General features: G+C 39.2%; 4 long non-coding RNA genes across 9 annotated transcripts; 2 read left to right on the plus strand and 2 right to left on the minus strand.

Annotated features, from left to right (window-relative positions):
- Positions 1-544: 544 nt before the first annotated feature.
- LOC143266654 (uncharacterized) lies at positions 545-3,984 on the minus strand. Of its 4 annotated transcripts, none has more exons than XR_013041599.1 (5): positions 3,871-3,984; positions 3,573-3,756; positions 3,024-3,408; positions 2,393-2,615; positions 545-1,453 (listed from the first exon to the last, which is right to left on the minus strand). It is a non-coding gene; the product is annotated as an uncharacterized LOC143266654 (long non-coding RNA). The 4 variants fall into 4 exon arrangements; XR_013041600.1 differs by having other exon boundaries at positions 3,024-3,161; positions 3,271-3,408; positions 3,573-3,929; XR_013041598.1 differs by having other exon boundaries at positions 545-991; positions 1,069-1,453; positions 3,573-3,929.
- Positions 3,985-12,843: 8,859 nt separating this feature from the next.
- On the plus strand, positions 12,844-94,465 carry LOC143264003 (uncharacterized). 3 transcript variants are annotated; one of them, XR_013037335.1, is made up of 5 exons: positions 12,844-12,973; positions 82,387-82,521; positions 82,604-82,754; positions 82,813-82,995; positions 94,192-94,465. It is a non-coding gene; the product is annotated as an uncharacterized LOC143264003 (long non-coding RNA). The 3 variants fall into 3 exon arrangements; XR_013037336.1 differs by lacking the exon at positions 12,844-12,973 and adding an exon at positions 74,077-74,148; XR_013037337.1 differs by lacking the exon at positions 12,844-12,973 and adding an exon at positions 80,935-82,226.
- Positions 94,466-134,574: 40,109 nt separating this feature from the next.
- LOC143264004 (uncharacterized) lies at positions 134,575-135,458 on the minus strand. Its single transcript, XR_013037338.1, has 2 exons — positions 135,268-135,458; positions 134,575-134,793 (listed from the first exon to the last, which is right to left on the minus strand). It is a non-coding gene; the product is annotated as an uncharacterized LOC143264004 (long non-coding RNA).
- Positions 135,459-142,481: 7,023 nt separating this feature from the next.
- On the plus strand, positions 142,482-143,141 carry LOC143266681 (uncharacterized). The gene is made up of 3 exons (XR_013041654.1): positions 142,482-142,595; positions 142,705-142,730; positions 142,933-143,141. It is a non-coding gene; the product is annotated as an uncharacterized LOC143266681 (long non-coding RNA).
- Positions 143,142-144,179: the final 1,038 nt, after the last annotated feature.

Consider the following 144,179-nt stretch of genomic DNA (forward strand, 5'->3'; position numbering starts at 1 on the left):
ATAACACTTGTTAGGAATCGCTATTATCGACCACATAACACCAATAGGCCGTCATGGCGCTATGTAGATCGCGAAACCCCCTCTCCTCATAGGTTCGAGTTATAAAGCGAGTCGCGAGAACCGAATTGTACCTTTCGTGTAACAGAGCGAAAAGACAAAATATTAAAAGAGAGCGAGTTTTATTACAATAAAATCATACACGGATTTTCACATTCTGGTGCATGAGCGAAGTTTCAATTCCTTCATTCTCGAGAAAAAGACAAGAGATATCTCTGGCCTAAATAAATAAAAAAGTTTGCCTACGACCAACACCGGCGCCAATTAAATTATTTTTCATCAACAAAAAACACTGGTCCTTCGAGCCGGATTTTCGGAGTAATTAGAGGTGAGCTAATCCCTAAAATTCTAATTCCTAATCCGCTTAAAATCTAACGGGATTAACGGTTGTCCTTGACCGCCAGCGCTCAAAAACAAACACTGCAAGTCACTAACGGTCTTATTGTCTATTTTCCTTTTTTCTGGAATTTTTGAAACAATGGACAAATTCGTTACGAAACAGCTCGATTTATTTAAACGAATAAAATCTACAGTCGAAAATATGAAAAATCTGGGAGCGGCGAAAATTACAAAGGGGGTGGTCAATGCTCGACTGGAACTTCTGGAGAAAAACTGGACCGCTTTTTCCGAAACTCACAACGAGCTCTTAGATGTCTTCTCCAAGGAATCAAAGCATTTCTACTTCCAGGAAGACTATATCAGCATCGGGGAAGAAGCATACCTGTCTCAAAAGGCATTTTTACTGGACCTCCAGGAGGAACTTTCTGCCGGTAAGAGCATTCCATCACAAAATCCTTCGTCGCTGCGAGCCTTACCGAAAATAGTGCTCCCTGTATTCTCGGGAGAATACAACAATTGGCCGAATTTCCGTGATCTCTTCCAATCGTTCATCATCGATAACGATTCGCTCTCGCTTGTCGAAAAGCTCCATTATCTGAAAACAAGTTTAACTGGTGAACCCGCTCTGTTACTACAAAACATTTCTGTTACTGGTGATAATTTTGAGCGCACCTGGCGGTCTATTACCGAAAGGTATCAAAATCTACGAGTGCTGATTCACGCCCAGCTCACATCGTTAACGTCTCACCCTACGATGAAGAAGGAGTCTGCAAAAGAGTTGAAGGGGTTGGTTGACGGCAGTACCGATTCGGTTCAAGCCCTCGAAGCTTTGAAGCGGCCAGTCAAGCATTGGGACGATTGGCTGGTCTTCGTCATCGCCGGAAAATTGAACCCCAAAACCAGGATGGCTTGGGAATCACACGTCGGAGCGTCAACCGAACCTTCTACATTTGAAGAGCTCATAACCTTCCTCATCACAAGAATAAGAGCACTGGAGGCTGTGGAAGGTTCGGCCATTTCATCGGCGGCGTCCAGCGGTCCATCAGGAGCACCAAAACTGGAAAAGGGAGCGACGATAAATTCCTATGCGCGCGTAAGGTCGCACGCTACGTCTACGTCCAGTCGCAGCACTCAACGATGCGCCATTTGCAAGAAGGAGCATCCACTACTCTTTTGCTCCATATTTAAGGGTATGAATCCTCGAGAGAGGAAGCAGCTGGTCACTGAGAAGCACCTATGTTACAACTGTTTGGATCCTCACTCTGCTACCGCGTGTAAGTCCACTAAGCGTTGCAAAGTATGCGTGAGTAAGCATCACACCTCTCTTCATTCTAACATTGAGCAATTTTCTGCCACTGGTTCGTCTTCCTTAGTGCAGGTACCCAGGGCAAGTCCTGAGGTGGAGAACGGTCTCAATTCAGAGCGACCTGACACTTCCAACAAGGTTATTCACTGCGCAACGACTTCCTGTTCCATGTCTGAGTCGATTTCGGTCATTCTAGCCACTGCGGAGCTCGTGCTGGAGTCGCTCATCTTGAGACTTTCAAAAACTCCAGATAAAATCCCGGTAATTGGTGTTGGAAAGACACAGACCTTCACTAAAGGTAGGGTTTCTCTTCGTTTATATTCTCGTTATGACGAATCCACTTCATATAATTTGACCGCTTACGTGCTTCCTCGATTATCAGCGTATTAGAACAGAACTTCATCTAGTCCAGTCGCGCTTTCTCATCTTCAAGGGTTGAAACTGGCGGATCCGAATTTTCAATCATTCCGACGCATAAGCGTCATCCTGGGAGCGGGAATATACGCTCAGATTATGTATTCGGTCCGGTTTAATACAAGGTCCACCAAATACCCCAATAGCTCAGACTACTTCACTTGGGTGGATATTAACGGGACCCTTACTCGCCCCCCAAAACAACAAAGCCGAATCTTATCAGGCAATATCTTTACAGTGCTCATTAATGGATCCGGACTTAACAGAGACACTCACCAAGTTCTGGAAGCTCGAGGAAGTCCCTTCCAACTCAAAACCGCTCACTAGTGACGAAGAGGCGTGCGAGAATCACTTCCGAAAAACGCATTCTCGGGACGCTTCGGGGAGATACACCGTGTCTCTGCCACTCAAATCTTCACCTTCTCTTCTGGGTGAGAGCAAACGAGCCGCTATTTCTTCCCTCGCGAAGTTAGAGACGCGCTTCAACTGAAATCCCTCGCTACAAAAACAATATTGCGATTTTATTAAAGAGTATGAGTCGCCAGGACACATGGAGCGTGTGCCGGAACAAGAAAATTTCAGTTCAAACTATTATTTGCCTCATCACGGTGTGTGGCGTCAAACTAGCGCGACTACTAAACTTGTTAGAGTCGTGTTTAACGCCTCACACAAAAGCACTTCAGGTCTGTCTTTAAACGACCTGGTACATACTGGTCCAAATCTATTATCGGAAGTTTTTTCTATTCTATTGCGCTGGCGCAGACATACTATAGCTTTCGCGGCGGACATTGAGAAAATGTATCGTCAAATTCGGATATCTCAGGCAGATTGTGAGTTTCAAAAAATCATTTGGCGAAATTCTCCTAATTCTCAACTCTCTACTTACAAACTTTTAACGGTTACTTACGGCATGGCATGCGCTCCATTTCTGGCTATTCGTACTCTACAACACTTAAGTACAGATGAAAAGGAGGCTTATCCGCTGGCAGCTCTCTGTCTTTTACACGACACCTACGTCGATGACGTAGTATCTGGATCAAACACTCTGGAAGAAGCCATTCTCCTTAGTCAACAATTAATTGCGTTGTTAAGGGCGGGCGGTTTCAAACTTAGAAAATGGGTATCTAGTAATCCCGATCTTTTAAAAAACTTACCAGCGGATTACCTTGCTTCTTCTTCTAATCTTGCGTGCAACTTTGACGCAGTTTCTAGTCTTCTTGGTTTGAGTTGGAACACTTCCTCGGATTGCTTTATTTTCAACCCTCAACCTCGGAATCTTACTGAACGCATAACTAAAAGAACAGTTTTTAGTGAGATCTTAGGTTTGTTCGACCCACTAGGCCTTCTGGCTCCTGTGATAATTCTTGCAAAAATCTTTATGCAGCCGCTTTGGCTGTTGAATTTAAATTGGGATGATTCCCTTCCCAACCCTCAAAGGGATTTCTGGTTAACTTACCTGTCGGAGTTGAGCGCTCTTTCCTCGCTTCGGATATCTCGCTGGCTTTCTACTTCATCTAACGATAACATTCTTCAATTGCATGGATTTGCTGACGCGTCCGAAAGGGCCTATGCTGCGGTCATTTATATAAGGGTTTTGTCCCAGCATCCCGAAGCTACACCCACTATGACGCTCGTAGCAGCTAAAACGCGAGTAGCTCCTTTAAAACAAGTCTCACTACCTAGACTCGAACTGTGCGCAGCTCCCTACTGGTTAGACTTATTAAAAGTGTTAGAGATACTCTTTCTTTACATACCTGTGAACTCCATCTCTGGTCTGACTCCACTATAGTTCTTACAAGGAAAGGCACGCAAGTGTCCCCGTCCGATTTTGATGAAACTTCGTGGGTTTGTTAAGCAGGCAAAAATAAGGGACACGTATTTTTTTTTATCGGCTGAGACGTGGGTTTAAGGGGTGAAACGAGCCCTTAAAGTTTCGACCCCTTTTGGCTATCTTGAAAGCCATACGAGATACATTAAAACTTCTAATAGAAAAGTTGTATGGTTCCTTGCGTATAATAACAAGATGTTAACGAATTTTGCAAAATACAATTTGTTTATAACAAACAAATTTTTCATAACCTTATTTTACAATTTATTCAAATTTGTATAATGACAAAAAGTGTAGAGAATTTTATTACAAATCCATTGGTATATATGTATACATACGATATTGCCTCCTACAATTCCTCAGATTTTTATTATAAGCATTACGCGTGCGCGCCCGTGACGCGCCGCACGATACTAAACCGGACAATTATATTTGCGTTATACATAAATGTTAATTTTATTAAATTTGTATCACAAAACATTTATTGTTAAAGTACATAGGTATTCCATGTATATGTCAATTTTATAGGTAACGAATAGTTTGAATAAGTTAGGGAACATAATCACGGCAATGGTAGTATTGCTCGAAGAAATGATTCAAACGGTTTTCGATGCACCATGTGTAACGTTTCTGGGGAAACGTTTTTTTTCCCTACCACCAACATCACGACAATCTTCTGCCCACCTATTAGAATACCCAATTACCGACAGTAGTTGCCAAATTATCGACAGTATGTCGCGTATCGATCATCGATCTATCAAATTCAGCAGTCGGTAATCAGAGTAGATACATATATATTTCATTTATAACTATCTTATAATTCTAATTTAGAATATATTTTTCATACCAATAATTGGATGTTAAGTTAGAATGATTAAAAACAAATTATGTATTATTTTATTTTAATTCTAATAAATGTGTAATTTAGTATGGAAATTTCCGTGACGCTATGATGTGCGTACGTGCCGCGATACACGTCCGAAATCCTTGAGATCAGCGCTAATCCTAGAAAAGGATGGAGCTACTATTTCTATTTTCGGCATTTTTGACCATTAAATTAATTAATTAATTAAATCAATTTATGTACATAAAATCAGTCATTACTAAACTACTTATGGCCGGAACCACGATTATTTTCTTAAACTAGAAAGCTGTAAATCGAAATAGACTCGCCTCTGATAGAAAAGGACAGAATATGTATTTTTTTAACCGACTTCGAAAAAGGAGGAGGTTACTCAATTCGACCAGTATATTTTTTTTTTTTTTTTTTTTTTTTTTTTTTCTATGTATGTTCGCCGATTACGCCTAACTGGGTGGACCGATCGGAATGAAACCTTTTGCATATGGAAGGTGCTGACTCCCCATTGGTACCATTATCAAAAAATTTTTCATTTTTTAATTGCAAAGTGTTGTTATTGCAAAACAACCGGCAACTTTTTTCTTTTTCTATGTATGTCCGCCGATTACGCCTAACTGGGTTGACCGATCGGAACTAAACCTTTTGCATCTGGTGGGTTCAGACTCCCCATTGGTACCATTATCAAAAAATTTTTCATTTTTTAATTGCAAAGTGTTGTTATTGCAAAAAAACCGGCAACTTTTTTCTCTTTTCTATGTATGTTCGCCGATTACGCCTAACTGGGTGGACCGATCGGAACGAAACCTTTTGCATCTGGTAGGTTCTGACTCCCCATTGGTACCATTATCAAAAAATTTTTCATTTTTTAATTGCAAAGTATTGTTATTGCAAAAAAACCGGCAACTTTTTTCTCTTTTCTATGTATGTTCGCCGATTACGCCCAACTGGGTTGACCGATCGGAACTAAACCTTTTGCATCTGGTGGGTTCAGACTCCCCATTGGTACCATTATCAAAAAATTTTTCATTTTTTAATTGCAAAGTGTTGTTATTGCAAAAAAACCGGCAACTTTTTTCTCTTTTCTATGTATGTTCGCGCATTGCGCCTAGCTGGATGGACCTATCGGAATGAAACCTTTTGCATCTGGTGGGTTCAGACTCCCCATTGGTACCATTATCAAAAAATTTTTCATTTTTTAATTGCAAAGTGTTGTTATTGCAAAAAAACCGGCAACTTTTTTCTCTTTTCTATGTATGTTCGCCGTTTACGCCTAACTGGGTTGACCGATCGGAACGAAACCTTTTGCATCTGGTAGGTTCTGACTCCCCATTGGTACCATTATCAAAAAATTTTTCATTTTTTAATTGCAAAGTGTTGTTATTGCAAAAAAACCGGCAACTTTTTTCTCTTTTCTATGTATGTTCGCCGATTACGCCCAACTGGGTTGACCGATCGGAACTAAACCTTTTGCATCTGGTGGGTTCAGACTCCCCATTGGTACCATTATCAAAAAATTTTTCATTTTTTAATTGCAAAGTGTTGTTATTGCAAAAAAACCGGCAACTTTTTTCTCTTTTCTATGTATGTTCGCGCATTGCGCCTAGCTGGATGGACCTATCGGAATGAAACCTTTTGCATCTGGTGGGTTCAGACTCCCCATTGGTACCATTATCAAAAAATTTTTCATTTTTTAATTGCAAAGTGTTGTTATTGCAAAAAAACCGGCAACTTTTTTCTCTTTTCTATGTATGTTCGCCGATTACGCCTAACTGGGTTGACCGATCGGAACTAAACCTTTTGCATATGGAAGGTGCTGACTCCCCATTGGTACCATTATCAAAAAATTTTTCATTTTTTAATTGCAAAGTGTTGTTATTGCAAAAAAACCGGCAACTTTTTTCTCTTTTCTATGTATGTTCGCCGATTACGCCTAACTGGGTTGACCGATCGGAACTAAACCTTTTGCATCTGGTGGGTTCTGACTCCCCATTGGTACCATTATCAAAAAATTTTTCATTTTTTAATTGCAAAGTGTTGTTATTGCAAAACAACCGGCAACTTTTTTCTTTTTCTATGTATGTTCGCCGATTACGCCTAACTGGGTTGACCGATCGGAACTAAACCTTTTGCATCTGGTGGGTTCTGACTCCCCATTGGTACCATTATCAAAAAATTTTTCATTTTTTAATTGCAAAGTGTTGTTATTGCAAAAAAACCGGCAACTTTTGAAATAAACTTTTCTCGATTTTAGTGCGCTTTTAATATCTTATCGCGGACATGATTCTGAACAATTTTGTTCATGTACAAATTTCGCGGAAAGCTTTCGTTTTCGAGATATTAGCGAAAAATTGTTATTAACTTTTTAAATCATCTTCGAACGATTTTAATGTCCTTCTAATACGTTATTAGTGGCATGATTCTGAACGAGTTTTTCCTTATGCATAATTGAAGGAAAACTCTAGTTTTCGTGATATTAGCGAAAAACTATTGTTATTAATATTAGTGGAACATCCCGTGCCATGCACGGGAAAGACAAGAAAGGGCAATTACAATGTTCTGCACTAAAACACTAACTAAGCTTTATCGCTCTGACACGCGACTTATACAGCAAGATGAGTTCACGTTGACGTTGGTGTATTATTCCCATTGCTTGGTACAGTCTCCCTACCGTTCTAACAAACATTTTTTTTATTTTTTAGTTGCAAAGGATTATTTTTTCTATGCATGTTCGGCGGTTTTTCCTAGGTGGGTGGTCCGATCGGAACAAAGCCTTTCGCATCTTGTGGAGTCTAACTCCCCATTGATACGATTATCAAAAATTTTTTCATTTTTTAGTTGCAAAGGATAATTGTTGCAAAAAAAGTTGAAAAACGAATATCCATGTTGTCTTTTACTTAATTATGTTCATGGCATTTACGCAGACAAAAAAAGCCCGGAAGAACTGTCTCACAGTATCCTATACAATTCTTTCCATTCCACTAAAAAGCGTGAAATAAAATAATTTTCAGAAAAAAAATACACCGACTTCGAAATGCACTAAAAAGTATAAAATAATTTCTATTTCCTAATGAAGTAATTTCTATTTCTTTGAATCATACAATTACGTCACAGATATGAATTAAACCTATTTACTCGTTAGGCAGTATATTAAATACATTTCAACTTTTTCGGAGGCGGCGCAAAATTAAAAATACCTCAGTAAACGGTGCTGCCAATAACCAGTTGATTGTGGTATGGCGTATTGGAAATTAATAAATCCCGAGAAAGAATACGAACCATTATAGATATATCTGGTAATATACGTAAATGTAATGACTGCATCTTCATTTGATCAACGTTTCTGATATAAATGAAATTGAATCGACTTCGTTCGCGTGTAGAAGCCATGGATCTAAGAACCTATAAACGGAGCCCACGACGCGGGAATTACCAAATTTGCGACAGATGGGCTCTAGCTTTATAGTATATGCAGCGATCAAGTCTTTCCGTTGCATACTCTATGAATATAGCCGTTTGCGGACTACCGCCGCATATATGCGTTCTGCGTAAATCATCAAATTGGCCGAAGAACTCATATATGCGTTTGGCGAAAACAGTTGATTGAGCCGAGAAACGCGTACATGTGTTCATGCACGTAAATCTGTGCATGTACATATAATATGTCCAGAATTTGACTTGGAATGCTATGAACGAAAACCGCGTTTAGGCAGAAATATACGCCGGCAATTTTTAATGACTATCGCGGCAGGAGCTCGGCCCCACGGTTCACTTCGAACCGTCCCGTCCGCAAAGGGCTAGATAGACCATAGTTACATTTTATACGCATTAACACCTACTTCGCGGCGTGCTGTCGAGTTATATGCATAGAAAAAAAAATAGCTATACAAGCTTTGCCTATGTTCGGCTGTCCAAAGGTTGACATGTTCAAAAAAATCTTTTAATTTTGCGCCGCCTCCGAAAAGGTTGAAATGTATTTGATATACTGCCTAACGAGTAAATAGGTTTAATTCATATCTGTGACGTAATTGTATGATTCAAAGAAATAGAAATTACTTCATTAGGAAATAGAAATTATTTTATACTTTTTAGTGCATTTCGAAGTCGGTGTATTTTTTTTCTGAAAATTATTTTATTTATTAACACATTTTGCGCGGGAAGCGACTAAAGTCGTTTTGCGCGGATTCCACATTTTGAGCGGGAAGCAACTAAAGTCGTTTTTCACGGATTATTGATGGATTACTGTTATCGATGGGTTTTTGTGATGTTTTTACAATAAGATCGGATAGACTAAAAGTTTTATTTAAAAAAAGCCTAATATTTAAAAGCTACAACTATTTTATGCAGAAGGAATTTTGCGTCCGAACTGTAAAAAATCGCCCGCTACACGGTAAGATTTTGATGGGAAAGTACCCGCGCAAGATGTGTTAAGAATACTACGACAATTCCATAAAAGAATGTTAAGTTGGTTCATACTTTCTTTTTATCTATTTATTTAATTATTAATAAATTTATTTTTGTTTCAAAATACTGTTGAAAAATATTTATTAGATATCAAGATGACAATGTTTTTTTCTTAATATTTGCTGATCCTTTATACTGTTTGATATTTTGATTTTTAATATTTTTAAGACCAGATCTTGATGAAATACTGATTTGACTTTGATTAGTATCTCTCCTACATACAGGAGAATCAACTAGCTTAATTTTTGATACTGAACTGGACTGATTTAACTGCTCGACTTCCACTTTCTGTTGTGATTTTGTTTCTTCCACTACTTTAACAGTGGCTGTGGATTTGATATCATTTTTATGAGGAGATTCCATATTAAAATTCTTCGAATTGCTCAATTTATTAGCTTGATTAGGGAACATATTGGTCCATTTCCCCGAGTTAACTGATGGTCTTGCCTGACCCCCTATTTGTTTTAATTTAAATTCTTCTCTCATATTAATAGAATCCAGGGCTGGAAAATTAGCATTATCCAACCTAATTTGTGTTTGAGCAATAGACTGAACTGAAGCATTTCCACTATTCAAATTAGTTAACAACTCTTTAGCCTGCCAAAAGCCTGCACTTTGATAAGCCATTGTTTCGTGTAAATTCTTATTATATCTATATTCACTGCATTCTTGTGCAAATGTTTTATGAGAACCTTTACAGTGCAGACATTTAAAACTTTCTCCATGATTACATTGATGGTTCTTATCCTTATCCTCTTCCCCACAAACTTGACAAATATGAATGCTTCTACATTTGCCTGTAGAATGCCCGTATTTAAAACAATTGTAACAGGTTTTGACTCCTTCAATATACAAATGCACTCTGGTGTACAAAATACCATATAATTTAATAGAGTTAGGAAGTGTATTTCCTTCAAACGAAATTAAAATTGTCTCACTAGGAATCCAACAAACTTTATTGTTGACATTATCAAAAGATTTCTTGTTTAATCTTATTGCGTTTGTAATCTTAGCAGGAGAAACAGAGTTATGTATTACTTCCTCCATGGTAACCTCAAGTGGAATTTCTCTCAATAACCCCTTCTTTTCGATTCTATAGAGTGGGATATAGGCCACCATATCCCATTTGATTAATTGCTCATTTTGTACAAACGCATTTGCTAAATCTTCATTAGAAAATTTCAGCTCAGTAGCTCCTTTACCTCTAGCCTTCATGTCTATCACGCCAGCGTTTAAATTGTTCACGACCTTTGCAATATGAATAAGGTTTTGCGCTCTAGATTTCTTAATGGCATTTCTATTAATTCGTATATCTACGAAAGCTGGACCCACGTGATTATTCGGATACAGATTAATTCTTTTTTCAGGCATGGAAGTCAAATTGATTACTTTTTCTTTTTTGGTACATTCTTGCAAATCGTACGAACCTTTTCTTTTTAACGCGACTGTTGCGTCAACCTGATTTGCTTTCATAGAATCTAATCTAGGACCCGTCTTATTAGGCAGAGATTTACCCTCCGCCATGATGGCGTTCTCTTCGGTTCCCGTGCCCAAAGGGCTTGGTACCGAAATATCCCGCATGAGATTAAACCACTCCATTTTTCCTTTATGCAACACTAGTAACGAAAACACGTACCCTCCCACACAGTAATATAAATGTTAACGTCCTCTCTTATCCTCCCAAAAACTCAAAAAACGATACATAAACCAACGACTAAGCTCACACCAAAGCGCACATCCCTGATCAAATAGTCAGAGCAGAACTTTACAGGGGTACGCAACGGTGCGCCCTCTTCCAGAACTTCCAATGAAAGTAGCACAGTCCATTACGACGGTTCTGCTATCGGGCTAATGACCATAGTAGTCGACGCCCGCAACAAGAATCAATCAATCAATCAATCAACGGTTCTGCTGTGTCTTTGATCTCGGTCGGTAAGAACGGTCGTCGCTCCGCAAACTGTTGCGACGGTAGCGACAGCGACATACACGTCCTCTTGAATAGTTCCTATTTTTAGTTACTTTTTATTTCTTAGATTAAGCTGTATATAGTTAGTTGGTAAGACTAGTTTGTAAGGAACACGTATCAAAAAAGAAGCGCAACGTGCGTCACTTGGCGTAAGAAAGTCGACGAAGCAACACTCGTTGAATAAATAAAAAGTACAATACTTGCAAGTAGCAAGGAAGACCAGTGTGCGTTATTTACCAGACTCTCCTACACGAACCTCAGTCCCCACAGAACGTGATCGCGAACGCCCTCTAACGTCCTGCTTTTGGAGCTCAGCTGTGACCATGGCCGTTATCTGCTTTACCAATTGATCCATGTCTAAAATGGACGCTGCGGCTGATGGCGCCCTAGCTTTAGGCGTGATTTCGCCTATATTATCGGCCAGGGCAGCCAATTTATCCATCTCCATCCCGTCTAGAGCTGCTAAAACAGACTGAATAGTAGTAGGCAGCCTACCTGCCCAGAATATCTTTAGCAACTCTTCCGGTACATCTGTGCTCGCCAACATACAAAGATGGCAGAGAAATTGAGAAGGCGTTCTGTCCCCTACTTCCTCGTGTTCGAGGAGCCTTTGAATTCTCCTCTTCTTAGACGTTGAAAGCCTTGCTATTAGCTCTGTCCTTAATTTCTCGTACTTTCGTTTCGTCGGGGGGTTTAATTGGATGTCCTCTATTTCCTCGGCAGTCTTGACGTCCAGTTGCACTACGACGTGCCAGTATTTGGTTTCGTCTTGAGTAATGTTTCTTAACGCAAATTGCGCGTCCAACTGTGCATACCATAACGCAGGTCATTCCAGCCAGAACTTCGCTACTTGCACGGCCACTGCATTATTTTCTGCAGATCCTGCCCCTTGGTCGACGCTGGGTTGTCGCGAAACGGACATTTTTCTTATTCGTACGTCGGGGTCACCACTTATGGAGAAAAATACAGTGTTCATTCTATGTATATAAGCAAAAATGTCCTTTCCGATATAAGCAAAAATGTTATCCCCACCACTGGGGGGAAGACCCCTCGAGACGCCCGAGGTTCGCTCGCCGGGAAATGTAACGTGACCCGGGGCTTTGTGTATCCGTGAGACAATACCAATGCAAATATAAAACTTTTTTATTTTTGATTTTTTCGTTATCAAACTTTTACCAATTAATTATTGACATTTTTCCGATTAAAATGAGACCAAACAGGATATAATTTGGACTATATTTACTGGTTTAATTGACGATAAAAGCTTCTCACGTCGAAGAGGATAGCGAGTCAAAAAGAAACAAAAGAAAAGAAAAGAAAGATCACTGTTTGTTTACGTTCGGTCTCCTTCGCTCGAAATGTAGCACCTTTACGATATACGCAAACGGCGGCCGTGATATTTTTCTCTTCTGTCCTTTTCTACGTTCGGCAAGACATCAATCAATGTAAGACCTGTACGATATACGCAAAACCTCAGACCCGAAAGATTTGTTTATATAGAATATCCACTGTATTACTACGCGTGCTGTTGTGTACGAGATCTTTATTCTGACCGACTGAAACTCATGGCATCTCCTGCCGTTGGCGTCGTGCCAACCTACGCGAGCCGTGCGGACAAGCCCTAAGGTTTAGGCTTGCGATGTCAGCGCCAAACTAGGAACTATGTGTCCCCTACACTAGTCTGTGCTCTCGTCAAACTTGTTCGTAAAAAGACGAAGTTACCCTTGTATATGTCTTTGGCAGGTTAGTCAATTTATGAATTCCTATAACACAAGTTTTAACCGGTGTGTCGAAAGCACTGATGGATGTCACTTAAAATGTATTGAATATACACTGCGATTGAGGTAACATCCTTTTTAAAAGTGCATCTCAATTCGAGTAACACGGTTGGGAGAATTGTAACCCAATTGCATTTTTTATGGTACATTATTGACGCTATCTGTGTTATCTTTCTACTACACTGTTTAAATGATATGCTGTGGTATGTATACGTTTATATTCTATTAAATTGGTAAGAGTCTTGAACCTGCTCCTTCAGATTATAAGCATAGTTATTGTGGTTAGGGCTTCTAATCTTGTTATCCAAAAGGCAAAGAAATTTGCAGCCCTGTGTTAGTTGATATGTTCTGAATTGGGATTGTCTCAGGTCACGTACCGAAGTTATTGATCAATGTCAAGCAATACTTGTAGCTATCTATCAATGATAAGGCACTTAATAATGTCAATGTACATATGTTTAAATCTCTCTTTTGAAACAATCACACAGTGGTTAGGATTTACTACGTGCTTGGTGATTTTGCTGATTTTGTTGTCAAGGAATGCAGGTCCTAGTGCATTGTACGATATTCTTATTTATTTTGAGCCAGGTAAGTTTGTCGATAGTTAGATTGTTATTGTTAGTTGTCCAACTACTGGGATGTAAAAGTTAATGCATATTGTTGAAAATTTGTTTTGTCAATGTTGCTGGCACATAATAGTTAATGTTGTTCATCCAAGACTTCACAATAAATAGTTTCTTCTGTATTGTCTAGTCTTAACTGTTTTAGGTGTGGCAATATATCACCCGGCAGTAATTGAATCTGCAGGGTCAATGTTTTAATATTCTGAGTCAATTTTTTGTTCATCGGATGGTTGCTGGGTGTTCAACACAATTGATATGTTCAACACAATTGATATGTTGATCATGTCCAATTACAACAAAGCATCAGCAACTTCATTGGAAGATTCTGGAATATGCATAATGTCTGTAATAACTTGTCCGATATAGTGAATTCATTATAGTTGTCTCTGTGCAGCTTTGTCAGATCTTTGAAGGAAATTGTACATAAGTAGTTTGTAGTCTGTCTAAATAGTAAAGTAGCATCCTTTGATAAAATGTTTGAAATGTTTTATTGCCTTAAAAATGTTAGTAAGCTTCCTATTGTAGGTGCTATACTATTGTTCTTTGGATGAGAGTTGAGGGATTTTCATGTTCCATTAACTTTTTGATGGAGTGCAGCTCCACTTGTTAAGCCAGAAGCATCTGTAATGAAAAGTAGTGTATTAATTTTGGGATGTGCCAGCAAAGGTGCATTCACCAATTTTCCACATCAGTTATCCATTTGATAGACGGTTTATCACATTTTTTAGCACCCTCTAAATATTTAGTTAGAGAGGTTTGTTTCTGTGCAGCATTTTTTATTGTCAATAAATCTTCAAAAAGACTGTGCAGCATTTCTTAGGCCAAAAGTTATTACATTATATTTGAAAATACCAAATGCAGTTATTATGGTTGCTTTTTGCCAGTCTTTTAATGCAACCTGAATGTGGTGATATACTTCTTCTAAATCTAGGGTTGTGAATATTGTCATTTTGTCTAGTCTATTAGTCTAGGCTGTTGAGTCTTCTATAGTTGCCACATAGGCTTCAATTACTGTTTTTCTTGGTCATGGAGATCTAAAAAAGTCACAAAAGTGACGACAAATCCTTTAAGTAAGAAAATGGTTAATTTCTGTTTGGACTGTTTTTTTTCAAAAGGATCCTACGAGTTTGTTACCATATAATACTATACTTTAGTGACGGTGTGGTGTTTTATGCTTTGGTACATTTTGTTGTGATATTGGTCACGTGATCTTAATATATTGTTTTAAAGGACTTTGATAAGGACTGGAATTGCAAAACGTGTAAGAGAATTTAGTTTCATCAGTTCATGAATTTTTTATTGCGTGTGTCTAGCATAAGTATTACCTTGATACAATCTTTGGTATAATAAAAAGTCTAGTCGAATCAGGTAGTCAAATGTGCCCTTGAGCCAAATGAAACACTCAATATGTCAGTTGATATTAAAAAAAAATATCTCGCACCAAGTTTCAACCTCCTATCTCATCTGTGGAGGTAGTAAAAGGAAAAAAATAAAATTCCAGTTTTTAGCCTACCTTTACTATTTAGTTTTGCATGAAAATTCTGAAACATTGAGGTCTACATAGCGCATATTACAGAATTTTTTCAAATTTTTTGATCGCAAATTGTGGTTGTGAAAAATCAAAAATCGAAAAAAATGCTATTTTTTATTGAAGATTATGGAGCATTACTTTTGCGTTAATGTAGTAGTTAGATATTGGTACAACTAATATTCTCTCATTTTTTGAGACTTTTCGGTTAGGTGCGCCGTAGTTAAAAAAATCAAAAACCGATATATTCCTTTAAAAAGCTACGTTCTGCTCCGAATTTGCATGTTTTCTTTTTTTACTATATTCATTAAGTAATCTTAAATAGATTTACATTCATAATTGATAGAAATAATACATTAGTTAAGGAAATAAAATTCATTTATTAATTAATTTTGCTGCGTAATTGGTTGTATTCTGGAATGTACGGTGTTATTTTAAGTAAAATATTGGCAAAGAGGTTAAGAGTCCTGCTGCGTCATATGTACACATGTTTTAGTCGCAGGTTCGTGCCCCGCTGGACTTGGTTTTTTCCATGTTATGTTTTTCATTTTTTTTTACTTTTGTAATAATATTAGTACTTGATTCAAAGTGTTTTTTAATACAAGTCATAAGATAAAAAGTAATAGTATTATATATACTAAAGTAATAGTATTAAATATTATTCGATATGAATACTGTTAAAAGTAGGTTCTTTGTGCCCTATGAATATAGAAATGTATAACAATTATTCAAAAACACTTACAAGCGATAAAAAAAAGGAAGAGCATAACATGGAAAAACCAGATCACTTCAAAATTAAGGGCACATTTGACTACCATATTCGGTTAGAACCATTCCATAAAAATGGATGCCGTAATCCGAGGTGTCAGTTTGGTTGTCTCAAACATTTCTATGTCCGTACCCTCAGCTGTGTAGATTAAAATCAGTACGAGTGAATTCTCTTGTTTAGTCTCAAATCTAGTGGTAAAAAAACCTGAACAACCTTTGTCTAACTTATGTTGTTTCTATTTAGGAGTGACAAGAAGAGTAAATATCTAGTTGTCAAAAATATAGAAAACACCATTTTCCGTCGTCAGTGGAATTTTGAGAAAAAGTAATATTTCTTCATGATTTTCTTCGCAGACTATTTTCAGAACTCGAATCTATTTCGGTATAGAGCCTGATTTTTCTAAAATAATACGTGACAAATTTTCTTCTATTTAAAACTTTAGTTTCCTGTTCGTGAAATTTTAAGAATAAAATAATAAGCTCGGGCTGTGTATTGACATAAATTAACGTTCATGGCGAATTTCATGGAATTTTAAGGAAATCATGGCGAATTATTACTTTTTTGCAAAATGCCAATAGCAAGGAGAATTCAGGGCAGGACGCGTATCCTGAACTGCTGATCGTAACGCGAGGAAAAACATATGCAAGTTTCTACGTCTTCTTGTAGCAGTTCCTTGAGAAACAATGTTTGACACTGGGAAGCGAGAAAGAGAAAGAGGAATCGAAGGAATCACGCCGATTGTGTTACGATCACCAGTTTAGGGTAAAACGTTCAAAGCACAACATTAAAGAGAATGAAAGAATTATTCAAGTTATTTTTGCATAATAATCTTTTACGCGTTTTCGTTTGTTTATCCATGGTTATTATAGTAGGAAGTTATTTAAAAGTGACAAAAAGATATTGTAGTGAAAAGTGGTAATAAAAAGTGTTAGCGATACAAAGTTCATTCTGCCGTCTGTTACATCGGCTGTTACACAGTGAGTATCTTTTTACGGTACGTCAAGACCAATGAAACAATCCATTCACGAGGACACATTTTCACCGGAGGCAGGATTATTTTTTAAACAGTAAGTAAGTCTGATTTAAATTATTTTTACATTTTTTGTGAATTTAAGGTAGACAGGTGTTAATACATTTATTAATTATTAGATTTTAATCTTTTCTGATGAGTAGAAAAGTTATTTTTCATTCAAAATGTGCGCAGTTTTTTACATCTTTGTAGAAAAATTTCTTTTTCCTTTCGAATAACCAATGCAAATATTCAACAAATTTGATTTACTTGATTTAAATTAATAACAAATAATTGATTCCCTCTCTGTATATAATGCATAACTGAATTTCTTATTTCTTTTATTCGTTATTTGATATGATTTTGATGTAACGATTTTCTATTAGCAATTACACTTTTACGGCGCAAACGTGTTTATCTTACTCTATCTTTATCTATCTGTTCTCTTCTCTTCTCTTCTTCTTCTACCTTCTATCTATCTATCTATTCTACTATCTCTATCTCTTCTTCTTCTATCTTCTATCTATAGTATATCTATCTATAGTATAAAATCATAAGGTAACGGTGTCACGCGTAACGCTGTAATGCGGATCGCTACCCCCTCTACTCCATAGTCCAAGGTCCACTCACCATGTCACTTTAGAAGCGTATTCACACGAAATAGGCGCGAAGCGCTTCGTGGGGTTGGGCCGCGAAGCGGCCAGGGGGCACCGCCCCCTAGTACACGATTAAACTCAGTTGTTAGGATAGAAGCTATTGCCTTAGCTTCTGGGCGTGTGCAATTAACTGTACGAAGCCACAGTCAACATTTTGTTAAAGAAAAAATTGTTTCACTGTCACCCCAGCTAGTACCCTGTGAAATTCTGTCTATCAGTAATCGAACACCCTTATGGGTCATTCCACGACAAATAGATCACTTTTGGAAGTCACCATCTCCGATTTTGTTCTAATCGAAATATGTTGTAGTTCATGTGAAATTAGAGGGGGTTTAAGTCATCATTTTCTCGGTTTCGAAATTTTTAAAGAATGGCAAGCCCTCAAAATATGCAATTTTTGCCCACTTTGGCTAAAATAGGGAATACTTAGAAATTTTTTTCTCAGAAACTACTTAACCGATTTAGCTAAATTTTTGTTTGTTTTATTCCCGAAGAATTGGGTTATTTTAAAATATTTTTCTTAACTTTGTCAATTTGTCATAAAATGTCGAAAAATTTAAACAAATTCTTTTTTTTGTGTTTTTCTCAATGAGCGACGCAAAGGGTGAAAATTTAAAAAAATATGATCATATTTTTTGAAGCTTCCCCTTTAAAATGACCCCTTCAGAACGATGGAGCCTCGAAAATTGACGTCTCTACAAGCTGGAAAAAGACGCGGGGTACCCCGTTTCAGGTACGTGAGCCGCGTGCTCCGCTATTATGATTGGTTTTTTTATACCACCGGTCTCAAAATAATACAAGACTTCGTATACAACTAAATGACGCTGCTCATACCTAGTAATATATATCCCCGCGCTAACCACCACGTGCATGCAGTATGCCTCATTCGCCCTATCCCCGCACTCTAATTTCCTCCTGTTATTTGAATTATTTTTATTTAATTTCTGCAATTTTCTCTCGCAACTTCGACATGTCGCAAAACCATGTGTTTGCGCAAGTCCTTCTTTCAGGGCACATTTCGTCCTTAAATTGCACTATTTTCACTCGCGATATATAAAAAATAATCGTGCTTAAGTCGCGCAGATATTTATTTTATTCCGCGGTCGGCATGAACACTTGTTTCCTCGCTTTCGCATACTCATGGGTTTGCACCCCATGCTTTCCCTCGCGTCGCGTGGAGGTCGCCATTTTTATTTATAAATTCATTATTTCACCTCCGATTTTCACAAAACTTCATAATACTACTTACCACACTTTAACCACTTTTTCCCACCAAAATTGAACTTTAATGCGGAGCGACCCCCGAACACGTGCGCTCGCCACGATAGCCAGCCGTCATTCTTTTTGATTTGACCTACCTGGATGTCTTCTGGTGGGCATTTGCCAATCTCTGCCCCAGGACACGCATTTCCACTGTCCTAGCGGGCTGCTAAAACCGGACTTCTGAGCCCTCGAATGCCGGCCGGAGGCGTCGGAGGAGCTCTGCCACTTTCTTCTGGCCATCGGGGCCTAGAACTCTCAGGATCATTCCCCCGGTGACCGACTTCTTTACCTTGAATTCGGTGATTCCAATCTCCTGAATTTCGGCGGATGGCACAGTTTCCACCGCCTTCTTCATGGGTTCCGAATATTTGGTTTCCCCACCCTTAGGGATGATAAGGCTGAGTGCTGCCATCTGCGGGGCCTTTGGCAGTTGCACTTTTTTCAGTGCGGGCTTCTTCTTGGGCGCCTTCGGTTTCGGTTTGGTCCGATTGGTCGCCGCTGCGGTTGGCGTAGCCTCCCCAGCTGCCGCCGCCGCCTTCCTCTTCTCGGCTTAACAGTAGTGGGCCGTATGAAGAAATATATTTATATTATATATTTATTACAAAAAAATTTACAAAACAACTTTATAATTATTGGTAAATTTAATAATTTTTCCTCGGCCGCCGCGCCAGCTTCGCTGAAACCCGCCTCCGCGCTCGCGCCGTACTCCTTGAGTGCCGCCACGGCCTCCTTGGGAGCCGCCACGGCCACCGCCTGAATTTCCGCGCCTGCCTCGGCGCGACCGGCCGTGGCCTCTCCGTCCGCGCCCAGCATAGCCTCCATAGATTAATTTCTTTAGTAATTTTTTTAGCTGAAACAGAATAATAAATATTACACATTTTAATTTTCAAAAAAGGATCACTGACATGTATTATCGACAGTAATTATAAGTTTCTGAAATAATTGCAACAATATATACAGGTATATATTGTTATGAACGCATTGAATTCTGCCGTTTTTCATCGTTTGCCAGCTGCTTGTTAACTATTGGGTTGTTCGGAAAGTAATTTCGTTTTTTTTTGTGGAAATGAAAGACAGTTTTCGTATAATAAACAAATACTTTATTAAATTATATATTGGCCGTTCTGGTCCAACACCTTTTGCCATCTTTCTGGAAGTAGCATAATTCCACGCTCATAAAATTTTTGGTCTTTGCTGGCAAAAAACTGATCGAGGTGGTTTTTGACCTCCTCATTTGAGGTGAAGGTTTTACCGTCTAAAAAATTTTGGAGTGACCGGAACAAATAATAATCCGATGGTGCCAGGTCTGGAGAATATGGTGGGTGTGGCATTGTATCCCATTCAAGCTGTAAAAGCTTTTCGCGAGTGACCAAACTTGTGTGAGGTCTCGCGTTGTCTTGGTGAAACACTACACCTTTCCTGTTGATTAGTTCTGGCCTTTTCTGTTGAAGTGCATCATTCAGTTTGTCCAGCTGATGACAGTAGACTTCCGAATTAATCGTTGTGTTATTCAGTAAAAGCTCAAAAAAAACGATTCCTTTAAAATCCTACGAAACAGACAGCATCACCTTTTTTTGGTGAATATCGGCTTTGGAAATGGTTTGAGCCGGTTCATCTTTTTTGCTCCATGACCTCTTGCGTTTGACGTTGTTGTATACTACCCATTTTTCGTCCCCTGTGATGATGCGCTTCAAAAACGGATCATTTTCGTGACGTTTGAGAAGCGAATCGCAGACGTCAATGCGGCGACACAGATTTCTCTCTGTGAGAACATGGGGAACCCATACATCGAGCTTCGAGGATAATCCCAGGCCTTTCAAGTGGTCATAAACTGTTGAATTTGATAAATTTAACCTCAATCCGATCTCACGTGTTGTTATTCGCCGGTTCGCATCAACTAATGCCTTTATCGCGTCCTTATCAGCTTCAACCGGCCTTCCCGAACGTGGTGCATCTTCGACATCAAAATTGCCGGATTGAAATTTAGCGAACCAGTTCTGGCACTGGCGTACTGTCAACACACCTTCTCCATACACATCGGTCAATTTCTTTCTGGCTTGAACAGCATTTTTACCCTTTCTGTAGTAAAACAGTAAGATATGTCGAAAATGCTGCTTATCGCTCTCCATATTTAAAAGGGCACCAACCAAAAACTACTACGTAGAATTAATTGGAATTTTTCACACACAAGCCTTGCTATATGAGCTCTCAAAGCATATAATAATTATACGGCTTAAGTGTGAAGTTGGGTGCAAAAAAATACAATTAAATCCTCTGTCGGGAAAAAACGAAATTACTTTCCGAACAACCCAATATTTCGTTTCTTCACGAAATCGTTGAGCAATCAACATGGACACACATTTCCAGGCAGAATTCGATATGTTCGTAATAATAATATTCCACGAACATGTAATGCGTTCTAAATAAATACATCGAAAGAAAGAAATATCAAATGCTTGACTTACTACGCCTGTTGGCGGCCCGTCATTTGAGATCTTTTGGCGGTTTTCCGTCGCCTTGCTATCTTCTTTAACCTCCCCGTGTTCTTCTGCAATTTCCATCTGCATATAAAACGATTTATTTATTTTTTTCCGTAATTACTATCATGTAATAATATTATTTTCTTATATTCATAATGTTATACATACCTTGTTAGATGATGTTGATTCTGCCATGGCTCGGCTTCTAATGACGAACAAACGATTATCGCGACCGATGGCGAGTCCCGATCATCCACACACATACAGGGTGTTTCACAACTCGTGTAACTCCCCTAAAGGGGTGATAGAGGATGTAATTCTGAATAAGATTCTCCTTCGCAAAAATGGTGTTTAAAGCTTCGTTATTTTTTTATTAACGAAAAACAGGAAGCAATCAGAGCGTGACGATTACGCGCGCCCTGAAGCGAGAGCAAAAGGTTCGAGCCTAGCAGCCGAGCATCATCATGATCAAGTGTCTATGCGTCGGGACACTGTAAACGTTTAATTAAAAGCCCTTACGGCAAATCTCAGTTAAATAATGAACAGCACAATTACAAATAATGTTCAATTATTCGTTTATCATGTATTCATGGAGAATGAATAAATGAACATTACTTTTGTATTTGGACCCCGAAAGGGATAAAATACACTGTCGTCCAAAGAGACGACGCATTTTGGCAATTCGAAATGGAGCCAAAATTAATTAAATTTTATATGCAATGCATGTTACCGGAGTACATAGGCAGCCGGTATAACAGGGGTATGCCCATTAGGGAACCCTCATTCATAATAGAGGAAAGAGAGCGCTTGAAAAAGCGAAAGAGAACTGTTAAACCCAGAGTCTGAATCTCTGAGTTTTGAGTATTACACTTCGTGCCGTCTAACTCCGAAGGACCACCCGACTGATTCGGGAATAAAAGAACTAAGTATGTGTTTTACTGAGCTGATATAATCTAAGTTGAAAACTGATGAACTGATACAGGAGTTGCTGAATTGAACTGTTACTAATACAAGTTGTTGAAGATCTGATTTTTCCTGACGACATCCGCTTCGTCGTCAAGTCGGTTTCGCACCCCACCTCTTTCTCCTAAAAAGAGGGTGGGCCCTAACTCTAAGTTTTGCTATTCCTTAAAATTAAGGTGACCAATACCGTGTCATCCGCTTCCAGTGCGCCCAAAGCGCGGTACATCCCTGGAGCGGGGGTGATAGGCTGGTCACTGCCGTCAACGCATGTTTGGCAACATCGGGGAAATTCCGTCAGGTCAAGATCCCTGGGGACACTAATTTCTGAAATTCTAAGGAACCCTCTGGAATACGACTTTATGATATCCGGGCTGAAGCAAAAAACTGAACAATAGCTAAATTTCTAAGTGACCTTATGTGCCGCATACTGGCTGCAGGCCGGCCTGCTGAAACTTATAAAGAGGAAAAAACTAACGGTTACAAATGACTCTACGAATATTTGGCTGTATCATAAAGTTGTCCCCTTGATGTCTTAACAAGAACTGTTTTAGAATGTAATACAGAGGTTGTAACAGTCCGGCGTCGCACTGTACAGTAAAGTGCAGTACCGATGGTTGACAGTTGCATTCTGCAATTGTGCTCGTGGATGATGCGATCGCACGAGTAGTTCGACATCGGAAAAATGAAAAAAAAATATACGTTGCAACGGTCCAGTGTCACACTGAACTGTAAAGTACAGTACCATCGGCCTTTACCGATGGTTGACAATTGCATTCTGCAATTGTACTCATAGATTATGCTATCTATCGAGTTTCTGGACGCTGATAAACCGCAAATAACTAAAAGCACTTTCAACCCTTTCCTTCCCTATAAAGCAGAGCTCGTAATTAGTTGCACATTTCGGAGCGATTCCTGAGTAACCGCCTACCGTACCCACACTCCCGCTCTAGAATACACGTATTTAATATTGTAGAAATTAAAATGGAATGAATGGTATTGCACTGTTTTGTATTGGATTTTTGCAAAACACTTTTATTATTTAACAGAAACTTTAACACCTTTAAAAGAAGGTCAGTGTTTTTTGCTAATAACTCGAAAATGGAGCCTTAACCACTATTTTGGCAAAGGGAAAGTTGTTCAGAATTGCTCCACCTACCACCCCTTTTCGGTTCTTACCGTAATTGCGGGACACCCTGTATATCCTTATACTATATACATTATTCAATGAAAAAGTAACGTTCATATTTGTATCTTTCTGCAGATACGCCATACTTAATGAAATTGATAACCATTTATCAGGAGACAAAAATAAGTGGACACTTAATAAAATACGTACTGCATGAAATACACAATGAAATTAATACTTGGTATTGCCGCCTTTTGCTTTTATTACGGCTTCCAGATGTCGCGGAATACTTTTTATTAAATTTTCAATATAATCTTTGTTTATTTTTTCAAATTCAGAGCGTAACGTTTTGACGAATTCGTCCTTTTTATTTCGCTGGTCCAATGCAACTTTGGTGTCAAGTAAACTCCATATATTTTCTATAGGATTCAAGTCAGGGTTCTGAGCGAGCCATTCAAGTAATTTAATATTGGAATCCTTAAAAAATTTTGTCGTTTTCTTTGCAATGTGTTTGGGATCATTGTCTTGATGGAAGACAAAATCGTCGTCGCAACCCATTTTTATTACTGCTTCTTCTAAATTTTCATTTAGAATATCAATGTACTTGTCTGCGTTCATAATGCCATCAATTTGTACTAATGTACCAATTCCATTCCATGAAAAGCACCCCCATACTATTAACGATCCGCCGCCAAATTTAACTGTGGGTGTGATAAATTGTTTTTTGTATGCTTCATTTTGTTTTCGCCAGACTTGGTGCTTCTTGTTTAGTTGCCGCAATTCAAATTTACTTTCGTCACTCCAAACTATGTTTTGCCAAAATGATAGCGGCATATTCACATATTTTTTTGCAAGTGCTAAACGTTTTCTCATATTAAGTCTACTGATATGTGGTTTACGTCTAGCTTTGCAACATCTTAATCCAGCTTCATGCAGTCTTCGTTTTATTGTTTTCGTTGAAACTTTCAATCCCACCATTTCTGCAATAGATCTTGATGTAGTCGCTGGATTCTGTCGGCATTTACGTACAATTTGACGATCTTTTCGTATCGTGGTACACCGTTTGCGTCCACGACCTCTTAATTTTTCTACTGTTTTATGTAGTAGATATTTTGGTTAAGTTCAAGAAAATGGGGTACCCTCCGATTTAACTGATTTATATTTAAAAAGAAAGCCCTTGACTTGGCGATTTCAACGGTGGTTATCCCACCCCTTAACTCCCACCGCTCTGCCCCCTAGAAGGACCGATGTTCATCGGACATAACCCATGAGTTTGGCGCAATCCGGGCCCGCATGATAGCATCTAGGGTGGTCCGTCTCTTATTCTTAATGACCTCCACCCACATATCATCGGTGGCGCGGCTGATGGCACCGAATGACCACACCTGCCTCCGTGTGAATGCCAAAACATGTCCCCGTTGGTACTTCCTAGTGAACAGCCAGCTCTCATCCACCTCAACTATATCATCGCTGCTCCCGATGGGACGTGAATCATGGTCTTGTATAATGTCTGTCACTTCCCGGAAGAAATTGTACCAATCGACAGCACTACTTCCCGACAATCCGGCAGAGGCGGCGGCGTACCGCAATTTATCATGCACAATAAAATGAAATAATAGCCTGGCGGTTTATAGCGGGCAGATATGTGCAGCCTCAAAAAAGGTGCCTTCGCGGGCGGATTTTTTGGGGCACTTCTTTGAAACACACCGCCATCTGAACCCAATAGACCGCTTGGTATCGGCTAGTGGACGCATGTTCTTTCCGCAGCGGCACGTTCGTTTATCGGGAATAATCCCCCACGCCAGCCAAGCATCCCACGCTTGTTCGGTATTCGTAATCGTAATTGCAAAACTCCACACACTTAGATCTTCCTTCAGAAGATCTCGGTACCGCTTTCCGAAGCGCACGAAATTCTCAGACAGCATAATCCGCAATGGAATTCAAAAAAAGTAATAGCATAAATAGTGCTTACTTTGTACATGGGCCAACGCGAGCGCAATCCAAGCATGTACACTCACCAGGCAAGAAATATAAATACAGTTCAAAATCTAAACATATTGGCGGGGGAGGGGCTACGCCCCCACCCCATACGATATAACCTAACCAAATCTGATTATCAAAAAAAAGGGATGGAAATGATAAACTCGCTGAGATATGTGGAAAAATCACTTTTTGGACCGTTTCAATTTTTGGCTTTTAGGGGGCAGAGGGATGGGAGTTAAATCAGTTGAATCGGAGAGTACCCCATTTTCTTGAACCCAACCGAAAAAAGACATCTCACAACAAGTTATAACCTCCTATCTCAACCATGAGGGTAGTAAAAGGGAAAATACGAAATTTCGGTTTTTGGCCTAATTTACTTCTTTAATCTCGTACAAAAATTCTGAAAAAATTCTAAAACATTGAGATTCACATAGCGAGTATTATAGAATTTTTCCAGATTTTTACGTTAAAAATTGTAGTTGTAAAAATTGAAAAACCGCATTTATTAATTTTACGTTGTAAAGAACAAATATTTAGACACATTAATAAACAATTTATTAAAAAATGCAACGAATATGGGTATACGCGACAGTTTTAAGTTCTACCAGGATAACGATCCGAAAAACAAATCGAGAATAGTTCAGGAATATTTATTATATGCTTGTCCGAAAGTGCTCCATTCTCCACCACAATTACCAGATTTAAATCCAATTGAAAATCTATGGGACTTATTGGATCGTAATGTCAAGACCACCCCTATAAAAACAAAAGACGAATTAAAAATACGACTGACGGAAGAGTGGAAACGCATTACTCAAAATTATTTAAATAAAATAATTTCAAACATGTCAACACGTCTGCAACACGTCATCAGACAAAAGGGATATCCCAAAAAATATTAAATTAATATTAAAATTATATGTTTGTTGTTACATACACTCCAAATAAGAAAAAACTTTATGTAATATTAAGTGTCCGAATATTTTTTCGACGCCAATATCGGGTCTAATTTCATTTATCATTTATTATGTAGAAAACAATAAAAAATAAAGTATTTAATTTTACATATTTGTAAACTAGAATATGTGCTTTAACTCATTACGGATCAGAAAATTTGATAATCACATTGCAAATAAGTACATAAAGTTTTAATTTCGCAAATACCATAGTGGCCGAATATTAAATCCAGTAACTGTATATTCAGTCTCCTTCGGGAGGGGTTTTGCCGGAATTCTAAGCCCCTCTTTGTCACATTCCATCGCCGTTTCTTCTGCCCGTAGATACGGCCGTAGGCTGGAAGCATGTGCAACGATTCTGGAACTAGGCTCACAAGTAAACCTACCCAAGTGTCACTCTCCGATTTTGATGAAATTTGGATATGTTATAGTACATGGAAAATCAGGGGACACGTATTTTTTTTTATCTGCGGTAAAACATATTTAGGGTATAAAACAACCCCCCAAAGTGTGAGGGTAAAATGGAAAAATTGCGTTATAATTTCGAGATCAGTGAAGCAATTTTGATGATTTTTGGTATGAAAGTATCTTTCGATAGAAGATAAAAATTGGCCTAGGTATGTTGGAAGGGGAGTGAAAATTAGGGGGTGAAATACCCTAAAGCGACCAATTTTTTGCTGCAAAAAATCAGTTTTGATCTGATCGAAATAAAATCTTGTTACGTACGCTGATGACTTTTATTCCTTGGAGATGAATATTCTAGGAATAGCCTAAGACTACCGCGAAGTGAGAGTCTAGTCTTGCCTAGGTTTTCCAGTTACCAGGGTTTCCTTATTAGGCTTCGCTCGAGAACATCTAACGTCTTCGGACCAACGCGATGAAAATTCGTTAGACGAAAACGTCGCGTTGATTCGTTCCCACCGTCTCCACCACTACTCGTTTTCTACCCATTTTTGAGTATAAAAAGGGTTGTGGAGAAGACGCCTCGGACCCATTTAATTCGTGAACGTCGTCTAATACGGAACCTCTGTCCGTGGACCCAGTAGATTATTAAACGTCGTCTAATACGGAACCTCTGTCCGTGGACCCAGTTAATTCTCGAACGTGGACTAACGAGGAACCTTTGTCAGAGTTTAGTTAGAGTCTTTCACGTTGAATTAAAACTAAGTCACTTTTGAGCAAGATCGGGTTAGAGTCCCCTTCGAGCAACTTTTGATTACCGTACAGTACGTATAGTTTTACTGTTAGGCATTTTTCCTAAAGTACTTTCGGGTCCCCGTTTCGCTTGTTTTTCGTTAAAACTGGGCAGGATTAGATTCTCGCTTTGTCGGAGTCGAAACATATTAAACTCAAGTAAAATCAAGTCAAGAACATTTCTTGTAAAAATCACCTTAACCGACAAATACACATAACCATTTGTAATTCCGGTTTTGGGAAAAGAATATATTTTCAACTTTTATTTTTAAACTTAATTATTGCCTTTGTCAATTTATAACCAAAGTCCTAACAAACCCACCAGTCGGTATATCTTAGCCGCTCGAGGTATACTGGCATATCTTTGTTACGAGCACAACTACTAACATTTCCTGTGACACCCGACGTTAGCCATACGTCGGCTAGTTCACATATCATTTTCCTGGGGCACCCGGCGTTAGCCATACGTCGGCTAGTTCACGATAACCAACCTCCTGGGGCACCCGGCGTTAGCCATACGTCGGCTCATCCCCGCGTCTATTTTCCTTTGGCGCTCAGGTTAAGTAACAAACCTGAGTTAGCCTAGTAACACTACCTTGACCAAAATACAGCCCCCAGCCACGCGGCTGTGACCCCTCCGGCTCGTAACAATCTATTAAAACTTGAAGAGGAAAGTTAATTAGGGAACACGTATTTTTTTTTTTTTTTACATAAATATTTGGGACGTAAATAACTCCTAAATTACCGCGCTCGTTTGGCACTACGCATGAAACGCCTTGCAAAACTGTATCTCTTAACTGTTCGATCTTTTTAATATATCGGTTTTTTACGTTACTGAATGGAAATCTGAAATCAAAATTCAATATAACGGATCCATTATGGCGGACGAAAACTCGAAAACCTACTTACATAGATTGTATCTGTAACATGCGATTTTCAAAATATAATACAATTTCTGACATTCATTGTTAGGTGTGTAAGGTGAATCAAGCGTGTTAAGAACATATTGTATATTGTTTATAACAAAATTGTTTGAACAATATACACTGCTCAAAAGAAATATGGCATAAAAAAATTTCAGGCAAAAATTGGCCAAATTTGACTGATGATAACTCCGTGAAAAATTATCGTAAGATTACTTATGCTCTTTTTTTTGTATTAAAGGTTGAAATCTCTACTTTAAGACCGCATAGCTCGATTTTAGATTTACTGCATCCCTACCACAATAACACCGGAAATGTGTGGGCGTGTTTGCTGTTTTGAAAATTACCAAGTTTGACGAAGTACATGGATTTCCCACATTTTTTGCTCATGATGCCGTTTAGAGGGGCATAAAGTACAAATCTTTATCTTTCATTTCCAGTATGTGAAAGACCGCTGCCATTTTTTTTCGCAAAGATACAGCACTTTAAAGAAACAGTTGTATTTATGGCATATACCGCCGGCATTAGCATTACCCGATGTGCACCACGAGGAGATCTATCTATCTATCTTTTTCTCTTGTCAATCAGGCGTCCAGGAGTAACTCGGTTCTCTCCCGTTCGAATGGCGCCCAAGTATTCTCTCCGAACTCTCCATTCCCAACGGGCGACCAGTAGTTTTCTCCTGTACTCTCCTGTACTTTACCTGGTGCGTCCAGGAGATGCTCTGTCCTCTCTCAGTCGACAGACGTCCAGGAATATTCGCCGAACTCTCCATGTCGACCGAGTGTCCAGGAACAAACTCCCGTACTCTCCTCCTATTCACCAGGCAGGTGTCTAGGAGGGTTTCGCCGTACTCTCCTGCCTGCGTATCAACAGTTATCTCCAGGTATTCTCACCGATCTCTCCTGCTGGAGTCCCTAGGCTAGTCCGAAAGCGGCCGATGGTAGTTACCTCATCCTCTCTCCCAGACTGCCAAATAGGCCCGTTCCGGGCGCGCGCGATTCTATTTTATACAATAGGCCGGTTGCTATCCTGCGGCCGAGCTGTCAACAACGCGTCGCTAAATTTCACGCTCGCGGCTCGCGCCTTGCTTCTCTCTCCGCTGAGCGGCCTATGAACTCTCGCCTCGCGACAGAATTTCGATTTTTCTGGAATATTCGCTTTTCTTGAATGGTCTCGACGCTAAATATTATTTCGATCTATTTTATTCTATTTCGCAAGGGAATTCTAAGCATTTTTCTCGTCTGATTCTCTTTGAACATAATTAATTTATTTGCCGCGCTTTACAATATTTCCTATACGTTACAATCTCCCCCTCTGGACACGAAATCGCCCGGATGAGATGTCCAGGATCTTAGGCTGCGAAGTCATCATCGGCAGTGCTCGGTCGAGGTTCATCTGCTCTCCTCCTTTTCCGTGGTCGTCCACGTTTCCGGATCGGCACGACTGGTGCAGGTACTCCATCTCGTATTCCGGTGTAGTGTTTAAGGGCTGAGGTGTGATAGACCCCAACTATCACTGGCTCAGCTTCCCTGGTCTGCAACTCGTAGCTGCATGCACCAACTCGCCTCCTGACGACGTATGGACCATCCTGCCTCGGCACCAGCTTTGACGAATACCGCTGCTGCCGCTTGCTCAATGTGTGGGTGGCTACCCAGACGAGGTCATCAGGCTGGTACTCTGGTCCCTCGCGTCGTCGTTGGTCAGCGTATCGCTTACGCCGATCCTGCTGATCCTCCTGCACCTGCTGAGCGACACGCAAAGTGTTAGCTAAATCAAGAAGTTTAGGAGTAATTTCCGGAAGGAAATTTTCGGCTTCTACGATCTGCTTGAGGTCTCGATTAGTGTCGTCAACGGTTCGCAGTTCTCTTTCAAAAGTCTGGTACGCCGCTGAATGCCCAGTGGTCTCGCATTTTGCCGAATTCATGGCTAAACGGATGGTAGGAAGTTGATCGTCCCAGGTCGTATGGTTGTTTCCGACGTAAATCCCAAGTTGTGCCTTGAGATCTCGGTTCTTCCTTTCCACTGGATTGGCCTCGGGATAATACACTGGTGTGAAAGCCTGTTGGATTCCGAGGCAATGGGCTACCTGCTGCATTACCCCGTTGATGAACTGCGTTCCGTTGTCGCTGATCAGTCGTCTCGGCAGTCCAAACCTCAGGAATACTTCCTTGATTAGGGTGTCTGCACACGTCTCAGATGTTGCCTGTTGCAATGGGAAGAGTTCTATCCATCGAGATGCGGTGTCTTCGATGATCAGGATTCATCGGTTGTCTCTCGATGTAGCAGGCAGAGACCCGAAAAGGTCCACAGCCAGTGCCTCGAATCGTCGTTGCATCACGAGAGTTTGAATCAGACCAGCTGGTTTCTGGTTACTGCTTTTGTAACGCTGACACTCGATGCAGGACCGAACGTACTCGGCAACTTCCCTGGCCATTCCTGGCCAATAGTATCGGTTGATGATCCTATGCAGTGTGTGCTGAGTCCCGTAGTGTCCAGCTGTTGGGTTGTCATGGTAGGATTTTAAAATATCCTTGCTCTCGTGTGCTGGGATGACTAGCTGCGCCTCTTCGGTATCAGCATTGGGGGAGTATCGGTGTAATACCCCTTCGTTGCCGAAATAACTCTGAGATGTTCATCTGCTTGGCTCGTTGTCGTCTCCAGTAGACTTCAACGCCTCGATGATCGTTCTCAGGTCTTCATCTTTGAGCTGTTGTTCCCTCATCATGGCGCTTCCTCGGCTTGGCAGGTCCACTGCAACGCCTCCGATGTCAGCCCTTTCCTGGTCGTCCCAAGGCTCCGTTGGCAATCTCGAGAGTATGTCTGCTACCACGTTGCATCGCCCAGGAATGTACTGTATGTTTAGACAGTACGGCTGCAGGAATAATGCCCATCGTGCAAGTCGTCCGCTCGGTGACTTCAGGGATATCAACCATTTTAGGGGTTGATAATCGGAAGCTATAGTCACTTCAGCACCCTCGATGTAGCCTCGGAACTTATCTACTGCCCAGACGACGACGAGAGCCACCCGTTCAGTGGTCGAGTAGTTGCGCTCGGTTGATGTCAATAGTCGGCTGGCATATTCTACTGGATGCTCCGTTTCCTTCTGCCCTTGTAGAAGGACTGTGCCAATTGCGTAACCGCTCGCATCCGTCCGAAGCGTGTACGGTTTCGTTTCATCCGCAGTCTGCAAAATTGGTGAACTCGTGAGGGCTCCTTTTAGGTTGTCAAACGCCTGTTGTTGCTGAGGAGTCCATTCCCACGTGGCCTTCTTTCGGGTCAGTGGTTCTGCAATACTGGCAAAATTGGGGACGAAACGTCTGTACCAGGAACACGTCTGCAAAAATGATATTAATTGTTTCAGGTTTTTCGGTGGTTTCATGTCCTGAATGGCCTTAGTTTTGTCTGAATCCGGGTGTATGCCTTTCGACGTGAGAACGTGCCCTAAGTATTTGATATTTTGACAGCAAAATCGGCATTTCTCTCGATTCATTCGCAGGCCGAATTTCCGGAACCTGTTGAAAACAGCTTCAAAATCTTGTAGGTGTTCCTCGAACGTGGACGATAGGACTAGTAGATCGCCCAGGTAAACCAGTACGTTCCATGTTCCCAGCGATGTTTTCAGGCGGTCCATAAGACGCTGGAAGGTCGCCGGGGCATTCTTCAGCCCAAACGGCATATGCTTGAATCGGTAAAGACCAAACGGGGTGGTAAATGCTGTTTTCTTCTGGTCTTTCGGTCGTACTCCGATCTGCCAGTAGGTCGTCAATCCGTGGCAGGGGGTAGCAGTCGCTGACGGTGACTGCATTTAAGCGTCGATAGTCCACGCATACTCTGATTCCTCCAGTCTTCTTTGGTACTAGTACCACGGGTGCAGCCCAAGGAGAGTCGCACTCCTCGATGACGTCGCAGTCTATCATCTTTCGCAGTTCTTCTCGCAACATCTCCCCCTTCGCTGGTGGTAGGCGGTAGGGTGGTACTGCGATAGGTGGATGGTCCCCTGTATTTATTCTGTGAACTGCCTCGGTCGTCGGTGGTCCTTCTGTTCTGAAAAGGTCCTCGTTTTTTACTAAAATGCTCTGTACCATTTCTCTTTGATTTGTATTCATACTCACCGCCTCATCCCTCCTTCATTCGCATATGTCGACGGCTGCAATGTCGACTCTATGCGACTCACCAGTTCTAAGACATTTCTCGAACTGTTTTTCAATTCCGGGCCACTCGTTTTGCGCGTTAAAAAAGGCGTACAATCTCTGTACCCTCTATTGATGACAAAAATATCGCCATTCTGGAACCAGTTACCTAGATCTTAAGCATGTCTTTCGAATTCATTAACGAGTTATATGAATCATTTATATGAATCTGAGAAATACAGACCCAAAATGGATAAAATATATCCATCTGATGGTCGGCTTTAATAAATGTCTTCCTTTGTGAAGAGAGTAAGATTGTCTCAAGACACGAAAGTTGCTACTCTTGTGAATGTAAGTATAGGTCGCATCACATATAACAATGCCTTTTGGAATGTTAGGTTCGTTATTAAATAGTTCATTTGCAAAGGGTGTTATATGGCAATTAATAAACTCCTCTCTACTAATAACCCTAACACCAATGTTTTCAAGAATAAATTTTCCTTCTAATGATTTTCTGACATTACTTATCGCTATAGTGGTAGCTTGTCTGCTTGGATAATTGAAAATTACCCTTAAAAATTCATCTGATAACCCTTGCCTTAACTTGCATAAGAATATCGTTAAATCTTTCTTTGAAATATTTCTGACATATGGATCTGGAATAGGATCACAGAACATAAAGAGATCTTGAAACTGCTCTTTATTCAAAGAAAATAAGCACGAGAATTCTTTATCGTTAAGATTATTGAGATCTTCTAATCTCCTCTGATGGTTTGCTTCTTTGCAAAGATGTTCGAGAAAAACTTGTAACTCAGGGCCTGGAATAACATAAGGTCGATTGACAAAAGTCAGTCCTAGTATGAGATCTAAAATAATGTGGCCATCATGATTGAGATGATGAGCATAACAGCGAACACTATCGAGAACAAAAATATTTCCTTTAATAAAGATGTGGACCCTATTTTCCATAGATATACGAACTGTATTATCGACTACTTCGCAAAAGATGCAGGCGCGATTATGCTTCTGTTTTACAATATTCAATCGCAAACAGGTGGGGTTATTTCTAATTGCTTCAAGTTCATTTGTAAGAGACTGGTTGCAATTAAAACAAATTCGAGTGTCATTTCGAATGTCTATATTCGGTAAGTTCATAGCGTCACGGTGCGATATTGCAATCTCTTGTCTAGCTTCATCATCGCCTATTCGAGGCCTTTGCCTTGTTTTTCCCAAGAGATTACAAACAAAACATCTACTTTTCCGAGCCATTACTTTGTTAAAAAATAATAGGACAAGTGAAAAGACTGTAGAAGATGCCACTTAAAGTATCTAAATATTGATCTGTAGTTTTAAGAAATCCTGAAGTTAAACTACGAAATGTTTGCGTAGTATAAATGACTACTACACACTGGTTGAATTTTTCGTCTTTTTAGTCAATATTTATTTTCCTGTTCTTCTACCCGAAAGGAAAGATTACCGATTCTTTTTTTTACTAATTCATGTATACTTGAAAGTATTTTACAATACAACTTTGGTATTGTTTCAAGTTTCTTGTAGTATCGCTAAACTCATCTAAGTACATATTTCATATTCAAGCTTATATTCAAGATAAGTTGCAAAGAGATGATGACGATGAATTACAGATTGACACTTCGTTGGTAGACGACACAACCGTATAAAACTAAGAGTTTATTCACGATTTCGGAATCGTACCAAACATCAAGTTTTTATTTCTTACATTCCCGAAAATGAACTGGAACTAGAAGAGGAAGTAATAAATGGTTACTACTGCACCTGTCAATCCGGTGCCAGAACATTGGGTACATGCGCACATATTGCAAGTGTTTTATGGTTTTTAGGATTTGCTCGTCATCAGAGGCATGTCAAATATCTGGATAGCAGTCTTTTAAATACGACGAAAGATGCCGCTAACAGAGAGCATCAAGACAATATGAATGTTGAGATTCTTATGGACGAATAGAGAGAACTATAAAAACGGCCCTTTTCAGGGCTACATGGCGTGCAAAATCCGATCGAGCAACCTCCTCGTAGCGCACACTGGGTAACGCTAATGCCCACGGTGCTTCACGTTTGTACAATGAAAAAGAGAACCATTTTTAATCCTTTGGGCGACTTTTTATTTAGACCTGAAGGGGAGTCAGAGGGTCAGTGGGTCAACGGGTCATACTTAAAGGCCCACAGTACTACCATTGAGTTTTAAAGGGTCAAGTAAATGGACAGTGCGCAACAGTGCTTCTTACACTCAGATATGCTCAAACGTAGTAGTCTCGAACAAGACACTATTATTGACTTTTGATGCCCCGTATCTCAGAAACTGTTCAATTTACGAGCTTGAGCCCATTGGAACATTTGATCAAGATATCGTGAACTACATCATATCAAAAGATCAGCTAACTTAACCGGGAGCCGTTTTCCATAAGATTTGTGCGGGGTCCTTTTTCTTAGACCATGAAAAGTTTTCTGCCGTATCATTAGATGTCTTCTCCTTTGCTTATACAATGGAACTGTCTCTTCGGTTTCCGAAGTTACAAAAGAAGGTTTGATTATGTTTGTTCTAACATTCAACCTATTGTGTTGATATTTACCGCTTGTATCACTGCTTATTTTTAATCTCTTGGTTTTCTTATATATCTTGCTGGAATCCGAAGACGAATTCCACATCCTTTTTCTTTCAAATGTTTTAATTTCAACTGTTTCAATGTCATGTTCATAGATCATGTCACTACCACTGTTACTAATGGGTTCAAACTCACTCTCGGACACTTTAGGGGTATTTAAAAATGAAGTATAAAAACACAAAGAACAGATTAAACACAAATTTAATGAACAATACTGATAAACGATTGCACAAACGCACATTTAAATGTTTATTGTCTTTTTTATATGTTACAAGCACCAGTCACATATATTTGTTCATAGATTCCTTTTTCCTAGATTGAATGATTTCGTGAGAACCCACATATGCGTTCCTAGCTAAAATCGAATAGTTATGCGAAAACGCATATATGAATTCATAGCCAAAATCGAATGATTGTGTGAGAACGCATATATGGGTTCATAGCGCTCGAAGGGTTAACACCACATGTGGGCCTAATCAAGTCCGACTGCCAATCACACCCCATCAGTCTAGTCGTACTTCTCTGATAGACGTCGTCGATATACGCCTCTAGTGGCCTAGATATACCTCTCGATGTTAGGGTGTCATATATTGCTCGATGAGACACCGAGTCAAATGCCTTGGCCACATTCGTGGATGCCATATAGATGGACTTAAAATTTTTTCTATGGTAGCGCAACACCATGTCGAGATCGAATATATTTTCCGCACAACCGTCCATCGGGAGGAACACCTTCTGTCGCTTGTCGAGCTCGATGCTTCTGGCAAATCGTTTGGCGATGATCTTGTGGTACATCCGCGTCATGACTGAGGAGCTCGTGATAGGTCGAAAGTCGCCGGGTTCGGAGCCATAATCCTTCGTCGGTATTAGAATCGTCCTGGGTTCAAGCAGATGCTTGGGCAGTTTACCGCAGACCAGGAAGATGTTGAAAATCCTGACAAGTATCTCAAGGAGCACAGCCCTTATCTTTTTTTTTTGGTTTAGGAAGACAGAAATCCTATTACGGACACCTGGGAAGATAGCCCAGGTAGTGTGGAAAGACTCACGCTTCCGGTGCCCTTAGAAGAGGGACGGTTTCCACGCATACCCACTAAAACGGAGGGTGGCGGCAACCCGGCAGGCTTTCCTGTCCGTGGATATAGTCCCCCTGCGCTAGGCCATCGTTCGCTTGTTGTGGAAGAAAGACTACCCCCCTCCCCCCACTCCCCACCCTCTCGCGTGTGTGTTCCATGTATGGAGAATGGATGCCCTTACTCAAAGGGTCTTGGCCCGAAGGGCTACGTCAAGGTCCAAGGGGGGGCTCCCGGGCATACGCACTGACCTCCGGCTTGACCTTGTAACGCCCCCTCGGCACCGCCTCTCGGTGAGCTCGGACATACGGCAAAAAACCGCGACCTCTCCCCACCATTTCCCACCTAATGTCCCAATACGCTTTCGGTTTCTATGTCTAACTCCGTTTGGGCTCCGCAAATGTCTGTTTTGCGAGCACAGCCCTTATCTGTCTGGTGGTAAGACCGTCCGGTCCAGGCGATGTCGTCATTTCAGGGAAAGCTTGTTTGACCTCCACCGACGTTATGGGACACATGACTTCCTTTATTTCCTTCATCACGTTTACATTCGGCGTCGTCTCCTCACTAGCCGTCATGACATTTCTCCCGATTTCTCATCTTTCAGAATGGAACGCAGGCAGTTGCAGGGATTTTTTTCCAGACGCGCTGCGTTGGCGCATATTCCATACGCCTGGCTTTCCTTCTTGAGCAGGGCTTTTGAGATGTTTAAGCCCTGTTCTTGCCTTTGCTACTTGGTAAGGGTCATACGTCCAGAAGGTAAATCTCTAGATTCTGAAGGATAGTGCCAGCGGACCAATTCGTCAAATTGTCGCAGATCCACTGCAAATCCTTACCTCCATATTTATCATCCCTGAAGGGAGGGAACTCGGACAGAAGTTTGATTATTTCAGTTTTGTAGGACACGTTCTCCAGTGTGGTCTCTTCCGAATGGATAGGTGCTTGGTGGACGTCACTGTTGATTTCCTTGATGTATTGGAGGATCAGGTTCTTGTACGCCTGGCCCTTCTTTTGTCTCTTAATTGCCTCCAGCGTCCTACCAGGGAAGATCCTCGTCAGCTCCTGACTAATAAACTTTGCTCCGGCGAGAGTTAGCTGAGCCTTGTGCCTCGCCAAGAGAAACACTTCCTCCGAGGACCAGGGTATCTTCTTGTTAACAATGCAGTCGGCAACTTGCTGGTCGTATCACTGTTTATGAGCTTTCTGCTCATGTACACCACGGCCCTTGATGGTTTTGAAAGTCCTTCCGCACTGTGGATAACAGTACGTAGCAATCTCGCCACGGTCGTCAACAGGAGTAATCCGGCGGAACCCGTGGGCTCGTCGACTTGTTCATCCGAGACATGTTTCTTTTATTTTGGGCTGACATGATCATAGTCGAGCGTGGTGGAAGCCTGCAGGACCGAAAAGCGCAGAGGCAGCTCTTACTTTCCCCTCCGAAGATCATGAAAATCATGACTCTCAAAAACGACTGGATCCCAGGGGGACGCGGAAACGTTTTACGACATAAGAGCGTAATTGACATAATCGACATAAATGTACGATTCGGCATCTTTTTCCAAAACAAACCTATCTCATCTACATTGAATATTTGACTAGGAGAATATTCTCCATCTTCAATAATTTTGGATAATAAGGAAATAAATTCTTTCGCTTTTTTATCTGCATCGGCCGATTCTCCAGTGAATTTAATATTATGTAACGAATATCTCATTTTAAATTTTTCAAACCAGCCATTACTTGCTTGAAATACCGTGTTAGAATCTACATTTAAACTAATCTTCCAATCTTCATGCAAACTAAGAGCCTTAGCTTGAATAATTGAAAAACTCAGAGGAACATTACTTTGATGTTGATCATTTCATCCATCAGACAAAGTTCTTTCCATTTCATCCATCACTATGCCGTGTCTTTTTGAAACAATCATTGAAGATATACGAGGTGTGACACAAAAGTAACGAGACTAGGTCTGTAACTTGAAAAAACTAACGTAAAAACCGAACAGCGAATAAACATCAAGTTTCTTGTAAAATTTGTTAAAATCTGTTGTAACATGTGATGAGACATGTATTTTTACCTATGACTCACAAAGTAAGCGCCAGTCGATGCAATGGAAGTCTTCAGGATCCCCAAAATCCGAAAAAGAACGCATATCAAAATCAAAATTCGACATTAATGGAATTGTAATGATTGAGTGGTTTCCCAGTGGTCAGACTGTTAACTAACACTATTACATTGAAATACTAAAAAGACTTCGTGAAAAAATTAGGAAAAAAAGGCCACAATTGTGAAGCGATGGATGGCTGTTGCTCCGGGACAAAGCACCCGCTCACACGGCACTATCTGTCAAGCAGTTTCTGACCAGCAAAATTATTATTGTGATAGGGAATCCTCCTTATTCGCCTGATTTGGCTTCATGCGACTTTTTTTTATTTCCTAAAGTTAAATTTTGCTTAAAGGGAACCCATTTCACCTCATTTGAAGAGGTTCAGGCAAAAACGGAGAATCGTCCGAAAGGACTTCCAAAAACCTCGTTCCAGAATTGTTACCAGCAATAGCAGCGCCGAATGCATAAGTGTGTGAATGCTGAAGGGGACTACTTTGAAGGTGATAATGTTACGGAGAACTGATTCTGCAGGTACAATGATTTATTGGACTAGTCTCGTTACTTTTGTGTCACACCTCGTATTTCCACAATTTTGATCGTATTCCTTAATTTTATTCTTGTTTTTCAAAATTGAACATATCGTAAATCTGTTTACACCGTATAAACGTCCGATTGAAGCAAAAGTTTCACCGTTTTCAGAACGTTTAATTATTTCCATCTTTGTCTCAATCATATGAAGTTTATGAGTCCTTAATTTCTTTTTGTTCATATCAACACTGCAGTTTTTCCATTCCTGACTCATCTTTATCAATTTATAAGGACGAAATATTTAAATTTAAACAAATAAATTAGTAAAACACACAATACGTTGACGGACGTCCTAATGCAAGACTAAAACTGCTTTGTTCTCTTCATTTGTCCTCTGGGGGGGGACATCCGATCGCAGAGAATGAAACAGGTGAATCTTTAAAAATGTGTGAAAGTCGAGGGCCGCTTGCAGCTGTTATTTATGCCAATTTCTCATACAGTCCACATGTAACCCGACGTTATATTTGCCATATTGTTTTCTTACATTTGTTTTGCATATTGCGCATTTTCGTTGTTTCCCTTCAAGCGTTCTTTCTATTGGGTCCATCCTTACGCTTTCGGGAACACGTTTTGAGGCTTGCTTTCGTAAACAAGGTCTACCATGATTTTTAGGATTAGAAGGAGACGCTCGCTGCAAATATAATTGGGCGATATTTCGCCGAAATTCCAATAATGGCATGGCTTTGTTAGCATGGCAATACAGTACGCAGGCGTTTACGGCTGTTGTGTCGATTATGTTGGTAAAAATAGAAAAGTACCATATTTTTCCACGAATTTTTATCCTGTATTTGTTAATATTCTAGTCCAGTTTGTCAACACAACAATTTGACAAGATTTTTATACATTTGTTGTCACTCCAAACTATACAGAATATTTCATTATTCATGCCAAATCTAAAATATAACTGCTGCGAGGTTCATTCTTGAATTCATAATATGATTTTATAGGGCACTTGTTTAGACAATTTGATCGAACTGTTCCCGTAGCTAATATGTTTTTCTCCTTTAACTTCTTCATTAGTTGAAAGCTAGTAAAAAAAGTTGTCAAAGTAAAATACGTGATTTGAAGGATATTCGAGAAGCTTTATGTTCTTCATTATAAGAGATTCACCCAGAGCTTGTAATTCGCAGTCTTCATTTCTTTTCCCAGTATACAATTCACAAGTAAACCTACCAAAGTGTCACTCTTCGATTTTTCTGAAATTTGGATATGTTATATTACATGAAAAATTAGGGGATACGTATTTTTTTTATTTACATAAATATTTGGGGTGTAAACTCCTAAATTACCGTACTCGTTTGGCACTACGCACGAAACACCTTGTAAAACTGTATCTTTTAACTGTTCGATCTTTTTAATATATCGCTCTTTTACGTTACTGAATGAAAATCTGAAATCAAAATTCAATATGGCGCATCCATTATGGTGGGCGAAAACTCGAAAACCTACTTTAAATAGACTGTATCTGTGACATGCGACTTTCAAAATATAATACAATTTCTGACATTTATTGTTAGGTGTGAAAGGTGAATCAAGCGTGTTAAAAATATATTATATATTGTTTATAACAAAATTGTTTGAACAATATAGCTTAAAAATGAAATTTTTTAAAATCTGATGACAGCATTCATTGTATGCAAAAAATGTCTATGAAAACATTAATCACATATTTTATTAATTCTTTTTTTTTTAATTTTATTTTTTTTTTGTGTTTTTATTTTATTTATTTTCTTGTTATTACTTTTATTTTATAAATGACTGATTTAACGATTAAATCAGTTTTCAAAAGTGTTGCATACATGGTATTCGTTAAAAAAATGTATTGTTGCGCCGCACAGTGGGCCAGCGCGGCGAATTAGCTGTTCACAGCCAATTGTAGCGCTATTTGAAGACTTCAAACGAAAGTATAGCGGTCGCTGTGTCGTTCCAGCATTTAAAACAAGTATTATTATTACATCTAATCACACCGGATTATTTTCTTGCCAAAAAAATTAAAAATAAAACAAAAATAAGCATTATATTTCAAAAAGTTAGTGAATATACTATACTCTTAATGTGGACGTTCAGTTTATAAGCATAATTTTTATTAACGTAAACATAAGTTTAACATGGAAACAATTTTTATGAATAAAAATAAAATTTATTTATTATTACTTATGTATCATCGTCATCGTCTTGTAGGTCTTCTTGTAACATTAATTTTTCTATTTCATTCTTGAAAATATTAAAACGCGAAAGTGTTTTATAAACTTTTCTGTCTTCTGCCGAATTTGAAGATATTAAAATATTGGACGTATATAATAAAGTCTGAAAAAGGTCCGTCAATGTTTCTAATTGCGAAAATTTTCGTGTGTGGTCTCTTCTAATATCTCAGAAATCTTTGTTTCGTGTCTCCATTGCTTCTTCAGAAAACAAGAAGGTTTACAATGAAGGCTTTCAAGCTGGTTTCCAATGGGCAACCCAGCACTTTGTATTATATCTGCACCATGCAATAATATTTTGTGCAAACTTAATGGCATATAAAACCAGTCGTACTCTTCTACATATAAGTTAAATGTTGCCATTGCATATTCTTGAAATAAAATCGAATGAATTAATTAATATACTTACAGAATATATAATAAAATATAGTAATGTCTATTCGACTAAATACACAATATATACCTACGTGTTGCTGAAGCGTGTGTCACGCGACGCTTCAAACAATAATAACTTCTGCGGTGGGACGAGGGGGGACATGAATCCTTTTGGACTAAAATAAGGAAATCCTGCTGAAAATTTTGCACTATGATAGAGCCTGCAATTCTTTGCACTTTTAAAGATATCCCTTGCTAAAGATGAAAGACTATGAAAATAATCTTTAGTTCATTGAGAATTATTTTGTAAATAAACTACAGCTAATAATTTGTCACGGCATGTGTATTCTCAATATAAACATATGCTGTTTATTAAAGAAAAAAAAATTTTGCAAAAATGTTTAATACTTTTGCCAGGGCATCAATATGAAAAAGAGTAAATTTTTCGGTGAAAAATAGCATTCATAAAAGTCTGATCTTTGAATGCTTGTCATGACTATAATTTTTAACGAATTTCATTACTTTAATCGGTTTTGAATTCGCCATATATTTAGCAAGCGATATATGTTCGTTTCATATCGATCCAGGAAAATCAAATTTTTGGCAAATGAACAGCTAATTCGCCGTTCTGGCCCACAGTGCGCCGGGGCGTTTCCTTGCGAGTAGCCATCACAGATTAAAAACGCAACAAACTTAGAATTACAAGAACTCAAACGACTTATTAAAATTAGCAAAGTTAAGATGTCTGTATCCTTCAAAGTCTCGCGCGGTTCTGATATTTAAACATCGCGGTTGCTCCCAGCTACCGGAAGTCCTGGCCACTCGATCCACTCATCCCGCCTGACAACTTCCGCGGACCTCTTCATTTCGTAGCCAGGACTAGCTTCACTGCATCAACCGCGAGCTGATTTCACGTCGCAACATTGCCCCCGTCTCTTCAAAAGCAGTCGTCCCGACTGCGGCAAGTTCATTGCAAGAAAGCCATCTTCAGCTCGATCTTTCTAACCTCCGAACTCTCGTGAAATTAACCGGAATCTGCACACCTCTGTCTGCAAAGGAAGTAAACAACCAAATCGAAATATTTACTTGAGTGGCCTTTATCAGACAGCTCACGTCTTGACATTCGCCCAACGTCTCAAGGAAAAACCACCCAAAAACCTTGAGCAAGACGCCGGTGTTCACTTGCTTCGATTTTCCTGAAGATGTTTCCATACTTTAACCTTCTCTCAGGTAAATGATGTCCCGACTGTTCCTCGCCCTTTCCTTTGACTCTTGCGACTTCGCACTTCTTTCTTGAGGTCTTCTCGGATGTGGATTCTCCCGGTCTCACGGAACAACTCTTTACAGTTTCGAAGTCTGACGGTCAAAACTCTATCGGAATAGAGTCCTGACTGATTGGCGACCCTCCTACGAAAATCGCACTTCCTCATTCGCAAAGACTTTCGAAAAAGGAGAGCCCGCAGCTAGTAAGAAATCCCCACCCTAGTCTTCTGCGACGAGGCGTCCTCTTCTTGGGCGAAGACGTCGGACATCATATTTCCAGTTATTACTCAAACAGGGGGTGAAGCTTGGTAGCGAGCAAGCTGGTTAACGTGAACGACCCTAGGCTTGGATTTCGGTAGACGAATTATCCGGTAAATCAATTCGGTCAACCGGTCCTTGACTACATAGGGTCTTTCCCAATCAGATTGCAATTTTGGACATTTTCCTTTTGTTCTTCGAGGATTGAAAAACCAAACTTTCTCTCCAGGCGTAAAAGAAATTGGTTTCGAAGCGGAATCGTACCAAGTCTTCGTCTTCTTTGCACAGATCTGCATGCGTTCTCGAACGAAGCGATGTACTTTCACGATTCTTCTTCAGGTTTCCTCGATGAACTTATTTTCCTCTTTCGGTGTATTAGGTGCTAGTCCTCTTAGAAGATCCATGGGCAAACGCAGTTCTCTTCCCATAAGTATCATGGACGGAGAATTCTGAGTGATCTCATGACGTGAAGAACGGTAGGCCAAGAGGAACATCGGAATCCATTTATCCCAGTCCTTCTGGTTCTCAGCAACAAACTGGGACAAGTACTGCAACAAGGTTCGAATCATCCGCTCTACGAGTCCATCCGACTGAGGGTGTAAAGGAGTTGTCCTGGTCTTCTTGATCCCCAACATTTTCATTAATTCCTTGAACATGCTGGACTCAAAACTCCGACCCTGATCAGAGTGCAACTCAAGCGGTACACCATGTCGACTGATCACCTCACGTAGTAACGTTTCTGCAATCGTTGTAGCTTGCTGGTTTGGCAAAGGGAATATTTCTGGCCATTTCGAGAAATAATCTACCAGAACCAGCGCAAATCTGTTCCCGGACGAAGACTTCGGCAAGGGACCCACCACGTCGAGTGCTATCCTCTCAAAGGACACTCCAACGTTATAAATCTTCAGGGTCCCTCTTCCCTTCTCAACAGGACCCTTCTTCGCGGAACATCGATGACATCTTCGACACCAATCTTCTACGTCTCTTCGGTGATCCAGCCAAAAGTACCTCTGACGAACCTTAGCCAGCGTCTTCCTGACTCCAAAATGTCCTCCAGTAGGTGCGTCATGGCATTCTTGCAACACCTCCGTAATCTTCCTTCTAGGCACAATTAGTAATTTCGTGATCTGGTTTCCGTCCGCAGACTCCCATCTTCGGACCAACAAATTCTGCTCTATATCCAATAAATCCCAAATGGACCAGAAATATTTCGCTCCAGAGGAAAGAGCCGAAACTTCCTGCCAAGTGGGTTTATTTCTATCTTTCAAATATTTTCTAAGAGCTCGAAGGTCTTCATCCTCTTCCTGTGCGTTTACCCATTCTTCTATCTCAACGGGACGGCATACCGTTCTGAAAATCTGAGCTTCCTCTTCGCGGTCCTTTTCCTCAAGACGGATACATCGCTTACATTGTGAAGCTTCACAAGGTTTTTTAGAGAGACTGTCCGCATTTCCATGATTCTACCCAATACGATGCTTGATTTCAAAGTCGTACTGTTGGAGTCTCTCAATCCATCTTGCGATCTGTCCTTCGGGTCTTTTAAATGAAGGTAACCATCTTAGTGAGGCATGATCCGTCCTCACTAGAAATTTTCATCCATAGAGGTGGTGATGAAAGTGCCCCTATGGATTTCACAATGGCTAACAGCTCCCTTCTCGTTACGCAGTAGTTCCTTTCAGCTTTTCCCAGCATCTTCGAGAAATATGCGACCACCTTCTCCTGGCCATCTTGAATCTGGGACAGAACTGCACCTATTGCTTCATTAGATGCGTCGGTATCAAGGATGAAATCCGCATCAGGCAAGGGATAGGCCAAAACAGGAGACCTGGCAAGATGAGTCTTCAATTCCTCAAAAACTTTCTGGCATTCTTCAGTCCATTGAAAAGAAACCTTGTTTTCCGTCAATCAATGCAAGGGTTTTACAACCGATGAGAAATTGCGGACAAATTTTCTTGTTCGGAAACTATGTGTCCCAAGTACTTCAGCTCTCGGCAAAAGAAGTTACATTTCTTCGGGCTCATAATTAATTTCGCGCGGCGGAGACGAGAGAAAACCTTCTTGAGATTTTCTATTTCATCTTCAAAACTTCTTCCAAAGATTATTATGTCGTCGAGATATACAAGTCAAATCTTCCAATTGAAATCCGCCAAAACAGTATCCATTAGACGTGCAAATGTAGCAGGAGCATTACAAAGCCCGAAAGGCATAACTTTGAACTGCCAAAGTCCTGTTCCAACACAAAACGCAGTTTTCTCTTTGTCTATTTCGTCCATTGCTATTTGCCAGTATCCACTCTGCAAATCAATTATTGAAAACCAAGTTGAACCAACTAAAGCATCCAAGGTATCCTCAATCCTAGGGTGTGGGTAGGAATCCTTTTTAGTAATTTCATTCAATCGGCGATAGTCCACGCAGAATCGAATGCTTCCATCTTTCTTCTTCACTAAGACAATTGGAGAAGACCACGGACTATTGGACTTTTCGATAACTCCTTGCTTCTCCATCTTCGCAAGCATCTCTTCAACTTCACCGCGACGATGGAAAGGAAGTCGTCGCGGCGCTTGTTTAATAGGCCGATGGTCTCCGGTATCAATGTTGTGATGAACAATCTCACATCGACCCACTTGATCCGGGCTGCTTGCGAAAACGTCTTGATAATCTACTAATAATCTTCGGAATTTTTTCTTCTGTTCTTCCTGCAGGGAAATACTGCAGCGCTCGTAGAGATTCTGAAGGTATTCGGGAACGGAAATCTCCTCTTCTTTTCCTATTAGCGCTGTAACCCTTTCTTCAAAACGCTTCCTCTTCAAGTCAATATCTTGATTTCCTTGAATTCGGAATTTATTTAAAAGGAAGAAGTCCAACTGACAGGAATGTCTCTGCAGAAAATCCGTTCCCAGAATACATTCTTCAACCATGTCAATTAACAGAAAGTCTCCAGGGTTCCAATTCATATAGGAAAACGTTGTTTTCCATGGATCGGTAATCTCTCTCCAGAGACTGAATATAGATGAAATTTTTCCTTCACTCCCGCCGCGCGAACTTGACTATCTGAGTCAAGCTTCTTTAAATTCACTGATGAGCCCGTGTGAATAACGAAGTTAACTTTCTTCCCATTTACGTATCCTTCAACATTGGTACAATCTTCCGTTAGATGGATCTTCCGCACGACGGGGGTAGAAGGAAAAGAAGTCGAAGGTTCCCCCTCTACGTCGATTTCTTCTCGCTTCCCTTCCTCGGCTTCCTTTCAGTGGATCCGCGTTTCGGACAATCCCGCTGCAGATGACCAGTCTCCCCACAGCTCCAACATGCCGGACGTCGCTTCACGGTCTCCACTTTCTGGTTGTTATTTGATTCCAAGTCGGGGGTTCTTCGCTTACGCGAGTTTCTCTCAAAATAAGAATTGGCTTTGTACTTCTGAACATTTTGATCTTCGGTACTAGCAACTATTTCGACGGCCTCGATCTCTAGGGCCCTGACTACAGCTGCCCTGAGAGACAGGAAACCGCCGAGCCTCAATTGTCGCTTAATTTCTTCGTTGGCCAAAGCAGAGATAAACTAAGAGGTTGCAAGCTTATCTCTAGTTTGAACGCGACATTCAGTAAAAGCACTGTGTGCCAGCCTCTCAATTTCCGTGGCCAACTCAGAAACAGTCTATCCTTTCCGTTGTTTATAATTTTGAAAAATCATATAATTTAAATTCGAAAAATTTTTAGTTCCGTAACGCAACTCTAGGGCCGAAATCAATTCACTATAATTATTTCGCTTGTCAACGCTAAGGGCAGTTAAAATGCTTCGCGCCGGTCCCTTCAACTTCCGACACCAATGTTGCGCCGGGGCGTTTTCTCGCGAGTAGCCATCACAGATGAAAAACACACAAACTTAGAATTACAAGAACTCAAACGACTTATTAAAATTAACAAAGTGTTAAGATGTCTGTATCCTTCAAAGTCTCGCGCGGTTCTGATATTTAAACATCGCGGTTGCTCCCAGCTACCGGAAGTCCTGGCCACTCGATCCGCTCATACCGCCTGACAACTTCCGCGAACTTCTTCATTTCGTAGCCAGGACTAGCTTCACTGCTTCAATCGCGAACCATTTCATGTTGCAAGGACCAGCGTCACTGTATCAACCGCGAGCTGATTTCACGTCGCAACAGTATTATGCACAAAGATTTTTTGCACCAAGCACATCTTATTATTGTACACATGTTGCAGATTCCGCAAGATGTTTCACAATTTTTGAAACAGAAATCAGCGGGGTTATCAAATTCCAACGGTTTTTCTTTTATATACCCACTTTTGTACCATGAGTATTTAACGAGGTTTTGAAATAGTGGGGATGAAAACTGATAGTATGTCAGTGATTGCAGCTTAATCACGTTATTTCTGTGATGCAAGTTTATGGGATAATTATGTAAAATGACTGTATTTAAAAAATGTCTTATAAAATTCTTCCAAAGACGAAAGAAAAAGACATTCTGGGGTTGTATCTTCCCCGTTGTACCATCAGGAATGATCTTAATGTGAACGGATTTTCCAGATGTTGGTAAGGTGTTAAACATTCTTGAATTCTGTCCACTCCAAGAATCTAACAATAGAACACTTTTATTGCGAGTGGATGCCAGGAAATAGTCCATTCTTGGACTAGTTCTGATGTTAGTTTCCCTGATTTAGAAGCCAATACGTGGACATTTCCAGAAGTGAATAAATTGTTTTTTATTCGCGGGCCGAATATCCCATCTTTTTCTTGCAATACAATTAATAATGGAGATAATAAAGAACCACTTGTAGAAATAAGTGGTTGAATTGTGTAGCTGTGTGTCATGGAATTCAAAAATTGGGCCAGTGCTTCAATTTTTAATTCTCCTTTAAATGATAGAGTTCGTCCGGTATGCATTTCCAAATTAAATCCAAATTGATCGGTATTATATGTGTTACATTGCACTACTTCTGCAATAAGTCTGTTTACATCATCAAGGAATTTGTGGCCTGTTCTTTAAGTTTAACTTGATCAAGCACAGACTTTTGCGTTACAAATTTATTAACTTTTCGTGACACAATCTTGTATTTTTTTTTTAAATGTGAAGCCATTTTGATGATGCTGCGAAGTAGTCAGGGGAAAGCGAAAAATCATCGCAAGCTTTTAAAGCCCATCTCCGAATATCAACATCGTGAATTGTTACTGACTTTTCAATTACTTCTCGAAATTGGGATGTAGCGTATTCAGAAATTCCTTTCAATTTTGTACTCCTAGTTTCACCTTTTTCGAGTTGATTTTCCCAACGAAACACTATGATAAAAAAGTTCTGGGAATTGGTAAATAAAATAGTTTTTTTTTGTTAATTTTTGGATACATTTATTTTATCTCCTTCAAAATAGCATTCATTTGAAGCGATGCACATATGCCAACGCTTAATCCACTCATCCATATACTTTTCATAGTCCGATGAAGGAATAGCTTTCAATTCCTTCGTCGCATTCTCTTTTATTTCATCTATGTTCGAAAATCTTTTTCCATGAAGCAGTAATTTAAGTCTAGAGAATAAAAAAAAAATAGCAGGGTGCCATATCTAGTGAATATGGGGCTTGCTGTATAGTATTTACTGCGTGCTTGGTCAAATAGTCGATCACAATACGTGTTTTGTGAGAGAGATCGTTATCGTGGTGCTAAATCCAGGAGTTGTTTTTCCATAATTCCGGTCATTTTCTATGCACAGCATCTCTCAATCGCTTGATTCCTACCAGGTAATACTCTTTGTTGACTATTTGACCCTCTGGTACGTACTCACAATGGATAACGCCACGATAATAAAAGAAAATTGTTAGCATAACTGTAAGATCGAAATAATCGAGGTTGACGGATTAATGTTTTTTGGGAATAACGATAAAATAATTTTAATAATTCAACAAAAGTACAAAAATCAATTACAGGCAATTATGCGACAACTTTTCGGACAACGTACTACTTCAACCGTTACGACAAGACTGCCCCGCGACGCCACGCCGTTTTCCCCATTCTCTCCCGATTCCTGCGTAAAAAGAAACAAATGCCCTCCGATCCTTTGTTCTACTGCTAATTTTCCGCGTCCAATCATGGTAACGCCAATTGTCAGAGTCGCCCGCTCGCCCAATATACACCCGATTGTACCCGACGACCCCCGAACAAACCGATCCCTCATAACTTTAATTTTCGATCGACTTTGACAAGCTTTCAAGCTTTCTTCGGTCTTGGCTCATTTTCATAGCGCCACTTGAATGATTGTCGGTTAGTTTCGATATCGTATTCATATACCCATGTTCGTCGGCAGTTATTATGCGTTTCATCATGGTAGGATCATTTTCTACCTCAGAAATCATCTCCTGGGCCACTGCCTTTCGGAACTGCTTTTGCATGAAATTTAAGTCTTTTGGCACTAGTCGTGCTACGCGTTTCATACCCAAAAATAAATGTATTTTTCTCTAAAAGTTTTTCGGCTAAAGGGACATAGTTATAGGGTGTAATAGTTATCTGTACATAGTATGCGGCTCTCAAATAATAATCCACTCATTAATTTCATTACAACATCATGTGAATAAGTTTTCGTAATTGCTGTTGCATTTTTGCCGGCATAAATATCCATATTATAAGTGTAGCCTCCAGGAAGACACAGTTTATATAATTTTATGCCATACTTATGTCTTTTGCCTAGGATGTATTGGCGAAAAGTATAACGTCCTCTCCATGGAACTATACTTTCGTCGATTACAATAATTTTGCCAAGTTGAATAGCACTTTTGAAAGTGTCTACAATTGCTTTAAAAATGTTCCGAATTTTGTGTAATTGAACTTCAGTTCTGGCTGTACTATTGTCCGGAAAATGTAAAGTCTTAAGTATGGGTAAAAAACGATCACGTTTCATTTCATTTATTATGCGTGCGTTCGCATACATGTCACTGTTAGACCAATATAATCTGTTCTCTGGTAGTCGGACTATTCCCATAATAAGCAATATGCCAATAAAAATATTAATTTTCTCTCTTGTAACAGACTTCCAGGCCTGTTGGTGCATTCTACTGCTAGTTAAAGAATTACTTATGCATTGTGCAGCATATCTATTTGTTTCTTCAACTATATTTTCTCATATGTCGTCCGTCAAAAATAGTTTGTATAAAGCAACAGGATCATTAAAGTTAGTGTTTTCAAATAAAAATTCTTCTTCCGAATACTCATTTATTATCGAAGTTCTTTCTCTTACTTCCTGCCATTCTTTATCGTGATCCGGCCGATCTTCGTCATGAACAAACGTATCGATACCGTCGGTATAACGTCGGTAAATCGTCGGTATAACAGGAAGCTATTATGTGAAAGTTAAATCGAATAATAAATTAAGAAGTTAAGAATAATATTAAGTTCTTCGTAATTCATGAATGGGAAATAAACCAATTAATTGTTGTATATCCAGACCAAGTATATTGTATTTATTTTATGCCTTCGAAAAGGAAAAAGAATAAATTCACGAAAATTAATTTTGTCAACTATTCTAATTAAGCAAACGAATAAATTCACGTTTCAAAACGAATGAGTACCTTGCCTATGAAATGGGATAGAACTGGAATAGAATATCTAATACAGTATCTCATTGAAGTGAAATTAAATCAATTGCTGCGTACATTTAATTTTAAAAATACAGAAAAACAACTTAAATAAAACTTACCCATTGATTCATGAAGAAACTAGCTTCGGTAAAAAATATTTGTGTCACCGGGTAGATCCACCGATCAGAGCATCAACAGCTGATGTCCTGGCAGGGTCAATGAACTCTCAATTTATTTCACTGTCTCTTTCTAATAATTGCACAACATAAGCACGACCGCTAAACGGACCGACTGAAGACGCGTGAACGATTATTCATAGATATGTATGTTTAATGATACGCTATATTCTCATTATAAGGTATCCGAATTGCGGAATCAAAATTATATTATATTTTATTAGAAGACATTGTTAGACTGGCCACTGTCGCGGTTTCGTTCTCGATCGCAAGGTATACGTCGCGAATGGTTGCCATGCAACGATGATCTGTTGAACGACTGCGGCGTCGATCGACAGTCATCGTTTATTGTCGAAAGATACGTGTTGAAATAAAATATATCGTCGTTTTTAAGCAAAAATTCTGTGTTCTTGCTTTCAAGATAGTATAGTTTAAATTATTTATGAATATTTGTTCATGTGTTTTCATTCGTCTTATTTACGTGTCGGACTCACAGTGAAAATTAGTGAAAAATGACAAAGAAAAGTGATAATGAAAACTAATAATGAAAGATGACAGTGATAGGTGACAGTGAAGTTTCTTGAGAGTTTTTTAAGAGTTTCTGTATGCTGATTTATTTTCACTAATAGTAAGGATGGGTGGATCGACGCAGTGACAGAGATGCATTTTCATCGCGATTATTTGCGTTCAGCGGGTGAGTTAAATTTAAGTTTGTTAATTATTCAATTCAAATTTTTATTTGTGAAATGGAAAAGTCATTTAATTTTTTAAAAATGAGAATTTGTTCTTTTTCATCATTGCAATATCTAACGAAAATAATTTTCTATATTTTATCTATTATTTCTTTGCGATAACGAATAATCGTATCGAATAAATTCGATTTATTTTGATTACGTGAGTAGAGACTAATTTTGTTATTTCTTATTCATGAATGAATGATAATTCAACAATAATCCAGATTTTTTTATTCATTATTCGATTTAACTTTCACCTAATAGCTTCCTATTATACCGACGATCTACCGACGTTATACCGACATTGTATCGATACATTTGTTCACGACGACGATCGGCCGTCATATTCGAAGCTATCGCTCACGCCCTCGCGCGCCCGGTCTATACGCGCTCTCATTGGTCAGTGTTTTCCATTAATAATTCAAAAACTAAGCTTTAACCAGCATTTTGGTAAAGGAAAAAGTTGTTCAGAATCACTCCAGCTACCACCCCCTAAAATTATGCCCACCAGTAGCCGAACACCCTGTATGTATATTATATGTTTCTTTTCTTTTCTGTTTTATTAATTTTAATGGTACGGGTAACAATAATTTATATACCACTATTTATCAAAAATAAACAAAACAAAATATTAATAAAACTTCTTTAAACAAAACTTTCTCTTCCTTATAATAAAAAAAAAACAAATTACAGTAAAGACTGGATAACTGCAACAAAATCGGGACCCAAGCGTTGCAGTTATAGAGTCGAGGTGTCGATTTTGTGTTTACATTTGGCTCGAGCCGAGCGCCGAACGTAGAAAAGGACAGAGACTGAAAGAGAGAGAGGTCCGAGGAAAGAAAACAATCGGCAGGACGTATCGATGTGACAACACTAATGCAACAGTAAAATTTTTTTATTTTTTGGTTTTGCTAAATATTACTTTTACCAATGTAATTGTGAGATTCTCCTGATCAAAATAAGACCAAACACGGCATAATTTGACCAACATTTGTTTATGTACCAATATTGTTTGTTTTTTCGAGTGTATTGAGGTGCGATTTTATATGGAACCAAAAGACCATTACTCACCCGACTTTACTAAAAATTTAATTTTTAATAGCCTCTCACGTTCGCTATCTGTCCTTTCCTACATTTAGCGGTCGACGCGAGCCAAATGTAACGTCCCTGGTACTAGAACCTGGTATTTTACAGCGCTTATGAAGCAAAGAGCGGCTTTTGCTTATTAAGCGACTCGTTTTTACTATAACTAATTTTAGAAGAATGTGGGATCGTGGTGGCGTGTGGTTAAAGAGTGAAATCTACAGGTTAATACCTTTCATTAATTAGGTTTATTCAAATAATAATGAGAAAAAGAGTTATAATTAACAATTATTTTAGTAAATATAAAAATGTATATGTGACTGAATTCTATAAGCAAATTGGAGTATAATAGACTCGTTGTTGACGCAAATCGCAGAACGGTAGCTAACTACTTCAATTACGCGGTTTTATAATGATATACGCAACGCAAGAAAATAACGCAATTTATAATGCAAGAAAATAACGCAATTTACAATGGATCTAGATCCTAACAAAACTGACAGAACAATATTTGGTTAATTACAAAACTCTAAACTTTGTATTAAACGTGGAACAGTTACTCCTTATTTGACTCTAAACTAATTAGTTCATGGACCTTTTTGTCAGAGCACAAATCGACACCCAAAACCTGATCGCTTAATTGGGGAGCCTGCGTTAGCTGGCTACTAGAACTACCCAACGATGCAAGAATCAAGTGACCGACGTGTGACCAACAGGGTTGCAAATAAAATGACTCGACTTTAATTATTTATTGAAATTACTGAAACGCCACCCAAAAGACACGGGCTTCAGAGACCAAGCCGCTCAATGATGGGGAGCCTGCGTTAGCTGGCTACTAAACTACCCAGAGCGAACTCCGAGAATCTGACGGCGAATTAGTAACTCAGGAAAATAAGAAATATGTATGAGTGACTGGCGAGCTCTCGTTGATGTCTTAGTTTCTTCTGGGGCTGAGCATAGCACTCTCCTTACGGAGTTTCAGATACAAGACCGTTTGAACGGGGAGCCTGCGTTAGCTGGCTACTAGAACTACCCAACGATCGAGTATCCAAATGGCTGATACCCGCTGTCCAGTCAAAACTAAGAATCTTGTAGGCTCTTACCAGTTAAAACTGCTCCAGTTAGTTGCTTCCCAAGAGGTCCGGCACGTAGTACTTCCAAGATTGTTCTGCACTCGCAGCCGCTGCTGCACGCCCTTTTATACCCAGAGAATCATGGGTTCTTCCCGCTCAAAAAGTAGTTATTATTTTATTACGCTTTATTTAGTAGCAAATATATTTTAGTTTGATTAATAAAAATACGCTTTGATTTATTATTAATTAGTTTTTCACAAGTTTTCCCGTTAAAACGTATTTTTAATAATTGTTAGATACGCAAATTATAAGTGTTTTAATAGAAGAAATAATTAATCGCAAACAATACATAAAATAATAGCTAAAAATATAACGCAATTTATAATGAGTGAATAATTAATAATATATATAATATAAACATTTAAATAATAATTTATAATGACTCTGTTTCGAAGTATATCTTCTGTCTCTTTCTAACTAACGCGCGCGCCATCGATCGGTGATCTACTCTAAACAATGTTGCACGCGTGAGCTAACCCCATCCCATTACCACGCGAATTTTTATGGTGCGGTCGGTAATTTGCGGTCGGTAATATAATAGAAAAAGATAGAATTAAACTGCTCCTCTATTTATCGGCTGGATGATGTACCCGGGGACGTTACACAAATGTAAACAAAGAATCGACACCTCGACTTGATAACTGCAACACTTGTTCCCGATTTTGTTGCAGTTATCGAGTCGAGGTGTCGATTCCTTGTTTACATTTGGCTCGCGTCGACCGCTAAACGTAAGAAAGGACAGAGAGCGAACGAGTGAGGCTGTTTAAAATTAAATTTTTAGAGAAGTCTGACGAGTAATAGTCTTTTGGTTCCATACAAAATCACGCCTCCATACACTCGAAAAAACAAACAATATTACTACATAAACAAATGTTGTTCAAATTATGCCGTGTTTGGTCTTATTTTGATCAGGAGAATTTCACAATTACATTGGTAAAAGTAATATTTAGTAAAACCAAAAAATAAAAAAGTTTTACTGTTGCATTAGTGTTGTCACATCGATACGCCGGTTCGGATTACATTACATACGCTGCTCGCTCGTCAAGTGTCAAAATTCAAGGGGGATCCCCCTAAGTGGTGGGGATAGTAACGTTGCAGTTATCCAGTCCATCGTTTGTCGCAGTTATCCAGTCTTTACTGTAATTATTCCTCATAACGTAGTTTTTTATCTTGTAATGTTAAGTTTTTTAGCTCCACTATGGGGTACAAATCCTCGGCGTTCATCAGGACGCCGGCATTGAATGCTTCTTCATCGTCATTCTCCATACTGAAAATTTTTCTGTAACATGTGGTGCAAGCGATGGCAGGTTTCATCTCTGCAAGCTGAATCTTGCACCTCATGCATTTGATCTTCTTTAGGACAGCCTTCTGTTTAATGAAATGGTGGGTGCCTATATGTACATACACATAAATATATTATATTAGATTGTATTAATTTTGTTAAAGTAATAATGGAAGCTTGACACTTGCCTGAGTTCCACCATTGTTCCTTGGCTTCGGGATGTGCCGACACAATACAACTTAGGCACACACGTCCTAGTTCTTGACTGAACTTGCAATTAAACGCCAATTCTTTGTCTTTGACGCACATGGCGTTTAATATATTCTCACTCCTACAATTCTCATCCATTTTTCTTGGATTGTTGAAAAAAATTCTTCTTAACAAAATGCTTGCTCGTACGACTACTCTTCGTGACGCCACGTTTTCGATTGCTTCGTTTCCGTAATTTTGCCATACCCTTAGATGCCAGTTTTAATGTATTATAAAATTCGCGATTGCAAAATTACGAAGCGCGGTAAATTTAAATTATTCCACCCTTGTTTGTGCGCGCGCTCATCTTTCTATCGATTCTCGATCCCTCATTGGTAGGTGGGCTCTCTTAATGCGATTCTTATAAACAATTCGTCTTTTGCTTCTCCCACAGACTTGCAATTCTACATTATTTTCCTCTATGGTTCTTGTGATTTTGTAGGGATCAGAGTACTTCTTCTCTAATCCAAGTACGGATTAATGAGGGCTTGGAGGTATAGCGGGACCTCCATCCTCTTTATTGCTTTTAGAATTGCATTCTAACTCAATGAGTTAAAAGCATTCTTAATGTCCAAAGCAATTCCTACCACCTTTTCTTTTTTATTTATTTTCTCCGTCACATAGCTCTTCAGGTCCAGCAGTGCATGTGTAACGTCCCCGGGAAGAATTTTTTTTTTTCCCCTCATCATCACGACAATCTTCGGCTCACCCATTAGAATAATCAATTATCGACTGTAGTTGCCAATTACCGACAACATGTCAGATATCGATTATCGATCTACCAAATTCGACAGTCGGTAATCATAATATATATGTATTAGCATTTACATTAATTATCTTATAATTTTGATTTGGAGTAAGTAATATTTTCATACCAATAATTGAATATTAAGTTTGAATCGTTAAAACAAGATTATGTATTATTTTATTTTATTTTTCTAATAAATAGTTTGTATAAGAAATTTCCGTTACACTATGATGTGCCTACGTGCCGCGATACTCGCCCGAAATCCTTGAGATCAGCACTAATCCTAGAAAAGGATAGCGATACTATTTCTATTTTCGACATTTTTGGACATTAAATTAATTAATTAACTGAATCAATTTATATACGTAAAATCAACCAGTGTTAAACTACTCATGGCCGGAACCAAAATTATTTCCTTGAACTAGAAAGCTGTAAATCGAAATAGACTCGCCTCTGATAGAGAAGGACAGAAAATGTATTTTTCGTTAAAACACCATTAGAGTACCATCTTAATATCAAATTGTTAGCCAGAAATTAAAGAGCGACATTTAAAATATAATTAAACCGTTCAATTTTATAATTAATGTATAATAACGAATTTATATGAAAATTTAGATATTCTGACGTCACAGAAATTCCAGGAATTCGGCGAACTTGCGAGTATAAAAGGGCGAGCGAGACCCGTCTAGGAGGAGAACAGTTTTCGAAATCGAGCTACTCACACGTCTCAGTAATAAGTATACTCGGAACAATTTTCGCTGTACGAACCAATTAGATTCTAAGTTCTCGATTGGCAGGCGGGCATATGCCATTTGGATACTTGATCGCTGGGTTGTTTTAGCAGCTAGCGAACAGCGGGCTCCCCGTTCGAGCGGTCTTGTATCCGAAACTCCGCCAGGAGAGTGCTATGCTTAGCCCCAAGAAAGGCTAAGACATCAAAACGAGTGTTCTCAGCTACTCATACTTAATTTTCTGTCGAATCACTAACTTGCCTTCAGATTCTCGGAGCTCGCTCTGGGTAGTATCGTAGCTAGCTAACGCAGGCTCCCCATTTGAGCGGCTTGGTCTCTGAAGCCCGTGTTTTTTGGGTGGCAGTTAAGTAATCACGACTTACAAGTAGAGTCACTTTAATTTGCTACCCTGTTGGACGTATATTGTTCATCTGACTCTGGATCGTTGGGTTGTTTAGCAGCTAGTGAACAACGGGCTCCCCAATTAAGCGATCTGGTTTTGGGTGTCAGTATGCGCTCTGACAAAAAGGATCATGAACAATTAGTTGTCGAGTCAGATCATAAGAGTAATTGTTCCGAATAAAAATTCAATTAGATTCAGATAAATTTTGGTCACTTGAATTAATACGAGAATACTGTTCTCACTTAGCGTCCTTTCCGTAATCGATTACACCGCGTTAGATAATAGATAAACCTGTCTAATTTTTGCGAAAGCGTATTTAGGTGCGTTTAGAGAATCTCACTTAGGTCGAATTCCTCGCAGCGGTAGATTATAAAGCGCTAATATTAATTAATTTCGTCAAAGAACATTTATACAAATCAATCGTACAAACTAAGATAAACTTTGTCACTGCGATACTTTCGAACACGAAAATCAAATATATATAAGGAATATCAAATTTAGTTAATATCACAAATGCGAAGTTAAATTAGATACGGTCCAACATAAAGTACTGACCAGCGAGTCTCATATTACATACTGTTTAATTTATCAATTTCTATTATTTCTATCATTATTATTATTTCAAGATCTATTTAGTTCTTTGTACTAATCAATCATTTATAATTTATATACTTTCTTTATTTTGTTGTTATTGTTGTTTGTTAGTTTCATTTCTTATCGTTTATTGAATAAATCTAATTGTTGAAAGATTTTGACCTGTGGATTTCAATCCTCAACCGCACACCACACGAATCCCACAATCTATATTCGCGAAATCGAGTCGTTTAGAGGTAAAAGCCGCTCTTTACCTTTTAGCGCTTGTAACTAACTAAACTTAGGTTCTAGGGACGTTACACATGGACCGTGGATTTCTCTTTTCTAAAACCGTACTTGTTAAAGTTATGTTTTCGCAGTGTATTTTTGGTATTTAATTTATCTCTTGACAAATTAGCACGTTTATATAAATTTATTTAACAGAAGTAATGTTGCACGTGGTACATTATTCTATACATACATTTGATCTAATTAGCTTACTCTACATAACATTAGACGGTGCTCTATGACATAAGTTTTGATCTATTACTATGCGATGTCGCTACTTGTTATTAACAAGAATTCTATGGTTTCTTTACAACACTTCCTCTTAACCATAGGATTCTTTTCAATACGCGTATTAACCTAATAGTATGTTTCTGAGCTTTTCAAATTTTACTGTACATAGTGGCTTCGTAAGAATATCAGCTACTTGATGTTCTGTTGGGCAATATTCTATTTCTAAGAGTCCTTCATTATATTTTTCACTTATAAAATGATATCTCACATCTATGTGTTTGCTTCTTCGGTTTACAATTCCATTTTTAATTAGACTCATCGCACTTTGATTATCAATTAATAGTTTAGCTTTTACCTTCTTATTTATTAAAGTTTCTAAAACGGCTTTTAAATAGAGCAGTTCTCTGCAACATTCCGCTGCTGCTACGAATTCGGCCTCAGTCGTTGACAAGGATACTATGAATTGTTTACGCGAACACCAACTGATTGCGCCTTCACCATACATAATAGCATAACCCGTAGCGCTCTTGCGAGTGTTCATGTCTCCGGCAAAATCTGAATCACAGTATCCAATGAGTTCGTCATCTCTTCCATCGTTTATCCAGGAATAATTAACTCCTAAATCTTTAGTGCCCTGCAAGTACCTTAAAATACGTTTTATATTAGTAACATCCCGATCTGAAGGACTTTCTACAAACCTGCTAACATAATTGACGGCAAAAGATATATCAGGACGCGTTTTGTTCGCTATATATTGCAGGCTACCTGCTACTTCTCTATAGGGAAATTTCTTATCTAATTTTACTACATTTGTACTTAATTCTTGATTTATCATTGGAGTTACTACTGCTTTGAAATTTTCCATATTAAAATTTCCTAATACTTGTTTAATATATTTTGTTTGTCTTAATTCTACCTTATTAGTATCTCTTTTAATATTAATTCCTAGGAAATCTTCAAATGTATTATAGATTTTTACCTTAAATTCATTACTTAATTGTTGTAGTATATATTATACTTTACCATTTGCGTATCGCTACTTATTAATATACCATCATCTACGTAAATAGCTAATATTGTAAATCCATTCTTAGATCGAAAAATACATTGTTCTGAAGGAATTGGTTCAAGACCATTCTGTTTTAAGAAATTTTAAAATCTTTGATTCCAATTTACGGGGCTTATTTAAGACCATATAATGCATTTTGAAGCTTACAAATTTTATCTGTCTCTTCGTATCCTTCTGGTAGTTTTATATAAATTTCTTCCTCTAAATGTCCATACAGAAATGCCGTTTTAATATCAAATTTTATTGCTTGATAGTCCTTTTGAACTGATAACGCTAATAGTAGTCTTAATGCATTTGAACTTAGTACAGGACTGTATGTCTCCTGGTAATCTATCCCCTTTTCCTGTTCGAAGCCTCTGACTATTATACGTGCCTTATATCTTCCATCATCTTTTATTTTGAAGATCCATTTCGTGCTTAAAATCTTTTTATTTTTAATTTTACTTTCGTCTATTACGTTCCATGTTTTATTTTCTTCTAGAGAATCCTTTTCTTCTTTTATTGCTTATTTCCATTTATCAGAGTCTGGTCCATTGATCGCTTCCTGATATATTAAGTGTGCATAATATTTTCCATATCTTTGTGGAATTATGCTTTCTCTAGTACTTCTCTTGGTGTTTGTATGTTTTCATTTGCTTCTGTTTCTGTTGAATCTTCAGTTTCGTCTATTTGTTGCTTATTTGTTGCTCTATTATTTTCTATAATTTGTTCTTCATTTTTGTTTTCTTCTTCTTCTTTGGAGTTTTCCATAGAATTTTCACTGTTTGTTTTTCTTGTGCTAATTATTACTGGAGTTTTATTCATTTTTCCGATACTACATTTTTAACATCTCCGAATATTACATCTCTTGCATTTATTATTTTCCTTCTCTGACTATCCCATAGTCTATATCCACAAGTTGAGTAACCAACAAATGTGTATTTTTTACTTCTTTCGTCTAATTTATTTAATTGTGTAAGGTCTTTAGCATAAGCATCGCAGCCAAAACTACGCAAATTTGATAAATTAGGTACTTTCCTTAGCCAATTTTCTGCTGGAGTTTTGTTGCTCGTGCTGATTGGACTTCTATTCAGTAAATATACTGCAGCGCGTACAGCTTCACCCCACATGTTTTTATTCAATTGAGAATCTATTAACAGAGCTCTTGATTTGTCTAGAATGGTACGATTTAGTCTTTCTGCCTTACCGTTTACTTGTGGCGTACACGGTATTGTGAAATCTAAAATTGTTCCGTTATTCTGACACCAATTTTGTAAGTCTTTGTTAGCAAATTCCTTACCATTGTCGCATGTTAGCTTCCATACTTTCAGATTCCATTTCATTTCACACTGTTTAATATAAGTCTTTACGATTTCGTTCACTTCATATTTGCCTCTTATTGGAAACACGGCTGCGAAATGAGTGTATTCATCCAAAAGGGTTATGAAATATTTCATTCCATCCCACGTATTCGGCTCTTTTGGACCACAAACATTCGTATGCAATATTTCTAATAAAAATATTATTCTAGTGAAAAATTTCTGGGACGGTAGACTCGCTATAGTTCTTATTTTCGTAAATCGCGACATTTCCATCTTTCATACGAACCTCCACCGTTTTTAAGAAATCCGTGCCAATCAATATTCCGTACGGCAACAAGGTATCGGAAACAACATGTAAATTAATAGGATACATCTTACTGTCATTTTCGATGTTTTATTTTCGCTCGCACCAATACCGCGGAAATTTACGGTGTTTTCGTTCAGATGTGGCGCGCCTACCTGTACACATTGCTCCGCGCGAATTAAGCTTAAATCAGTGCCGTTATCCTCTTAGACGCTACGAACACCATCTTCTCGGTTTTCTTTCGTGGTTCCACCGCACTACATATGTACGTTCATTGGCGCTTTCACTACGCATTTCGATGCAAAATGACCATATTCTTGGCACTTAAAACACTTTACACCCTTGTCTTTCGTCGGACACTCTGCACTCGGATGATTTCGCGAACCGCAGGTGAAGCAGCGTCGAACTCCACTTGATGTCTTCTGTGGCTACACGGGGATCTTCTTGTCTGCGGTATTCCTCGCCTTGGATTTCGCGTTCTTCTTCATGGTCTCGTACATCCTGAATTTTTCTTTCAATTCTCGTATATTCTTTGCGCCGTACAAGATGGTTTTGTTTGTTTCTTCGTCCTCGATGCCGTCAATGATATATTGAATGACCGCGTCCGTTTCCACATATGCTTGACTCGCGATATCAAGCATGTCGTATATATATTTCTGATACGTCTCGTCGCGTTTCTTCTTTCGTTCCATCAGTTTTTTATGGATCGTGCCACTGTTCACTGTCTGTGAGAATTCTTTTTTGAGCGCTCCCTTAAAGCTAAACCACGATTTGTCACATTTTCCGTGCCTCACGAATATTTTAGCGGAACCCTTTAATAACCGCTTGGCATATATGATTTTTTGTACGCTTGTCCATCCATCGATGGATCGACACTTCGTCATCTCTGGTGAAGTACGGAATTGTTTCTTCAACGTCTCTAAATGTTAACAACGTTTCAGGTACACTACCGTCCATAAGTATCCGGACACATGCTTTTGTTACATAAAACATAGTTCAACTTTGTACGAAATGTATTTAGGGCTATTATATCTTTTGTAATAATTACTGTAATCTTTTTTGAGGTATCACAACGTAATAAAATTAATTTTTATGTACAAATTACACAATGAGAGTGCAAAAGTAAAATTCCTGTCTAGACGTACGATATCTAATGGAACGTTTTCGATGATAAGAAAAGTCTCAATTTTAACTTTGTTTCATTTGTATGCAGAACGAATTCAGAGAATTCTTCTATATGTTTCAAGTGTTTGTAAACTGTTGATGAGATGTTTAGGTTCTCTCAATGGAGATAAGAATGGAGGTAACGCTATGCACTTGACAGTTTCGGTTTAGTTCGCCTGTAGCTTCTTTTCCATCGAGATATGAGTTGCAATCGTGAATTATCAATAGAAAAACATTCAAGTATTCTGACTCTTGCAGAGGAAGGATATTCGGTTAAGGAAATTGCACTGCGCAAAAATATTCCAAAGTCAATGGTGCATGACACAATTAAAAAGTATTCATCTCGCAGTGGTTGATCGTCAAAAAAAAGGACTGGAAAACCATTCAAGACAACGGAATCCGAAGACGGTTATATAGAAACATTAAGCAAACGTAATAGATGTCTTACAAGGGACATTACCCAATCGCCAATCGTCGATTTTGATGCTCTTTGAGTATGATACAGAACGCAAAAAAATATTTGACACGTATTTTTTTTTATCGGTCATCGTCCATGCTGAAGGGGTGAAAATGGCCCCCAAAGTTGGGGTTGCAAAACATATTCTCTCGAATATCTCAGGAACTATTAGGCCTAGACAAAAAATTAAAAGTGCAAATTTTTCTGTTTTAGAAGGCTAATAATATGGCGTAAGTGGATTTTTGAAAAATTTATTTGTTTAAAAAATATGTTAAAAATTAACATTATTTTGCAAATTTTTTTAATAAAACTTTGTACTATTTTGATCAAATTTCACATATGTAAACTATAGGTCAAAAGACAAAATACGGATAAATTGGAATTTTTAATTTCGCTTGTGGAAAAAATATTATTGTCGTTGAAGTTATACGTACATTTTATACCTTCCGTTCGGTGCACAACTGATTTCTATACGTAATATTCTGGAAATTGTATTATATTACATTTTTTACACTAACTTATTTAAAAAAAGAATTTGAAGGTCCAAAGGTACCTCTATAAAAATATGTCGTTCGAGTCAGATATCGCATTTAATCCGCGTTATGGGCGCGTACGGTGGCAGTATTCGACGCACGGAGAATCTTAACGCGTAAATTGTACTTGTGCGAAGTGTAATATCTTCATAACGATGTAGAATACATGCAATTAAAGAAATTACATCTGTTGATCAAGAATTGCTTCACGATTGTAAGATATATAGTAACACTGAAATTATAGTTTTTTTATAATTTTCTAAATTATGTGTTTTATTTTGAAATGCTTTTCTAATGTATTATAAACGGTAGTAAACGTAAAAGATGTAATGATATTATGCATTATGAAATCGAAACGGATATCAGTATTTTTAGGAGGAATTCGCACCTCTACCGTAAATGTTACATCCCAAACTTTTATGGCTTGTTACATAAGTAATGTCAGATACGCATACAAAATTCGTTAAAAATAGCCTTTTATTTTCCTTCTAGAAATTTCGTCAGAAAAAACAAATGAGGCGCGGTTTTCATGCTCGAACACGCACCTCCTCGATCCTTTGTTTCGTTCAGTTCCAGTTTGCCTTTCACACAGAGCATTTCGTTTAATTTTCAATTAATTAATTTATTCATTGTTAAAAGTATTTTTCTGTATAACTTTGGTTTTCTCAATTTAATTTTTGACATTAAAAGAAAGATTTGAACAATTTCAAGTATTGTTATTCATTGGGATTACGACACGAAATTTTGGCGCAGTCGGTAGGACACGTCGTTGGTGCAAGAATATAGAAACTTTATTTAAAGTGTTCTTCGCCAGTGGATTTTTTATCCTGACGGAAAATAATAGTGTCAATCCCGAGTTTGCGGATCAAAAGCGTCCACCACGTAAAGGAAGTTAACGAATTGGACAATCCAGAGATTACTTCAGTAGCAGACGGCAAGTACATTTTCGAATTTTCTTGCTTGATAATCGCCTTATTATTCAGTAGCATATTACAATGTCTTTACCAGCCACTTCAGATAATCACTCGGATCAAACCGATTTTCCTATATAATTTCTCTGTAATTTAATTCCGAAAGAATTCACCGGAAATAGATTCGAGCTCGGACAATTTATAGCTAATTGCAATAATGCGGATGAATTAGCCTCAGAAAGACAGAAAATACCCTTATTATATTTTATTCTTTCGAGAATATCCGGTAACGCGAAAGAACAATTAGCACTCCAAAATTTTGAAAATTGGTCACAATTAAAAGAACAACTTAAAAGATTATATCAGGACAAAAAACATTATTGTCAAATAATGGAAAAACTAAATAATTGTAAACAACTGTCTTCTGAGAGTATCAGCAATTTTTATCAAAGATTATTAACATTATCGTCAAGAGCAATTAGTGCAATTCAACAATACGCGACTGATCCTTTAGAAATTCCAGGAAAGAAAAAATCTGTAGAAGAGATAAACTTTAAATAGTTTTGTTTATCACAGTCAGCCACAAATTTCTCAGATGCTCAGGTGTAAGGATTTTGATAATTTAAATTCCGCGTATTCTGCCGCAATTACGGAAGAAAGAGCTTTGAATATTCACAGATTCACTAGACAAAGATCTTGTAATATTTGCGGATGAACAAATCATGATACAACTCAGTGTAGATTAAAATCGTCAATTCCTGATCGTAATAGAACCGTTCATAATATTCAAGTTTCAAATCAGAATAATTTCCGAAACCCGCGTCAACAACAAACTACTAATGACTCGCAACGATCTCATACACACAATCGATTTCAACAATAGAATCAAATAAATTCAAATTCAAGTTCCAATTCTCATAAAATTTGTAATTATTGTAAAAAACCGGGCCATTTAATTAATGAATGTAGAAAAAGACAATATAATAATAGTCGAAGGGAACAAATTACAACTCAAGGTACTTCTAGGGCAGAGAATGTCGCGGTTCATTTAAACTCTCAGGAGTCCCCAGCGACGGACGACACCACGTTGGAGGACCGAATTGCTCAATTAACGATGTTCGAGAGTTAAATATATCAATTCTAAATAACAATCTTGATTTTATTGAAGCCACCTCGCAGTATTCGAAAAACGCGGAGAAATCATTCAAATTTCTTGTAGATACAGGCGCAAACGTTTCTCTTATTAAAGCGTGTAAATTAGATCCGGATACCTCTTTTAATTCAAAGGATAAATTAATATTGCACGGTCTTAGCCCAAATATCCCTGTAGAAACAGTAGGAAGTTGTCTAATTCCAATACAATTTCAAGATTGCATCATTGACATCAAATTCTACATCCTAAATCAAGCAACAAACGTCCCATTTGACGGCTTATTAGGAAAAGATTTTCTGCAACAAGAAAGTGCAACAATCAACTATCAGTCTCGCACATTAGCACTTAAATCCTTGTCAATTCCAATTCAACTCAGTCCTCAAAAATCCGAAAAATCAGAGACAAACTTCATTAATCTTAAAGCGCGAACTGAAACTCTTATCGAAATCATAATCAAAAACCCTGAAATACGGGAAGGCATTATTCCAGAATTAGAATTACCAAAAGGAATTTATCTAACTAAAGCTATAACTAAGGTAAAGGAAAATAGTAAAGCCTTTGCAACTATTTTAAATACGCGATTAGTAGACCAAAAAATAGAATCAATTTCCGTGTGCTTAGAACAACTACCGTAAGAAGCTACCCTTATGTTATTAAACAGTTCAAACACTTTTCAATCAAATCGTAAAGAACTCTTGAAAGAAAATCTAAGATTAGATCATTTGAATTTAGAGGAAAAAACATCTGTTTTAGATATTTGTACACAATATAACGACATATTTCATTTGCCAGACGATGTTTTAACTACCACTAATGCTATAGAACATGAAATCAGTTTAACCGATCCGACTCCTATTTATACTAAATCTTATAGATATCCGGAAGTTCATAAGTCTGAAGTAAATAAACAAATTGACAAAATGCTCAAACAAGGAATAATACGATCCTCAGTTTCCCCATGGCCAGCTCCTTTGTGGATTGTACCCAAAAAATTAGATTCTTCGGGCGAACGAAAGTGGAGAATCGTGATAGATTATAGGCATTTAAACGAAGTAACGGTCCGTGACGCTTTTCCATTATCTAACATTGATGATATTCTAGATCAGGTAGGCCATTTAAAATATTTTACAACTATAGATTTAGCCTCAGGATTCCATCAGATTCCGATAAGAGATTGCGACAAACGAAAAACAGCTTTTTCAACGCCATCAGGGCATTATGAATTGACAAGAATGCCATTTGGTCTTAAAGATGCACCGGCAATGTTTCAAAAATTTATGAATACAATTTTAACAGGTTTACAAGGGTACCAATGTTTCATTTATATTGATGATTTTGTCATTTGCGCATCCTCAATTCAAGAGCATTCTTTAAAATTAAAAGCAATTTTCGATCGCCTCAGGGAAAACAACCTTAAACTACAACCGGATAAATGCGAGTTTATGCGTCAAGAAGTAGCATATTTAGGCCATGTGATATCAGATAAAGGTGTGCGTCCAAATCCAGATAAAGTTAACGTTATTTCCAAATTTCCAGTGCCAAAAAATCAAAAAGATATCAAAGTCTTCTTAGGACTTGTTGGTTATTATAGGAAGTTTATTAAAGACTTTGCAATGATAGCAAAGCCATTAACGTAAAGCAGTAAAGCCGTTTTACTGCAAAAAGATATCCCTTTCACTTGGACCACTGAACACTCTAATTCTTTTGACGAATTTCGACGGATATTAACCACACAACCGATCTTTCAATATCCTGATTTCAATAGAGAATTTTTTCTTACTACTGACGCCTCTAATTACGCGACAGGTTCTGTTTTAAGTCAAGGTACAATCGGGAAGGACCTCCCTATCGCATATGCTTCTCGTACTTTAAATAAAAGTGAGCAAAATTATAGTACTACGGAAAAAGAACTTCTCGCTATCGTTTGGAGCGTTAAACATTTTAGACCTTACCTGTGCGGCAGGCAGTTTATTATCATAACCGATCATAAACCTTTAACCTGGTTGTTCAATTGCAAAGACCCAGGTAGTCGATTAATACGTTGGCGACTAAAATTAGAGGAATATAATTATAAAATAGTTTACAAAGCAGGGAAGCTGAACTCAAACGCTGATGCACTTTCTCGTTATCCAGTAATAAACATAGTTCAAAAAACACATTCTTTTGAAAACTTTATAGAATTCCATTATAAAAATCTAAATATCCCAAAAATAAAATCTATTTCTTGTGATAAATTTCAATACTTCCCAAACGCATTATTCTATTCGAAAAATTTAGATGACAATAATTTATTTTCGGAAACATTACGAAATCTATATGACATGTCCAAAATCAAAGAACCTGATGATTTGCATTCGCTCATTAAACTTGTTAGGGACTCTCAGATAACATACCTTTGTGTTTGTAAGCCATTTCATTTTGATAAGTTGGAATATAAAGATATATTTTATTCATTACAAACTCTATATAAACATTTGCAAGAAACTAATTATACCGGGAACCTTTATGTCCATGACGTCACAATTAATAATAAAAATATAAAAAAAAATATGTTCGGAGAAATCTTGTATTATATCTCTAAGGACACAAATATCACACCTATTATTTTAAATGTTGAACGAATTACCCCCAAGTCACAGGACGAAATCACGAAAATCTTCCAAGAAAATCACGACTCTAAATTAGCAGGCCATTTCGGTTTCCTTAGAACGTATAGAAGAATTAAAGAATATTATAAATGGGATACCATGAAAAAAGATATAAAGAATTATATAAAGAAATGTCCATCTTGTCAGGTCAACAAAACTAACTTTCGTCCCTCGAAATCTCCGATGGAAATTACAATACAACTACAGTGACTCGTATTAATATTCAGACACCGCAGTGTTCTATCAATTATTACCCTCTAATTTCAACCATAATTGAACTAACAAATTTTTTTATTTTTGTTATAATAAATTATATACTCTTTTTTGCAGGGACGCCAATTTTGTTTATTTAAACTAATTTGTTTATTATATAACAAATAATATGTTGGGCAATGCATAATTTGTACATCGCAAAAATATTCAGACATTTAATTTTTTACAATAATATTACATAAAAAGTACATATATACACTGGTGGCCAAAATTAACGCACCACTTTCTTTATACCGTCGTCATTTCCACTGTGTAGGAGGTAGGACTTTGAAATTTTGAGGATAGGTGGGCCCATGGGTTGTCTCAATACTCCACGAGTGCCATTGCTACCTGCCACCCCTTCCGGGATCGGCGACCCCTTGAATACTACAGGGTCAAGAAAGTGACAAAAGAGGTTCTAAATTCGACCGAAAAAAAGAAAAAATCCAAAATTTTTGTCAAGGATGAGGCTCTTTATGTTACGGCCTTTCCGAAAATGCCCAGCTCAACCCCCTCCAACACCCCCAACCTCCTCCATAATTTTCTACCCTTTCCAAAAGGGTGGTTACTTCGATTTCGCTGAAACTTTTGCCGGAGCTTCGTCTCGATCCCTGTTACACGTGGTAAAATTTTGGTCGCATTTGCACCAACCCCTTGGACGCTACGCGCTGTCAAAGAACAACCCCTTACTGTTTTTTCATCTTTTCCACAGTTAAAAACCAATTTTGGACCTGCAATTCACGGAAAAACTTGTTTTCGTCACGACAGTATCGTGTTTGTTGATGGTTGGGCCCTAGCGTGAAACCAACCCCCGTTGTGGAGGTTGATACCCCCAACCCTTTCAATCCGGCCCCGGGGGTGGGTGCGTAAATTGAGTGCATGCTATCGATTGAGGGACCATTGAAGCATTTCTGTACAAATTTTCAAGTCGATTGCTTGAACCGTTTTCGCGGGATAAACAAAAAAGTGGAAATTTTGCGATTTACAACCCCCAAGTTCACCTCACAATCCCTACTGATTGGAGGGGGTTGGCGTGCCGCGGATCGGCTTCTCATGAAGCTTGAACCCTCCTTTTCTCGGTCCCAGAAGATGAAATTGCTCACACGACATGCACAGCCTCCAGCGATGCCGCCAAAATACCCTGTCATCGTCGTGTCGGCCAAAGCGAGCACCGCGGCCTCCAAGCGGCGAGTATGTGAACCAAAAGCGATCCGAACGATATGGACTTTCAGCCACCCAAAAAGACTCAACGAAAAATCACAGATTTCACACGCCAACAATTAACAGACAATTTTTTAAACTCGTTTCTTTCACATTTCCAGCAGTCTTACTGATTTCTTTTTCAAAGCAAAAGCCAAAAGCAAAATTGTAACAAAAAAATTGGCAATTCTCAACGCAGGAAAAAAATGAAATCAAAAATGGCGAGAAAAAATTAAATTTTAATAAAATAAAAACAATACAATGTACAAACAATAAAATTAATGAACAATAGAATTAATGAACAATAAAATTAATGAACAATAAAATTAACGAACAATAAAATTAATGAACAATAGAATTAATGAACAATAAAATTAATGAACAATAAAATTAATGAACAATAGAATTAATGAACAACAAAATTAATGAACAATAGAATTAATGAACAATAAAATTAATATAACGTTTGGCCCCCACGGGCCCTCTTAACGGCACGGCAGCGGGACGGCATACTCCTTATTAAATTATTTATTGTATGGAGGGGGATGGAGTCCCATGCTGCTTGCACAGCGGTCCGGAGTTCGAGGAGGTTGCGCGGCTGTGGGCCAGCTCTCACACGGCGGTCAACTGCGTCCCACAAATGTTCTATACAATTGCAGTCGGGGCTGCAGGGAGGGTGCTTGAGAATTCTGATGTCCTTCTCCAGTAAAAAAGAATGTGTAATCCTCGCAGTGTGTGCCGCCGCGTTGTCCTGTTGGAATACGAAGGCAGGCCCGTATTCCCTTCTTAGAGGTACTACGTGTGGGACCAGTACTTCATCAATATAACGGCGGGCCGTCATGCCAGGCGGCGGTATCTCGACAAGGGTTGTTTTTTTATTAAACATAATTCCACCCCAAAACATTACCGACCCACCGTTGTATGCGACGTGGTCTATGAAGTGTTGGTCACGCTCGCTGCGTCGACGCCACACCTTGATTCTCCCATCAGATTTGTGTAGCGCGAAACGTACCTCGTCTGAGAACATTACGTTCCGCCACTGCTGTATGTTCCAATTGCCATATTCTTCCACGTAGGCTCGGCGCGATCTTCGGGCCTCCGCGGTCAGCTTCGGGGCCTTCTTTAGCACTCTGCCCTTCAATCCTGCTGTGTTCAGACGGCGGTTAACCGTTCGTCTGGAGATTTGGCGTTGCGTAAGCTCCTCGTGGTAGCCAGCGATCCGTCGCGCTGTGAGGTGAGAATCGCTGATAGCCATTCTTACCATGTGGCGGTCCTCCCGCAACGTCGTGCATCGATGTCGTCCTTGGCCTGGCCGACGGCCCAGCAAATCGTCTTCCTGGTGGCGACGGACAATGTTCCGGATTGTGGTGTGGGCGACGCCAAGCCGCCGCCCTACCGCACGAAAACTAAGCCCCTGCTCCACCAGCGTGAGAGCCTCCACAACTTCAATTTGACTAATGGGCATCGCTATGGAAAATAATCTGTGTGGATTTGATTTTGATAATACTACGGCTCGTTCTTTTTTGCTACTAAGCCCCCACAACGGTCAATGCAATTGTCGATAAAAAAACACAATCAGTTCAATACAATCCCGTATCGCGCAAACCCGGGTCCCACCATTCAATTCACAATCAAATCCACTCAGATCATTTCGCACAGCGATGCCCAGGAACCAAGTTTAAGTCGTGGAGGATTCCGCTGTCGAGATTCCGGGGCCTGACATGCCGCCCTGCTACCGTCCCGCTGCCATGCCGTTAAGAGGGCCCATTGGGGCCAAACGTTTATTAATTTTATTGTTCATTAATTTTATTGTTTATACATTGTATTGTTTTTATTTTATTAAAATTTAATTTTTTCTCGCCATTTTTGATTTCATTTTTTTCCTGCGTTGAGAATTGCCAATTTTTTTGTTACAATTTTGCTTTTGGCTTTTGCTTTGAAAAAGAAATCAGTAAGACTGCTGGAAATGTGAAAGAAACGAGTTTAAAAAATTGTCTGTTAATTGTTGGCGTGTGAAATCTGTGATTTTTCGTTGAGTCTTTTTGGGTGGCTGAAAGTCCATATCGTTCGGATCGCTTTTGGTTCACATACTCGCCGCTTGGAGGCCGCGGTGCTCGCTTTGGCCGACACGACGATGACAGGGTATTTTGGCGGCATCGCTGGAGGCTGTGCATGTCGTGTGAGCAATTTCATCTTCTGGGACCGAGAAAAGGAGGGTTCAAGCTTCATGAGAAGCCGATCCGCGGCACGCCAACCCCCTCCAATCAGTAGGGATTGTGAGGTGAACTTGGGGGTTGTAAATCGCAAAATTTCCACTTTTTTGTTTATCCCGCGAAAACGGTTCAAGCAATCGACTTGAAAATTTGTACAGAAATGCTTCAATGGTCCCTCAATCGATAGCATGCACTCAATTTACGCACCCACCCCCGGGGCCGGATTGAAAGGGTTGGGGGTATCAACCTCCACAACGGGGGTTGGTTTCACGCTAGGGCCCAACCATCAACAAACACGATACTGTCGTGACGAAAACAAGTTTTTCCGTGAATTGCAGGTCCAAAATTGGTTTTTAACTGTGGAAAAGATGAAAAAACAGTAAGGGGTTGTTCTTTGACAGCGCGTAGCGTCCAAGGGGTTGGTGCAAATGCGACCAAAATTTTACCACGTGTAACAGGGATCGAGACGAAGCTCCGGCAAAAGTTTCAGCGAAATCGAAATAACCACCCTTTTGGAAAGGGTAGAAAATTATGGAGGAGGTTGGGGGTGTTGGAGGGGGTTGAGCTGGGCATTTTCGGAAAGGCCGTAACATAAAGAGCCTCATCTTTGACAAAAATTTTGGATTTTTTCTTTTTTTCGGTCGAATTTAGAACCTTTTTTGTCACTTTCTTGACCCTGTAGTATTCAAGGGGTCGCCGATCCCGGAAGGGGTGGCAGGTAGCAATGGCACTCGTGGAGTATTGAGACAACCCATGGGCCCACCTATCCTCAAAATTTCAAAGTCCTACCTCCTACACAGTGGAAATGACGACGGTGTAAAGAAAGTGGTGCGTTAATTTTGGCCACCAGTGTATTATATGAACTTTTAATATGTCAATATTTTGTTGGATAGCCGTTCTGTTTAATAACATGTTGTAATCGATTTGGCATGTTGATTGTAATACGTTGCAAATAATTTTACGTGATACATTTCCATTCTTCTAATAATCGATGCTTTAATTCTTCCTTCGACCTTATTGGTGTTTGTCGAACCTTACTGTCCAGATAATCCCATAAATTCTGAATTGGATTTAAATCCGGTGATTGTGGTGGTGGATGTAATACGTGAGGGCAATTATACAATAGATATTCCTGAACTATCCTGGCTTTATGTTTCGGGTCATTATCTTGATAAAACTTAAATGTCTCTTCAATGTCCATTGCTGTTACACTTTTTTTTAGATTTTGTTTTAAAATATCTAAATACTTATTCTTATCCATAGTCCATCTATAAAAACCAACTCCCCAACTCCTTTCAACAAAATACAACCCCACACCAAAACACTTCCACCTCCATGTTTAGTTGTTGGATTTAAATTTCTAAAATTAAGCTCCTGATTCCGCTTACGCCAAACCATTTTTCGTCCATCAGATCCAAATATATTGAATTTACTTTCATCAGCAAAAACAACATCATTCCACCAGGATTGTTCTTTGCTAATAAATTGTTTGGCAAATGCTAATCTTTTCTTACGATTCGCCTCATTTATATACGGCTTTTTACGTGCTACTCTACCATTATATCCATATTCCTTTAACACTCGACGTACCGTATCTGGATGAACTTTCTTTCCTGATTCTTCAAATAATTCAGTACTTAACTTAGGAGCACTTAAAGCAGGATCCTTTTTTATTTTTCTTACAATATTCCGTTTATCTCGATCGTCGAGTATGTTTGGCCGTCCTTTTTGAGGAATTGACGTGATCCGATCTTCACGATTGTACCTTTTTATAATGTCTGCCACAGTACTCTTGCTTAAATTTAAAAGAGCGCCGATTTCCCGATAAGATTTTCCTTTTTCACGGTTGAAAATAACTAATTGACGCATGTCGAACAAAGTATTTTTGAATACGTGAAATGTTCTTTATTTTATAAGGCTTTTATGTTATAAAATATTCTTTATTTTATCAGTCTTTCATGCTGTAAGTTGTTCTTTTTTTATAAGAACTATTAGTATTACAATCAGTATATTGTAAAATAAGTACAATAAATAAGAAAGTCTTTTGCGCATACTTATTATTCTAATATTTATTCGTTATGATTATTGTAGGTCAGGTACTACCATTTACTATATTCCTATTAATAATTCCTATTGATATGTAAAGAAAGTCATGTCCCTCTTGAATGAAATTCTACAGAGAACTAGTTCTGTAATGAACAAAATGATCTTCGTAAGGGAGATTGAGATAAATGATTCGTGAGTACGTTTCTAATGCTTGATGCATCCAAATTATCATATTCACGTGATCCTGTTCCTTGTGGTTGTGGATAAAATACATCAGTTTCATCAATCTCTTTCATCCATGTATATCTGAATTCTTGCTTATGAAATTCCACAATATTATGAAGCACACAGCAAGCGGCTATGACTTAGGGTGCAAAAGTATAGTGGACATCAATCCTCTTTAAAATACGTCGCCACCGAGCTTTTAAGCGTCCAAATGCTATTTCTATGTCCACACGCCCAGTACTTAAATAAACATTGAATGATACTTCTTCCGGCGTTAGACGTTTACATTTGGTATACGCTTTCAGCAGCCATGGAAGCAGAGGATGTGCTGGGTCTCCCATTATCATAAAAGGTATTTCAACATCATTTAATGTAACTGTTTTCTGAAAATAATTATATAAGATATATTATATAATTATAAATTTATATTAATACTTTAAGTTTTTAATTTAAATATTCTGTATCATTTTTTCTATACTATTAATATAGTGCTGACAATAATTTTTGGATTCTACTACAATATTATTAATTTAACTCAGTAATGGAATTATCTAGGTCTAATTCTTTTTGTCTGTTATTGTAAGTAAACATTCAATTATTTAATTTCAATAATAATAACATTTGTATTTCACCTGTGGTATTAAATGTTTATAGTAATGAAACAAATTTGATTCTTTGAAAACTGCTGCATCGTGGGCTGATCCAGGTGCATGGCAATTAATATTTCTGAATCTGAAACTTTAATTATTCAAAACATTCTATCTAAACACGTAAAATATATCATTATAGATTTTATATGCATATCTTATTACATGTACCTTAGTGTATGATCAACTAAGCCTTGCAATATTATTGATGGCCACCCCTTTCTATTAATATAATCTCTATATCCATCTGCAGGTGGTAACACAGGAGGAATATGTGTTCCATCGATAGCTCCAATGAGTTGTGGAATATGTGTACGTTCCTCATATATTTGAGTAGGCATTATACATTCAAACTCATTAGGCATTTTGATCCACAATGGCTGTAGTATATCATTTATTGCTTTGACGACTTTGTGGATGCATCTCCATACTGATGTCTTGTGAATTCCAAATAAGTTACCAATTATTCGGTATTCACAGCAGCTTGCAAGATAAAATATGGTTACTGCAACTGCTTTTTGTACACAAATTGGCTCTCTACCTGCCAAGAATGGTGTTGCAGGTTGTAATCTGTTTTGTAATTTATCACATATGTAATCAAATACAATTTTTTTCATTCTAAATGTTTCGAGCCAGTCTTCGTCTAAATATTTTCTCAGTACTATTCTTTTCCAAAAGTCACAACTTCTAACTTTTATCCACATTCGTGGAGATCGTCTTAAACTTTGCATTGCAATTATTTCTTGAAGCGCAAGTAAATATGTATTTATAATTGTAAATATTACATGCCGTAATCTTTGTGCAGCTTTTCGTCGGTGATCTTGTAATCTCAAAAATAATTTCTGTATGTTATGCTGATATTGTAAAATTAATATTGCTCTCCGATCCATTTTAATAATATAACCTTTACACAATATGTCACAATATGATAGTTGATTTTGTGCAGTTGGTAATGTTCAACCCAACTCCAACTCCAACGTAACTCTAATCTGCTGGAAATAGGCAAGGCAACTGAACTCTAACCCGACTCTAACCCGATTTGAACCCTCGATGGAAACTTAATCTATGCTGCGCCATAATCACACTCGCTCTAACGCAATACATGCGTAATATTCCTATGTTATAACTATCAGTAAGACCGACAATTTGTGTTGATTTAGGTAAAACCTGGGTAGTGATATAAGTTGTATATCGTTTGGATACAGTTAGATATTAAGTGTTCTTATTACAGTATTTCACTGTAACAGCACGTGTTGGTTATTCAACCTCACCCTAGCCCGTTAATTTCGTCAAGTCGCCTCAGTAGAGGCTTACACATTTACATGGCCCATTTATTTTGGTTGGAAATTTTAACTGTGGCCATGAGGCTTGGAACTGTAGAAGCACCTCTCGTGCAGGTGAAATATTTCTTCAGGCCATGGAAAAGGCTGACTGCATGGTCAGTAACACTGACACCTTGTCATACCTTGATCGCTTTGATCAACAAGGGAGCAACATAGATATAGTCATATCACCTTGCAGCTTTTCGCACAAAATTCTTACTTCACAATTTAATGACCCCTAGGGTTCAGATCACTTTTCGTTGTACATTTGTATCCAGGCTACCCGTTTTTTGTATAAACAGCAAAAGAGCAGAATTACTTCTAAATGAACTGATTGGCAGGCTTATTAAAATCATCTAGATTCTTTTTCAACAATTTTTACTACTAAGGAGTTCCTTGACTAATCCACCCTGGACCAATACTTTCATTTCTCTGAAATGATGAAGCACGCAGCTGAACACGCGACTCCATCTTCAAATGGTAACTTTATTTTTAAATCACAAGAATTCCGTCCCATGGTGAGACCAGGATTGTAGTAGAGAGACTCGTCGAAGAAAGGCATGTTTGCTTAAGTGGCGCCACACTGGCTCCTTTCAGGACTGGAACTCTTACAGCAGGTAATGTGCGGTAACTAAGAGAACTCTCCGCAGATAGTAGAGAGTTTCCAGAGAATGGCTAGTGGGTTGAACTCAGATGTTGGTCTCTTCTGGAAACGTATCAGTTTTCAAGTACAAATGGTAAAACACCTCTTGTCCCTCACAAAAGACTAGTCCTGTAGAATTCCGTAAGCACATTGTTAAGGGTGTAAATAACAAAAACACAAAACATAAAGGTAAGGGATTAATTAATATTTATTGCGAAACAAAATTGAATTATTTATAATAAATACAGAACGAAATTACAAATCAAATTTCAATGTAATATTTAAATCAACTCAAAAGGTATAGCTTAATAACATTCAAGAAATTTATAACAAATTAATTCTAAACGACAATTTCTAACGAGGAGCGCAATGAAAATGACTAATCGAAAGGACGGTCGTCGAAAGAATCCTTGCAATTGATAAGCCGTAGTGGCCCGAGCCCCGCGCTATCACGTGGCTCTTCCCCCACTCCGGCCTATACAATTGCAAATACCTGGCGGCTTTACTCTTAGGCTAGCCTAAACGTCTCAGAAAAATTACTCATGTAATTTTTCCGTCCGTGGACCCTCACAAGATGCAAGCATCTCCATAGTCGGGGTCGATGGAGGTCTCAGGGGGCCGTTGTAAACGTCCCCCCTAGCCACGGCTTGAACGGCCCCAGGTTCGCATAAGCTCTCCTGTGCACGCAAAGAAATCACCGATCCAGGTTGCCAATTAAAAACGAATTTACCAACATTCTACTTTTCTCTCAGGTCTTACATTTGCTCCTTTACATATCTTTTTGAACTTAACAGTATACAAAGATGTGCATAAATGCATAATAAACTGAAATCGCTTTTTTTATTATAACAAATTAAAATAATACAAAACTACGAAAATAATGCCAACGATTAAACTAAATTCGGATATTTATTTTTCTACGCTCAACATCCTCCTCCCCGTACAAAATGAAATGTCAATTTTGTACACTGGAAGAGGACGAATACAATTTAACTATTTTATGCGCTGGACTATTTTATCCGCCACTGCTTTCTCAAACAGGTCGTGTGGGCCTCGTACTTTGGGAGCCTAATTTCACCAGAGGATGTCCCTATTAAGAAGTGGTTTGGAGTCAGGGCTTTGTTGTCGCTCGGGTTTACGGAGATGTGCGTCAGTGGACGCGAGTTTATGGAATGCTCTCTTTCGGTTAGTAGCGTGGTCAACACTTCCTCCGACGGTGTTTGGTCCTTTAGTATTGCACTTAAAGCCGTCTTGACCGACCTGACTAACCTTTCCTATACTCCTCCCATGTGAGGAGCATCCGGAGGATTGAAAACCCACTGCATTCCGTTCGCTAGGGCGTACCGGTCTTGTTTTTCGCGGAAAATTGGTCCCATTATCGCTATATACAGCATAGGGTGAGCCTCTTCAGGCGGCCAATTCTTGCAGCGCCATGATAGCAGAATTTGCTGTCAAGGTGCTAGTGAACTCCAGACGAACCGCTCGAACCGATAGGCATGTGAACAGCACTACCCATCGTTTTTCACGACGTCGTCCAATCTTTACCATCATCGGCCCGAAGTAATCCACTCCACAAGGGTTGATGTCCACTTTGTCATCCGGTCGCCAAGCCTCTGTCTATAGGCTTGGCGACCGGATGGCAAAGTGGACGTCAACAGAGCTTGTGGTTTTGCTCTTCGGAACTTGCATATAATGCACCGGCCGATTATTAACGAACGCAGTACACTTCTAAGCCCTAGGATATAAAATCTTTGCCTGATCTCATTTACCACGGTGTCACTGTTAGCATGATAGTGTTTTCGGTGGTATTTAGCAATGAGTAATCGCGTCGCCGGGTGTTTGCCATGGAGTATTATTGGTTCATTGTTGAACTCCGTACCAAGTAACTTGGTTACGCGTCCCTTGGCTCGTAGGATTCCGATGGAATCGAGAAAAGGGTTCAAATTTGCAATCCTACTTCTCTTTTTTATGTTTCCTTTGTTTCGCAGAGCCAATACTTCTTCTGGAAAGTACTCCATTTGTATTCGGCGAAACCAGTAATTCTCGGCCGACTCTATACTGTTAACCAACACCGCGAACCGTGGTTGGCCTCTCCAACGATTTACAGCTGAGCGTACGCGTCTAGCCACTGCCAATAGTCCTTCTCATCCTAAGAACTTTACCATCGTTGGGATCTCCAGATTCTTCGCCTCAATCGAATATACAAGTCCCGTGCGCAGCTCCATGCTATCTTTTTTTTTGGGGGGGGCCAAAACCACCACCGAGTTGGGGTTCCTCAGCCCGGGGGGTGGAGCCTTTCGGTATCTCTTCCACCCTCGGCGTAGGGTGACCGGTTGGGGAATTTAAGGTTGGGTGCGGTTAGGTAGTTTTCTCAACCCGGCTTGGGACGGGCTACGGCAGTTGTCTCCCGGAAGGGTACGCTCACCTGTGGGACTGCAGGTGGCTCCACCTTCCAGGGAGAGTTAGGTTGGGTCCATGTCTTTAAAATCATCCCTAAATAAATAAATAAATAAATAAAAACAATAAAATTCTACATACAAATTAAGTACCACACACAAATATATCCACCCTCTTAACTGTTACGTCTAAGAATTACATACTAACCACATTCACACATTCCACCCGCTCATCTCCCACTCTTCCACAAGTTGTGTGCGTCACGTTAATTAAATAATAAAAAAGACTATGAGTTATAATCTTATTTTCCTTTTATTCTGCGAGAAAGCCTTGGTGGACATTTACTTACAATTATAATCTATTTTTAAATAACTACTTAAATATATATATAGATAAATAGTTAAATAAATAAATAATACGTTATATAACAAAAGCTTTCCGTCAATTATGCAAGAGGAAAGAGTTGTCCAGAACCACACCCCTAACAGCATATTCGAAAGACATTAAAATCGTTCGAAGTTGATTTCAAAAGTTAACAACAATTTTTCGCTAATATCTCGAAAACTAAAGCTTTCCGTCAATTATGCATAAGGAAAAGGTTATCCAAAGCCATGCCCCTGACAACATATTAAAAGGACATTAAAATCGTCCAAAGTTGATTTCAAAACATTTCAACAATTTTTCGCTAATTTCTCGAAAACTAATGCTTTCCGCGAAATTTGTATATTAACAAAATTGTTCAGAATCATGTCCGTGATAAGGTATTAAAAGCGCCTAAAATCGAGAAAAGTTTATTTCAAAAGTTGCCGGTTGTCTTGCAATAACAATACTTTGCAATTAAAAAATGAAAAATTTTTTGATAATGGTACCAATGGGAAGTCAGAATCTTTCAGATGCAAAAGGTTTCGTTCCGATCGGTCCACCCAGCTAGGCGTAATCGGTGAACATACATAGAAAAAAAAAAGATATACTGATCGAATTGAGTAACCTCCCCCTTTTTCGAAGTCGGTTAAAAAATTCATAAAATAGCTGGAAGAATAAAGGAAACAACTCACCGAAATATCTGTACTTGAATGAATTTAAAATTTAAGAACCCCCTTTGCAAAAAATGCAATGACGTCTGCGCCTGGTTCCTGGGAAGAACACACACACATATAAGGACTCACGCTAATCGCTGACGGAGATAGCAGCGTATACAAAAAGATTATAGATGCAGATCCGTATAACACAGAGATTTGTGTAAAGAAAATTGAATGCACGAATCACTTATTACGGAATTTCTGCAGAAAAATGAAGGAAATCGTTAAAAAAAACAACAGCAGATATATTGAGGAAAGCTGTGGAAAACAGCATTCGGCGAATGTGAACGGCAATTGTGAAAGCCGCACGATATAGAAGCAATGAAAGTGTATAGACCTCTACAAAAATTATAAATTTATACTGTGACATTTATAATGTACCAAGCCACGTGTTTGGCGAACATGCAGAATGTAATAAAATAAATTACTTCTGCGATGGAAAAAGCAAAGAGAATGAAACAAACATCGTCTCGCAGTTGAAGAGTATGGGAGTATACCAGCTCATAAGGGAAATACTTCAGCCGCTAACATCTCATGCGGAAAGTTTATTATACAATTGTAACAACAATCCCGTAGAGAGCTTCAACAACGTCCTTGCCAAATACATCGGTGGGAAAAGATTAAATTTCGGCCAAAGAGGATCGTACACGGCAAGATGTGCTGCTGCCGTGTTATAGTACAACACCAAGGAACCATTGTCGCGATTGAATAGAGCGATGAAGAAGAGACCGCCCAGTTTTATCAGACATGGAAATAAGAAGAAAGAAAAAAAATGAAAAAAAAATGTTGAGAAAAGAAAGGAAACGGAAATCGCGACACGCGTACGGAAACAATTCCACTCTGAAAAAGATGCGAATTATGGAGAAAACGCTGCAAAACCTGATATGGATATAAATATTTATAAGTTGCAGCAAGAAAAACATATGGAGATGCTCCGTTATTGGCAAGAAAAGAAGGATGCCATTCAAATAGAAACAATCGGACAATCGAAAAATCCGCGATGGTACATGTACAAATCGAAACATCTAACGGCATCGAATTTTGCAAGTGTATGCCGCCGAAGAAGTGGAACATTGTGTGGCAACTTGGTGAAAAGATTGATATATCCAAAAATCATTAATGAACTTGCAATTAAATACGGGCAAGAGTGCGAAGAAATTGCCCGTGAAGAATTGAAGAAATATACAGGGAAAGATATTAAAGAATGTGGACTCTTCATTGACAGATCCCATTCATTCATAGGAGCATCGTCGGATGGTATTGTGGGAATCGCATAAGGGTAAACGTAATAATCAAGTCTATGTTGCGTTCCACACAAGTTTATTAAAATGCGTACGAGCAGTGGAAACGATGTAGGCTATAAGAATGACTCTGACGGACTGTCTCGTCGCTAGTTAAAACCTCTCCTCGAAAACTCATCAGTAAAAGAAGAAAGAAACAGTTTAGAAAGAGAGAAAATATAGAAAGTGGGAAAATCCAGAAAAACCGTTGAAAGTTCGGAAAAGGAGAGGTACAGCGGAAGAGAATCATAAAACAGAAAGTGAAGAGGTTCGCAAGGGCCTGAGCGTTGACACTGACCAGGCCCCGGCGAGACCCTATAGAAAGTGAAAACAATTAGAGAACGTAAAGCTAAAGAAGATAGAAAACAGGAAACAGAATTTTAGAAAACAGAAAGAATATAGAAAACAGAAAAGGCAATGGCGTATGTGGTGCCAAGGGCGCCACAGTATCATCGATAAAGAGGGCATAGTGGAAATAAAGTGCCTGAAGACAGCAGAGAATTTGTTGCCAGAAGAGGCAATCAAGACAATTCCATCTATCCGGCGGATATTTGAAAATGATGTGGGTACTACACTAAATAAAACCCATCAATACTACTACCAAGTGCAAGGTCAGCTGCACATAACAGGCAGATCATATTGCATATTTTGCATTTGGACAAGGAAAGGAATAAAATGCGTTACCGTCGAAAGAGACGACGTGTTCTGGAAGAATCAGATGGAAGCCAAATTGATTCAGTTTTACACTGAGTGCATGCTACCGGAATATGTAGACAGCCGGTATAACAGGGGTATATCCATTAGAGAACCCCAATTTATAATGGATGAAAGAGAGCGCTTGAAAAAGCGAAAAAGGTCTGTTACAGAAAATAACGAAGACGTTGCAACGATCCGGCGTCGGATTGCGCTATAAAGTGCAGTTACAGACGCCGGCCCGCACGCTCTTGGTTGGCGTGCATCTTTTGACTTGTTCACGGGTTGAAATTATAATTATCTTATCTTTTCTGTTTTATTTCATTTCATCATGATGGAAGAAGCCCACCACCTTCTCGTGCGTTGCAGGTAATGTATGCTTTTCAAACAAAATGTAGGATTTAGTTTTAATTATTACAGGTCTTTGGTAAAAAGTAAGCTGCAGATTCCACAAAATAAAATTTTAAACAATAGTCGATATAATATGAACAATAATAATTATGTATTTATATTATTTTATCTGTTGCAGATACTTCGTAAATAAAGAACGCGGGCCAAGCAGCGACGTGCAACAGCTGATCCGTCTTCTGGGGTCAACGCCCTGAGACAGATTCTCCCACCACCTGCTTGGGCACGCGACACTGGAATAGGTCAGTGCGGTAAGGCAAGTATAACGGTTAAGAGAAATGAACATAGACGCGAAAAAAGCGAGAGAGAAAATAAGAGAAGGAGAACGTATTTTGCAGAGCATACTATGATGTAATATTCCTACCCGTAATGAGAGATGGTGGTGCAACTGAGGGACAGTGGTGGGATGCATAATTGCGAATCGCGGAATAGATCGTCGATCCAGCAATTGCAAATTGATCATGGACGGAGTTATACACATACGCGAAGGTATTGAAAAAGTAAGTAATTTTTAGTTACATTACATTATGAAATTATTTATATCTAGATGGAACTAGCTCAAACTGCAGCACAGGAAACAGAGAAGACAACAGAATCGAAGGAAACAAATATGGAGGAGAAAGAAAGAAGAAAAGAAAAAGAGGCGAAAGAAAGAAGAAAAGAAACAGAAACACGGAGAGAAGAGGAAGGAACAAGCGCGGAAAGCCAATATCCGCTTTCCAGAAATAAAGTAAGTAATGTAGGGAGTGTAACACAGTTGTAAGTAAACATACATTGTATTATAGTTAGAGCAACGTATTTCGTGAAGTAGTATATAATGATTTTTGCGTGTTAAGGCGAGTGTCCCGCGGCGGCCATCTTGTTTGCATAGATCAGCGTCTGTCTCACTCATGTACTTTCGAAAATTCGACTTTATTCTGTACAGAGTATTTATTACTATCTAAAACGTCCAGAGCGGCCTGTAGGGAAGTCCACTGATGGCTGCTGTACTCGTAAAAACTTCATTTTTGCAATATTCAAGCGTTAAAGTTGAATTTCAGAAAATCGAGTCGTTTCTCTCACACCAATGCGATGTGCGAAGAATACTCTGTACAGAATAAAGTCGAATTTTCGAAGGTGCATGAGTGAGACAGACGCTGATCTTAGGCGGGGGTGTCCCACTTGGACGCCGACCGATTGGACGCCTCCCGATTCGACGCGTTCCAATTCGAAGCGGTGCCGATTGGACGCGTCCCAATTCGAAGCTGTTAGATTAGATTAGGTTAGGTTCTATAAGCTCTGCTTTGAATTGGAACGCGTCCAATCGGCACCGCTTCGAATTGGAACGCGTCGAATCGGGACCGTCCAATCGGTCGACGCACAGTGGCGAAAAACGGCGAAAACGTGGACAAAACTAATATCTTCGATTCTGAGATAAATTATTTAAATGTTTTTCGATAAAATGATTATATTAGTGTTACAAATTAATTTGTTGTGTTAAAAATCGAATTTTGATTTGTTAGTTAACTAGTACGGTTAGTTAAGTAGTACGTACGAATTTTTATCTCGGAAACTATTTATCGAAATTAATTCAATCTTTTTGCATTTGAAACTTGAATGTTTGAACTATCATAATAATATTTTTTTCATTAGCAAATTCATTTTTTATTATCAGAAATTACAAATAAATTTTTATTTTTAAAATTTTTTAATAATGTTTAAATATCTAATATGTAATATATATATATATATATATATATATATATGGGTGTGGATATTGAAATCTCACCTACAAAGCAAGACTTTGCAAAGGTCATTGACGACATATTTGAAAAACGTCCGAAACCGCTGTTGTCACGTATGATAATAAGACGCGCGCGTGAACATAAATGTGAATAACTCAGAAAACCGCAAATTACCGCAAGATATCGTTACAGATTCTTATTCGGGAAGCTTTCAGCTTTCATTTAAGCCTATTTGGTAGGTGATCCGAGGTGGAATTCACAACTTTTCCCTTACATAAACATTAGATACGTTTATGGTTTATATCTTCTTTTTCAGTTTATATCAGTGTTAAAGATAAACCTTTTGATGTGCAACCTACATAGTTATTATACTAAAGTAACATAAAAAATGCCAATAAAAGTGGATGAATATAATAGTTAAATAATAATTAAGTAGTATTATGTTAAACTTTGTTAACTGTGAAACGTCCGGGACTGCTGTTGTCGCGCGCGTTAATAGGGTGCGCATATGGACAAAAATGGGAATAACTCATAAGACCGCAAATTACCGCAAGATATTGTTATACATCCTTGTTCGGGAAGCTTTCAGCTTTCATTTAAGCCTATTTGGTAGGTGAACCGAGGTGAAGATCACAACTTTTACCTTACACAAACGTTAAATATGACTGTGGTTTATATGTCTTTCCATATCAGTGTTAAAAATAAACATTTTGTTGTGCAACTTACATAATTATAATGTTAAAATATCATATAAACAGCCGATAATAGTGGATGAACATAATATTTAAAAAATAATGAACAGCATTATGTTAAACTTTACCCGGAAAAATTGACTTTAAAAAATGTTCAACTTTGGAGGCTCATATCTTCGAAATGATAATAATAAAGTCATTAAAATGTGAAAACAGTATGCACAGATTCCTTATAAATTAGTTCCATTAAACGGATTTCAAGAATTGCGATTTTCATTTTTTGACTTTTGTCCACGTTTTCGCCGTTTTTCGCCACTGTGCGACGTCCAAGTGGGCATCACTCATCTAGGCAAGCCAGATGGCCGTAAGCCGTGAAATATAGTTCAACGATTATCCGGTAGCAGCGCTCGTAGTATTTTTCGCCTATTTTGACATTTTTGGCCAAGTTACCGACAATGTCGATAAAAATATAAATTGGTCGATAACTACAACTTAGCTTTGTCGACTGGGTATGCCATTGCGCATGTCACATAATTCAATGGCAAACTCTTGTACGTATTGCTAAAAAATTGCTGTATGTACGTTTATTCAATTTTAATTTAGAGAGAGAGAGAGAGAGAGAGATTTTTTTTAAATTAAATCACAATTTTCATTCAATTTATATTATATATTTATTACAAAAAAATTTACAAAACAACTTTATAATTATTGGTAAATTTAATCATTTTTCCTCGGCCGCCTTTCCGGCCGCCGCGCCAGCTTCGCTGGAACCCGCCTCCGCGCTCGCGCCGTACTCCTTGAGTGCCGCCACGGCCTCCTTGGGAGCCGCCACGGCCTCCTTGGTACCCGCCACGGCCACCGCCTGAATTTGCGCGCTTGCCTCGGCGCGACCGGCCGTGGCCTCCCCGTCCGCGCCCAGCATGGCCTCCATAGAGTAATTTTTTTAATAATTTTTTTAGCTGAAACAGAATAATAAATATTACACATTTCAATTTTCAAAAAAGGATCACCGACATGTATTATCGACAGTAATTATAAGTTTCTGAAATAATTGCGACAATATATATTGTTATGAACGCATTGAATTCTGCCGTTTTTCATCGTTTGCCAGCTGCTTGTCAACTGTTTCGTTTCTTCACGAAATCGTTGAGCAATCAACATGGACACACATTTCCAGCCAGATTTCGATATGTTCGTAATAATAGTATTCCACGAACATGTAATGTGTTCTAAATAAATGCATCGAAAGAAAGAAATATCAAATGCTTGACTTACCGCGCCTGTTGGCGGCCCGTCGTCTGAACTATTTCTTGGCTGCTCCTCCGTCGCCTTGTTGACCGTCTCCTTCATTTCTCTTTATTCTTCTTCTTTCGATTTTCTTTGCTCTTCTACCACTTCCATCTGCACATAAAACGATTTATTTATTTTTTTATCGTAATTACTATCATGTAATAATATTATTTTATTATATTCATATTGTTGTACATACCTTGCTTAATGCGGCTTCGGCCATGGTTTCTCTTGTAATGACGAACAAACGATGATCGCGATCGATGGCGAGTCCCGATCATCCACACATACAGGGTGTCTCACAACTCGTGTAACTCAAGGTAAAGGGATGGTAGAGGATGTAATCTTCACGCTATGATTGGTGCATGCTTTTCGCTAATAATTAAAAAATGAAGCTTCAAAGCCTATTTTTGCAAAGGGAAATCTTATTCAGAATTAAATCCTCTATCACTCCTTTACGGGAGTTACACGAATTGTGAATGCATGTTACCGGAGTACATAGGCAGCCGGTATAACAGGGGTATGCCCATTAGGGAACCCTCATTCATAATAGAGGCAAGAGAGCGCTTAAAAAAGCGAAAGAGAACTGTTTCAGAATCTAATACAGAGGTTGTAACAGTCCGGCGTCGCACTGTACTGTAAAGTGCAGTACCATCGACCTTTACCGATGGTTGACAATTGCATTCTGCAATTGTACTCATAGATCATGCTATCTATCGAGTTTGTGGACGCTGGTAAACCGCAAATAACTAAAAGCACTTTAAACCCTTTCCCTTCCTATAAAGCAGAACTCGTAATTAGTTGCACATTTCGGAGCGATTCCTGAGTAACCGCCCACCGTACCCACACTCTCGCTGTAGACTGCCGTGTGACGTCGTTCTCCAGGGGCATCGTACGATAGATTTGTCAGAATCCAATCGTGAGTAAAAATTTTGCTTGCACTGTTAATAATTTTTATTGTTACAGATTATTAATGTAATTAATACTATATTTACGTCTATAAATATCTTACATATATACATAAAATAACAATAATATATGTTAGATATTGTTTTTATATATCACGGACTTCGTTCATTCTTTCAGCATCCTCGCCTTCCCCACTCTGCGGCCACATCCATAATGAACATCGTTCTCATTCATAAATCGTTCAAGGACAAAATACCAACGGCTAATTGACTTCAACGATTCCCCAAAAATGCATTCAAGCTAACATACATGTTATAATAATTATTATTGTATAAGGGCAGTGGCGTTCTGGGTGGGGGCCCAGGACGCCCTGCACGCTGCCCCAGGGGGGACGGTGGTGCCTCGGTGGTTCGGGCACTGCCGTAAGGATTAGTTTTGGTTTTATGGGAGGGAGGTCTTTTCCGATCTTCCACGGGATGACAGAAATGGTACAGAGGCCCCAGTCGTGCTCTTTAAGAGTTCCTGGGGTCTCACTCATGGGTTGGAGAAGGACCATCGTGGGGGTTTTAGTGGGTAAAAGTCCCACATAACCCCGCGCCCTCCCCCAAGGTGCGGGGTATCTTTGGAAGATTTCCCCCACGTAAGAAAAAAAAAAAAAAAAAAAAAAATATTGTAGTTAAATGATAATCGTTTAACCTCGTTGTTACATAAAAATAATATTTAACATAATCATATCATTTTATCTGTTGTAGATACTTTGTAAATAAAAAAAACGAATCAAGCAGAGAAGAAGTAACAGCTGATCTAGCAAATATGGAACAAGATCAGTGACAAAGCAAGAGCGAGTTGAGCGAGTTTCCTCCACTCCTATTTAAATAAAAGACATCAGATAACGAGCGGGTTGACGCGTCAATAACAGTAGTCAAAAAACGGAATGCACAAAGCGTGAAAAAATATAGTATTGTAAAAAATGTCACTGTTCTACATGTGTTTCAATGAACGATAAATAAATATAATTTCTATACAGATTTTATTAAATATTGTGGAGTCAGAATGAATTGAGGAGTCGAGCGTAAGAGATTGTTTTTCTAAAACGACATATATTTTAGAACGACGCCTAATATATTTTTCATTCCTTCAATAAAGATTTTCTCTAAATTGTATTTCAGAAACCTTATAATAATAATTTTTGATGTGTTTTGCTCCAACGTATGCAAATTTATCAAAATCACCGGATCTCATTTACGATACACAATAGTATGGAATCGGAGAGAAAATTTGTATATCGGTTGCCGGGAATCGAACCCGGAACCACAATTCCTAGTCACCGGTTCTACGCACTTACCCACATAATTTCCTGAAATTTCAGTTTCTAATAGTCGTAATACCGGAATCACATTGCACCGAATTTTGATAACAGAAAATAATATAACACATTATCTCTTGCCGCCTGTTAATTCGTCTTCTTATTATAAAATATATTTGAAATAATTATGAATAATTATCAAAATGTGACATTAATGCATTAGCTTTTAATGCAAAAATCTTTTTGAATTATTGTTATACATTTCTATATCCATAAGATAAAAAGAAATTGTATATAATAGTACATGCGGTAGTATTTAACATAATACTGGAACTATTGTGGACAATATTACGTAACCTAACCCATATTAAAAGTATTACAAAAAAGTAAATTAAAAAAAATATAACATGAAAAAACTAAAACTGTTCAACCAACGGGATTTGATCCCGCGCTCTAAAGATTACGAGGCACGATTCCTATCAATTTCGCCAATAATACTTTAGAACTGATTTTCTACGTTCCTGAATATAAGGAAATATGACGTAAATAAATGTGGTTTTTCATTCTTTACAACTACAGTTTGCAATATAAAAATATGAAAAAATTCTATAATGTGTGCTATGTGAATCTCAATGTTTTAGAATTTTTTCGGAATTTTTGTACGAGATTAAATAGGCAAAATAGGCCAAAAACCGAAATTCTGTTTTTCCCGTTTTACTGCCTCCATGGTTGAGATAAGGGGTTGAAACTTGATGTAAGATGTTTTTTTTTTTTGATATGCTATCGACTGTCGTATTGGATATTTCATTTGGCTCAAGTGCATTTTTGATCATCCCCTCCCTCTTTCCTTGAGTCGCGCTCGCTAGGATTAGGAAACTTGGCTTTCCGTATTTCTACAATTTGCTTGACGTCTAAAAATAGATTGATAGATATGGCAACAGCGTAACAATCCGGCAACGATTGTTTACAGATTTGTAACGTCCCTGGTACTAGACTCAGGTATTTTACAGCGCTTATGAAGCAAAGAGCGGCTTTTACTTATTAAGCGACTCGTTTTACTATAACTAATTTTAAAAGAATGTGGGATCGTGGTGGCGTGTGGTTAAAGAGTGAAATCTACAGGTTAATACCTTTCATTAATTAGGTTTATTCAAATAATGATGAGAAAAAGAGTCATAATTAACAATTACTTTAGTAAATATAAAAATGTAAATGTGACTGAATTCTATAAGCAAATTGGAGTATAATAGACTTGTTGTTGACGCAAATCGCAGAACGGTAGCTAACCACTTCAATTATGCGGTTTTATAATGATATACGCAACGCAAGAAAATAACGCAATTTAATAATGGATCTAGATCCTAACAGAACTGACAGAACAATATTTGGTTAATTACAAAAACTCTAAAATTTGTATTAGACGTGGAACAGTTACTCCTTATTTGACTCTAAACTAATTAGTTCATGGCCCTTTGTCTCAGAGCACAAATCGACACCCAAAACCTGATCGCTTAATTGGGGAGCCTGCGTTAGCTGGCTACTAGAACTACCCAACGATGCAAGAATCAAGTGACCGTCGTGTGACCAACAGGGTAGCAAATAAAAATGACTCAACTTTAATTATTTATTGAAATTACTGAAACGCCACCCAAAAGACACGGGCTTCAGAGACCAAGCCGCTCAATGATGGGGAGCCTGCGTTAGCTGGCTACTAAACTACCCAGAGCGAACTCCGAGAATCTGACGGCGAGTTAGTAACTCAGAAAAATAAGAAATATGTATGAGTGACTGGCGAGCTCTCGTTGATGTCTTAGTTTCTTCTGGGGCTGAGCATAGCACTCTCCTTACGGAGTTTCAGATACAAGACCGTTTGAACGGGAAGCCTGCGTTAGCTGGCTACTAGAACTACCCAACGATCGAGTATCCAAATGGCTGATACCCGCTGTCCAGTCAAAACTAAGAATCTTGTAGGCTCTTACCAGTTAAAACTGCTCCAGTTAGTCGCTTCCTAAGAGGTCCGGCACGTAGTACTTCCAAGATTGTTCTGCCCTCGCAGCCGCTGCTGCACGCCCTCCTATACCCGGAGATTCATGGGTTTTTCCCGCTCAAAAAGTAATTATTCTTTTATTACGTTTTATTTAGTAGCAAATATATATTAGTTTGATTAATAAAAATACGCTTTAATTTATTATTAATTAGTTTTTCACAAGTTTTCCCGTTAAATCGTATTTTTAATAATTTTTAGATATAATTATAAGTGTTTTAATAGAAGGAATAATTAATCGCAACCAATACATAAAATAATAGCTAAAAATATAACGCAATTTATAATGAGTGAATAATTAATAATATACATAATATAAACATTTAAATAATAATTTATAATAACTGTGTTTCGAAGTATATCTTCTGTCTCTTTCTAACTAACGCGCGCGCCATCGATCGGTGATCTATTCTAAACAATGTTGCACGCGTGAGCTACCCCCATCCCATTACCATGCGAAATTTTATGGCGCGGTCGGTAATACAATAGAAAAAGATATTAGAATTAAAATGCTTCTCTGTTTATCGGCTGGATGATGTACCCGGGGACGTTACAGATTTTCTATTTCTAGTATTCTCCGTTCATAGACATCGTCGCTTCGATCGATTCGGAGGTAAACAAAAACGGTACACTCCCCTTAAGGGTGCAGTCCCGTTTGAGTCTTTCTCCGAATCGATCGAAGCGACAGTGTCTATGAGCGGGGAATATTGGAAATAAACTAGACAACTCGCGTCGCGTCCTCTATCGACTAGACCTAGAAATATACCTAAACTCTATTGCCCACCTATTCCTATTCCTATTACCCGCCAACGTTTCGCAGAAAAAGGACGCGAAGGCAACGTTGCCGGATTGTTACGCTGTTGCCATATCTATCAATCTATTCCTAGACGTCGAGCAACTTGTTGGAATACGGGCTCGAGCTAAGTTTCCTATTCCTAGCGAGCGCAACTCGAGGAAAGAGGGAGGGGATGATCGAAAATGCACTTGAGCCAAATGAAATATCCTATACGGCAGTCGATAGCATATCAAAAAAAAGACGTCTTACACCAAATTTCAACCCCCTATCTCAACTATGGGGGCAGTAAAAAGGGAAAAACAATATTTCGGTTTTTAGCCTATTTTGCCTATTTAATCTCGTATAAAAATTCTGAAAAAATTCTAAAACATTGAAATTCATATAGCGCATATTATAGAATTTTTTCAGATTTTTATATTGCAAACTGTAGTTGTAAAAAATGAAAAACCGAATTTATTAATTTTACGTCGTATGCGGTTATATTCAGAAACGTAAAATTACACTTGAAGCGCATTATTAGCGAAAGCGGTAGGACTCGTGCCTCGTAATCTGTGGATGTTTGAAGGGAGCGGGATCGAATCTCGCTTGTATGGAATGGTTTTTTAGTTTCTTCATGTTATATTTTTAATTTTCTTTTTAGTAATACTTTTAATATGGGTTATGTTACGTGATATTATCCACAATAGTTCCAATATTATGCTACCGCATGTACTATTATATACAATTTCTTTTTATCTCATGGATATAGAAATGTATTACGATAATTCAAAAAGATCTTTGCATCAGAAGCTAATGCATTAATGTCACATTTTGATAATTATTCACATTTATTTCTATTTTATAATAATCTATTTTATAATGAGACGAATTAATAGCTGGCAAGAGATAATGTGCTATATTATTTTCTGTTATCTAAATTCGGTGCAATGTGATTCCGTTATTACGATTATTAGAAAATAAACTTTCAAGAAATTGCATGGGTAAACGCGTAGAGTCGGCGACTTGTGGTTCCGAGTTCGATTCCTGACAACCGACACGAATTTTTTCTCTCCGATACCATATTATTGTATCGTAAATGAGATCCGACGATTCTGATAAATTATAAAGAATAAAAAATTCCGTTGGATGCGTTTGAGCAAAACACGTCAAAAATTATTACAGTATTGATTTGTAATAAGCAACTCGCTCGGGTCTGTCGAATTGCTTGTTACGAATCAGGTATACTATTCGGCTTGCCTTTGTTCCCAAGCGCGACGACGGTAGCGGTAAACTATAAAGTAATCGGTCGAGCAGAGATGTTATTCTTTAGACAAGGACAGAACATAACATTCTTTCCCTTTTTAATACAAGTAAAATTTCGTGAATGGAACATGCCTACGTATAATACACCGGATTCGTAACAAGCAACTGGCCAGACCCGAGCGAGTGGCTTATTACGAATCAATGTAGAATTAGATGAATGGACGACAGAATCGCTATGCATCAGAGTGAGAAAACAATACATATGTTCTGTCCTCTTTCCACTATACTGTTCGGACGAACGTGAAAATTTATGACTTCTTCGGTTTCGCGGAGCTCTCACTCTTTCTCAGATCTCTCACTCAGCGGCCGACTTCAAACAAAGAAAGGGGGATAGAAATTTGCTTGTTACGAATCACAAAACTGTTGCTTGTTACGAATCAATACTGTACATACAAGGTTTCTCAAATACAATTCAGAGAATCTTTATTCGAAAGAATGAAAAATATATTACGCGTCGTTCTAAAATATGTCGTTTTAGAAAACAAAACTATTTAATATAATAAAAACAACAAAATACAATTCACGCACGACTTTATTTTTTAATCTCTCACGTTCGACTCTTACGCTCGACTCCTCAATTCATTCTGACTACACAATACACTTCCTCCCCGAAATTCAATCATACACGCATTCCTATTACGACGAACTGTCATCCGATCCAAACACTCTTCATTCATACTGTAATCGATCCAAATACTCTTCATTCGCATCTCGCTTTGATTTATACCGCACAAACATTCTTATCTCGCACCCCACACTTATAACACTACTGATTATCGCGATAAAGTATACGAAATATATACAGAACATGATGCGATTCAAAATATTTGAGTATTTTTAATTCGTTATCAAATGAATAATGTAATTTACGTGGTAATTTATTGGTATACATAAATGCATATATGTACATTTAACAAAACAGTCGAATTATATGACGAGCGCAGTTCTGAAAACTATGTACAGTTATCGACCGTTTCGTATTTTTATCGACGCTGTAGGTAACTTGGCCAAAACGGCCAAAATAGGTGAAAAGTACACGGAGCGCTACTATCGGAATGTCCTTGAACTATATTTCAAGGCTAACGGCCATCTTGCTTGCCTAGACCAGCGTCTATCTCACTCATGCACCTTCGAAAATTCGACTTTATTCTGTACAGAGTATTTATTACTATCTAAAGCGACCAGAGCACCCTGTAGGGAAGTCCACTGAAGGGTGCTGTACTCGTAAAAACTTCATTTTCGCAATATTCGAGAGCTAAAGTCGAATCTACGAAATCGCCCCGTCTCCTTCGCACATCGCATTGGTGTGAGAGAGATGACTCGATTTTCGTAGATTCGACTTTAACGCTCGAATATTGCGAAAATGAATTTTTTACGAGTACAGCACCCTTCAGTGGACTTCCCTACAGGGTGCTCTGGTCGCTTTAGATAGTAATAAATACTCTGTACAGAATAAAGTCGAATTTTCGAAGGTGTATGAGCGAGACAGACGCTGATCTGGGCAAGCAAGATGGCCGCCGCGGGACTGCACCCTTAACGGAATTTTGCGTCGAAGCGATCGTCGTTTGTTTCTCGGACGTGTCCACACCTGCACGCGTGCTCGTGGCAGAGTTTTACGAGACGCCGCGACGTAAAGACGTATCATTTATATATATATTAATCTACATTTATATTTATACTAATCATCATTACAGTTAACTTTACAATAAAACCTATAGTAATGTGTTCAGCTAAATTATATATTTGCCATAAATTATTATAACTAACACATTGAAGTGTGAAGTGTGTGTGAACGAATTCGTAAAGAGTTGTTGACACAAAATGTATAATAAAAATTTTGAAATTTTTTTTTTTCTGTTTCAGATTGGAAAAATGATAAAGCGACTTCTGAAAACCCAGCGACGAAATCGCGGCCGCGGAGGAGAGGGCCCGTCAGAATGGCGGCGAGGCGGCCACTCCGGGTGTCGGTGAGGTGGCCGTGGAGGAGGAGGAGGCCACTCCGGATGGCGGCGAGGCGGCCGCGGAGGAATTAACAAATTTTTTTGTAATAAACCAAAATAGATAGTTATATTTAGTTCTAATTATATATTTCCAATTATAATTATTATATATTAAAATAAAACGTAAACGTCAACGACACGGCATTATTCATTTTTTTTACGCTCAATTCATACCAATTATACCGCCAATTTCATTCTCTCTTTCAGCATCCTCGCCTTCCCCACTTCGTGGTCACATCTATAATGAACATCGTTCCCATTCATAAATCGTTGGAAGACAAAATAGCGACGGTTAATTGAAACGATTTTACAAAATGCATTGGAAAATGCTAACATACATTTAGTATCCTTTCCTCAGTTTCCTCAAATCCCACTCCAAATTCATATTTTTCAGTTATGAAAAATATATGGAATATATTCAAAACTTCTAGTCTACTCGAAAATTCGCGAAGTCTCGCGGTCGCCCATCCGCACCGCACCACTCTCCCCGAGGCCTACGAGGCGGGAAGTCCACAAACGGAAGGGAAGTACGTCGTTATATTATGTTTCTATATCCATTGTAACGAGGCATATTTTCATTTAGGTGCTTAGCTTTTTTCTGTTATGCCTCGTTACGAGGATCCCCCCGAATTGCCGGCCTCACTCCTCCGCCTAAGCGGACCCCTCGCCGCTGGGGCAGGAACGAGAGAGAGAGAGAGAGTTCTTTTTTTTCTTTTCTATTTTCGTATCTTTTTTTTTTTTTTTTTTTTTGCTTAATTTTATATTTAATAAATATTTTCCGGTTGCGGAGGAACCTCTCCCTGAGCGACGGAGGCGCGGGATGGGTCCACCGAAGAGGAGTCGCCGGCTATCCGGTCACGACGCCACCCCGTCATCCTCCGCGGGGGCGACCGGCAGACCCGCTACCGAGGAACGCCACGCCTGGGGACGAGCCACCCCCAACCGCCACCTAGAGAGGGCCCCAGGATCTGGCCACCAAACGTCGCCATGAGATGGCCTATTCACGACGCCGAAATCCTCGGGGTGGGGGAATACCGCGAACCGGGGAAGAAAATGAAGAAGGGAAGAAGCCAGCGAGCCGCCGCGACAAGAGTCACGTTCGCCAAACCCCCCCGCCCCCCTTAAATTTAAATTTTGCATTTTGTTCAGTTTTGCGTTGCGCGTCAAGTTTTCTTTTGTTCTGATTTGTTAGTACTGCGTTTTTTTTCTGTTTCTTTTTTATTGTGTGCGTGTGCATTGTGTGTGGATTTGTCGCCGCCGCCCAGAGGTGGAAAGTACCGAACCACTGCGCCAGAAAAAGGTAGGAATTACTTCCCTACCCTTTATATTTTTTTTTTTTGTTGTTCATTGGCGCGTGGGCGAGGGCGATAGGACCCCTGGCCCCAATGACGAGGACCCTAGAGGCCGCGAACGGTCTGCCCCCATATTTTCCCTTTTTGCTTCCGTATTTGGTGTTTAGAACCAACGTCCCCTTGTTGTCCACGACCCCTAAGAGGGCATGTTCCCTTGCGGAGATCACTTCGGCCTTTTTTCTTTTGTATTAGCGCGTACCGTTTGCTCCCGCGCCGCGAAAGCCTCCTGCGCAATAGGCGAGTCGATTCCATTTCCTCAGCCGTTGCTTGTAACGCGTGGGGCCCACTCTAATTTTTTCTGTGTTGCTTACGTGGCCTGCTTTGGGGGCTCGAATAAAACCGTATTCTGTAGGATACTAACTCTTGGGTCTTTTACTCATTTTCTGACTCCCTCTGATTCCCGCTCTCGATAGAGCAGCCGGAAGGGCGATTATCGCGGACGCGTGCATTGGCACTGGCGCCCCGTAAAATAAATCGGCCGTAGGTGTGAACATCGGTACGTGGAGGGCCGTTTTCCCTGACCGCTCCCACCCTAGCGAACCTCCTCCGGGTTTCCCCCACCGATACGTCACACCATAAATAAAAAGAAATTATATGTAATAGTGCATACGGTAGTATATAATACTGGAACTATTATGGATAATATCACCTAATCGAACCCATATTAAAACAAGCGTAACAATCCGGCAACGATGCCTTCGCGTCCTTTGTCTGCCAAAAGTTGGTTGGTATGTGACGTGGTATTTTATATCCGTCACAAGGAACCTCCTCGGAGGACCGGACAGTCACTACACAAGGGGCAAAAACCGTCTAGAGAGAGAACAAAGCGCACGTAATATATCGTACGAACAGAATCTGTCGCCGCTTTATTTTGTATGTATCACCGGGTAACGACGTCACCGCCAGCGAAGGAACAACGTACGCCGAGGGAACGCACCGCTACCCTGCCGCTGCCCGCTCGGATCCGGCAATAGAACAAAAGAGGCAGCGGAGTAAGGAGAGGAAGGCCTGCGAGAGAGCGACGTACGCCTAAGGAAGGTTCCGCTACCCTGCCGCTTCCCCGCTATGGACCTACGATAGAGGAAGAGAGGTCGCGGAGCAAGAGGAGGTCCTGCCGAAGATGCCTTCGCGAAAAGACGGAGACTTCGGCCTAGGGTGGGGGTGATCACGAGGTGTCCGGGTACCGGCATAAGGGCACGCGGTTTGGCATTCTGTATTCGGCATTTGCCCCATAACGTGTTCTTTTCCGAGATAGTTAAGAGTTTCACTCGTAATATCCATCGCTGCCGCCTTCCGTAAGCTGCCCAGTCCCGGACATCTAGGTAAGCCCCTCACCTTATATCGTTGTAAAGAATACGCAATCGAGAGTAACGTACCGTGGGTTGTCGACCATCGGGCGTGCTAATCACCGGCCGGCTCTGCAAAATGTGGCCGGAGTGTCGGCATTGATCGTTAGTTAGTAATTAGGTTAAGTAATTGGGGAAATTCCGGAAGTATCGTGAAATAGCAGGTATCCTAAAAGCCGTTGACCATATTGCGCCCTCCCACGTCTCGATTTCGAATCCTTATTGTCGCGGGAACAGATCGGAAAGTGCATGTTTTGTCGTATCGGACATTTCGTAGTTTGTCGCGCTAGTTCTCGCCTTCTCTCTCTAGACGGTCGTCGATACAGAATCGATTCGTGCGTAAAAATAAGTCGCGCCGCGTTTAGTTTAATTGCGTTAGATTCCGTGCGTTTAGAATATTTGCGTTTCGTCGCGTTATATTGCGTTAGGATAATTGCGTCGCGTTTCATTTAGTTACTAGAGTTGCGTTATAGATAATTGCGTCGCGTACTATTCCAAAAATCGACACTAAATCGACGACTGTATCGCGCTTAGGAATTGGCATTTCCCGTTCACGGGACTAGAATCTCGTCATTTGCTAAGCATTAACGAACGAACTGGTTGTCGGTATACGAGATCATACTGTTAATCGCTTAGATTAATTAGGTTTAAATAAACAGCGCTGCTTTTAACAAATACTGCTGAGTCGAGATCTCTTACGAATTATCCCGGGATATTCTCTCAAATCCGCCTCCGCGTCTAGCCTCCTCACCCTGTAAGAATCCCGCCACTCTACCATCGCGTACGAATACTGAGCTACCGAGCCGTTCCGCCGCCGATTCGAGTCTTTCGCGTTTTCCGGGATTGACTTCGCGATTGAACTGTCTTTCCACCGTAGAGTCTCGTTTCGCGTTAAAGTTCCTTATCGCGATGCTGAAAAGCGTCTGGCGCCCAAATAAGAAATAAATCAAAGCGATATTGAACGGATTCGAATCGGACGCCGAAGTGCTACTCGTCCGCGAATCCGCGGAGGCGCCGCGACGGTCGTAGTCGCGGGTGAGGTCAGGAAGGGCCGTTCGAGAATTCGCGGGCGAAGCGGGGTCGCGGGCAACGAACGAGCTAGCCGCGAAAAACCGCGTAGCAGGTGATAGAAATAGGAATAGGTGGCTAATAGAGTTTAGATATATTTGTAGATCTAGTCAATAGATGATGCAACGCGAGTTGTCTAGTTTATAGATTTTTTATTTCTAGTATTCTCCGCTCATAGACATCGTCGCTTCGATCGATTCGGAGGTAAGCCAAAACAGGGTCCTGTCCTTAACGCAGATAGCAACTTGCCACTGATATTTCCAATCAAATCCGGACTGTATAGGTAACCAGTCAACTGAAACGATTTAAAAGGTGCAACAGCAAGCAATTTTAAAGCAATTTTTAAGATTGCTGGCAAATTCCATAATGTTAATTTTTCTGGAGTCCACCGCAGGCATACTCTTCAAGTCATTAACTTCTTCAATCGCGGCTGTGTCACTTCCAATAAATCGCACAGGTTGTGCTACATGCTTAGGAGATGTACATCCTTGGGTATTGTCCTCGACAGAAGCTGCCGAAATAATTTTGGGCTCGAAACGTTGCCTGATATTCCAGTAAGAATCGGAGCTGAAATTCCTGCGGTATTTTCGCGACTGCTAGTCGCTTTAGACTCATCATTTTCATTGGTTAATAATTATACGACCTTCTGCGGACGACCCCTTTTACGCGGAGGCTGATTTACAGTGTCTGTATTAGCGACACTCTTCCTCTTGGGAGGTGTAGTGTATGTAATATGCATAAGAGTGTGGCACGTATGTGAGAAACAAAGGAGTGGGAGGTGTGAACGTCGGAACGGCAGTTGCCGCTGCATAGCTGCCTAGAGCGGACATAAAGTTCTTGTTTTGGCATTAAGCTGGTCTTTATTAATAACCCCAAACCTATTACAGGAGGCATGTTGCGATAATTCAAAATGAAAACCTCGAAATTAATTAATCCCTTGTACAATTAATCAATTAATTAAAATAAATCGAATAAATCGAATAAATCGAATAAATCGAATAAATCGAATAAATCGAATTGTTCCGTATTTAGGCAAGTAGGAGCGGGCGATCCCTGAATTCAAAATCTCAACCGTGAAGTTCTCTGTCTCTCTTCCTCCTGGATGCGCTGGAAGATTTCTTTCGGTACGTTCTCGAAGGATCGAGAGACACCAAGACCCCCCCCCCCCCCCCTCCCCCCCCCCCCCCCGTACACAACGCGACATTCGGACCGATCATCTAAACACCCTCTCGCAAACGTAACTCATTATCTCATTTCGTACACGCCGAAATTTTTACAGCTAGACTAAATAAAAATTTATACCATATAGTGCATATACCAAGGCAAAATAAAATCTCAATTCAATATAGAATCGTCGGATCTCATTTACGATATAATATTATGGAATCGGAGAGAAAAAGTGCGATCTCGGTTGCCGGGAATCGAACTCGAAACCACAAGACGCATTTTTTTTTTTTAAACATACGTTTATTGTGCAGAATATACATTGTCTTATACTTATATAATTAATGTCCTAAAACGTACAAAGGTGATCGGTGGGATTATGTTTGAATCAGGGTTTCGGCATGGGGCACTCGCGATCTGTTGTTTTGGCTGGGGATTTCGGGCTACGCTTAACGGGTAACGCTTGTAGGGGATACTTGTCGCTATATTTTCCTTATGTAGCAGTACATTTGCACGGTTTATATCTGCTGGTTTTGGCGGATTTCGATTGGGGGGCGGGGGAGGTAAATATTAGATCTATATACATATATACACTTATTAACTACGCTATTTACAAAGGGTTTCGCGGTTTTTTACATGGGGGGTTGCAGGGCTTATGTACACTACCGTTCATAAGTACTGTCCAGAGCACGAGAGAAAAGTAGCGGGACGGGAACGGGGCTAGAGGGACGAAAAGAGCATCGCAGTGGTCGGATTGTAACGTTGCCGCCTATTGTCACACGCATTTTCGGCAACAACACGCTATTTGTCGAGGCGCACACATACATTAATCGGTCGTGTGACGCGGAGAGTGGGTCAGATATATGTAGAACAAGCGAGACAGAACGAGCGATACGTTGAGCGGCATTCCATTGTCGTAGTGTCCAAAAGTTTTACGCATCGCGTAAGAGGAAAAAAATTGAGTTTTTTAACATATAATAGCAATATCTGTTTCTATACCTATGTAAAACCACACCATTACGGATGAACGGTGGAAGCTACGCGTGAGTCGAAAAGTGGGGATTAGGTGGTCCTAGCGGCCTACCCTCTTTGCCCCGTTCCCGTCCCGCTACTTTTCTCTCGTGCTCTGGACAGTATCCGGATACTTGGTTTCGTTACATAAAAAAAGTTGAACTTTGTACGAAAGGATTCAGGGTTATCATATCATTTGTAATAATTATTATTATCTTTTTTGAGGTGTCATAACATAATAGAATTAATTTTTATGTACAAATTATACAATGAAAGCGTGAAAGCAAAATTCATGTCCAGAAGTACAAAGTCCTTTGGGAATCTAATGAAACGCTTTCGATTCTAGACAAAATTTTAATTTCTACTGTGTTTCATTTCTATGGTGCAGAACGTATGTATTCAGAGGGTTCTTCGATATGTTTCAAGTGTTTGTAAAATGTTGGTAGATGTTTAGGTTCCCTCAATGGAGATAAGAATGGAGGTAACGCTACGCATTCGACAGTTTCGGTTTAGTTCGTCTGTAGCTTCTTTTCCATCGAGCTTATTCTAAACGAGAATTAACAATCGAAAAACGTTCCAGTATTCTCACCTTCGCAGAAAAAAAAATCGATTTGAGTTTCTGTTGGAGATACTTAAATAACTTTCATGCAACGCGAATACATATTTCGCTTGTGTCCGGATACTTATGAATGGTAGTGTACATGCTTATATTCTACTTATAACTACGCTTACAATGTCTGTGTACGCTTACAATGTTTCATGTGTTGATTGCCGTGGATATGCAGTGGGTAAGTCGGACTACCCGGGCGCATATACCTATTGTGGGAAGGGGTCCGAACGCATGCAGGTAGCGTTGATTAGGTTTAACTATTAACTATGTCTATTGTAACCACCATTATTTTTTGGTACCGTTCTGTGATTGTCTTTTTGGTCTATGCTGGACAATTTGAGGTTTCTTTTTGGGTCGGTTATTGGTGTGTTTGTGTTATATAGGATTTTGGTGTCGGTGGCTTTCCTATGGCAGTTGTAACGTCCCCGGGAAAGTCAAACGGTCCTGTCGATAAATAAAGAAACATGCTAATACGTATATCTTTGTTTTCCCGTTTGAATTTTCTTGGTGTACGGACGCGTGTTTCTGAGCTGAGTTATTGAGTTGTTTTTAGAGGTGTTGACGAGGTTTTGCCTCTAGTTTTTCTTGATTGTCATATATACGAGTAATTTTTGAAAGGAAATAGTTCAATTAAAGTGGATTTTGAGGACGGTGGTTCGTACCCTAGCGCCCCATACCCTGCGGGGTTGGGGGTTATGGACGTGGCCATGTTGGAGGGCGAGGGTAGCCAAGCCCAGAACTCGCACATGGCTAGTAAAATGTTGAAAAGGAAGAGTTCTAATTTAACAGATGAGAGAGTAAATGTTAAGAAGGTCTTTACGGTGGATGAGTTGAATAAAGCTAGAGAAGAATTTTTATTTCCAATCTCACATTCTGGTGTTGCATCTGTGGAGGTTTCAATGGAGACTGCTTTAAGGAAAACGAAGATGCACAACATGGTTTCGTTGGCGAGGGTACTGCACAAATTTAAGGTCGGTGCTAATGAAATAGCACCTAAAGGTTAGGGAAAGTTTGAAGTGAGGTTCCCTAATGGGGAACTAGCCAACAAATTTGTTAAGGAAGAAGGTATACGGAAGGCAGGGTTTATACCATTCATTGCTAAGAATAAGATTCAAGTTACTGGTATAATTAAAGGTGTACCCCTGGATTTAACAATGGAAGATTTACTTAAGGAGGCTACTTCCCCATGTAGAATTAAATCGGCCGTGAGGCAAAACAGAAAGATAAGTTGTAACTCTATCAATTCTTGGGAGTGGGTACCCAGTGAGACGGTGCTCATCACTATTGAAGGGACTACGTTGCCAGACTGTATTAGGATTTTTGGTCTCTTTAATATTCCAGTTGAGGTATATGTAGAGCCGGTCCGCACTTGCTTTAATTATTACAAGTATGGGCATTCGACAAAATTCTGTCGCAGCAATAAGATATGTGGTAAGTGTGGTGAAAGGGAAATGGATAATCATGTGTGTACTAAACTGAAGGCTAATGGATGTCTACATTGTGATGAGGAGCATAGGACCTTCTCTAAAGAATGTTCTATATATCAAAAGAATCGAAAAATTAGGGAAGTTATGGCATATGAAGGAAAATGTTTTTTTGATGCAAGAGAGGTGGTTGAAGGAACCTCTGTTAAATCTGGAATAGATGACTTGGGTATTAAAGCGTCTATATCTCCTACTCTTAAGAATTTCCCTTATCTTCCCAAACCTACGATGGCTCAGGCATTTAAAGTAAAACAAATTGGTGGACAGGCCAAACCTATGTTGGTTAAATCCAATTCAATTTCAAGGAATGTTGTTGCGTCTACAATTGATGAAAGTCTCATTAGTGGTAGTAGCGGTGAGACTGATAAAGTGGTTCAAAGAGTGAAGGATAGCGGATCTTCTTCAAATGATTCTCAAGAAAAGGAAAACAATTATTCCCCTCTTGCGAGGAATAACAAATTGTTAGATAATCTAAAGGCGAAAAATGTATCTATCAGCAGTAGACCTGACCGGTTTAAGGATAAACTGCAGTGGGCACTAAGAAAAGTAAAGGAACGCAGCAGATTAAACAATACAAGGGACCGGTTCAGAAAGTATGAAATATAGTTCTCTCAAAATTTTATTGTGAAATTGCAGAAGTGTCAGGCATAAGCTGGATGAATTGGTTAATATTGCACCGGATTACAATATCATTATTCTTACGGAAACCTGGCTCAAATCTGAGCAGTCTTTGGCTATTCAAAATTTTATTACGCTGCGTCAGGACAGATCGGAAGACAGATCTGGCGGAGGTGTGGCAATTTTAGTTCATTATTCTTTGGACTTCTCTAAACTTGGCTTTCAAATTGACGATGATTGCACTGAAACTCTTACAATCCTTATAAAAGCTAAGTCTCAGAAGATAGTTATAGCTGCCTGTTATAGACCACCTGGGGATAACCTGAGGATGCGTGAATGGTGTAAGTTTATTGATGATTGTAGAGGACTGGGTTCTCTTATTTTGGCTGGGGATTTCAACGCACACCATCCAGCTTGGAATTGCGACTGTATTAATCCTACAGGAGAGATTCTCTACAGAACATGAATACAAGATCGTACGCAGGAAATGGCCATAGCTCCTCCAGCAATCTGGATCTGGTGATTTCAGATATAAATTTAGCGCATCTTCTTCAATCGGCTCAACTGGATGACTGTATGGGATCAGATCACTTTCCCATAGAGTGTAGTGTTGATATACAGTGCTCCACTTATGTCACCAAATCTAATAGGATTTCCACGATTAAAACAGATTCGTCAAGATACAGCTCGCTGATGGATGCCAGCTACTCTGACCTGTTGAAAAATGATTTGATTTTGTCTCCTTTACCGCAGTTGAACTTAGTGAGGAAAATTTCTTTACCCTCTGAGGCGTCTGTCTTTACGGCAGAATATGCTGCATTGGAGGTAGCTGTTCAAGTGACAAATGGTAATCCAGGGAAATCGTACTTAATTTGTACAGACTCACTCAGCCTGATTCAGACCCTTTCAAAAACTAGATTTCTTCCGGGAACTAATAGTCACGTTATTGGGATAAAGAAAGGGCTTAGTACCTTCAGTGGAAATGAGTCGTCTAATTCAATCACAGTTATGTGTGTTCCGTCGCATTCTGGTATTAGTGGTAATGAATTGGCGGATAAGGAGGCTAAAGAAGCTACTACACTGTCTAACTGTCAGGTTTCGACTATTCCACAGAATAATATTCTGCAACTAATTCTTGAAGGCATTAGAAGGGACATGGTGGTCAACTGACTGGAAAGGAGTGAGTGTTGTGGGTCGAATTACTTTAATATTTTCTTTAATACTCTCAGGAAACCTTGGTTTCATAATTTAAACCTTTCAAGAAGAATAGTGGTTTGGGTAAATAGATCAAGAGCAGATCACTATAATTTAGGTGCTTCTTTGTCTAAAATTGGACTAGTTCAAGATGCATCATGTGCCTGTGGTGCTATTTGGCAGGATCTTGATCATATACTGTGGGAATGTGTCTCATATGCACAGGATAGGAGTATTCTTTTGGGTCATCTTAGAAGGGATGGTTGGGCTCCTCCCTTTAGGATTCAAACATTTCTGACTAATCCCCAAAGAAACATTAGAGTTCTAAAATGGATTGACGAATTTTTTTGTAGATGTAACTTGAAGATCTGATATTGTAGCGTTGAGTCGTTAATCATAAGCAAGGCCAATTTACATTTGATGTATTAGTTAAGGAAGTTTATGTATAATGTTAGATGATAAGTTCTTTGTTAGTCTTATAACGTCTATTGTGTTAAATATTAATTGTGTTTGAGTGTTATTATGGTCTTTATTTGTTGTTTGTAAAGCGTTGTTAATCTATTGTGTAATTTTGTTCCCTTTTTTGTATTGTCACCTTTGGGTGACTGATGGGTTTGTTTTGAACCTAATAAGTCAATAAAAAAAAAACGTATATCTTTTTCTATTCCATTACCGACCGCAAATTACCGACCGCACCATAAAATTTCGCGTGGTAATGGGATGGGGCAGCTCACGCGTGCAACATTGTTTAGAGTAGATCACCGATCGACGGCGCGCGCGTTAGTTAGAAAGAGACAGTAGATATACTTCGAAACAAAGTTATTATAAATTATTATTTAAATGTTTATATTGTACATATTATTAATTATTCACTCATTATAAATTGCATTATATTTTTAGCTATTATTTTATGTATTGTCTGCGATTAATTATTTCTTCTATTAAAACACTTATTATTTGCGTATCTAAAAATTATTAAAAATACGATTTAACGGGAAAACTTGTGAGAAACTAATTAATAATAAAGCAAAGCGTATTTTTATTAACCCCTTGGCTAATGCGGGCGCCTATAGGCGCTTAGAAATTTTGTGTTTGTATTACTGAGAGCACCTATAGGCGCCCACTTTTATACCAACAGAGTTTTTTCCTAGCGATTAAAGTTTTTATAAAAAAGAGTTATGACGGCGTGTTATAACATTTGTCATTTGTATTATCCTTTGTACATAAAGGAAGGATAAAAAACTGTATAAAAAGGCTTTAGCTTTGCTTTTTATAAATAAGAATACCTGACTTTTTATTATAATAAATAAGACCATAATCACATTTCTCAGAAAAAATCACCGTAGCGAAAGGGTTAATCAAACTAATATATATTTGCTACTAAATAAAGCGTGATAAAAGAATAACTACTTTTTGAGCGGGAAAAACCCATGATTCTCTGGGTACAAAAGGGCATGCAGCAGCGGCTGCGAACGCAGAATAATCTTTGAAGTACTACGTGACGGACCTTTTAGGAAGCGACTAACTGGAACAGTTTTAACTGGTAAGAGCCTACAAGATTCTTAGTTTTGACTGGACAGCGGGTTTCAGCCATTTGGATACTCGATCGTTAGGTAGTTCTAGTTGCCAGCTAACGCAGGCTCCCCGTTCAAACGGTCTTGTATCTGAAACTCTGTAAGGAGAGTGCTATGCTCAGCCCTAGAAGGAACTAAGACATCAAACGAGAGCTCTCCAGTCACTCATACATATTTCTTATTTTGCTGAGTTATTAACTCGCCGTCGGATTCTCGGAGTTCGCTCTGGGTAGTTTAGTAGTCAGCTAACGCAGGCTCCCCATTATTGAGCGGCTTGGTCTCTGAAGCCCGTGTCTTTTGGGTGGTGTTTTGGTAACTTCAATAAATAATTAAAGTTGAGTCATTTTTATTTGCTACCCTGTTGGTCACACGTCGGTCACTTGATTCTTGCATCGTTGGGTAGTTCTTGTAGCCAGCTAACGCAGGCTCCCCAATTAAGCGATCAGGTTTTGGGTATCGATTTGTGCTCTGACGAAAAGGGCCATGAACTAATTAGTTTAGAGTCAAAACAAGGAGTAACTATTCCACGTCTAATACAAATTTTAGAGTTTTGTAATTAACCAAATATTGTTCTGTCAGTTTTGTTAGGATCTAGATCCATTATTAAATTGCGTTATATTTTTGCGTTGCGTATATCATTATAAAAACCGCGTAATTGAAGTAGTTAGCTACCGTTCTGCGATTTGCGACAACAACAAGTCTATTATACTCCAATTTGCTTACAGAATTCAATCATACATACATTTTTATATTCGCTAAAGAAATTGTTAATTATAACTCTTTTTCTCATCATTATTTGAATAAACCTAATTAATGAAAGGTATTAACCTGTAGATTTCACTCTTTAACCACACGCCACCATGATCCCACATTCCTTTAGAATTAGTTATAGTAAAACCGAGTCGCTTAATAGGCAAAAGCCGCTCTTTGCTTCATAAGTGCTGTAAAATACCTGAGTCTAGTCGCAGGGACGTTACACCGTGGTAAATGAGCGGGATGTTGTTGGGATCTTGGATGAAGCCTTATTTGTCGAGGTGTAGGAAGGAATCCGGTGGGGTGTATCCTGTGTTTCGTGTTCTGTTAAAGTAGAGAGGATTGGGGTAGGTGGAGCTAAATATGAGGCTGTTGCTAGTGATTTTTCTGGTGTTTGCCTAGCGGTTGCGCGTTAGTTTGCGTGAAAATAAGTCTATTCTAGGGATTTTGGCGAGTTCGTAAATTTTATGGTTATTGTATTTTTTTGTGAAGTTTGATTCTGGGGTTCTATGTTTGCCGAGACATGTTCTTAGGCACTTACGTTCGAAAAGTCTTAATTTTTCCATGGAATTTGACGGTAGGTTGAACCAGATTGGACTTCCGTAGATTAGGATGGATCTAATTAGGGCTTTATAACAGGTTAGTTTTGTGTTTGGTTTTAGCTGTTTGTTGTAAAAGAGGCGTTTGTTGCTGGGGAATACTTTTTGAGCTTTGTCTATTGCTGTTCGCGTGTGGTTGATGAAGTTCAGTTTGTAGTCAAGGTGAATGCCTAAGTATTTTACTGTTTTTTTGCTCGATATCTCTAGCAGTGGGTTGTTGTTGTCATGTAGGTGGAAGGTTTATGCGTATTTTTGGTCGTCGTAGTTGGGTTTGTCGGAGCGTGCAAGGCTTGGGCGGAAGAGGATTGTTTCGCATTTGTCTGTATTGATTTTTAATTTCCAGTTTTGGAGGTACTCTTGTATTTTTGCAAATATTTTCTGAAGCTGTTTTTTAATTATGGAGGGTTTCTTGTTTTTTATGTATATAAGTAAGTCGTCAGCGAAGGCTATGGCGAATTTGTGGTATTTTTTATTTAGGTCGAATAAGTGAAGTAGGTCGCTTTTGTATACGACTAAGTTTCCACCGAGGGTTCAAATCGGGTTAGAGTCGGGTTAGAGTCGGGTTGAGGTGAGCGCTCTTACAGTGGAAACACCAAAGTTTTAGTTAAACTCTACCCTATAAAATTGTAGGGTAGCGTTCAATTGAGGTTCAGTGGAAACGACAAGAGTCGAGTTCATGTTGTCAATATATCAAATCCAAATTGCATTGTGTTGCATTGCAATATCACGTGTTGGTGTAAATAAAATTCTCATTACTTCATTACTTTTTTACAATGAATTATATTCAGGAAAAAAAGAAGCCAGCCACGTGGAGTATGGAGGAAACCGAGTGTTTTTTAAGAATTGTAAAAGATTTACAAGTTACAACTTTAATGGATGGGAAAAAATTTCGAACAGCAGAAATATTTAAAAAAGTCGAAGCAACATTCCAAACCGAAGGATACAATAAAACACTCAACTTTTAGAAAAATTGAAAGCAATGAAAAGTATGTAAATTAAAAGAATCATTGTTCATTTATTTGAACATAATTTGTAATGGCTACATTATTATGTAGAACTAACAACGAGTTTTAATTTATCGTTATGATTATAACTTTTGCAACGTATTAGCTATTTTTTACATTTAATAATTTTTGTATCTACAGAACGATTTAAAGCTACAATACGAAGTTTATCTGTAAGTGGTGTTGGAACACAAGATAAAATGAAATGTCATTTTTTTGAAGAATTAAATGAAATATTTGGCTACCGACCAATTATCAATCAGACTGGTATAGATTCTACCTTACTGCCTCCGGATTTAAGTAAGATTTTCAAATATTTAAATTTATATTTCATTGTAGCACTGTCATAGTAAATTAATATAAATATTTTATACTAACACGCTAATATTATAGATACATAATTGATATTATGATACTATATTTTTCAGGTAATGAGACCTCTGGTGAGGCGTCATTATCTTCTGATACACAACATCCAATTCCGTCATCATCACCAGTACTGAACTCCTTATTGGATGACAGCAGAAGCATTTGTACACGTCCCTTAAGATCGCAAGAAATAGATAATTGTAACGAACTACGCACTTCTAAAAAGCGTAAAATATGTGGAATACCTACTAGTCTCAGTCGCGAAAATCCACGAGCTGGTTTTAAAAATATTATGCAGAATTGTGTGAATCAAATAATGGAATCTCAAGAAAAGCTGTTGATGAAAAGTATTGAAGAACAGCGCAAACTTGATAAGGAAATGTTTATTCAATATAATAATATCTTTTTACAGCAAACACAAATCTTACTCACAGGATTGCAAAATTTGAGTTCACCATCTCCACAAAATTATGCAATATTTCAACAATTTTGTGGGGTTTCAACTATGCCAGCAGTAAAACCAATGTTCACAGAGAACTTAAATCAATCATATCGTACACAACCAACATTTTCGCATAATATTAATACAGACCATTCCTGTACTTCTCATGAAACACAAACACATTTACGATCACATCAAGCCGAAACAACGATATCCAGAATTGTGCTTACAGAAAATGAATACGTTGAATATGAAGACGTGGAATATTTAGATACTGCTGAAAGGGACTGAAATACTCAGTAGTGCAAGAGGGAGAGTGCAAAATATAATTGCTGCCAAAGATTAACATTGTTTTTATAGACATGCACGTGCCAAAAGTGATACACGTGTCAGAAGGCAATGCATTCAAGGTCTTTGACCTGCTTCTAAGAGGTCTTAGGTTGCCGATATTGAGGACCTACGTCTGTCATCGGCTGAGGATCGGCGGTGGCCGATATCTAACTGCGCGACGAATTCTAAGAGTCGCGGATGTTATGGTTAACAGTCGATGCCTTCTTCTTTGAGGATCACCGAAGGTGTCGTGTCTCGTGGCCGATGACCCGACGTCATGGTGCTGCGTGGCACATGTATAGAGATTAGGGTATTCCTATAGAATCTGGCCACGGAGTGGGGAGGCAGGGATGCCTTTGGTAAGAGGACTGAGTTTGACCTCTCGGCACTTACCCCAGAATCTTCGTAGCGAAAAGATCGTTTTAATTGGCATAGTTTTTAACAAGTATAATACTGGAACTATTATGGATAATATCACCTAACCCAACCCATATTAAAAGTATTATAAAAAAGAAAATTGGAAAGATAACATGAAAAACTAAAGGTTCCAAAACAGCTAAGCGGCATTCGATCCCACGCCTAGAAAACATCCACCGATTATCCACTGATAATGTTGTTGCAGTATCATTTTACGTTTCTAAATATACGTTTTTCATTTTTTACAACTACAGTATGCAATATAAAAATCTGAAAAAATTCTATAATATGCGCTATATAAATCGCAATGTTTCAGAATTTTTGTACTAGATTAAATAGGCAAAATAGGACAAAAACCGAAATTACGTTTTTCTTTTTTTATTGCCCCATGGTTGAGATAGGGGGTTGAAACTTGGTGTAAGATGTCCTTTTTTTGATACGCTATCGATTGCCGTATTGCATATTTCATTTGGCTCAAGTGCATTTTTTATTATCCCCTCCCTTTCCTCGAGTTGCGCTCGCTAGGATTAGGAAAATTGGCTCGAGCCCGTATTCCTACAAGTTGCTTGACGTCTAAAAATAGATTGATAGATATGGCAACAGCGTGACAATCCGGCAACGATGCCTTTGGGTCGATCACTATCTGGGCTATCTACCCAGATGTCCGGAACTGGATTTCTGTCTTCCTCAAACAAAAAGAAAAAAAAGGATGGGATGGAGATAGAGAAATTAGCTGCCCTGGCCCATAAAATAGGCGAAATCACGCCTGAAGCTAGGGCGCCATCAGCCGTAGCGTCCATTTCCGACGTTGATCAATTGGTAAAACAGATTGCAGCCTTGGTTACAGCCGAGTTACAAAAGCAGGACGGCAGAGGGCGTTCGCGTTCCTGAAGCGGCGACCGTTCTTACCGACCGAGGTCGAAAGCACGCCTGGACCGCCGTAATGGGTTGTGTTATTTCCATTCTAAGTTTCGCGAGAGGGCGCACCGTTGTGTATGTGGCGCCCTCGGTCGTGCGCACATTTTCGCCCGTGAGAACACCATCTAGATGTTATGTGTTCAAGTTGTCCGCGCGCCAGAAAACAAAGGAAATATATAGAAGTGACAACATGGCCGTACCAAGAACAAGCGTCGTTGATTTTCCCTATCCTCCATCTCCACAAATTGGTGACCCCGACGTGATCGGAAGAGCGTAAATTAATCCGACGCAATCGATTAAATCGATGCAACTGTTTAAGTCGTAAGTGAGCATATAAAAATTGCCGGATTGTGAACAGTTAGTCTTTAGCAATAGTGTTGTTTATAGTGCACGTGGTAAAGGCGTCGTGGACAAAAACTTTAGACATTAAATCGTATAGTGTGTATTCATGGACATTAAGTGCGTGTTATTAAAAAAAGGGACAAGATGCCTGAGACGCGTTCAAAAAGTGCAGAAAAAGTTGAAGAATTCGCAATGGCTGAGGACAAACCATTCTCGGCAAGTGGAAGCAACGCGTCGACCCCAGCAGCGGTAGTCCGGTTGCCGCCTTTTTGGAAGGGAAATCCGGAAATATGGTTTGCGCAGGTCGAAGCAGCTTTTGACCTAAACAAAATTGAGTGCGATGACACAAGGTTCAAGCACGTTATTGTCAATTTGCATTCGGATGTTTTTCCCTTTGTAACAGATATTATATCGTCGCCGCCGTCGAGTGGCAAATATAAAACTTTGAAAGCGCGCGTCCTTAATTCTTTCGGTGAGAGCAGCGAAGCTAAGCTGCGGAAGCTGTTTCAGGGGCACGTGCTAGGTGCGGAAAAACCGTCAATCTTGCTGCAAAAGTTAAAGAACCTGGCGGACGGACAATGCAGCGATTCAGTTCTCAGGACATTATTCCTGGAACACCTCCCCGAGCAGGTTAAATCTATTTTAGCCATCAGCGAGGTAAGTGACTTGAGCAAACTCGCCCTCCAGGCTGACAAGATTGTGGAGATCACACGGCCCTGCGTTACCGCGGTGTAAAAGCCATTTGAAGAGGCACCCCCGGCGATAAACCATGTCTCGAGCGGTCTCGAGGCACAGCTTGCGCAAATCTCGGAACGTCTGCAGAAGCTGGAAACGCGCCAGTCGAGAGGACATTCAGTATCTAATAACTGGCATGGCTTTCGTCGAAACAGAAGTAAGAGCCGCAGCAGAACAAGAGGCGGGTACTGCTATAAACACTGGAAATGTGGCGCGGACGCATATAGTTGCCAACCGCCCTGTAATTGAGGACGGGACCGCCAGAGGAGTCAGGAAAACTCTTCGTCCGGAGGCCCACGGCGGCAGGCGTCTCCGGGACCAGGAAACGCCGCCTCATAATTAAAGATAGGATTATCAATATAAGTTTTTTAATAGATACAGGCGCGGACGTGTCCATTATACCTGCGACGAGAGAGAAGCAGGCCAAACCCTCCGAATCGATATTGTTCGCGGCTAATGGAACGAAGATCCCAACTTTTGGAGAACAGCAGATGGACTTAGACCTGGGATTTGGACGCGGAATGCGCTGGGCATTCGTGGTTGCCGATGTTAGCCGAGCGATAATAGGCACGGACATTTTGTCCTACTTTCATTTGATTATCGACGTACGACGTCAGGTACTGATTGACGGTCAAAGTCATGTTGAGGTATGTGCCCATTCGGAGTATTCTGATTTTCCGACGATCCGTCGAGTGTCGGCTGACGGGCCATATAGAAAGCTGCTAGTCGGGTTTCTAGGGTTGCAGCGCGCGTCAGCGACACCGACAGGGAGCGCTCATAACGTAGAACACCATATTGAAACAACGGGACCACCGCTAACTGTCAAAGCCCGTCGATTGGCGCCTGAAAAATTTAAAGCCGCAAAGGAGCAATTTACGCAGATGATTAAGCAGGGCATCTGCAGACCATCAAAGAGTCCTTGGGCGAGCCCTTTACATTTAGTACTGAAGAAGAATCAGGAGTGGAGACCGTGCGGTGATTACCGACGGCTAAACCAAGTCACTATACCTGATAAATATCCAATTCCGTTTCTGCAGGACGCTGTGTCTTTCCTACACGGAACGAAGATCTATTCCACGATTGATTTGGCCAGAGCTTACCATCAAATACCTGTCCGAAAGGAGGACATCCCGAAGACAGCAATAATCACCCCTTTCGGGTTATTCGAATTCACCTACATGACATTTGGACTCAGGAACGCCGCTCAAACGTTCCAGAGGTTTATGGACGAGGTAACATCCGGTCTGACATTTTGTCAAGTCTACATCGACGATATCATCGTCACATCCAGCTCAGAAGAGGAGCATCACCGACACCTTGAAGCTTTGTTCAAGAAACTGGAACAGTTTGGTTTAACTATAAACACTTCAAAGTGCGTTTTTGGCCAGCCTGCGGTCGATTTCCTCGGTCATCGAATCAGTGCGGCTGGCGTAGCTCCCTTACCGGCGAAGGTAGAAGCCATTAAAAACTTTCCGAAGCCAGAGACAATTAGTGCGTTAAGACGGTTCTTAGGTATAATTAATTTTTACAATAGATTTATTAAACACGCCGCGGAAATTCAAGCACCCCTTCAGGAGGCTATCACGAACGTTAAACTTAAAAAAAGCGAACCGGTTGTATGGACGGATAAAAGAGAGCAAACGTTTCAGAAATTGAAAGATGAATTGAGTCGCGTTACTTTATTGGCGTTTCCGGCAGATTCTGCGGAACTCGCGATTCAGACCGACGCATCGGATGTTGCAGTAGGAGCTGTGTTACAACAGCGTGTTAATAAGCACTGGCAACCGCTTAGTTTTTTCTCGAAAAAGTTATCTCCGGCAGAGAGAAAATACAGCGCATACGATCGCGAATTATTGGCCATATTTAAGGCAATTAAACATTTCAGAGATGTGCTCGAAGGCCGTAAATTTTACTTATTAACGGACCATAAACCCTTAACTTTTGCGTTAGATCGCCCGGCGTTTGCAAGTGTCGTCTAGACAGGCCCAGCAGCTTTCATATATTTCGGAGTACACTAACGATATTCGGCACATCCCGGGAAGCGAGAATGCGGACGCGTTGTCGCGCATCGAAGCGGTGACAGCGCCCTTGACATTAACGACTGAAGAGATTGCCCGCGAACAAGCAACGGATGCTGCGTTGCAAGAAACCGATGGTTTTTGCGTTGGTTTTTATTGAAACCGAATTCTACAGTATTGAAATTGCGTAGTTTTTCATTAACAGCGTCTAGTGAAATATTATATTGCGATGTTTCGGATAGAGGCATTAGAACTTATGTGCCTGCGTCGTTACGAAAGCGCGTGTTTGATTTAGCACATAGCATGTCACATCCAGGCGAGCGAGTTACGCGTCGCTATATAGCCGATAGGTTCGTTTGGCCGAGCATGAACCGTAACGTTACTGCATGGGTTCGTTCATGTTTAGCGTGTCAGCGAGCGAAAATTTCGCGTTATAATAAGTTGGATCCACAGAAAAGTACCGTTCCGGATAGTAGATTCGAACATATTCACATAGATTTAGTCGGCCCACTTCCAGTGTCGCGCGATTGTAAATACATTTTGACCATAATAGACAGGTTTTCGCGCTGGCCTGAGGCAATACCCATTGCTGACACGACAGCAGAGACCGTGACAAGAGCCATTTTCGAGCAATGGATTGCTAGGTTCGGCACTCCTCGGTTGATAACGACGGACCGTGGAGCACAATTTGAAGCAGCGCTTTTCGCAGTATTAGTGAAACTTACCGGTGGTCAACGGTGCAGGACGACGGCATATCACTCGCAGTCAAACGGGTTGATCGAGCAATGGCATCGATCGCTTAAAGTGGCAATCATGTGTCACTCGCCTAAAGAGTGGACAGAAGTACTATCTGTTGTACTTTTGGGTTTACGGACAGCATTTAAAGAGGACATTCAGAGTTCTCCCGCAGAGATGGTCTACGCTTAAAGTCCCAGCGGAGTTTTTCGAAGCTGAGGAACGAGATAGCGATCCACGCATATTCGTAGAAGATTTTCGTCGCGCTATGCGCGAACTACGACCGACTCCTGTGTCGCATCATATCAAAAAGAAAGTTTTCCAGTTCAAAGATATCCAAACATGTACCCATGTATTTTTGCGTGAGTTAACAAGCCGAACTTTGGAGCAATCGTATTCTGGACCACATCGGGTTATCAAAAGAATCTGAGACAAGGTATACAAAATTGATTACAACGGCCGAGAAGAAAATATAACGGTTGATCGGTTGAAACCCGCTTATGGTGTAGTGGACGATAGTTCAACGTCAGTGGCTAATTCCTCACATAGTCCACTGACAGACAATGCACGAGAAGAACGCGATCAACAGAGTAGTGTTAATGGTGATAACCTTGTATTTAACAGACCACGAGGCATTTTAAAGACATACGCTCGAAGAAGTAAAATAAAGACAGTGCGTTTTGCGTTACGTTAATTAAGTACGATTAAGTCGTAATTAGTATAGTATTAAGTTTAGCGTTATTTTGTATGTTGTTATTGTTCTTTCTTTTTTGAAAGGGGGGAATGATGTGGCGCCCTCGGTCGTGCGCACATTTTCGCCCGTGAAAACACCATCTAGATGTTATGTGTTGATTTTCCCTATCCTCCATCTCCACACCTGAAGCTGTGGCGATACCTACTTCCGGCGTAAAAGCGCAGCGGAGAGTGCATTTCCGCACGTAGTCACATTCTCTCGTGAAACGCTCAGGCGACGTGACGTGTTTTATAATTATTGAGTTTTACGTAAACCTTGCGATTTTCATAGAAATGCGCGGAATATATATACGAACTATTTAACCCGCACAGTTTTGTTGTAATTAGTTGTTGTTAAATATATCTGTAAAATATAGTTATCCAGTTTGAATTCAGTGGACTTATTTACCCCTTTTCTCACGTCGGTAAAGTAGAGTTCCCTATTTGCTGAAGCAGAACTCTACATTGCGTACCCCTGTGGCGACCCCACATTCAACCCGCAAGAAGCGAGTACGGGCTTGTGAGAGTAGTGTCTGGTTTTTTTTAAAATTAAGTTGGATTTTGCGTTAAGTTGTGTGTGCATTAATTCTTCTCCTCAAAATTGAGAGCATAGTTTCATTTGAAATTTACATTTTGTGTAAAATTGTAAGAAAATTCAGTGGAAGGTACCTATAGTTTCTAACCTGTTTACCGCAGGCCACGTGGCCAATGGCATCAAGGAAATCGCAATGAATTGTTCTCAAGATTCTTCTGAGAAATGCGAGTCTGTTACACCGAGGAAGAATAGTAAAATTAACTTAACAAGGAAGAAAAATGTTGAATCTTCTGAATCGTTGCCAAAAACTCAGGAAATTGAAGTTATTTTAAAGAAGAAGCAACCTGTCATCTCTAAGAGCAATAATGAGATTAGTGTCTATCCAAAGACGCATATTGGCCCTGCATTTGTTTCTGTCATAATTGAACCAGATTTTCGTAAACGAACAACGAGTCAGAATTTATTATATTTGACTAAAACCATCCATTCCTTAAAGGCTAGTACCGAGGAGGTTATCCCCTCAGGTAGGGGTAAGGCTGAAGTTAAATTTAAAACTGGGGAGGCAGCAAACAGTTTTGTGTTAAATCCTGTTTGTAAGCAGAAAGGAATTAGGGTTTTTATTCCCTATTTTAGAACCCAGAGGAGAGGTATTTTGAAAAACTTTGATTTGGATCTAAACGTAGAGGATATTATTTCCAATTCTTTATCCCCATGTAAGATTTTGAAGGTCATGAGGTTGAATAGAAGAAAATATGGTGAAAATGGCAAAGTAGAATGGGTTCCCAGTGAATCTGTCCTTATCACTTTTGAGGGTGGTATATTGCCTGATTTTATTAAAGTTTATGGTCTGTATAACATGAAAATTGAGGTTTATATTGAACCTATTAAGGTCTGCTATAAATGTTTTCTATTTGGACATCTAAGTTTTGTAAAAGTCTACCTAGATGTAGATTCTGTGGGTCATCGGAGGAGCACACAGGAGAGGTTTGTAGGCAAGACATTAAAACTTGTCTTCATTGTAAAGGTGACCATGTTACGTTAGATTCTTCCTGTAGGGTACTTGCTCTTGAGAAAGAAATTAGTAAAATTAAGGCCTTCAAGAATGTCCCTCATTTGGAAGCCAAAAAGATGGCTATGGGGTGCCTTGGTCTAGTTCAAGGTAATGCTGTTTCTCATTTTCCTGCAGTCACGTCAGAAAACTTCCCTGAGTTGAAGAAGCCGTCACCAGAGAATATTATTACTATTAAATCTTTTGGAGGACAGGAAATCCCTTCCTCTCCAGCATCATCATCATCATGGAAGAATACTCCTTCTTTCTCTAAGAATCTTACTCACTCTTCAAGAAATTCACCTGTTAATATTAGTGATAAATCTGATATTAAAGTGTCTCATCTAAGTTCAAATAAAATTTGCAAGGATAATTACGCAGCTAAGTCAGTTCTTAAAGTTGCAGTTAAAGTGCTGCGTGAAACTTCAGATGCAGTATCTAATCGTTCATCTTCATCTATTGCATCCTCCAGTAACAAGAAAGCAGATATTAACACTTTGCCGGCCGCGCATTTATCGAAGCGCCGTTACGCTGCCGCCGGCGAGATTCACGCAGGTCCTACTGCTCGCCAACGGTGATATTTACACAACTTTTCGCAACATAAGTAGTTGGAATATAATTATTATTAAAGGGGCCATTAAAATAACTGTTACACTATATTTATTCCATAGTCTTATATTTTTTAATTAGTACTAAAACATTTTATTTAAAAAATTTAACTTCTAGGATTCATAGTTCTTGTTAGTATGATAATTTTCAAAACATTTTCCAACATGCAGAGGAACGTTGCAGGAAGAACACATATATGCGGTGGAACTTCTTTTCTTGGCGGCAGTACAGACTTTACAAGCCCTTCGCGGGTTTTGAATTCTCCCATTACCAGTAATACGTGTTATTCTATGTTTCCTCATATCCGCGGTCAGCCTGTCTGGGGGATCATACCTTGGCGATCTTTTATTGCACTGAGCAGCTGATCTTGATTGTTGCTCCTCTTCATTCCCATTAATCCATGCTAGTGCAAGATTTAGTAAAAATTGTTTGAATCTAATAGGATTTTCGGAATTTTTTATGCAAATCTGATACGCGTTGAGTAATGCACAGTTTATAAGATATAAGACTGTTTTTTTGGTCCATTTTTTTGTTTTGCGAAGTATAGAATAGTACGATAGGTATTGATCGGCGTGATCAACACCTTTCATAAATTTGTTATACTCCCGTATGCAAATTGGTTTCATGCTCTTCTTTTTTGTTTTTTTACTCACACATTCGACCATTTCTGCTGAATGTATCGTAGAAATCATCGTTATTGATTTTTTGGCCGAATTCCATTTTTGTACTAAAATCTTCCCTTTTCTGCGAAATTCCATTGACTTATTTTTCAATGTAGCAGATTTTAAATAATTTGGCACTCCTCTGTTTGCTCTAATTGTGCCACAGACGTTTGTTTTACGCTGTAGTAACTCCTCTGCAACTTTTACACTATTGTAATAGTTGTCCATATATATATCATGCCATAAATTCAAATATGGCGATAGTACGGATAATATTGTTGCAATTAGCGATTTGCCTTGCGCGCAATATATTTCCAAATTGCATATATAACCAGATGAAGCTTCACACACCATCCGGACTAAAATTTCATATTTTATCATTTTCGCTGGGTTGTATGTTCGGAAAGACAGCCTGCCCCTCCATGGAATGATACCTTCATCCAAAGATAATTCTTTCTCGGGTTTATAAATTTTTTAAAATTTTTCTACCAGGTTTGTATAGACTGGTTTTATTTTGTCAAGCCTTTCTTGGCAATGCTCATTATTGTTGAAGTGCCAATACTTCCATGACTGCCGAAATCGGTTTCTTGGCATTGTATTTCCAAAAATAGGTGAATGTAATCCGGGGTGAGTAGACCAATAATCGTCTTGTTCTGGCTTTTTTACAATTCCCATTAGGATAACAAGCCCTAAAAATTTTTTCATTTCTACAACATTTGTATCAACCCAAGCTTTATTCTTTCTTGATGCATTGTTGTTATCATTATTCTGCTGATTATGATATAAGTTTGTTTGTGTGACAAACAAATCAAATAAATCGTCCCCAATGAATAGATCAACAGTTGATAATATGTCTGGTGCGCATGGTACCTGTAACCCACACCGTTCCAGGCAAGCATGAAAATCAGGTTTAAAATCAACTTCTGACCAATCATTTGCAACAGAATTCTCTTCATCGCTTTCAGATTCACTAATTATTGGTGTTCCTTTATTTTTGAATCGTCTCACAATTATATCGCTCCCACTGTCCGAATCACTTTCACTATCAGAGCAATAATCGTCTTCTGATAACAGATCAGCATATATTTCCTCATTGTAGAGCATTTTGAAGGATATTTTAAAACTGTACTAAATCTAACGTAAGATTCCGATATCTGAAGGCAGTGAATGACAGTCTCAAACTAACATAACAAGCGTCCGCGAAAAAAGATTTCAATAAAAAAAAGGCGGGTGAATAGGGACGGGAAAACAGTTAAAAACAATGTTCCCTGATCGCCAAATGTTTCCTTGCAATAATATGTCTACCTATACAAACGTCGATATGAAGCATCATCGTTGGCAAAAATAAGTCACACCAGCGTGACAGCGGCCGATAACCGTTGGTGAAAATAAGTCACACCAGCGTGACAGCGGCGGACAAAGTGTTAAGCAATATAAACCTAATTTTCTTAAGAAGAAATAGTAATGGACCAGGATCTTAACATTTTTTTGTGGAATTGTAGAAGTATTAAAAACAAAAATGCTGAATTAGAAGTCTTTTCAGTACAATATGATATTATCATTTGTACTGAGACATGGCTCAAGCCTGATATTAGGTTTAATATTCCTGGATTTTATTGTCTAAAAAAAGACAGAACAGACCATAGAGGAGGTGGTGTGGCTTTTTTTGTCAAAAGAGGTCTGTCCGCCAAACTTTTGAGTAATGTTATCAGTCCTGATGAATTCACTGATATGTGTTCCATTCGGGTAGAAAATTTTAACTATCCTATTAATATTATAGTTTGTTATAGACCACCTGGTTATATTCTTCGTTTAAATAGCTGGGAGAAGGCAATTGAAGGTCTTTTGATGGAGGGTGACTGTATCTTGTTGGGAGATTTCAATGCTTTGCATCATAGCTGGAATTGTGTTGTTGCTGATGATGTAGGAGTTAATTTGCACAAGATAATGAAAAGACAGAATCTTTTCCTTCATAATGCAGATACATGTTCCAGAATTGGCAATTGTTTCCAGACTAATAATAATCTGGATTTAGTATTTTCTTCAGCAGGCATTGCTCACCTTATTCAAGCTGATCAATTGGATGATCCTTTTGGATCTGATCATTATCCTATTTCTATACGGTTTCAGACAAATAAGTATTTACATAGACGTAAAACAAACCGTATTTCTACTCGTGGAACTGACTGGATTGGATATTCTACCACTATGGACAATAATTGAGAGTTTTTCATTGATGCTGATTTTGTTCCTAAATCTCCTGTGGATCAGTATATTATGTTTGTTGATGAAATGAAGGAGGCTATTTTGTATTATATAATGTCCCCATTATAGGGGACATAATCACTTGACTGTTCATTCCAATCCTGCGCCATGGTGGGATGCTGAATGTTCTAAAGCTATAAGGCTTAGGAAAGCATCTCTCCTTAAGTTTAAACATTCAGGTGCTATGAAGGACTGGATTTCATATAAGAAGCAATGTGCACTTACAAGTAAAATTCTTCGTAGAAAGAAACGTGAAGGATTTATTAAATTTGCTGCATCCTTGAATGCTCAAACCAACATCGGATACTTATGGAATAAGATTAAAATTTTTAAATCAAAATGGACTAAAACTTCTAATAGGGGTACTTTCTCCAAAGATCGAAAGAAAATGTTTCAAGAGGCAGTCAACAAGTTATTTCCTTCTTGGGTGTCTGAGGAGGGGTACAAAGTTTCTTTAGACAATAATGATTTGTTTCTTAATGATTGTTTTAGTGTTTTGGAATTTAATCATGCTATAGAAGAGGTTAACGGCGAATCTGCTCCCGGTCCGGATGGTATTGATAACTATATGATCATGCATCTCCCTATTCGGAATAGACTTATTCTTCTGGATATATTTAATGAGTTCTTTATTGAGCATATTATTCCTGAAGATTGGAAAATAGTTTAAGTTTTATTCATTCCCAAAGCAGATGGTGGAAGCTTTAGGCCTATTACCCTTTCCTCATGTCTTTGTAAGTTTTTTGAAAGATTAATCAATAATAGACTTCTTTGGTGGTGTGAGCATTTTGGCTTGCTGCATTCTACTCAGTCTGGATTTAAGAGGGGTCGTTCTTGTATGGATAACATTGGCAGCGTGGTTTTGCAGGCTGAGGAAAGTCTAAGATCTGGTAAATGTACAATAGCTGCCTTTTTGGATGTTAGGGGGGCATTTGATAATGTCTTGCCTGATATTCTTTTGAATCGACTGTCGCATATGGGAGTAGGAAGACATTAGAATGTCCACCTTCTGGACAGAAGCACTTAAGCTATGGTTTCGGCACTTAGAAGGGGAATTCCAGCTACATCGAATCCGTTCCGATGATGTAAAATATAGTGCAGTGCTGCGGCATTTGAACCAGCAAACTATGAAGATGGTGGCGGATGTTATCGAACCCCCGCCCGAAAAAGATAAGTATAATACGCTTAAAAACGCACTGATAAACAGATTCACTGATTCAGAGGAGCGGCAGCTACGAAAATTGTTAACCGGCATAGAACTCGGAACTAAAAATCCCTCCGAGCTTCTCAGAGAGATGAGAATTTTGGCCGGGAGTGGCGTAGCAGAGAGGTTGTTACAGATTTTATGGCTACAGAGACTACCACATCGTGTACAGGAGCTTCTTTCGGTGGTAGAGAGCGGTACGGAGTTGGGTAAGCTCGCGGATTTGGCTGATAAAACCGTCGAAAAAAGCGAACCAATTTACGCGTCCGCGATCGAACAACACAGAACTCGCTTCAATCGGCAGTCGATGCAATTCTGTCCTTGGTAAAGCAAACGGCCTAATTATCATTGCAAACGCAGAGGTCAACACACGCTATGGTAGAAGCGATAGCTAAGAATCAAGGAATACAGCGAACCCATTTTCAACGGAGGTTTAGAGGCAGGTCTAGATCAAGGTTTAAGGAAAGATCACACAACTTATGCTATTATCATGAGAGATTTAGAGCTAAGTCATGGAAATCTCAATCGCCATGTTGATGGAAAGGCGAGCTCAACAAACAACCGAAAAACTAAACTCCTCAACCTGCATAGCGGCAAGAGCCGAACAATTCCGCATAGAGCAACTATTCCGCAACATTTCGTTTGGAATCAAAATAGAAAAACCTGGACCCCAAGTATTCGTAAAACCAATAGAATTGGACGCATTTTTCAAGTATCGCCGAATAATCTGGAATTAGTTGCTACCCGTCTTTTGCTGCACCATGTTAAGGGTCCACGTTCCTGGGATGAGCTTTTCACGTACGAGGGTACAGTGTACGCTTCCGCCATACAAACTTGCCATGCCCGTTGTTTAATTAATACCGGTACAGCATTCGAGGAGACACTTCATGAAACCTCAGAATGCCAGCATTCGCGAGCTTTTCGCATACTATTCGGACAACTGCTCGCTATTACCCGTCCACCAAATGGCTCTGCAATGTGGGAACAACATAAGGACAACCTGACCCACGATCTAATACGCGTTTACGGCAACAATGACGAACTTCGTTTTGCACATGGTCTCCGTCATATAAGATCGATCGCTGAGGCCAATAATGTAGATTGGACACATTTGGATTTCCCGCAACCGCCCGCCTCCCTTTGCGCCCAATTACTTCAATTCAATGAATACATTGCTCCCAACGAGAATTACAACTACGATCAATTGAATCAAGGACAACAACACGCGTTTAATACAATCATTCAAACCCTACAGCCATTGTACACAGGTCCAACATGCTTTTTCCTGGATGGCCCAGGCGGGACTGGCAAAACATTTTTATATAAGGCACTAATTAAATACTTTAGGAGTAACGGTCACGTTGTCGTCCCATCAGCTTGGACCGGAATCGCGGCCCTTCTCTTGCCAGGTGGCCGAACGTCTCACTTTTTCTTCAAATTCCCTATTCCCATCCTGGAAGGGTCCAATTGTAATTTAAGTCGTGCTAGCGTCGAAGGCCGACGTGTAGGAGCCGCTTGTTAGTCACAGACAAGAGAAGTGCTTTGCGATTCCTGATTGATACAGGAGCAGACATTTCAGTTCTGCCCAAAACCTTTTCAGATAACCGTAAGGCATCCGATTTCAGATTATTTGCAGCCAATGGTACAGAGATAAACACATATGGGACAAAAATACTGACGTTGGATCTGGGACTGAAGCGTTCTTTCAAATGGGGATTCATTGTGGCGCAGGTAAAAAACCCAATTTTAGGAGCTGATTTTCTAAATTCTTTGCTAGTGGATATTAGAAATAGGCGATTGTTGGACCACACAACAAATCTACAGTGCGAAGTACTTTCGACAGTGGAGCTGGTGCGCGCGTACTATCAAATACCGGTAGCCGCGGAGGGCGTGCCGAAAACGGCAATCACGACTCCGTTTGGACTATTTGAGTTTCCGGTAATGACTTTTGGTTTAAGGAACGCGGCCCAGACCTTCCAAAGGTTTATGGACGAAGTGGTACGCGGGTTAGACTTCGTATATGTATGTATATATAGACGATATTTTAATCGCATCTAAGGATAAGACTGAGCATCTAAGACAATTTAGATCAATTGTTTAAGCGACTTGCAGATTATAATATTGTTATAAATAGTGCGAAATCCGTATTTAATGTAAATAGCGTTAAGTTTTTAGGGTACCTAGTTGATAGAAACGGCGTAAAACCTTTACCAGAGAAGGTCAAGGCCATAGTAGACTTTTCTAAGCCAGAGACTCAATCGGAGTTAAGTCGGTTTCTGGGGATGGCTAATTTTTATAGACGATTCATGTCAGGAGCAGCGACTGTTCAAGCCCCGCTGGTAAGGTGCCAGGAAGGGGGTAGTGGAAAGCGGTTAGTTGTCTGGTCTGAGGAAGCGGAAACTGCGTTCCGTCAAACAAAAGAAGCTCTGGCCAACGCGACGTATTTAGCGCAACCGGAGGCGCGAGCTAGGTTAAGCATTATAGTAGATGCATCGGACACGGTGACGGGCGCAGCACTACAGCAGCACGTTCAGGGTAACTGGCAACCGCTAGCTTTCTTTTCTAGGAAGATGAACATAGCCCAGAAGAAGTATAGCGTGTATGACCGGGAGCTGCTGGCTGTATATTCTGCTATTAAATATTGTAGGCATGCGTTAGAAGGTAGGCAGTTCACAATATACACGGACACAAGCCGCTGACGTTCGCCATGCAGCAGAAGCCCGAGAGGTGTATCCCGATGCAATTTAGACATCTAAGTTTAATTGCCCAATACTCAACGGACATCCAACATGTGTCCGGAAAAGACAACGTTATGGCATACGCGTTGTCGCGGATCGAGGAAGTTGTGTCGCCTCTTGATTATGAGGCCTTAGCGGCAGTGCAGCAAAACGACGACGAGTTAAGAAATTTATTAAAGAATCCAGGTAGTTTATTGTTACGCAAGGTGAGGTTAATACACATATCTCGAAATTTATTGTGACGTATCGACCGAGCGCGCTCACCCGTTCGTATGTCAACAATTCAGGAAGGGCTTGTTTCGTCGATTGCACGATTTGTCGCATCCGGGGCCAAGGGCATCAACTAAGTTAATAACGGAGTGTTATGTTTGGCCGTGGGTAAAGAAGGACATGTAATAACCGCGCGTTTCGGACATATTCACGTCGACATCACAGGACCTCTGCCAATGCCACGCGGCTATACGTATTGCATGATGGTCGTCGATAGGTATTCAAGATGGCCAGAGGCATATCCAGTAAACGACGTCAGCGCGAAGACCGTGGCGCGGACGTTACTAGAAGGCTGGATAGCAAGATTTGGGGTACCACTGAGGATAACGACTGATCAGGGACGTCAATTTGAATCCTATCTGTTTAAATCGTTGGCGCGGGCGCTTGGGATGGAACACCATCGGACAACGGCGTAGCATCTGCAGGCCAACGGAGCGGTGGAACGTTTCCATCGACAATTAAAAGCAGCTATCAGCTATCATGCCGACAGCGATTGGGTAGATGTTCTACCCATCGTATTGCTTGGAATGCGAGCAGTGGTTAAAGAAGATGCTAAGACATCCATAGTGGACATGATCTACGGCGAACCTTTGCGTTTGCCGGGAGATATGATCCAAGGAGATGATACACAGGAACATTCACGTTTTGTAGAATTTTTCCGAAATCACATGAAATCTCTTCGACCGGTCAAGGTCGGAGAACATGAGAGGAAGAATGTGTTTATTTTTAAAAATTTAAATACGGCATTGCACGTAATGGTGCGACGCGATGCAGTTAAGAAACCTTTACAACCTCCGTACGACGGACCATACTCCGTAATTAGTCGCGGAGATAAAACATTCGTTGTGCGAATTTGCGGTCGAGATGTTACCATATCAATAGACAGGCTAAAACCAGCATTTGTTCTGCCAAAAGTTAATTCTGAATTAGGAGATAAGTTAGAAGATAAGTTAGGAAATAAGTTACAATGTAAGTTACGATGTAAGAAAAAGCCTAAAAAGACTGTGCGTTTCAATTTAAGCGTATAAAGCATCACTAAATAAATGTACCAAAGATTTTTGTATGTAACGCCGCTTTGGTGAGGGGGGTGGTGTAGGGGACACATAGTTTCTAGTTTGGCGCTGACGTCGCAAGCCTAAACCTTAGGGCTTGTTCTCACGACTCTCGTAGGTTGGCACGACGCCAACGGCGGGAGACGCTATTGAGTTTCAGTCAGAATAAAGATCTCGTACAGAACAGCGTGTGTAGTAACTCTCCTTCCCCACAATATGTACGACCCTAGGCTTGGATTTCGGAAGACGAACTATTCGATAAATCAATTCGTTCAACCGATCCTTCACCACATAGGGTCATTTCCAATCAGATTGCATTTTCGGACATTTTCCTTTTGTTCTTCGAGGATTGTAAAACCAAACTTTCTCTCCAGGCATAAAAGAAATTGGTTTCGAAGTAGAATCGTACCAAGTCTTCGTCTTCTCTGCACAGATCTGTATTCGTTGTCGAACGAAGCGATGCACTTCCATGATTCTTCTTCGGGTTTTCTCGATGAATTCATTTTCCTCTTTTGGTGTATTAGGTGCTAGTCCTCTTAGAGGATCCATGGGTAAATGGAGCTCTTTTCCCATAAGAATCATGGACGGAGAATTTTGAGTGTCTTCATGACGTGAAGAATGGTAGGCCAAGAGGAACATTGGAATCCATTTATCCCAGTCCTTCTGGTTCTCAGCAACAAACTTGGACAAGTACTGCAACAAGGTTCGGATCATCCGCTCCACGAGTTCATCCAACTGCGAGTGTAAAGGAGTTGTCCTGGTCTTCTTGATTCCCAGCATTTTTATTAGCTCCTTGAAAATGTTGGACTCAAAACTCCGACCCTGATCAGAGTGCAACTCCAGCGGTACACCATGTCGACTGATCACCTGATCACCTCTTTCTACAATCGTTGTAGCTTGCTGGTTTGGCAAAAGGGAATATTTCTGGCCATTTCGAAAAATAATCAACCACAACCAGCGCAAATCTGTTCCCGCTCAAAGACTTCGGCAAGGGACCCACTACGTCGAGTGCTATCCTTTCAAAGGGAACTCCGACGTTATAAATCTTCAGGATCCCTCTTCCCTTCTCAACAGGGCCCTTCTTCGCGGAACATCGATGATATCTACGACACCAATCTTCTACGTCTCTTCGGTAATCCAGCCAAAAGTACCTCTGACGAACCTTAGCCAGCGTCTTCCTAACTCCAAAATATCCTCCAGTAGGTGCGTCATGGCATTCTTACAACACCTCCGTAACCTTCTTTCTAGGCACGATTAGTAATTTCGATCTGGTTTCTGTCCACAGATTCCTATCTTTGGACCAGCAAATCCTGCTCTATGTCCAATGAATCCCAAATGGTCCAGTAATATTTCGCTCCAGAGGAAAGAGCCAAGTGGGTTTATTTCCATCTTTCAAATATTTTCTAATAACTTGAAGGTCTTCATTCTCTTCCTATGCGTTTACCCATTCTTCTATCTCGACAGGACGGCATACTGTTCTGAAAATCTGTTCTTCTTCTTCGTGGTCCTTTTTCTCAAGATGGATCCAACGCTTACATTGCGTAGTTTCACAAGGTCTTCTAGAGAGACTGTCCGCGTTTCCATGATTCTTTCCAATACGATGCTTGATTTCAAAGTCGTACTCTTGGAGTCTCTCAATCCATCTTGCGATCTGTCCTTCTTCGCTAGAAATCTTCGTCTATAGGGGTAGTGATGGAAGTGCTGTATGGATTTTATAATGGCTAACAACTCCCTTCTTGTTACGCAGTAGTTCCTTTCAGCCCTTCCCAGCATCTTCAAGAAATAGCTCCTATTGCGTCATTAGATGCGTCAATATCAAGGATGAAATCCGCATCAGGCAGGGGATAGGCCAAAACAAGAGACCTGGCAAGATGAGTCTTCAACTTCTCAAAAACTTTCTGGCATTCTTCTGTCTATTGAAAAGAAATTTTGGTTTTTGTCAATCGATGCAAGGGTTTTGCGATCGATGAGAAATTGCGGACAAATTTCCTGTAATAAGTACAGAGACCCAAGAAACTTCGCAATTCCGTCTTGTTCTTCGGCACTGGCCATTGTTGAACAGCGGTGATCTTCTCGGGATCAGTCTTCACTCCTTGTTCGGAGACTATGTGTCCCAGGTACTTCACCTCGGCGTCGAAGGGCGTCTGTCGAGGGACGCAAGCGGGCTCTCCCATCTCCTCGTGGTAACGGGGGGGGGGGGGGGGGGGGGGGGGGGGAATCCTATGCCTACCTGCAATGCAACCCCGGTTGATTGTAGGTGGGTGGAGTCCTTCTCGCTAACGGGAGAACAGCGCCTCAGGGGCTGTGAGCTGCCTGAAAACGCTCACGGTATGGGAAGTAGCGTGCCCAGGGTTCCCTTAGCTCTCTGTACACCGTAAATCTGTGGTCATGTCTCGCAGGAACGGGTGTCTTACCTCATCTGGTTGGACCAAGAGGATGACAACGTCTATAATAAATCCCTAGCCCCAAGCTTTGGCTGCGGTAAGGAGAGCGCGCACCACCTATAGTCCGTAACCTCTGGTTCCTCTATACGCGGGTGCGTGGCTGGTGGGGGCATCAGTTCCTAGCATGCCAACCTCCGAGTACCTGCCGCTCCCCGGTTGTATTCAGGCCTCCTTGGCATGGCGGCTCTGCCAAGGAGTATCCCTGTTCGACCATACGCGTGGGACCAGAATGAGCCAACCTAAAACTAATAACAATAAAACTAAAATAAGGATTGTCAGGCAAGAAGAGGTAAAACCGAAGGATTCGGAGTTGATCAAAAAATTCCTGGAGGGTAGAATTGGGCTTCCCCAAACGGAGGAGGACAAATTAAAATCCAAAGGCTCTAAGAGTAAAGATAGAGAGGAAAAGTGGCCCGCGACAGGATCAGGGGAAAGTTGGAATAAAAGCAGGCATGCAGAGGAAGAGGATATGGGGAACACCGGTTTAATATTTTTGATATTATCGGTGCGCCTGGAACCTGTGAAGAGAAAGAAAGGCAGGATAAAAAGGTACGCAACACAGGTAAGGAGGACAACATTAGTAACATAAATGTGACAGAGATTTTAGACCGTAACAGGAACGAAGTCTCTGACAGAAAAAAGATTGATAGGCAGCGGATAGTTAGAGAAGAGTAAAAGGATGTTGATAAATTAACACATTTAATGATACAAGGCGAGGACAACACAAGGAATTTGACAGGTGAGATAGATAGAGACGTACAAACGAGATTTGTTAGATTGACCGAGGTCGCTGGAGATATTGGAGAAATAAATAAGGAAGTAATAAAAATACTCAGTTCTAGCGTTAACCTGAAAAGGGACGTTAAACAAAAGGCGACAGAATTAATCAAAGATACCATGATACATATCACTGAAGCGGATACGGACAGAGACGAATGCAAATTACAATAAGTCTCAGAAATTGGATTAATAATATAAACTGAGTCACAAACATACTCATGGCTGCACCTCGTTTTAGCAGCACGAAGCTAAGGGATCTCCCTTATGGACAAAATTAAGAATGGTACTGTTACGTCGCGCTCTATTCTGCGGTTCTTTAACCTTAAAGTGCTGACGCACACCTTGACCTTAGCCGGTTTCCGATTTCTAGGCTAATCAGGGGAATTCGATGGAGGCTATTTCCGAACTGTTGTATGTGCAATCTAAATTTTGTATTTGGGCGCCAGTTAATGTGTTCTATTAGTATCGCTAGATGGCATATAGGTAAAAGGGGTCTTATATATATAGATATTCGTAAGAGCGACGCGTTCTATTCGTCCGATGTTTTGTAACGAGGTAACACGCTGTAATACCCTTTCTTGTTCAGTTCTGATTTTATATATTATTGTTTATATATCATTTATATATATTTAGTTTATAAGTGGTTTATAGTAAAAATATATTATTCAAATAATAAAAGTAAAACACGTGTGGCTTCATTTAAGTAAAATCTGCCAACACGAACTGACTAAGCCTTTTGCTGCTTATACTGGATTTTATTGTATATGTTCCTTACTTACAATGATAATCTCTCTCTCTCTCTCACGCACTTACACTCGTGACTGAAGGTGGCTTGGTTTCGGGTACTGCTTCGCCCCTCTAGACGTCGATGATAGTCTTATCCTTCGCGGTGGACCTACGCGATGGCGCACGCACTCCCGGAATTAACTGTTTACGGGTCTTGTATTATCAGACCCGGAGATACGATACGCGAATGACCGCTGGCCGTGCGCGAAGGAAACCTCGAAGTGTAAAGTCACGAACAATCAACTCTTTACTCGCGCTTGTCGACGGTTTTTGTACTCGAAAGTGTGCCAAATCGAGTTCTCATTTGTCACTCATGCACATTTTGGAGTTACGCGATCGCTTTCGCAGAATGCCGCGTTAATGCATTCCTGCGAGTCAATTCGGTCGCGACCCAAATACCGACGGAAAAGGAATATTCCTCGGATGTAACAGTACTCTTTTAATTTTACAGATAGAGAGAGACAGGGAAACAGACAATGCGTCAAGGAGAGGGGATGACAACGTAGGAGAAGGATTGGAGGAGAAGGAGAAATCGCAGGAAGAACCCTTCCAGACGGTAAGAAAGCGCAAGAAGCCTGGAAGGAGTAATAGCACACACACAGATAGCGACAGTTTTCCTAGCGACCTGGCAAAACAGCCCCTTGTCACGTCCTCAATGAAGAACACTTTTTTTTAAAAAGAAACGATTTGCCGTTGATAGATCGTCAACGACAAATACTACTTTTATTTATTCACAATTATACAAATGAATTTGGGTAAACACTCCTAAACACAAATACTTAACTACCACTGGTCAGTAAACAAAACGGTGAACAGTTCGTTTCGCGTATATTATTATTAGTCTCGCGCCGCTGCGCGTTCGCTCTATATATATTCCTAATATGCTGATTCTCCGCGTTTGAGAAATCCGCATTATCAGCGTCTGTGACACCCTGAAAAAAAGGGTAGCGGAAGAAGTCAAGGAGAAAGAAGGAAGAGCAGGCACCATAAATACTAGGAGCCGGGGAGGGAAAGAGACACGAGATCCGGTCACCCCACATAAACAACTGTTAACACGTTAAGCGCCACGCCGAATTCATGTGCCGTTCCGTTCAGGCCACAGGTAGCCGTCAGGCGGGCCCTGCCGGGCCGCTCGCCGATAGGCGAGCCAGAGTATAAACAGATGACGGGTAACGTAACCCGGGTTGATGGCTCGGGCTTGCCTTCGTATGTTTACCTCTCCACTTGCATATAAGCTGCACTCGAGAGCCTGACATTTTCGAATCGCAATAAATGCTTTGTATATACTTTGTTTATATCCTTATAGTCCCTTCTCCTTTGTAGAAAATAAAAAACTGAAAAGCGAGGCCTAATGACGCCCGAACGCGTAACAAATCCTCAGTTGCATAAATATCGGAGCCCAGTTTCGTTAAGTCTCCAAGTCTTCTAGTACTTCTTCTTGACCGGAAATTCAAAATTTTTTTGGCCTAAAAATCAAGATGTCATCAAGTGATACGTCAAGCGAACAAATTTTAGTGCCTACACTTCATCATCGCCGTGTATTGCGCTCGTCCGACGATGAAGGTTTATCACAGAATGAGCGTATAGATACTAATACAACGGGTGATCAAGAATGGTTCGATCCACAAGGAAATCAACCTAATATAATAGCTTTTAGGGGCGAATGTGGGGTTGACATATCTAATGTCACATTACAAAATTGTTGCAATGTGGGAGACTTTTACGCTCTATTGATCACGGAAGAAATACTTCAGGAAATAAACGACCAAACAAATACATACGCAATGCAAAAGCAATCAATAAGTGCTTCGAGGCGTATAAATAAATGGGTCCCTACAAATAAAGATGAAATCAAGCGCTTATTTGGGCTCATCATATGGATGGGATTGGTAAAATATCCAGCGATATATTTATACTGGTCCAGGGATCCGCAATATTATCATCCATTTCCACACAAAATAATGAGCAGGAATCGATTTGAGATACTTTTGAGGATGCTTCACTTTTGCAACAATGAAACAGCAGATACCACCAATTGTTTATACAAAATCCAGCCGATCATCGACGATTTGAACAAAAATTTTAAAAAATATTACCATCCAACAGAATTAATCTGTATTGATGAATCGATAATTCCATTTCGTGGACGTATTATATTCCGACAATACATGAAGCAGAAGAAACACAAGTATGGTATAAAAATTTTTAAACTCAGCTGTGGCCTCGGCTATACATATAATTTCAGTGTTTACTGTGGCAAAACGTTCGACAAAGTGAACACGACGTCAACAAATGTAGTCATGAATTTGTGTGAAAATATATTTCATAAAGGCCATACACTCTGTACTGACAATTGGTACACCAGTGTAAATTTGGCCAAAAAACTCATAGAGAAAAATACCCACTTGATTGGTACACTAAGGAGTAACCGCAACTCTAACCCAAAAGAAGTGGTATTCAAGAAACTAAAACGTGGGGAATGTGTCGCTCAAGAGAGTAAAGAAGGGATCACAGTTTTGAAGTGGAGAGAGAAGCGCGACGTTCTATTACTTTCGACTAAACATACAAAAATCGTTAGTAAACCAACAATTGTCATAGATTATAATGCGGGAAAAAAATCTATTGACCTGTCTAACCAAATTGCTGCGTATAGTAACCCACTACGGAAATCGATGAAGTGGTATCGAAAATTGGGTTTTGAGCTATTATTGAATACCGCCGTTGTAAATTCCTTCTTCATACACCAAGAAACAACAGGTCAGAAGATGTCTATCACAATGTATCGTAAAAAATTGATTGATATACTTGTGCAGGAGAAGGAGGAGGAACAAGTGGACACTCGTGTAAATCCTCGGCAACATTTGAAAAAAAAGGAAGGCACTGCGCACAAAATTAGAAAATACTGCACCGAATGTTATAAATATAATGCACGAATGTTAGGACCAAAGACAGCTAAAAATGTAACGCCAAAAGTAACAAACTTTTGTAATGAATGTACACAAAAACCTCACCTTTGCTTATCTTGTTTTAATAAATTACATTAATGTTTTTAAGTATTATATTGTTTTCCTTAAAGCATTGACCAAACAAAAACGATGCCGCCTAAAATAAACGTTCAGTCTCACAAGTACGGAAGGACCGACACGCGCGCGATGATAACACGAACGAAAAGTCCGTCGCCGGTCCGCGCGGACCGGCGTGGCCTGAACGAAAATTCTAACTTCGGTCCCTAGGGACCGGCGTGGCGCTTAACGTGTTAACGGAGGAGAATTTACAAGAGGCACAGATAGGTTTTGTAAAGGTGGAATGCAAGGAGGGGAAAGATTTTCAGAACACTCTGAAGGAAATTAAAAACAAAATAGACATAGGGGAAATAATTATGAGATGGATAAGGCAAATACGCGGAGGTAAGGATATCCTTTTTTATGCAGAAAATCTGACTGGTTTACAGAACCTGAAAAAGAAATTTAGCGACGCGGCTTCAAAACAGAAGCCGTCGTAGGTAAGAGGAAAAAAATAATGGTTACCGGTATTGACGCCGATAAAGAGGAAGAAGACATGGAAAATATTCTTAAAAATACTTATCAATTCGAGAATTATAGAATAATTTTTTACAGGAGGTCGTTGCGAGGAAGTAATAATGCTTGTAATAGAATTCCCCTATGAAACGGCTGAGGATTTGTTAAGGAAAAAGAGGATTAGGTTAGGATGGACGTCTTGCAGAATTAGCGAATATAAAGACAACAGATGTTTTAAGTGCGGTGCAAGGACGCACCTCTCCTGATTCTGCAATCATGAGAAAGGCGTCTGCTACCTGTATGGGGACGAAGATCATATAAGCAGAGATTGTGAGAAAATCTCTTGGAAAAAAGGGGAGGGCGGTATATGGAGGGAAACCCCCAAACCCATACAAAGGGCAAGGAAAAAGGAAACAGTAAGCGAAGGATGAACCTGGGAAAGCCAAGGAAAAAAGGTAAATTTAAATTTTGCTCGTACAAAACTATCTTTATTTACGTAATTTTTTAAACTAACAATTCCTTGCTCAAAAAATCAATTGCATTAAAATGAAAGTAAATCCTATAAATGTTATTAAAATTCTAATGGATTCATTTAATTATAAAAGTAGTAGTGCACACACGCCGGTAAACGCAAAGGAAGTTGAGTTAGCTGAAACTATTATTGACTTGATTGACAGATATGTATATGCAGGTAGGCTACACAGAAATTGAAACTCAACAAGAATTATTATTCGAAGATCATATACACGAGGACCAATTTTCATCGTCGATACACGACCTGCCATCAAGTCCATTGTAAATCAGTGGTAGTCCATCCAGTTCACCTGACACAACTCTAAATGAGTCAGAACACGAATCTACTCATATTGAATATAAGAAAAGTGCTGTGGACTTTTGGAAAGGCGGAAAAAAAAGGAAATTATCTTTCGCGACAGTACAGAAAAGGTATAAGAAATTAAAGAGTCATAAACAATTATATCAATGGGAACAACAAATTGGCTCCGGAGGATCGCGATTAGATAAATTACAGTTAATTACGGGAAAAGTATTAAAAATGATGGATGTTTGTAACGCATTTGAATCACGCGCGATTGGCCGGATAGGCGATCTTCGGCTTATCGACGATCGATAGATACGAAGTTATACGCACGCCGTTTTTTCGTTCTTCTTTTTGTGTTACCGTTCGACAACGGATCGTAGTATGTAAGAGTAAGGTAAAGGTACCAGTAATTGACCAGTTAAGAGAAATTTTCTACGGAAACAATGGTAACCCTTTACTTTATCAATAAATGGCGAGAATCAATGCATGGAGACGTTCGTTAAACCCTTCAGATTATGTACCAAGACCACTTTTTAAAAAAAGTTAAGTTATACAAGTTTGGTAAATATTTTTGAGAATTCGGAAAATGATCCAGTAGTTGACCACTCTTGAAAAGGAAAAAACTAGTAATTGACCACCTCTTTTCGTTAGTAGTTGACCACTTATATTCGAAGCAAGGTTAAAAGACTAATGCTGGAAATCAGTTTATTACCGTTTAATTTTAACAATAAGCAGTACAAATCATATTTAAACAATAAAACGACGAAATTAACCAAATTAATTGAATAAAACATTCAACGCAGGAACAGAATAAACATTACGAGTTCTGCTTGCTTTGGTGGGCTCATTAATATGAGAAACTACAGCATTCCATTTGTAGTCCAACACGTCGGGCTTCTCTGGCCACTTCCATAATCAACTAGTAAAATAGTAAAATAGCAAAATAACAAAATGACAAAAGAGAAAAAGAGGAAAGATGGAAAACAAGAAAATAGGAAAAGAGCAAAGATGCAAAATAATAAAATAGTAAAATATGAAAATCGCAAAACACTATAGCAGTATGATAGTAAAGTAGTAAAATAGTAAAATAGTAAAATAGTAAAATAGTAAAATAGTGAAATAGTGAAGTAGCCACTATTCACTTCCATGCCTGTCAACTTCTGAAAGTTGTACATTAACAATACCCAAAAGTTGACCATTAAAAAACTATTGTTTTTTTAAGTTAGAACGACAAAAACAATGTATTTATTAAATTGATAAAACATTGTAAGCGCTTACACAGTAACTGATTTATTCACAAAATGTTCGCAACATATAAATTTTTTATCTGGACTATAGAGCTATTCTTAACAGAATCGTTAAGGAAATAGAAATATATCGGCACATTACTTACCTTATTGCACTCGGATATTCGCTGCTAATAGACACACTTTACTTCACGCGCAATTGTTCCAAAATTTAAACAACAAATGTCGTGGCATCTAAAAGTCACTATCATCTGAAGTGCGCAACTTATACAAACCTTATTTCATCATTTTTTAAACAAAATGGTCAACTACTGGTACATGGTCAACTACTGGTACTTTTACCTTATGTATTATTAACCATTATTAATAAATATATTTAGTTTATACAACAACAACAAAAATTTATTTTAGCGCGAAATAGAAAAATTGTAATTCATGACATCGACTTAAAACGTTGGGCATTACAAGAACAACAAAAACTTAACGTAGTTGGATTTAAAGCGTCTCAAAAGTGGTTATGGAAATTCAAGCAGTCTAATAATATCTTGTTTCTAGGAAAACAACAAAATTCATTACGAGAAATTATAGTGAACATTTAACTGACATACGCGAAAACGCTAATGAATTCGTATCTCTCGTTCGTCAATATTTTCAAAATTGCGAGGAAGAAAACATATTTAACTCTGATCAGAGTGCGTTTCAATTAGAAATGCATAGTAGCCGTACTCTTTCTTGGAAAGGAGAAAAACATACTGAATCAATTATACAGTCATCGTCAGCTATAACGCACAGTTATACAATACAGCCGACAATATCAGCAGATGGACAATTCTTGTCTCCACTGTATATAGTACTGAAGGAAACAAGTGACCGAATTGGTTCTCGTGTACAACGATCAATGTTCACGGTGCCTAATATTCTTATTGGGACATCAACATCCGGTAAGTTAAATAAAGAGTTATTGAAACAATGGTTGGAACTGGTTCCGAATACGATCGAAAATAGCATTTTACTATTAGATTCATGGACCGGATACGACGAAAATTTAATACAAAATATCACACCGCAAGATAAAACTATTACAATTTTTAAAATTCCAAAAAACACCACGGGTCTTATTCAGTCTTTAGATGTGTACGGCTTTAGAATTTGGAAAAATTTTGCTCGGAAACTTTCAGATCTAGTAATCATATTAGATTTACAAATTAATTTACATACGCGTGATACGATTATAAAAATGCAGTCTTTAATACACAATCAGTTATCCGCACCTAGATATAGAGAATTGTTTAAATATGCCTGGTTTCGATGTGGTCACACGGATATCAGGCTAGAACATTTTGAAAACCCAGTAGACTTTTGTTTCAATCAACTCGAATTCATGAATTGTTCAGATTGCGCGGAACTTGTACTCAAACGTTTGTGGTGTCGACGACATCTATGTTTCATACATTTCTTTGAGACTTTCCATTATTGTGACAATTATATAATTATTATAATTAGTTATTATAATTAATGTTGAATTGCATGGATATATAAAATCTTTATTCTTATTTACTTTCACATTTTTTCTACCTCAAAAAATTTAGAATATACTGTTAGTTTCAGCTACCGCTTCCTTATGATTGCAACTTTTCAAACACTTTTTTCAGCGCTTTTTACAATTACAAAACCAATCTCTCTTCAGGCTACTAAAATCAGTTCCTTTTAGAACTAATATCAGCTCTTTTCAGAGTTACCATATCTTTCTAAACAAGGAACAATTTCGAAGGAACAACTACTCCTATTTCAATAAAGCGCTAGCATTCCTCGCACCTATCGCATTTACCTCTTTTACGATAAGGATTCCCGGTACTTTTTATTTGCCAGGCTGTTTTCCCCTACTTATGAAGCGATTAACAAAGCACAGAGTAAGGTAATTGAATAATATTACAAAAAATGATATCAAAATAGAATGTAGACATCGCTATAGGGGGACAGTGAGTCGAGATGCGCGTACAATTTGTAGTTACAGACGTTTGATGGTCACTTTTATTTAAATTTACCTAAAGTAGAAAAATAAATAAATTGCAGATGATATGTGAACTGCCTAAAACATTGATTCTTTTGCTGAAAGTTGATGAAAGTTGACATTTTTACAAAAATTTCTTAACAAACTCTGTCATCTAAAATAGACCTATTATCTGTCATTTTGACGGGTTCCGTAAATCTAGTGTTAATATTATCTGTTACAACGGCGAATTTAAAAATTCCAATTTATCCGTATTCTTCGCCAAGATGTATAGTTTATTTGTACCAATTTTTATTTAAATCGATCAACATTTTACCAAAAAAAATAACAAAAATGTACTATTTTTCAATATATTTTTTAAACAAATAAATTTTTCAAAAATCCACTTGCGCCATATTATTGGCCGTCGAAAGCAGAAAAATTTGCATTTTGAATTTTTTGTCTAGGCCTAATAGTTCCTGAGATATTCGAGAAAATATGTTACGCAGCCCCAACTTTGGGGGCTATTTTCACCCCTTCAACATGGACGATGGCCGATAAAAAAAAATACGTGTCAAATATTTTTTTGCGTTCTATATATAACAAAGACGCCAGAAATTATTCAAAGGGTCCAAGACATGATTTTGGAAGATCCGGGAACTTCACTTCGAAAATTGGTCTCCGTCTTGGGGTTGAGTGAAACGATCATCCGTCGAATCGCTCAAGAGAATCTTAAATATGCCTCCTACGTTTTCAAAGTCCGTCAGATGCTCTCCGAGACCGCCAAGCTTAAAAGATTTGCCCGTTGTCATTTGATTCTGTGTTCATTAAAACACGAAGCTGCTGGCCGCATTAGGTTTTTTTTCCGATGACACAATTTTTACTGTGGATGCCAAAGTGAACCGGAGGAACGACCGTTGGCTGGCCCACAATTTCGAAGATGTTCCTGTTGTGGGCAAAACCAAATTTTCAGCAAGTGTTCACGTTTTAAGTGTCGTCTCAGGTAAGGGCGACGTCATGCCTCCGCACTTCTTCCAAAAAGGCGAAAGAATCACAAAAGAGGTTTATTTGGAGGTCCTGAAGACAGTAATAAAGCCGTGGATGGAGACTACGGCTTCTGGAAGGGCGTATTTATTTCAACAAGATGACGCACCTGCTCACACAAGTCATCTTGTTCAAAATTGGCTCTCTGACAATGTGGACATGTTTTGGTCGAAAGATTTCTGGCCACCTAATAGTCCCGATCTAAACCCACTGGACTATTACGTGTGGGGCGTTATCGAGAGACAAACTAACAAATGCAGGCACCCCAACGTCAACTCCCTACGAGCTGCTATCGAGTCAGAATTCGCAACAATTAAACGCGACCAGTTGAAGTCAGCGTGCTCGCGCTTTAGAGCAAGAATAGAGCAGGTCATAGAGACAGAGGGTGACTATATAGAATAAAAGTTCTCAGCAAGGACCCTTTAAATGAGATATAACAGCATTTTTTTGTATTTTTGTATATTGACTTAAAATAAATAACTTTCTGCACAAAACTTCTTTTGTCCGGATTCTAACAGCGTAAAATAAATATAAGATACTTGGTCTGGATAAACAACAACTAATTGGTTTATCTCCCATTCACGAATTACGAAGAACTTAATATTATTCTTAACTTCTTAATTCATTATTCGATTTAACTTTCACCTAATAGCTTCCTGTTATACCGACAAAATACCGACGGTATCGATACGTTTGTTCACGACGACGATCGGCCGTCATATTCGAAGCTGTCGCTCACGCTTTCGCGCGCCGGGCCTATGCGCGCTCTCATTGGTCAGTGTTTTTTGCTAATAACTCGAAAATGGAGCCTCAAACAATATTTTGGCAAAGGAAAAAGTTGTTCAGAATCGCCCCACCTACCATCCCTTTTCGGGACCTACACTAATTGCGGGACACCCTGTATATGACTATTGGTCAACTCCTTCATATTTAGAAACCCCAATTTTTTCAAAAATAATGAATCGCAATAGATTTATGCAAATATGGAGAATGTGGTATTTTTGCAATAATGATCTACTGTATGACAAGACCGACAAATTATTTAAAATTAGAGAAGTTTTAAATTATGTACAGAACAAATTCAAAAATGTATATATGCCAAAGCAAGAATTGTTACTGGATGAAGGCATAATACCGCACAGTGGTCCCAAATCGCAAAAAGCTGGCCAAAATATGAAGGCGTATTTCAATTTTAATGAAACTTCGTATCTAGGGGTTTTCGAGGTCAGTCATTACAAATCAAAAGTCAAAATTACGAAAAACAAAATGGCGAATTCAATATGGACGCTCAGTATTAAACAAAAAAACAAAAAGCTGACCAAAATATGAAAGAATTCTTCTATTTAACTGAAAGTTTGTACAAAGTGGTTTTCGAGATTACAAATTAAAGACAAAATTACGAAAAAAATAATTAATTACGTTTATTAAATTACTTTCTGTTCCGTTCAAATTACTTTTCAGTGCAATGAATATTTGTTTCTTTGATAGAGTAATTTCTTCGGAAACTGAAATATAAATATAAATATGCATAACACGAGAATGACTGCTGTATAACTGCCCGAAAGTAATGGAAACGCCCCCACAAAGCCCAGACATCAACCCCATAGAAAATTTATGGGCAGAACTAAAAATTAGATTGCGTAAATATGAAATAAGTAACGTGGACCAACTCAAAAAGACATTGCATCTAGAATGGAAGAATATCAGTACTGATATTACAAAAAAATTGGTTCAATCTATGCCAAATAGATTATTTGAAGTAATTAGACATAACGGTTACCAAACAAAGTATTGATTCATCTAATTTTAATAACAGAAATACGTTTTTCCCTTGTGTACGAATACGGCTGAAAGATGGTTTTTATGGACAATTACATTCTTTTTCTATTTTTTTGTGTTTCTAAATGATAAAAAGTAAAACCGCTTTGTAAATAGATGTAGAACAGTGTAATAATTAATTTTAATAAAGATAAATAAAAAATATCCTTAGGTAAAGTGGTGTTTTCTCATTTATACTGAACGCGTGTATGCTGTACGAATATGAGTGGGAGTAACTGTACATACTCACGCGTGGCACACAACATTACATATGTATCAATAACATCTTTTATTCATAATATTAAATTCTATAGACCGATTTATATTATACTTTTTTTAACAAAATTTATAATAACCCTGTGGCGTCCATATCAATATTTGTAAAAAATTATGAAAAAACTGATGCTAAATATTCTTAAACTCAACGTTTATTTGCTTAATTGTACTTCGGTATTATGTGTCCGGGGGTCACGTGCAATATTCTCTCCGTAAGTGTTAAAAAGATCTCTACCGTAAATGTTAAAATTCTATCCCCACTACTGAGGGGATCCCCCTCGAAATCAATCAAAAATGAAACACGATCAATCGCCGAAACGATGAGGATCGAATATCGGTGACACACATACTAATGCAAGCAAAGGAGAAGATTGCAACTTTTTTATTTCTTATTTTTTGTTATTGAAACTTTTACTGTCGTATTTGTCTAGTTTCCCTGATTAAAATGACACCAAACATGATATGATCACGATCGTAATTATTTATGTAACAAGCCGTAACAGTTTTGGGCTTTCACACTTACGGCAAACTTTACATTTACGGCAGAGATACGAATTCCTCCTAACGGCTTGTTGTAGAAGAATTTTATGATTTTTTAACCGATTTCGAAAAAGGAGGAGGTTACTCAATTCGATCAGTATATTTTTTTTTATTTTTTTTATTTTTTTTATTTTTTTTATTATTATTATTTTCTATGTGTGCCCGCCGATTACGCCTAGCTGGATGCACCGATCGGAACGAAACCTTTTGCATCTGGTAGGTTCTGACTCCCCATTGGTACTATTATCAAAAAATTTTTCATTTTTTAATTGCAAAGTGTTGTTATTGCAAAAAAAACGGCAACTTTTGAAATAAACTTTTCTCAATTATAGTGCGCTTTTAATATCTTATCACGGACATGAATCTGAACAATTTTGTTCATATACAAATTTCGCGGAAAGCTTTAGTTTTCGAGATATTAGCGAAAAATTGTTGAAAAATTTTGAAATCAACTTTGGACGATTTTCATGTCCTTTTAATATGTTATCAGGGACACGATTCTGAACAACTTTTTCCTTATCCGCAATTAAGGGGAAGCTTTAGTTTTCGAGTTATTAGCGAAAAACTATTGTTATTAATACAGTATTCGCTCCGTAAATGTTACTTTTTAACCGACTTCGAAAACGGAGGAGGTTACTCAATTCGATCATGCCGGTCTCGATTGTAACATTTACGGTAGAGGTCCTACATTCTTTGTAGTGTGCCGAACGTAGAAAGAGACAGCCATACAAAAGACAAAGAGGGATAGAGTTTCGAGCGTTCGACAAACATGAAAGACTCGTGCGTGTTCTGTCTTTTAAATTTTAAAATTAAAATTCTTTATTTTTGGTTTTTCGTCAATGGAACTTTTACCATCGTATTTGTCTCGTTTTTCTGATTAAAATGACACCAAACACGATATGATTACGATCGTAATTACTAAAGTAACAAGCCATAAAAGTTTGGGATGTAACATTTACGGTAGAGGTGCGAATTCCTTCTAAAGGCTTGCTATACAAGTAATTATGATTTTAATTATACCGTGTTTGGTACCATTTTAATCAGAAAAACGAGACGAATACGATAATCAAAGCTTCATTGATGAAACTCCAAAAATAAAGAATATTGATTTTTGAATTTAAAAGGCAGAAGACGCACGAGTGTTTCATGTTTGCCGAACGCGTCAATCTTCTGCTTCTCTTTCTTTTCCATTCGCCGTCCTCTTTTACGTTAAAAACTTTAATCACTCGTTACACACACAATTGTTAACGTAATTATATCATGTTTGGTGTCATTTTAATCAGGAAATCTAGACAAATACAACAGTAAAAGTTGCATGAAAAAATAGTTTGAAATAAGAAAGTTACAATCTTTTCCTTTGCTTGCATTAGTATGTGTCTCACCGATATTCGATCCTCGTCGTTTCGGTGACCGATCGTGTTTTAATTCTTGACTGATTTCAATTGTGGCGATACAATTTTAACATTTACGGAGAGAATACTGCATTGCATTGGTATTGTTTCGCCGACATATACCGATTTGTTTATGCTGTGTCTTCTTTTTCACTGGCTGTCCTTCTTTACGTTCGAAGCGGTCGGCAAACTTGAAACAATGTAGGAGCTGATGAAGAGTGGACGGCTTGTCCCAAAGCGTATTGCACTCTTGTTGCGTATTCTATATTATTATTTACAATCTAAATGACCTTACAACGAAACGTATAAACAAAGTATGGAATCCTGGAATTTGCCCCACCAATTCTCTTCCTTTGGAAGTCACATACCGCAGATGTTTTATTCAGTTTCAGTTCAACCACCATACTGTTGACAGGTAAGTACTATTTTTCATTTTTAAATAAAAATAGGGGATGAGTGCTTTTCGGAACTTTATTCACAAATGCAAATAGATTATTTTTTAAATAATACAATTTTTTTTGCAGAAATATGGCTGCGAATGAAAATACTCGTAAGTATAATTAAAATTTCAATAGAAAATTAATATAATGCATGATTCAGCGATTTACTTGCCAGCGTTTTTCTCGTAAATGACTGGTAATAGAAAAAAATGAAAGAGGACAAAGTGATAGTGTTTTTTATAAACAACATAATGAAGTATGTATTTTTTTCGTGTTTATACTATTTTTTAAGATAGTTTTTCACTCTTTCAGAACAAGCTCTTATGAATGCACTGCAGCAACTGCAGCTGCAGCAGCAGCAGCAGCAGCAGCAGCAGCAGCAGCAGCAGCAGCAGCAACAGCAACAGCAACAACAACAAGCGCTGCAAGAGCAGCAGCATCAGCAACAGGAGGAAGGTGCTAAGCCGTCGCGGGGTAAGCATCACAGATTCTATCACACAAATGACTAACACTACAACTACCGAAGGGGTCAAAATTAATTGTTTAAAGTTTTTTATTTTTAAATTATGAAACTTGTAAAATTGTTTCTTGAACGCTGGTAGTTATAGTGTTAACCAATCCGTGTCGTACATAATAAAGAATTAAGTCCAAAAATGTATAACCTATCTAACAGTTCAAATTTTACATTGCAGTCAGGAGGACAATCGGTGGAATGTGGCGAAAGCCTTATCATCGCGGCAGAGGCCGCGGTGGTGGAAGAGGTGGCGGTGGTGGAAGAGGCGGCGGTGGTGGAAGAGGCGGCGGTGGAAGAAGAGGCGCCGGCAGAGGAGGAGGCCACCCCACTACCCTTTACCAGTTTTTTAATAGTAATAAATAATAAAATTTTTTAATAATAATAAATAAAAAAAAATTGAAAAACGAATATCCATGTTGTCTTTTACTTAATTATGTTCATGGCATTTACGCAGACAAAAAAAAAGCCCGGAAGAATTGTCTCGTAGTATCCAATACAATTCTCCCCATTCCACTAAAAAGCGTGAAATAAAATAATTTTAAGAAAAAAAAATACGCCGACTTCGAAATGCACTAAAAAGTATAAAATAATTTCTATTTCCTAATGAAGTAATTTCTATTTCATTCAATCATACAATTACGTAACAGATATGAATGAAACCTATTTACTCGTTAGGTAGTATATTAAATACATTTCAACCTTTTCGGAGGTGGCGCAAAATTAAAAATACCTCAGTAAACGTTGCTGCCAATAACCAGTTGATTGTGGTATGGCGTATTGGAAATTAATAAATCCTGAGAAAGCATACGAACCATTATAGATATATCTGGTAATATACGTAAATGTAACGACTGCATCTTCATTTCGCAACGTTTCTGATATAAATGAAATTGAATCGACTTCGTTCGCGTGTGAAAGCCATGGATCTAAGAGCCTATAAACGGAGCTCACGACGCGGGAATTACCAAAGGGTATAGCCGGATAAGGTGGTCAAATGTGCCCTTGAGTCGAATTTGAGACCCAACTCGTCAGTCGGTAGCATATC

This window comes from Megachile rotundata, chromosome 2 (assembly GCF_050947335.1).
Source record: "Megachile rotundata isolate GNS110a chromosome 2, iyMegRotu1, whole genome shotgun sequence".
NCBI lineage: Eukaryota > Metazoa > Arthropoda > Insecta > Hymenoptera > Megachilidae > Megachile > Megachile rotundata.